Source organism: Urocitellus parryii, chromosome 10 (assembly GCF_045843805.1).
Source record: "Urocitellus parryii isolate mUroPar1 chromosome 10, mUroPar1.hap1, whole genome shotgun sequence".
In the NCBI taxonomy this organism is placed as follows: Eukaryota; Metazoa; Chordata; class Mammalia; order Rodentia; family Sciuridae; genus Urocitellus; species Urocitellus parryii.
The window spans coordinates 138,672,635-138,816,813 of NC_135540.1; the positions used below are offsets into that span (position 1 = coordinate 138,672,635).

Below are 144,179 nucleotides of genomic sequence, written 5' to 3' on the forward strand. Positions count from 1 at the left end.
TGCCCTCTCTGCGCATCTGTCTCCTCCCTGTGTGGCCTGGTGTGGGGTCTGTCCTCTTACAAACAAGCCAGCTGTGCTGGATCAAAGGCCCGGTGCCACTCCAGGATGAGCTTGACTCAAGTCTTCACTACAGCTGCCAAGACAGTATTTCCAAAGAAGCTCACATCCACAGGAACCAGATGTGAAGACTCAACATGCCCAACATGTCCCTTTAGAGGACACAATTCAGCCTGGGACAGTGCTTGAGATGTCTCCCCAGCAGCCCTTGAGCAGAATTTCTTGCATCTATGTTCTCCTGGATCATATACCATATGCCACGCATGTGGCTAGTATTTGTTTCAATGTGGAAGTCCAGATTTGCATGCCTGAACCCCCTTGTGTATCCAGATACTTGATGCTAAGAACAGGAGCCTAATCTAGAAGAAAAAGGACTTTGGCGACAGGAACCACTTTCAACCCCAAACTCACCGTTTCCTAGCCAGGGACTGTGGGTGAGGTATTTAACCTGTAAGACTTTCGAAAGTCTCTATCCTTAAATGGACTAACAATTCACTCAAACCTACTTAGGCCCCAAGAGTAATTCACTAGCTTACAAACCTGGGAGAGTCTTGAACTCAGCTGGGTTCAGGTGCCGTTGGGTGTCTCTCTCTGCTCTCCTCAGTTTTGTCTTTATTTTCAGCTTCTTTCCACATAAAGCAAAAATGGCCAACAGTACCTAAGATCACACCATCTAGGGAACACATCATCCCAGAGGAGAGAGCAGGCCTGCTTTCTCTTGGCTGGAGTCCCCTCACGTCCTACCAAGAGACCAGAGCTAGGGCAGGACAGGCCCAATCAATAGAGAAATTGCCCTAGAAAATGGAGAAATCCAATGGGTCAAACCGGACCACCTGACCACTCCTGCCAATAGAGGTGGATCTGGTGACTAGGACCCCAAGGGCAGTCAAAATGAGCAGCGTGTGTCCACTACCTAGTGTCAAGAGCCTAGAAGAACTCCTAAAACCATCCTAGCACTCAGCCTCTCTCGCTACATCTTTGTCAAAACAATAACACTCTTTTTAAAGTTCTTAATATGACACCTCCCCACTTAGGGAAAAGTACCACCAATCTAGAAACCAGGTGGGATGACGTCTCCTAGGACTGTCACCTCTCTTGGAAGTAACCAAAAGGCCATCAGAACAGGGAGAGCTCCCGATGTGGGGTTGGGTGACCCAGGTTTCCCACCTGCTGTCCACCTGCTGTGCAGTGGGGCAGGGCCTGCCTTCGCTGGGCTTCAGTTTCTCCCCTGGAGACTACACAGTCCAACTGCACAGAGACCAAAGTCCCTTCCAGAGGTGACACCTCAGATCCTTCCTCGTCTTGGTGATTGTCACTAATCTGAATGACTGAAGGGAAAGGCCAGCTGTTCTTCAGGGGGTCTGTCCAGGGGAAGCCTAAAACCTTCAGTGGCTGACGGTGACAAGTATGGAAAGACCAAGGTGTGACCGGGAAGGCTGGGGAGGTGGAGGTGGCACTGCAGGCAGCTGGGGCGCTGGCGGTGACTAGCCCTGGAAGCCCAGGGTCCTCCAGAGAGAAGCAGTGCATGCCCAGTGGGCAGGAGCCGGGCTGCGGGGTTACGTTCTCTTTTCTCCAGATGTGGAAAGGCAGAAACCGCAGAGGAGAGTCACGGGGAAATGCAGTAGGAGAACTCTTCCCCAGCCTCTTCCCCACATGAAGGATGCACAGCAGGCTGTCCAGGAGCTGGGGGCCTGACTCCTGACCCAGGGCTAAGGCCCAGGACAGCTCCCACAGGGACCACCCAGGAGTTTCCTTTTATACCTGAGCTTCCTGTGGGATGTTTCTGTTTTTCAGGGAAAGTATCCAGTCTTCCTCTATTAGCCTGACCTCAGTGTCCCTTCTCAAGGCTTTCCCTGACTGACTAGTGGTCTGTCACTCCTTCCTGAGCCCTGGTACCTTTCAGAAACAGCATGACCAAGGTGATGAAGTCACAATGATGACGAAGCACAAAGCTCAGGGAGTCCATCAGACCCCACTCTCCCTGTGTGACCTTGGACTGGTGATTTTGAACTTCTGTGGGTCTCCTTGTCCTTGCCTGTGAAATGGAAGCTTCAATTTTGACCTTGCTGGCTCTCCTAAGAGAGTCAACACCACCCTCCAAGGCCTGGGAGACAGGCAAAGATGGCAGTGCTGGGCAGAGACCAGGCGGAGACGAGTGGGCAGACAGGAGGCCTGGGAAGGGGCTGTGGTTCGGACATGAGGTCATGGTTTGCCCATGAGGGCTCATGTGCTGTGAGTGGGGTCCCCTGCGCGTCAATCTTGAGAGATGGATCTTTAAGAGGCAGGGCTAGTGAAAAGTGGTGAAGCCACAGGTCACCACCCTTGGCAGAGATCAATGCTGGTCTCAGAGTGGACGAGACATCAGGCATAATCACAATGCTGCTTGCATTTTTCAGCCACCAGAATTATAAACCAAATAAGTCTCTCTTTATTAATACATTACCCAACCTCAGGTACTCTGTCATAGCAATACAAAGTAGACTGAGGCAGGAGGAAACCTCTCCAAGATTGGTTATAGATAGGTCCAGGGTCTTCTGATGCTCAAGCAGGACTCCTGGGCTTCTGTACCATACAAATGGGTGAAAGGAGGTGCCACTCTCAAACCAAGGGCATCTGAAGGAATGTAGCTTTGGAATAGGAGAATTACATTTTGGATATTTAATATTAGAAATAGCAGGTGGCTTCTCTGTACAAAAGCTGTCCCTGTCTTCAGCCACCATTTAATATTGTAACTTATATGTGGTCCAGGTCACATGCATATTGAGCCTTCAGTTCAAAAGAAGAGGCTTAGGGTTCAAATAAAAAGAGGGGCCTTAGAAGATGACACGTTTGAGTCCTTGCTCTGTTATCCACTCCCTGGGTGACATTTGGAAGACAACTGGGAAAATCCCTTTGCCTGTTTGAGCTCCCCTAAAAGGTAGTAAGAAGTCCTATGTTGCAGAGTTGCTTTGAGAATGAAACAGGAGATGGGAAACTTTCTAACCGCCTGACACTGCAGTTGAACTATTTCCCCTTCCTTCCGTTTCCTTTCTCTCCTGTCTTCTGGTTGCTTGGTGATGGGGTAGACACACTATTACAGTGATCTCACTGAAGCTGCGGTGGCAGGTGAGAAACGTCTCCACTCTACCCCAGGGCCCGTGTCTGTTTCAATATCTGCCTACCTGTGTCTTTACCTGCCCACTAAGCGTGGACTTATTTTCAGACCATACAATAATACACAAAAAGTCTAGCTCCCTCTGATCGGGACCCTTCCTCCCCCGCCATTTCATTTCCCTTTCCCTCATCTGAGCCCCTGGGGCAGAGGCAATGTCTTGGCTCCCACTCTTCTCTGGTTTTCAACCTGGAACAAAATGCAATTAAATGACTTCCTGCAAAGGTGCTCGCCCTTGTGAGGGGGCACAGGTACCTTAGGCAGCCTGGAAATGCTCTGCAATCAAGATGCTGTAGGCAGGGGTCACCCCGACTCTGCCTCTATCCTGTAGAGCTCTTCAGGGGCTGACCTCATCACGTTGACCCAGAGACCACTAGGCAGGAGCAGGGGAAATGGAAGGCACAGAGAAGGTTCTCATTAAGCTGCAGAGTGAATCGGAAAAGGCTGAGTCCTTCAAGAGCGCTGGCATTGAAGCGCTGCTGTCGTGGGGCAGTAGATGCGGGGAGGGAGTCTCCTTGCTCCTTGCTTTCTGTAATCGCTGTCGTGTCGTCCGAGTCCTAGCAAACAGATGGCGGAATGAAGGAGTGGGAAAGAAGGACGCTCAGACCGTGGGCAGGGGATGGGGGTGAGGTGGGGCGGAGGGAGCCGCGGTGAGTCTTTCCTCCTCCACCCTACCTGATTCATGGGCTCCTCGCTTCCTGGGGTTCACGTCTATTTGGAGACAGTGAGTCCACAGTTTCTGAACCCCCGGCACACAGAGCGGGGCTTGGTGTACGGTGAGAAGAAAGGGTGAAGTAGCCAGGACCTCCGGTCAAGCAGCCGCAGGGGACCCGCTCTGCCCTCTGTGAGAGTCTGGGCCAGGCCCTGCAGTGCACTGCTGGGTCCCACTTTGTCCTCGGTGTAATGGGGAAGGGGGAGCGCTCTCACTTGTCTCACAGAGCCATCTGAGTCCCAGTGCAGCCCAGGGGAACTCGTCCACCAGGGACTTCCCATGGCGACCATCAGGGACTCGCCAGGCCCACATGAGAGCAGGGACTGGCTGGCAGCGGCGGGAGCCCTGGGTGCGAACTCGAGGAAGGTAGTTTACTATTTTCATTTCTGAAGGTTGGAAATAAATGAGTCCCTGGGCCTCCCTCATGGGGGCTCAATTCTCCATGAGAGAGCCCGTGACTCTGTCTGAAAGCCTTTCCCAAGGAGCAGCCAGGGCAGTGACCACTGCCCAGTCCCTACCACAGTCCTACCCATCCCCATGAGCTCCACGGTTTTGAAGATCACCTTGAAAACAAAGTGGGCTGGGCAGAGCCTTCCTGGGTAAATGTGCAGACTCCCTGAGGTTCCCGAAGTGCTGGACCTTGTCCTGAGTTGTGCCAGGAGTGGGCGTCCCTCTCACAGCCCTGGCAGGTGTCAGTGTCCCCTTTCCAGGTCCATCCCTGTGAGTGTAGACATCAGGCAGCCTCCTAAGCGGGCACTCCATTACCTGGACCCAGATGGCAGGGAAGCCTTGGGAAGGTCAACTGCCCCCCTCCTTCCCACCCTCGGTCAGCTCCTGTGAAAATCACCGTGAGGGAGGCCAGCACAGCTGTCCTCACTGAGGGATGAAGACAGGGACCAGGACCACATGGCTTGGCCCAAGGAGCTCTGCCTCCCAGGCCCGGGCCCCTCAAGGTTTCACCCTGTGCTCCAATTGCAATGGGCCAGGAGTTATTCTGGGTGTTGTCCTGTCCTGGGGAGTGAGAGGAGACAGATCCTGCCTGGCAGACACTTTGCATTCCTTCCAAAAGAAGAAAAGTGAATAATCTCACAAATAAATATTTGCACAGGACTCTACGTTCAGGATGACTTCTGGGAGGGAGTGTTGATTCCTCAGTAAGAATGTGACCTTGAATCGAAACCTGAAGGACAATTGGAAAACCAAGCAAAGAAAAAATAAGCATCTTGTCTGCATGAACCACACAGAGAAAGACTTTGAGGCAGAAAAGAGAGTGGCCCTTGTGAGAAAAGGGAAGGGCAGTGTGGCCAAGTCAGGAGGGAGGTCAGGGGAGCCCTCCAAGGTCAACAAAGGCCAGAGCATGCACGTCCATGTGGTCTTGGTCCCAAGCCCAAGGACAGGACAGGAAAAGTTTCAGGCATGTGATCAACATAGACAGATGCATGGTTTGAACAGGCCCTGTGTGCTACTTTCTGGATATAGACTGGAGGGAGCGAGGAGGGGACGTGGTCTTGCCAGTGGAGAGAGTTCAATCTGCTGAAGTCCCTCTCAGGGTCTGATAGTCCTTGTGCCACATGCTAGTCCCTCTAGCAGCAAAGCCTGAGGCCTGCATTCTTGTGCATGTGATTTATGGAGGGATTCCTAGCAGAACCCGAAGGGGAAGGAGGAAGGGAGGAGGGAGATAGAGAAGGTCTGGCCTGAGCCCCACTGTACAGGGAGCCCTGGAGCATGAAACATATCAGAGGTTGTGCAACCCAGAGGCTAGGGGCTCAGGATGCCCCTGCAGATAAGAGTGGGGTCCGAGAGGTCAGGCTCGGGGCAGGTGGCCCCTGCCATTCAAAGACAGTCCTTCTGAAAAGGATGAAGTAGAAGCCATCTCCCACACAGCGGGGAATTTGCTGGCTGAGTAAAGGTGTCAACAGTATGTTACTCTGATCATTGCCCCAAGTGGCAGTAGTGTCTGAATGGATGAATCAACCCTATACTCTGTTATGAAACAGAAAATGATGTTGAAACTATTGAATAGGCAACTACTCAGAAGCTTATGTGGTTAGTGATGTTTGAAAATTTCCTTCAAAAGCCAGAACAGAGGGAGAAAGGGGCAGGGTTAGGAGGGAAGGATTCTCATTTGCCAGACTAACATCCCTGGAGCAGGGGCACTCTTGGGGCCTGGCAGGCTGGGCTTTGAGCTGTACCATGTGCTTCGTCTTCTGCACAAAGGAAACACTCGCCTCCAACACCTTGGACACTGTGCAGCCCCAAGGTCCTGCCGAAGGTCCCTTCCCTAGGGGGAGGTCTCTGGAGGACTCACAGTTTTCGTCAGTAAGACAAACCCATTCTCTGGGTTCATCCACCTTTCTGCAAAAGCATAAGTCCTTCAGACGGGAGGGAAACCCTGCCCTCAACATGCCTGTGGCTCCTGGACAGCAGGTGGGTGAAGTCTGCAGAGCAGGGGACAGCGAAACGTGAGAGCCAGGTCTGGTCTGATTCTAGGAGGAAAGGAGGCACAGAAGCCCTCCCTGTCTAGCAGGAAATTTAATCAAGGAGCAGTGAAGCTGCTGCTCGAGGAATAGGTGGCCTTGAGTGACAGGACCAAGAGTAGAGCCCAGAGGTGGCGTTGCACGACACATCAGCATTAGAGCATGCACCTGCAACTGTGCACTTGGGAAATTGTTAAAATGTGTATAGAAGTCATATTATGAGAGTGCGACCACCGAAAATGATTTCGTGGAGGTACAGCTCTTAATGCACATATTTTTACCAAAGATATAATGATTTATGAGTGATCGTGTTATAAACAAGAACATGTCAACATTTGTATTACCTGATCGTTATTTTCCTCTTTTTTCTTGTACCTATTTTCTCAATTTTCTACAATGTCCAAGAATTGATTTTATAATAAAAACATTCCATAAATATAAACCTGAAAACAAATTTAATAAAAAAAAAAGAATTGAAGGAAGGAAGACAGGAAGAGGGGGCCTGATTTTTCCCATTTCCTCAGGAGGAAAGAAGGAGCTCTGTGTGAATTAATCAAAGGGCAATCGAGAGAATCAGTGGGAATAAAGACAGACTGGTTCAGGTCCATGAAATTGCAGGAATGCGGAGGAGAGAATGAGTAAAACCCAGAGGGGTGGGGGCAGGGCCCATCTTCCGGAAGAAATGATCAGTCCGTCACCCTCAGGGAAATCCTCTTTTGACACAGACAGAGATGGAGACCCAGGGCTCTGAGGTGAGGTCCCCGAGGCTATCGGGAAGGATGCAGAGCCGGCCCTAGATGACTGGTCACTGCAGAGTGGAAAGGACATGAGCTCTGGGGGCAGGAGGACCTGGGTGGCAAGCTAGTGCCACCACTGACCAGTCAAGGACAAGTCAAGGATTCAGAGGGTGTGGCTGCAGGATGAGCACAGCCATGCCTCCCCCCGGGTTTCCAGAAGGCCACTGGAAATGGACATGCCTGGCAAGTGTGGTCGCTGCCCTGGTCCAGAGGAGCCCTTCTGCCCATGAGAGCCCTGGCCCTGTGCTGCACTGGCTCAGGCATGTCCGAGGGACCTGAGTCCTAAAGGAGGAGGCTTGGTTTTAGCACTTCTCACATTTCTCTCCTCCATCTCTGTCACTCTGTCCCTCTCCCGGGCTCCCTGCCTCTCTGTCTTGCCTTGTTCTCCTTCTCTTCCACACAAGTGTGTGCACACACCCACACACACCCTAGTGCCACAACTGTCACTCCTTTTCGTCTCCCAGGTTCATGAATGATCTCACTGGGCCTAGAGGGAGCAGGGGAGAGACCAGTAGAACCCAGATGAGAGTAGAATCAGCAAGAAGAGCCAACAGGAGGGGCTGGGATGTCCTCGCAGTGGGGACAGGCTTCCCCATTTGCCCCCATCTCTCCCTCCTCACAGGGGGGGACAGGCCTGCTCACCATTCCTGCACCTGGTGTTTCCCTGTGATAGCGACACTCAGATCCTGGCAGACATCCCCAGGGCCTGGCAGACATCCCCATCCCCTTCAAAGTCCCGCGTGGTTTAACAGCTCCTAGGCAGGACGTCTCCATGCCAGGACGTCTCAGAGCTGCTGCCGCTGTGCTCTTGAGGTGCCTGCCGCTTTGGGGGCAAAGATACAGTCACACTCAAAATATCATGATGTCTCTTATTCCACTGTTCCTAAACCTCTGTAGTTCATTTTTGGAAACTGCAGAAAAGACAAGTTGGAGCCCTGCAATCAGTGACACAGAATCAAGGAAACTCAAGTCCAACCTGGGTTCCCACCAGCTAGTTTGCAGATGCTGGACTGGTCACAGGCCCTCTGTCATTCTCTGTCCTCACAACCATAGCACAAGGAGTTTGGGTAAATTCACCATTTCCCCAAACACGAGTCACAAGCATTCCACACCTCTGCAGAAGAAAAACATGGGTCGTTTCATGTTTGGGAAGCAGGACAGACTCTTTCTCTCTCTCTTGAGTTTCATGATGTTTGTGAACATATTAAAGGTCCTGAGCAGTCCTGCACAGATGACTTCACAGGAGTCTGCCGCTCCTCGTGGAATGCATTTGGCCAGCACATCTTAAGATCAGGGTCCGGCGTAACACTGGTGCTGCCCTGCTTAGCATGTGCTGATGTCCCTCCAGCTCCAATACCCTGACTTGTTTAAATGATGCTAACAGAACACCTACGGGCTGGGAAAACAGAAAATGCTCCAAAGCCGTGGGTGCTGCAGTCCTGGGAGGTTCTCATCTCCCAGGGATTCACGTCCTAGCAAGTGTCAGCCTTCCAAAGTGAAGCTGAGTCGCTGCCTGGTAAGGTCTCACGGGTCCCTCCCTTCTCCTCTGGCCTGTTCTTTCCTTTGAGACTGGACATCTGGCCTGGCTGGGGCCACAGACGGTTTCCTAAAGTTGAGTCTCCCTTCTGCAGGGACAGTATTTTTACCATTTCAGTAGTTTTCAAAGCACTAAATCAAAACTGCTTATTCATTTGCCCCCTTTTTTTTCCCCTCTAAACAGGGAGTCTTTAGAAATCAGGTCACAGAGTTGTATCACTTGTGTGCCTGCATTTTCGTCATTATTATTCTAATTCATTTGAATGGCACCAGCCATTTAGTCTTTTCAAGAATCCAATAAACACTAGCCCTATACCTGATTTATAGAGAAGGGCCCTGGGGCGTAGAAGTGGGTACTGACATTGCCTAAGTCTGTATATCTACAGGTGAGGGCCGACCTTTGATCCCAGGCCAGAAGACACCAGAATGCTTACTTTGATGACATCATATTAACAAAGGCACTGAAGAGATGCCCAGCAAATAGTTGTTGAAAGAGAAATGAGCAAAATTTTATTTAAGAAACATTCTGCAAGAGAACTGCCTCCCTGATTCTTCATACCCTAAATCCTGGAGCTAATGATCTGTTAACCCTTTCAATCCTGGGATCTATATCTTAAAACCCATAGAAGAACTTCTTGGCAGGAGCTCTTGAAGCCAAAAAGTGAATTAATTGAATAAAGGGTTACCCTTTCTCTGATAATATAAAATTTTGTTCATATTCTCAAAGCTTTATTGAGGTATCACTATGGACTGAATGTTTGCATCGCCCCCGGAATCCACATATTGAAGCAGTGTCTTCATTCATTTCTACTGTTATAACAAAGTACCTGGCACTGGGAATCTATACACAGAAAGTTATTTCCACAGTTCTGGAGTCCAGGAAGCTCATGATCCAGTTGCTTTAGCTTTAGTGCCCAGAGAGGGCACAGTCTCCAAGATGGCACCTCAAACACTGAGTCCTCACAAGCTGAAAAGGACAGAAGGGGCCCACTAGGTCCCTCTAGTCCTTCTACAAGAGAGCTGATCCATGCCTGAGAGCAAAGCCCTCATGATGAAGTCACCACCCCCAGGCCCCCACCTTTTATGTTGTTTCCTTGGGGATCAAGCCTCAATTTGAATTTTGGAGGGGTCACAAATATTCTAACCACCGTGTGCCCTAATCCCCAGTGCAAGGTAACTACTTTTGCCTGTGGTGATGGGATGGAGCCCCCATGGTGGGACTGGTCCCCTTCTAAGGAGACATGAAGGGACCAGAGCTCCCTCTCTCTCCACCATGTGTTCCGAACAAGAAAGCAGCTCTCTGTAAGCCAGAAAGGAGCCCCTGACCATGAACTGACCCTCCTGGCACCCTAATCTTGAACTAACTGGCTCCAAAGCTGCAGTAAATACATGTTGCTTCAGTCACCCAGTGTCTGGTGTGCTGGGCAGCAGCCCAAGCCAACTAAAACTTTTGCATAATAAAAATCACTGGATTGTACGCTCAAATGGGGAGAACTCCATAGGGTAGACTTGGGGTGATGTGTATTGCATTCCCTCTGCCACCATGGCACCAGGTTAGATACCAGAGCCATGACCTTGTCAATAAAGCACCCGAGGGAAGCTGAAGCCCCTGGGGGGAGCCATCCCTGCTGTGCTGTGAAGACCCCTCTCTGCCCTGCACCATTTCAAAGAAGGTGGAACCAAGACCTTTCTATGTTACAGTTAGCCAAGAGCTGTTCTGTAACAACCAGCCAAACCATCAAAGAAGGATGACATTTCTTTTATGTCTTTAAATGGTCACAAGAATGATAAAAAAATTCTTATCTGGAGAAACCTGTGATCCAGATTTATCCCCCAGAATCACCCCTGTTAAGCGGTGTGACCACAGAGTTCCATCTCTGCATCTGTATAATGGGAATAATCTTCGTGACAGCCTGGCTGAGCCCCTGACAATCTGCATCACATTTATCAAATAAAGGGTAAAGACCTCAAAGATATCTAAGTATTTTCTATTCTTTAAATCTTTGATGCCTAGATTTCAAGGACTCAAATTTCCAACAAAAGCTTCTTTTCCCCTAATCTCTAAGCAGTCATTGTTCCCAAGCCACTTGCTTTTATAACCTGCACTGCAAATACCAAGTCCTGTTTTGCTCAGAGGAAAGAGTGATTTGAGAACCATTTAACGGCATACATTTTCTCAGCATCGCAATCACAGAAATACCTGGGCTAAATGGTTCAGTGCTGATCCACTGTGAAAATTTGTGGAGTGTTCAATTACCCTTAGAATTGTTCATCTCTTACCTGTGGAGCCCCAGCATCTAATCATGGGACAATAGGCTAGCGGTGGGAAATTTGGGGGCTGCATACAAAGAAAGTTCATTGAGAAGCGCTGGGTCCAGAGCCCTTGTGGAAAGTCAGCTGCCCCTCACTTTTCAGAATGTGCATCATCCTTTTTCTTGAGTTTTTTTCCTTAACCTCTTCCTGTGGAGGACAGAAGAATAGCAGTAAAGCTGGCATTGGCTTAGGGAATCTAAGGATAGAATGAGATCAAGGGCTGGAGATTCCAATGGCTAACATCTGGGAGTCTCAACTGGATCCCCCTGGAGTCAGGCAGAGGCCACATTTCTAGCAAGAGCTCTGTCAAAGATGATGCCCTTGTCACAAAGGAATCCACTGAACCCCGGAATGCAAAGGCCTCACTGACACTTAGCTTTCTTGAGTTGGGTTGCTCATCTATCCCTATAAACGTTTAATAATATCAACTTTCCAAGAGCTGTGCTTGGGGCTGGGAATTAGAAGCCAGGCAAGGTACAGACCCCCAGCCTCAAGATGTACTCCAGATGTACTGCAGCTTGTCTGCCCTCTTTGGGAGGCTGCTTCTGTTTTGCTTCAAGGCACAGAGGGGCAAGCAAAAGAGCAGTTACAGAATGATACAGCAAACAGCACCAGAGAAGTCAGCGCAGAAAACCCTGAGAGTGAGGGCAGGGTCAGGGCAGGCAGGCAGGAGCCCTGAGGAGGACTGACAAGGGAGAACAGGCCTCCTGAGGAGGCACTAGACACCATGTGCCATGGTGGAATAAATGGTGTTGTCACGGAAATGCAAGGGAGGACAGCAAGGCTGGAGACAGCCCCACCCCGCATCACCAGGTGACAGTCCTGGGGCAGCCAAGTCAATCCCCGAGGGAGGGGACAATCCAAGTGATAGGAAGGTTTGGGGCCTTGCTTTTGGTGTGGAGACTCTGGGTGCCAAAACGCCACTGAAAGGATGAAGCAGGTGGCCCCGGGTGAAGGGACGGCTCCTGGTGAAATGACACAGCGCAGGAAAGGAAGAGGAAGGGGCAGGGTGGGCCCCTGTCTGGACTTCAGTTTCCTGTTTTCACCTTGAGTCCTGGAGGGTCTGAGGACAGGGGGCAGACTCAAGGAGAGGGACCCCACACAGGGGTTTCCCACTTGGCCGTGAAGACCCTGGCAAGGCAGGGAAGTCCAGGCTACAGGGTTCTCAACACTCTTTCAAGGAAAGAAAATTGAGCCAGCTGTGGCTCCCTCCTCTGTCCCCTGAGACTCCCCAGGGAGTGTGTGTCAGGGGCGGGGCGGAGGAGCATGTCACCTCCCTTGGACTCAGTTTCTTCATCTGCAAAATGGAAGTGAGAAAGCCAGCTCCAGGTGGTGGGGGCCGCGGCACCATCTAGCTGCCTTTCTGCTGGTGTTTTGTGTTTTGAGAATCATAGAGATCTATTCCCACCCGCTCACACTCCTGCACCTTCCCTTTCTTTTCTTTGATTTTCTTTGTTTTTTCTTTTTCCACCTACAACCCCTACACACACACACACACACACACACACACACACACACACACACGCCAGTGTTTCCTGCACAGATGAAGCTCCTTCTAATAACCCAGCTGTGAGGTCATTGTCACTCGGAGAGCAGCCAAGATGCAGTGAGAGGGACGTTTGATTTTATTTCCAACAAGGAATGGACCTCAGGCGGCACAGTCCCCGGGTCTCACCTGCCTCCCGTGGGGGTCTGTTCTGATTCCTCAGCAGCAGCGCAAGGGGTCTGACAGGCTTAAGGCACAAAGCCCTGAAGCCAGAGTGGGTTTATTTTCCTTCAGGGTGATCAGCATGCGCAGCTCTGACTAGTGTGGCAACGTGGGTCAGAGCACAGGCACAGCTAAGGAGGACTCATGTGACCCCATGTCACCGAGGTGGGTGGCCTGTGGGGTAGAGCGTCCAGGTAACCATGAGGTTCCATGGGAGAGGAGAACTGAGATGTGCTTCCACAACTGATCAGAGCTAAAAAGAGACACCCCTGTTCAACATGAACCGACTTAGGGACACTGTACATGTCAGCTGACTCTCCGGTTTCAAATATTACAACTCATGATTTTTTAGTGAATTTGCCAAATTGTGTGACCATCACCATAAATCTGTTTAGAACCTTTGCCTCGCCCCAGAAGGTGCCTCACACCCACTGAAGGTTAATTCCAGTCTTTCAACCGCCGCCCTGCCCCAGGCAACCAACCGCTAACCTACTTTCCATCTCCATAGACTGGCCTTCTCTGGACGGTCAGATAAGTGGATCCTACAGTCTAACTCTTGGGTCTCCTGCTTCTTTCTCTTGGCATTACGGTTAAGGATGGTGTAGCGTGTGTGCTATTCATTCCTTTAGATTGTTCTGCTGCACAGGCCTGTCCATTTGGTCTCTCACCCATCAATGGACAGTTAGGTTGTTTTCCTTTGGGGGCCGTCATGAATCATACTGCTGCAGGCACCTGGGCACAGGTCTGTGGATAGAAACATATTTGTATTTCTCTGACGTGGACCTAGAAGTGGATTTCTGGGTTGTATGGTGGATTCATATTTACCTTTTTTAAGAAACTGTCCCCAGATCTTGACACTTTGGTAGAAGCCCATTTCCTCTTTGCTTCTCAATGGACACGCTAGTGATTCTGACAGGAGACACATGCCCTGCTCACCCTCTCCCTCCAGCCCTGGATGAAAAACAAACACAAAAGCTGTTCCTTCTCACCCGCTCCCACTCATCCTGGACAGAAGACAAGGGCTTGAGCTACAGAGTGAACCTGCCAGAAATAATAATAATAATAATAATATTTTCACCTCCTCTCTCTCCTTCTTTTCAGTTCATGGTTCAGGGAGAACAGAATAATAGTGAGAGTTCCTCGGAAATCAAGCCACGAGCTTCAGAAGGTTGCCTCAGGTCATGAATCACCTATTACAGCCTTTATTTCAGTGCTCTGAGCAAAGGTGAATGTCATCTCATTACAGTTTACTACAGCAGACAGGGTAGGTACCTACTAAGTGCCTAGCACAGAAAAAGACGGAAGCAAGAAAGCAATTCAATGACCAGCGTTGGTCCCCTTGATGAGAAGCCTGCACCTCCCAGCTACAGGTCACCCTGCAGTTCTCAGAAGAATTCTGGATCTTTTCTTCCCCTTTTTTCACATTAGTCCTATCGACCAAGATTTTTATAGGAGGAAATAGGATATTTGGACTTGGCTCTGCCCTGGGTTCAGAGCTCCTCCAGTTACAACTGCAGACGCAGGGGACTTGAACTCAGAGAATAGCAAAATGAATATCGAGGAGTTAGCACATTAGAGAAGGGAGGAGGAGGTCCCTAATTTACACTCACTTTGGGACAAAAGGGATGAAATTCTAAGGGATTTGTTCTCCTTGTTCCTGTACTTGAAAGGAGAATAGAATTAACTTTCACTGTGCTCCCAGCCCCATCGTGCATCCACTAAGACGTTGTTGTTGATCTCACTCGAGATGAAGGGCGTGTGGCTGAGAGCGGAGGAGTTATTGCATCAGGCCAGAAACCGAGGCTCTAATGCCAGATGTGCCCTGTGCCAGCTGTAACTGGCCGCCAAGCTAAACTCATGTTCTGGTCATATTTTTTGTCACTGTGACCAAAGATGTGACGAGAACATATGGAGGAAAAGTTTACTTGACACTCATAGTTTCAGAGGCCCACAGATGGCCAACTTAAGAGCTCTGGACCCAAGGTGAGCAGAACCTCATGGCGGAAAGGCGTTTAGAGCAAAACTGCTCAGGACATGGAAATAGGAAGCAGAAAAAGAGAATGAGAGAGGGAACTCTCCACTCTCCAAGGACAAAATATAAACCCCAAAGGCACACGACCCGTGGGACCACCTCCTCCAGCCACTCCCCATGTGCCTAAGGTTATCACCCATTTAATCCATATCAGCCGATTAATCCTGCTCAGGTGAAGGCTCTCATAGCCCAGTGATTTCACTTCTCGTAACTTTCTTGCATGAGAATCAGGGGGGCACCTCATATCTAAACCATGGCAGCTCACATTACCATAGGATACCATGATGGCAGAGGTTCAAGGTGCGTTAGCAGTGGCAAACAACACTCATGGCAGGGATATGCATATATACATGCACAAGTTTATTATACGTTTTACTGAAATAAGAGATTTGTAGCATGCCATTTACAAATAATAGTGAAATACACAGTACTCTTTATCATCAGCTCCACATAGTCGATTGATTCTCACAGAATAGTTTCATTGATTTTTTTTTTTTTTTGCTGAACTCTTATATCCTTGGCAAATCTGTGTTGCAGTTGACAGATGAGGCAGTTCCGACAGCAATATTTCCTCACTAATGTAAAGGAAAAGGATATTTTTTCCTTATGTTAATAAGCAAAACAACAGGGACATACATCAGAACTTGTTCATCAGAGATAGAAGCAAATTCTTTGCTGAATCAAATAATAATTTCAAATATCACAAGATTACCTCTTCAATTTTTATAATAGGCACAGTGCTACAACTGTAGACATGGTACACTTTTAAATTAAATTTCTCAAGTCGTTTTCTTAATAAGAACCAACCCCTGATTTGTCACCTGTGCCAATTTCTGTGGTGTAAATATCCCCCCCCCCTCCCGGCCAATGTCAGGCTGTCTGTGTGAAGTCACTACTGCAGAGTGGGGAAGAGAGCATACAGCCCACTTCCCGCATACAGAGGTAACAGATGTACATAAAACTAAGACCACAAACAATAGAAAAATTCAGCAAAATAACTAGAAAGTGGTGCACTTGGTGTTTTTATTATGTTTTCTTTTAATATAACTTATTCACTTGTAATTTTACATAATTTAAGTTTTAATAATGGCTGTTTTTAACATCTAGCATAGAAACCTCTTAAAATGTTATTGCAGAACTCAGCCCTGCAGTGCCGACGTGAGCAACTCCCACACACACTCGGTACCACGCAGGGGCCCTGCTCATCTTCTTCCCACCGTGCGGGTCCCATGTTGAGTGCTTCCACCAACTTCCTGATGACAGACTTGGGGCTTTACCTGAATACTGCCATTTACTGCTCTGAAGTTGGAGCCAGCAATCTCAGTGCTCACGCGGTCTGAAATCTTATCTCCTGGCTGGAGAAAGCAGGATCTGGAGAGGCAAGCCCAGATATCAAGGGCTGCTCACCCATCTCCAGCTGGCCTGGCGTCACCACAGCAGGTGACTTGAGCTTTCAGGGCACAAGGCCAGCCCGGCTCTCTGCTTCCTCTGGAATCCTAAGCACAGTGTGATCAGTACTCCAGGTGGAACAGAACATCTCCAGGAGGCTGCCGAAGACAAAGCCAAGAAGCTAGAAAAACTGTACAGAACAGAACAGAGAGGAAAATATGAAACACTGGGAAACTTGGTTGTGTAGTGGTTTCTAGGGAAACAGTTATGAAGAGGAGATTAATTCTACAAGCAGACTTGGGAGAGGTGACAGGAGACTGCCACAGTCTCAGCTATTGTTAATAGCAGAATAATGCCTCCACACCTTGACCCTAGTCCTAGCACACCATCTCTTGCTTGGGGTATTACAACAGCTTCCAAAACCATCTCTTTGCATCTATACTATCCCTGTCTTAGTTCCCATAACAAAATACCTGAAACCAGGTAGTTTATAAAGAAAAAAAGTCTGATTAGCTCACCTACTGAAGGCTGTGCAGTCCAGAGTGTGGCACCACATCTGGTGAGGGCCTATTTGCTGCACCATAACGTGGCACAGGGCATTGTGTGACAAGTCAGAGCCAGTGTGATGGACTGGGCCTCTTCCTCTCCTAATGAAGCCATGGTGGGGCCCCACTCTCATGCCCTCATGAATCCTAATTATCTCCCAAAGACCCCACCTCCAAATGCCATTAACATACAAATTCGGGGATTATGTTTGATTCCAGCACTTGAACTTCTGCAGGACACATTTCAACACATTTCATCCCCCACCAACCCATGTACTCTGCAGGCCACAGGCATGGAGATGCTTGGACACATCACTGGGAGCACCATGCTCCTCCGTCTGGACCCTACATTGGCTTCTCATGAATTTGGAGCCTGGGTCTAAGGCCTCCCAGTGACTGCAGGGCCTCACTGCCCCTGCCCTGAGTCCCCAGATCTCTGGCACTGTCTCTGTCGTCCACCCTGCACTCACCCCAGGTCAGCCACACAACCTCCTTCCTGTGACTCCACCAAAAGCTGCACTCCTGCCCCGGGGCCTTTACACCATTCATTCCCTGGACCTGAGGTTCTCCTTTCAGAGACTCATAGCTGAAGCCACAGTGCCTTCTCTCGTTCTCTCCTTCTCCGTCTGTAAAATAGGAATGAAGCTTCACCCCTAAGCTATCAATAGGACTAGAGGAACCTGGTTGACACATACTTAAGCAATTGATCCATTCCCTTGTGTTTTAGGGACTTATTTCAAACTTTCGCTTCCTCCTGAGGACTGTGATGATGGACAGATCTTCTATTAAAGCTTGTCTGTAACTTTAGGCCAATCGTGTTGAACACTCCCTGTGGGCAGAACCCCACTCTGAGGGCTGGGAATATGCAAATGCTCCAATGTCATCTTTGCACTGAGAGATGAAGGCAAGTCTCTTAATAGGTCTCAGCACTCGGTTGGCTGCAGGACAAACCCAGGTGGCCTAGAACCACAAAGCTGCCCTTGACTGTTAGTCTGTGGGCCTTTCACCCTAGAAACTGTAGAAAGAATGGGTGCATTTATACTGCAGGGTCAGACCCACTCAGGGAGGCAAGTCTCATGGCACTGCCTTCAGCTGCAAAGCTGGCGCTGAAGGGAGAGAACAGCGGAGAGTCTCCCGGACCAGATGGAGGAAGGCCCTTGTGCCATGCTCAGGAGATGGGTGGGCTGTAACAGTGGGTAGTGGAAGCTCCAGATTTTAGCCAGTCTCTGCAGCATGCTGGGTGGGTGGCCAGAAGTAATAAGAGGTATGGACAGAAACAGAGACCTTGAAAGGCCCTGGGGACCACCAGAGGAAAGGAAGCAGAAGCCACACCCAGCAGCTGGCCTTGGGCCTTCTCATTTCCTCCTGGCCTTGATTTCCCTTCTTTTCTTGGACTCTCTGGAGTCAGACAATGTTGAAGGAAGGGATGGAGGGAAGACTGTTCTCCTGGAGGGTCCCCCCTCTCTAGCAGTCCCTCCTGCACTCAAAGCACAAGCCCCCTCTGGCATTTCCACAGACCACAGGCAAAGGTCACTTAGGCTTCTGTTCCTTGGGGGTTTTACTGGTGTGCACTGACCAGGCACAAATCAAATTTTCTGAGAGTTTTTTAAAAATGCACTTATTGGTTTTTCATGTTGTTTTCTATCACGCATCCAGAATCTTTCAGCCATGACATCTATAAATTAAATTCCACTATGAACACATCCATAGACCTGCAGAAAGGGTAATTCGCTGTTGTTATTGTATTTGCTCATCGTGAACATCGACGGTCTATTAGAAGCTGCATTCCCTGCCAGTCAAGGGAGGGAAAAGAAAGGAGAAAGCATTTGAGAAGATGAGCTGTAAGGCTGCTCTTTGTCTTGGTTCATTTATTTCCTTCTGCTGAGTCCAAATTTAAGCAAGAAAAAAAAAAATAAAGGAGAAAAAGGTTTTCTGGGGTTTCTTGAAACCTGGACATAAGGATTCAGGATTACTTGTTTTCTAAATTAGATTTTCTTTTTTAGTCTTTCTTGCTCTCCTCAAGAAAATTACAAAGAAAAAGAGGAGCATAAATTTCAAAGGCACACAAGGAGGCTTAATGAGAAGACGAGTTCTAAGGAGCTCGGAGCTGATAACAGGGACCATGAACAGCGCTCCTGGCCTGGGGTGTGGAAGGACTGTTCTCGGTCAGCATCTGGCAGCTGGGACAGCTTCTTTCATTTCTCGAGACCTAATTTTCCTCATCTTTAAATTAACAGATTCAAACAGATGATTCTGTTTTTTTTCTCCCAGCTCCACGCTCTGAGATTCTTTAAGGTCATAGCTCCGGGAAAAGGAAGAGCTAAAATCAGATGCCACCTTCCACTCTGCACCTGTGGCCCACAGGCAGAGCTAGTCTAGAACATTCTGGACACAGTTTCTGCCTTAGGAAACCAGAGTTGGTTTTTCCCTTGAGAGATCCTTGCCTCCCTGTAAGGCTTGTCCTCTGCGGATGCTCTGTGGGAGGCACGCAAAGGTCGCCCTGATGTCAGGAAGCTCAGGATCTCGGTGGAAGTGGTACCTGACAGAGGATGGCTATGCTGGTGGTGACCCCTGAGAAGTGAGGCCTGATCCGCTTCAACAGAGAACCTGGGGCTTCTGCTGAGCCAGGGGAAGGTAGGGGTGAGTAACACCCCGGGGACCCAGGAGCCTGAAGGAGGTCCCATGTGGGAGGGGCTGCCATCTGAGCAGGTAGAATCCAACAGGCAGAGTGGCCCCGTGGACACGGGAAACCAGATCAGAACCAGAGAGGCCATCTTGGAACCAAGCAGCCGATGAGTCAGGAGGAGTAAATTAGGAGACACCAGGTGACCTTTCAGATTAGGAAACTATAGAAGGGACAAAGGCAGAGGGGATGAGAGCCCCCCATTTGCTGGTGTGGCCATTGGTTTCCTGAAGGCAGACCCTGTCCTGCCTTGTCCACCTGTATCCCAGTCCGATTAACATTCGAATCCTCTTGGAATGCACAGGTTGAAATCCTAACCCCTAATAATGGTATTTGGGACTTTGGGGAGGTAATCAGGTTGTGAAGGTAGAGCATTTGTGGATGAGATTAGTGCCTTTATAAGAAGAAACACAGAAAGAGGCCTCAGTATTTTTCTTGGCCACAAGAGGGTACAATAAGAAGATGGCCACCTACAAACCAGGAGACAGGCCCTCAGCAGGTGCTCGTTCTGCCTGCATCTTGATGTTGCCCTTCCCAGTCTATAGAACTGTGAGAAATAAAAATTGGTTGCTTAAGCCCCCAGACTACAGTATTTGTTCCAGCAGCCTGCACGGACTCAGACAGAGCTTAATACAACACTCAGCCACCGGCTCCTGGGTAAATACCTGATCAAAGACAGCGCCAGGATGTGCCGGCCAACTCCAGTTCAGCCTGGGGAAGGACCTGAGTCTGAGAGGACCCTGTTCCCATGCTCCTGAGAGAGCCTTTCAGGAGCAAAGAGGAAGCAGGGGGAGCGGGACCAGGTCCAGGTGGGGACGTGGGAGATAGGGTTGTCATTCATGGAGGAGAGCAACTGCTTCCTGGCCCACAGGGGCACAGGGTCCATCTCCTACGCACGTTCCAGAAAGATCATTCAGAAAGATGATGTCTGAGCAGGGGCTAGAAGACCAAGGAGAGTTTGGGGATGAAGAGATGGAGAGGGAGGAGGAGAGAGAGAAATGGGATCACACGCAGAGGGGATGTCCCATGGAGTGATCGGCTTACAGGTTTTCATCCCACAAGAAGAGCAGATGGCCTGCCTGCAGGTGGCCAAACAAGCCCAAGGCCTGAAAGGACAACTGAGGCAAAATTGCAGGGGTCCTCAAGTGGAAAGGGGTTGTGTCCAGGAGGTCATCAAAAGAGCCTTGTTGGGGTCCAGGTGAAAGATCAAGGAGCTTCACTAAGCACAGGACCCTTGAGCCAGGCAGCATGTTACAGCCCTCTTGGGGCATGGGTTTTAGGGCTTTTCCGCTCCATGTGCAGCTGCTTAGGAATCAGGACTCTCATGGCTCTCCTTTTAAGGCAGAAACCACAAAACACCCAGGACCTAGGTGGTCACTGTCCATCATGGTCAGCACAAGGAGTCCCACCCTCTGGTCTCACAAGTGAAGTGGCCAGGACCTGGAATGGTTAAGCATTGGGCCAATACAATGAGTCAGTAGAACAGTTCAGGATCCAACCTGAGTGGCCCAACCAAGCTGTCATTCTCCCACAGCAAGCTGTCCCTGGAACTGGGATCCAGGCTGGTGACTATGAATGCAACAAGCAGAGACACTGGGCAAGACAGGCAGGCCCTGGGAGCAATGCCTCAAAACTGGAAGCTGCTTCAAAGTCTGTCTTCTTTTTTTTTTCCAAATCATTTTCCTTACTTTCTGCTATAAATGTGTCACCAGGCAGGGCAGGCATGGCCTCCGCATTTGGTGGATAGTGAGTCATAGAGAGCAGAGACACAGTGAGATCCAGTACCTCTCTGCTTTGTAGTCTCTGAGCAGGGTATGATGCCCATCGCCATCTGCCTCCCTGCAGATCCACGCAGGATAGTGAGGCAAGGGTTCACAGGGTGATCCCCATCAGGAGATTGGACCACATGCTATAACTAACGGCACCGCTGTGACCTCACCATAGCTCAAACTCCAGCCTGACTCTGGCGGGGGGATGGTAGGGGGATGTCCCATATTGAGGCCACGGTAATGGGATAGGACCAGTTTACATGTCGCTGTTCTTCTCAGCCTCCTGAAAGTCCTGCTTGGCTCTCAGAGGACCCTTGGGCACAGACACAGTGCTGAGAGTCCCCCAGCTATTCTTCAGCCAGTGCAGGGTGGACTGCCTATGAACTCTGGGGTCTGTTCTGTGAAGTAACAGGTTTTAAACTGGGATACATGGAACTATAGACCTTCAGTGACTGGATCCCTGAATCTTGGTTTCTTCATCTGTAAAATGAGGACAAAGTGAGTCTTTTATTTGAGGAATTGTGAGGATTCCTTCAGCTCACCCAGGGCCACACCTACAATATTGCAGGCATTTACTACCTGTTAATGATGTCTCCCAACTCTTCTCTGTTGGAAGGTAATTTCCAATAACTGAATCTTTACCACATCTATTAGTCAGAGCTCCTTAGAGGAAAAAAAACAAATCATCCAGGCAGGTAGGTAGGTAGATAGATAGATAGACAGACAGACAGATTGATAGATAGAGATGTATGATGGCATTTGAGAAGAGAGAGTCTATAAGGAATTGGCTCCTGGACTGTGGAGCTTAGTGGGTCTGAAATCTGTAGGGGAGGCTGGAAGCCTGAAGATGCATGTAAGAGATGATTACAGCCCAGAATCCCAATTCCTCAGGGCAACAGTCTAGAAACTCAGGCTGTCCTCTCTGTTGCCATCTTGAAGCAGAATTTCTTCTTCAGGAAACCTCTACCTTTACTCCCACGGCCTTCAACCGACATCATGAAGGGCCATCCACTTTACTCAAAGCCTGGGGAACATAAATATTAATCACATTTAAGAAATACCTTCACAGCAACATGCAGAGTGGCATCTGGACAGCATGAGCTAGCCAAGTTGACACATAAAATTCACCAGCAGGACGCGGAACTGGAAAGGCGCCAAGTAGGTGGGGGCAGGAAGGGCAGGCTCTCCCTGTGGTCAGTTCAGTACTGAGTGGACCCTCCTCTCCAGCTCCCTGGGAAGGGTCACCAGCTCAAACTGTCAGGGGCCAGATAGTTAATTTAAAAATATGAGAGAATAGGGAATGGAGGTGGGCTTCATGAACTTGAGAGAACAGGTTCTGTGTAGATATATTTTAATTCAAACTCTATAAATCACTGTAGCTAGAAGGCTCTGGGGGCCCTTCACTTTTTCAGAGTGGAGTGGTGCGAGCACCTAGGTGGAGTCAGGCTCCAGTCTGGGTACATCACACGCCCAAGAGCCTGGGACTGACTTGGGTGCACAAGGAGAGCGCTGGCCACCCTCTGGGTTTAGAAGAAGCCGTGTACTGAAATGTGACTTGAAGGGAGCTTACACATACCACCTCTGCCCATCTCACTCAGGGACCCAAAGGGTACCAATCACCTGGGGAAGTGTCACCAAGTGTCACCACAATGGCGTGACACTGACTTGGTGACCATTCTGAGGGAGTCGGGAGCATCGCATCCTGCCACAGTGATTGCACTGGCCTCTCACAGGAGGAGACAGGTGTTGGGGGAGGGGGACCGGTCTGTTCTGGTATTTGCTAGAGCCTGTGGAGCTTTCTGAAAAGCTCCTAAGGACTGACTTGATAGTTTCAGAGGACATAGATGGCTACACAGCAGGCAGCAGAAAGATCCTAGCCGTTTTGGCCTGGAGGCTTACAAGAAACCCTCCAGGAGTTGCTAAAGCATCATCCCCATTCATACACCCCTGCAGAGGAAGCCGCGTGTGTGGATGATGGACTGTAAAGCCTGCACCCCCCACGCTCTGGTATCCATCGCCCTCCCTGGGCAATGCCCCTAAGTGTGAGGGGCTCCTGCGGCTGTTCTCTCTGCTCACACGCTGTGCTCCCCACAGCACACCTGGCACCCATGTGCGGGGCTGCCTCCGCATGCCATGCATTCATTTCTGCAGAGGCTCCAGCGGACTCCAGCTGCTTGTCCTTATTTTGACCTTGTCTAAGGCAGTTGGCATCAGACCCCACAGGTTGAGGGCTCAGTCCCTCAAGACTGCCCTCACTTCAGAGGCCATAAGCTCTGTGCTTGTGACTTACAGTCTGCACATCAGGGTTTCCATGACCCCTGCCTGGGTTCCACGGATTTGCTAGAGCAGCTCACAGGACTCAGGGGAACACCTTACTTATAGTTACCCTCTGCTACAAGGGATCTCTTTAAAGGTAGGAAAGATCAGCCAGATGAGGAGACACACAGGGAGGGGTCTGGAAGGGCTGAGAGCTCAGGAGCTAGGGTCCCCTAGGAGCTGGGGTTGGCCACCCTCAAAGCACTGGGATGCGTTCTTGTTCACCAACAGGAAACTCCTGAACTCAGTTCTTTGGGGGTTTATGGAAGCTTCCTCCCATAGGCAGGATTGACTGAATCATTGGCCATTGGTAGTCAACTCAACTTTCAGTCCCTATTCTCCTCAGATGGGGGTTGAGGCTGTGAGTTCCAACCCCCTGATCATGTGGTTGGTTTCCTTGGCAACCAGCCCCACCCACCCAGTGGTTATCTAGGAACTTTTCAAACACCTGCTTCATTGACCCACATTCCAAAAGGGGTTCATTATGAATAACAAAGGACACCTTGCCTTCTACCTTTATCACTCAGAGCTGCTCTGAGCTGTGTCAGAAACCAGAGGACAAAAAGCCAAATACTTTCACAAAAGATCCTTGTATTGCTCCAGTCTCTCAGGAAATTACAAAGGAGCATAGCTCTGAGCTGAAAACTGTGGACAAAACCAAATATGTACTTCACAGGGTCCCAAATAATAGGACATTGATGGGAAGTCACTTCCATGACTACAGCACATAAGACTGGCTTTTTTCTTGTCTTCTTGGTTGACAGGAGTTGATAGGGGAAGCCACTATGTCAGGGAGCTCACCTGTCCTTATTTTGACCTTGTCTACATGCAGTTGGCATCAGACCCCACAGGTTGAGGGCTCACTTCAGAGGCCATAAGGAACTGAGGGCAGACTCCAATGGGCATCCAGCGAGGAAATGAGCCCTTCAGCCCAACTGGCCAAAAGAAAGTCTATCCTATCATCAAGTACCACACTCAGAGGCAGACCCCTCCCACTGGAGCTCTGAGATGAGAATCCAAAACTAGCAGTCACCCTGATGGCAGCCTCTCAGGAGACCTGAAGCAGAGAAGCCCATCAAGCTGAGCTGGAGTCCCCAACCGACCAGAAAAAAAAAGCAAGATCAAAACTGCAGGTTTTTTAAGCTCTACATTTTGGGTAACATTGTTAGGTAGCAATGACTGATACAGTATGCACAGTGTCTAAGAATGAGACAAAAGATACTGTAACATCTGTAAGATGCTAATCAAGGGTGTGTTCCTTCCTTCTGAAGACACAATACAGAAAGTAAGGGGACACCGGGCTGGGGCTGGGGCTGGGCTCAGTGGTAACACACTTGCCTGGCATGTGTGACACACTGGGTTCAGTTCTCAGCACCACATATAAATAAGTAAAATAAAGGTCTATCAACAACTTTAAAAAAAATTTTTTTTAATTGAAAAAAAAAAAAGTAAGGGGAAAGAATTGATAACAGTGACACAAGGGCTGACTCCCTGACACATGTAAAAGGCAGTGCTACAGCACCAGAGTTTTGCAAAAAGGAAAAGCTTTATTGCAAAGTCCACCAGCCTGGAGGGTTGGGGAAGGATGGGGATTTATAGGAAGGGAAAGAGGAGAAGCTGCTTGCTGATTGGATGGTGAGAAGGGGAACCCTAGGGTTCCCTAACTGGTCATTATGCCCCTTCAAGGGCAACATATTTCCTTTGGCAAGGTGGGAGGAAATGGTTTTCATGTTCTGAGAGGGGAATTTTGAGCTTGTGACATCAAAAGGTCATTGGCTGCAGGAGCTAGCTTCTACACATATTCATTCTCACAAAGACAATTTCAAACTGTCCTTGAGTGGTTTCTGGAGGCATTTTTTGAAAGGCAACTAAGCACTCTGTTGTTTAAGGATTTATGACCACGGGTATCCAAACCTGGGGATTTCCACCAAGGGAGAATTGGTGAATTGTGTAAGGGAGAAAGAACAAACCCAATCACACAGACTTCACAAGGCAGTAGAAATTTTCATCATTGTATGAAGGAGAAGGAAATCTCACAGAAGCCCAAGGTGAGTCCAAGGTGATGCTAGAGCAAAGGAAGGGCCACAGGTGGCCACTGGGAGGCTGTGGCTCCTGGAGGACCATGCAAAAGCACACCGTGTCCTGCTGGCACAGCTGGGTCACGCTGGGATCACAGGTCTGTAAGAGCTGGCACTGCTGCCCGCTGAGAAGAAAGATCCTCTGTGCTTGACAACATGGGCCATTGTCCCAGCTTCCCTCTCTCTAAGGGTGGGGACAAGCAGATGCTGTGAGTATGAGAAAGACGAGGCACAACTAGTACAGAAGGACTTTAGGGCTTCACAGTGGGCCTGATGATAATTTAGAGGAGACAGCGGAACAAAGACAGTGTCAATGTTTCAAAGATGTCACTAGGGATGAGCTTCCTATACCAGGAAATGAAGGGACAAAACTTGACCTGGCCAAAGGGATCTCATTACATGGAAAGATGTGTCCTGCTCTAGGCCGTATGCTGTGCAGAAGCTGGCTGGAGCACTCAAAGCCTTTGGCAAGGACTGGAAGGAATTCTAAGGTTATGCAATGATACAGCTTTTGAAGTTTTGTAGAATGAGATTAGATAATGAGGCTGGAGTTCCTGCTGTAAAGGACATGCTGGAATGCAATATTCTAAGAAAATATTGAGCCACGCACTGGCTAACAATGATACAGCCACTGCATTTGGAGAAAGTCAAATCCACATAGAATGACCATCCAGAGCACCCAAGGGCCCCAGAGGAAGGAAGGTGGAGGGAAGATTGGAATGATCTGCATTTGAAGTAGGAAGTCTACATTGGCAGCAGGTCTTGAGCTTCTTAGATATTGCTTGGTCTCAAGTTGAAAGGCACTTTGTGTTGGTATCCTCTGCTGTTTGGAATAATAAGGGCATGCTATGTGCCAACTGCACCCCCCTCCCCAAAATAAAGGAATAACTTTGTGGTCGAATTAGGTAATAGCTCCAAGACGTAGATTGGCTTCCCTGAAATTGAGTAACGTGCACTTTGACCTGGTAGAAATACAATGTCAACTGTCCTTGGTGCAGCTGGTTGCCTACCTGTGATGTTAATTAGGAATTGGTGGAAAGAACTGGGCCCTAGATGATACATGTGATCACTAATAAGCGATGGACATGTGAGGAAAGTGCACTAATCCACTCTCCCCTGTGTGTGCCCTGGGAACAAGATAAATAGAGTGACTTGCTCAGCTGTCAGGACTGCGTTCAAATGGAAACCAGGCACCAGAGTGCACACCCCCCGTGTGCCCATCCCACGTCACCTGCTTGTCCACTCCTTGCCAGGGGTCATCTGCTCTCAGGATAACTCCTGCCCTTGGCCATATTCTTCCTTCTTCTTTGGGTTCTTTCTTCTTCTCTTTTACTAAAAATTAGAGCCCAGCTCCTCTTCTCTGGAGGGTCTTCAGGCTCACTAAATACAGGGTCAGAATCCAACCTGGTCTTGTCCTAGATGCTGCCCAGGTCTTGTCCTCAGCCTTGTTTGAATGGAGTTGCCCCACCTGGAGCACTTGCAGCCACTGACTGGCCCACCACGGTCCACAGCCCAGTCCTCCCACCCCAGCTCAGGAGAGCTCTCCAAGGCCATCATTTCAATCACTGAGATGTCTATGGTTGAGACTATCAACCAGAAGCCCAGTGCTGCCCCTGGCCAGCGCTGCCCCTGCTCTTCCCTGCACAGGGTTGATCCTGGGAAGCCCCCTGATACTCGTGCTGCACCATCTCTGCCTCAGCGCCCGTTTCTCGGGAGCCCAGCCTGAGACAGTTTCTGAAGAGACAGAGCAGGAGCTGAATAGGAGAGAAAGCTCTAGAGGGTGGGGAACCGGCCCCACCAGGCTGCTGGGAGCGTGAGATGGGTTAACACGTGTGAGAGCCAACAATGACCCGGGAGCCCTAAGTCTTACAGAAGTGTTTGGCTGTTCTGATTAGCACTCCAATTAGAATGTCATATGTCATTATTATTCATGATCTTAAGAGTTTAAAAAAAAAATCTATGTGGACTAGTCCTTGAAAGAGAATCACACCTCCAGGGCAACGTGTGCAATTTCTCACTGGTTTTCATTCCTGTGCATCTGCCAAGGCTGCAGCTGAGGGCATCCCACAACACAGGTGAGACATGAGAGAAATGGCCAGGCTGGACTGGAGACGGTATCTCTCCTTTGCTGATAGACTCCCCTCCTTATGGGTCACCCCCATCTCACCAAGTCATCTGTCTGCAAATATGGACATGTCCTTCAATTCCAAACCAGCGTCACCACCCAGAGGCCCTCCTTGACCACTCCCTCCACCTAATGATCTGACCATCTTCTCCCTTTCTCTTCGAGCGTGTGTGTGTTCACCATGGCGTGCATTGCCCAGCTCAGGCTTCCATGGGAATCTGACTCATTCTCTTCCCCGGGACAGGGTAGGTGGTCAGCATATTATTTCCCCAGTTTTGCCCTAAAATGCCGCCAAAAACTGGGTGGCTTTAAACACCTTCCAGAGACCAGAAGTCTGAAAGGAAAGAATCAGCTCAGCCATGCTCCCTCCAAAAGCTCTAGGGATGGATCTTCCCTTGCCTCCTCCAGCTTTGGGTAGCTCCCAGGGTCCCCTGGCTGGTGGAAGCATTGCCCCGCTCTCTGCCTCCTTCTTCACATGGATCCTCACATGACCTTCTTCCTCAGGTTTCCTCCTTCTTTCTTCTCCAAGGAATTTAGACATGCCAGGAATTTAGACCCACTTTGTACCAGGATGGTCTCATCTCAATATTATTTGCTTAACTGTGTCTTCAAAGACTCTTTTTCCAAGTGAGGTCACAGGCACAGGCTCCAGGTGGACACACACTGTGGTGCCCACCACTCAACCCACCACAGTAGATATATTTTGGTTCTACGACCCAGAACCAGCTTCTGTTGGGTCCATCTGGCAGGTGATGCAGGTCTGCAGAGGTCAGTTCCAGAAGGAATGCAGGGAAGCGAAGAAACAGGAAGAGGGGTGAAGGAGGACTAGGTGGATCTTATTGACTGACCATGAAGAAGTAAAGTAAAAAAGGAGTCAGAGGTGGCTGAAAAGCATGGACCCTCAGTGCTGTGAGGGCAGTCAGGAGGAGAAGCTGGACCTCGCTGGCCATGTGCTGTTTTAACAGAATGTGGAGGGAGTACAGGATGATCCATTGGCTGAGCCAGGGACTCTGGGCCTCAGTTTCCCCACAAGCCTGTGGCAATTCCAGCTCTCCTGGAGTGTGCAGAGTTCTCTATGCAAGGACTTTACACACTTAAGTAAGTACATGGTTCACTATTGCACATGAACCCAGCCTGGCAGGTCAGTTATCTACTTATCTATGTAACTATTAATTATCTTACAAAGTGTCCCAACAGCATGTTGGGTGGGTTAGCCAGTGTTCTGGGAAAGAAAAGGACGCCCAAGATATGCCACCTGGCAAGAGGACCAACAAGAGGGGAGAGGAACACACAGGCACATACAGGGCAATATGATAAAATGAGATTGTTCATTTACTGCCTGTCCTCGCCATGTATGACATCGGCCTCATGCAGCAGGCTTCCTCTGTCTTCCATAATTATAATTACTGTATCCCATTGCTAAGCAACCTGCCTGGGACAGAATGGGACCAGTGCTATTGGTTGAGTCAATGAACAAATGGATTCTTGAACAAATGGATGAAAGGAAGGCAGTAGCTTGCAAAAGTACTACAGGCACTCACAGAAGCAGCAGCAGGCAGGGAGAAGTCATAGGGAAGACACCCTTGAACTTGACCCTGAAGAATGAAAAGTATTCTTACAGATCCAGGGGAGGCATAAAGAATAATCTGATTCATGATATAGGAGCATCAAAAAAATACACATAAATAAAATATGGCTCAGAAGTTACAGTATAGGGGCCTGGCAGGAAGGGCAGCCAGAAATGAGAACGTGGTAATGGAAATAGAATTCAAGGTCATAGAGATAGCAATTTTGGCTATTATGGTAAAAAAAAGAAAAAAGAAAAAATTGGATTTTATGCTGCAGGAATGGAGAACTAGGCAGGTCTTTCAAGCAGGGAGGTGACATTGTTGGAATCCTGCTACTTAGAAAAGTTGTTCTTGCAGTAGTTTGTTGGGTGAACTGGAGCCTAGGAGTCCAGGAAAGCAGGTGGGGGGGGGGGGTGAGCTCGAGGCCAGGAGGGAGATGCTGAAAGCAGAAGAAAGACTGAGGCTGGCTTATGGGGTGAAGAGGACCAGATGCTGTCAAGAGGCGTTTACAGATCCAAGTGTTAGGGTCTGCAAGATGGCAAAGATGGAGGAGGAGGAAAGGGGAGGCCCCAGCTTAAGGCCCAGGCTGCTGATTTGGAAATTAAACAGTGAGCAGTGGAGCTTCGCCCCAGGGAGACAGTCAGGCCTGCAGGATATCAGTAAGAAAGACCCAGACAGCAGTTGGATGTTCACGTTCGAAGATAGACATGAAGTCAAGGTGCGCATATAGACCGATGAATCAATTTGCCCAGATGGAAAAAGAACAGTAAAAAAAAAAAAGAAAGAAAGAAAAGAAAAGAAATATGGAAATGATAGAACAATGAAATCGTTTTGAACGATTAAGAAACAAAAACAATGGAAAGCAATAATGAAATCACAAAATAATGCCATTATTTTCTAAAAGGTCAATTTGCAGAGAGACAACTCACTGTATTTTTTACTTACCATGTTACATTCCATGGGCCACACATGAAACCCAGTTGGAGAGGGGCCCTCAAGTTATCATGAGATTTGTCCCGCAGTCCCCAAGTGCATTCTGCGTGTCCCTGGAGGCTCCCTGTAGCCAGGCACACTTCCCGGCACCCAGGAGGCTCCCTTGGCTGGCAGTCAGATGCAGAGGCAAACTGCGAGCTAAAACAAAAGTGAAATTAAAACTCAGCCATGGACTGCAGAGGAGCCAGTCTGCAAGCCAGGAAGTTTCTCTGGGGAAGTACCCCTGAGCCAAGGCAATCAGAAAAAGGAAAACAATAGGTGTCCCAGAAAGGGGACACTGGACCTGAGAGAGCCCTATGGGATGAAGCCAGGGACAGTCCAGGGCCCAAGAGGCAAGGCTAGCCCAAATGAAGGAGAGCAGGAGAGATGAGGTAAGACCACCTTATGGGCTGATGTTCAAGGAAATTCTGTTTATGGAGGAAAAAGTCACCAGTAAGTGTTTGATAAAGCTGATGAAATGTGTGCAAAGAGAAAGAAAGTTGGTTGAACTGGCCTAATTAAATGAACTAGGGATGCATAACAATGAGGGTTTATGATAGTGAATGTTTTTAATGAATTTTAACAAATTACTTCAATTTGAAATGATTTAATTTCTTCATGGAAAGTGCCTTAGCAAAGTGCCTAAATTATATGGGAGTTTCATAAAGATTACTCGGATCAGAGCTGCTCTTGCTTTGAGTCTGCCTTCCTGTGAGATGATGTTTACTAGAGTTTTGTCCAATTCAACAAATACAGGGAACCATCTAGAATGTGCTGGCCACTGGCTCACAGTTGACATCCTCGCAGTATCTCAGCAGCCTCTGGTGAACCATGTGGCAGAAGCAATGCGCTTGGTGTTTGGGGAATGAGTCCGTTGGAGGGTCTTGGAGCTTGGAACAATTCCAAGGTGGCTCTGCTGATGTGGGAGAGGCCCTGCCCCATAATACTACCCCTGTATGATGATGCTCTTACACTTTTATAAAAGTGTTTTTAAGTAATTAAATTACTTTAAACATGAACTTTTTTAACCCCAGTGGAAATGCAAAGAGGGATTCAGAATTGTGTGTGAGGCGTTAATTACTTACATCTGACTGGTGGGGGTTTTTTCCTATGAATGAATGCACTTAATTAATTTTTCTCTTAGCTTCTTGCTATCTCCGGGCTGTAATCTATTTTCTTTCATCCCAGGGGCAATAAAAGGACAACAAAAGAAAAATCCAGTGATTTGAAATTCCAGAACTCCACTCTGCCAAAAAACAGGTCAGAATCTTTACTCGTTTATTGAAAGAGAAATGAAAATTTTTATTCTGTGGCAAATAAACTGGCCATCGTATGCACCCATTCACATGGAAAATGTCCATGTGACCGAGGTACAGCTCTGGTAATGAGCTCAGAGGCTACCCAGAGACCAAAAGAAGGAGTTTGACTGGTCTGCACAGCCAGCAGGGCTGGAGCCCGAGAGAGAGCCACTGAGGGGGACATCTGTCCCTCTGCAGTGAGTGATTAGATGACGGAGCATGCATCCGACCACAAGTTCACCTCAGGGTCTCACAAGCCAGCAGGCAACAGAGAGCCGCCTGCCTGTATCATCAAGTTTCTTTGTCCCTCAACTGAGAAAAATGTGTACTGAGCAGTTATGCCATCAGGATTTTCACAGACTATTGAAAAAGCAGAGACAAAAGACCCAGTCCTGCTCACAAGAGCCCACAGATAGTCCAGCTTCAAGTGTCAATTAAATTACTGAGAAGAGACCAAACCCAGTCCAGTCCAGCTCTGCACTGACCTGCAGACTCCCTGGCAACATCCTGAGGCTCAGAACATATGAGGGCCCTGCTCGCAGCCAGCACTCCCTCACCACGCCCTCCTGGGGTGGTCAGTCTTCCCAGCGTGGTCCAGGGGTCTGCATGAGTATGACCATCCTCCCATCCCAGCTCAGTTCAACTCAAGCCTGTCCAGCAAAGTCTCTGCAGGGCCTACTGTGTGCACAGGCTGCAAGCAGTCTTGAGATCGTAAGTCCTGCTAGAATAAATATTTTCCCTAAGCAGAGTAAATGAATGCCCCTAAGACAAAATACTGGCATTGTTTTTCAAAACCACTTTAAGCAAAGGAAAATTTGTGGCTGTTCTCAGACTTCTTTAATGCTTACATTGAAAACATTTGAATAATGCATTTTAAGTTCATTTTTCTTATTTTCTGACAAAAGCAAGAGATGGGGAATGGAAGGGTTAGAAGCCTTCCTTCGAATGGAGAGGGTTGAAGCAATTACATACATCAAAGTAATATTTACAGTTACATTTGAGGGGGAAAAATAAGACAGAGAGGAGAGCAATGCTTTTTTTCCAAAGCAAATTATTTCAGAATGTGTCATAGCATGCTCAAGATATATTAAAAAGAGCAACAGATGATGTTTCTGCAACCTGTTCCAAACCATTTATAAACCCAAATTTAAAAAAACAAACCCCATATACATACAAATTTCTGTACCACTGCATATTTTATAATGGAAGTATTATATGAATATAAATTAGCATTTGAAATATATAAATCAAATCAAAATGCCCAGAAGCTGCATGTGAGGTCTACTATCCATTCCCCATAGAGGCAACAGTGACCATCACTGGATAATGCAGGAGAAGGGGAGCTAGAGGTGGGCAGCTTACAGTACAGAACCAGCCCATGGAACCCAACTGAAATCTCAGCTGACTTGCTTACTGTGTGGCCTGGGACAGCACCTCATGTACTTTTAAAATGGCATTTGAAAAAGCAGTGTCTCTTGTTCTTCTTCAAATACCTGAACCTAGCAGTGCCTGTGTCTGGGGAATAAATCAATGGCCACTGTGGCATACCTGAAAGGTAGCAGGTTCTCAATGCATAATGAAGGCTAACAGTCTCTGAGTGCCCACCCTGTGCTAGACATTATCTAAGAGCTTAGGGCAGCTCTCGCAGGATCCTAGCAGTCACACTTCACTAGTCTCCCTTCCACAGGAAAGAAAACACAGAGGATAACGAGTTGCAGAGCAGTAAGTGGCAGACATCATGATCATTACTAATATGGAATCTGTCTCTGGACATCACACACCATTGCCCTCATGCTGTTAGGTGTGGGTGCTGACTCTCCAGACCTAGGCAGAGGGCTCAAATATGCACACGTGGCCTCCCGGTAACTTACAGAGTAAGACACTAAGCTGAGTGTCAGGTCCACTCAGAAGATGCAGCCCAAGAGACGTTCCAAGAACAGTACAGATTATCCCCATATCCAGAACCATGACCCATCTCTGATAGCAAGAGGAGTATGTCCCAACAGCTCATGGTGTTTGCCTGACTGAATCCCAGTACCCTCTTTTACTTTGTGCTATGTCCCCATTATAGTGACAGAAACATTCAAATTGGTGTTGCCAATTTGAGTCCACGCTCAGCAAGTGAATACCTAATAGGCCTCAGATGTCAAAAGGAACCTCGGCAATGAACCCTCACAATTACACTCCATAGATATTTTTATTCCCATTCAGTGCTAGGGAAAAGTAGCCTGAAAGAGGTTGCATGTTATGACCGTGGTCACAGAGCTACTGAGCTGACTTCAAATCCACTTCTGCATTTTAATGATCAAAACTTTCTTATCCTTCAGTGCACAGCTGGCCCCCACAGCGGTGGGCTCTGCACCCCTGGATTCAATCAACCACAGATCAAAAACGTTGAAAACCTTAGGTCTGTACTGAGCATGTGCAAACATTTGACTTGTCATTATTTTTAAACAATATGGTATAACAACTGTTCACATAGCATTTGCATTGTATTTGTTATTCTAAGTAAATCAAAGATGATTTAAAGTAGACAGGGGATGTGTGTAAGTTATACGCAAATCCGACACCATCTTATACAGGAGATGTGAGCACCTATGGATTTTGGTAAGGTGGAGCTGGAAGCAACATCCTGCACACACCAAAGGACATCCGTTTATGCATGGGTTTAGTTTCCCATTCCTAAGGGTCAGTAGTCTGCCCCTGCTGAGACTCCCCATTTGAAGGAGAGCCGTGTGCTTCCCCTTCCTGAGAAGCACATCTGTCAACAGCTGCATAAAGGTGCTGCCTCTCAACAGTGGTTCTCAGAGTGTGGAGCAGGGACCAGCACCATCAGCATCACCTGGGAACTTAGAAATACAGATTCTCAGACTCCCGTCTACTGCCACAACGTCAGGCAGCTGTGTGTAAATCGGCTGCCCTGCAATACGGAAGCCTGTTCAGAAACCTTGGCAGGAAGCATCACTCCCAAGAGCACAGGCTGGAAGAGAGGCCTCTGGGCCTGACTCCTGCTCTGTCCCTTCCCACTGAATGAAAGCAGGACAGAGTGAAGATCTTCAGGAGGGGGCGGGGGAGAGAACCGTGAGTGTCCGAGTGCCTCTCCCCTTAGAGGAACCTCCTGGAGGCCGCTGTGGGGAGCCTTGGGAAAAGCAAAGGTGAACAAGACACCCCGCTGCCATCAGGATGTTCATCTGTGGGGTGGAGGGGTGTGGAAATGTAAAGGGACAATAGACCAAGACACATTGTAAGGCAGGGCATCGTGTGCACAGCAGAACACAAGCCCCGTGGAGCCGAGGGACACAGCGGGATCGGAAGGTGAAGGTTGACCAAGTCCTGTCTCCAGAGCCAGGGTTCCAACCACTTCCTCCATTTGCCACATGCCTGTGCCCTGCTGCCCCCTCTGGACAGCCCAGTACTAACTGTGTGCTGTCCCCTCAGACCTTCCCAATGCATTGCCTCCTTCATGATCAATTTCCCCCTCTGCCACGAGCTCTCGTAGTTCATTCCAGGGCAAGAAGGTGCAGGTGGCTGTAATTTCTCAGGGTCCCCCGGGGCCAGTCCTCTCACTGAGGAGACGGGCGCTCTCTTCCATTCTGTGCACTTGGAGGCCCCTCCTGGGCCCCTCCAGTCAGCACACCCAGGAGCCTGGGGGCACAGCTGCCACTGCTCTTCCATGCTCCTCCTGTGCAGCTGCTCTGGGCCTCTCTAGCTCAGAGAGATCCACAACAACAACTTCTAGCTCTTCCCCACCACTGGTAGAAGGCGGGGTGTCCTCCTGAAAGATCTGGCCCACAAGAGCTCCCCTAGGGTCCAGTGTGCCTTTACAGAGCATGCCAGATCCAAAGGAGTGGCCACCAACTTTCTTCAGACTCTGCATATGGGGATCCTATGTCATAAATGCTCAATAAACATTTTCGGGAGGTGGGGGAAGGAGAATAAAATCAGGACCCACACTTTAAGGTGCCCACTGCCTACTATACCCAGAGCCTCCTACTGTGCCTGCTGTATACCAGACACCTAAACAGGTAACAAAAGGCACTTTAACAGGAGAGGGTTGGAGGGACAAAGAGACTAGACAGAGACCAAGTAGGGGTAGAGGACTCAGGTTTTGACGGCCACCTACAGGAACCTGCCCGTCAAGCTAGGCATGGCGAATCATCCTGCTACTCTTATTTGTCTGCAGCAGAACCCATCAAAATGATGAATTTTGCTTTCATTTTTAAGTATCTGTCAGGGACATTGATAGCTTATCTGGAAAAGATTATAGCTCATAAAAACTTGCTATCCTCAACTTAAAATACAACTCAGAAAAGAAAAAAACGAAAATATATGCATATGAGATCAATAATAAATTAAATCATATGTGACTTTCTAGCTTTACTAAGTATATTACTAGAGCAAGAAATTCTACAGAAGCTCAGAAGAGGGAGGAGTCCGTATAGCTCTGGCAGGGCAGGTTCCCAGGAGATGGGAACAGGCTGGGCCTCCGTCAGCCAAGAGGACCCAGGGTGTGAGCCACCACAGCCATGAGGGACACCAAATACTTTCAGTGTTCTCTCCACAGCCCCTACAGGTGTTTGCATGCCCTATATTTATTTTTTATAAATATAAAATAGAGAAAAGAATTCTTGACTTGAACACTATATAATGTACACATGTATCAAAACATCCATAGTGTGTACAATTTTTATGTGTCTATTTAAAAAATTCTTGAAACTAATCAGGTATGCCCTTAAGAAGGAATGGACCCATTTATCCACTTATTAAATATGAGACTTGGCTCTATTCCACCTGGGGGTGAGTTTCATCTGCTCCAAAGTAACGTGGGGTCGGAGATGCTATCCAGTCTCCAACGTGGAACAAACATGTAGAAGCTGCTCCAGGGGAATTGCAGAGTAATTGTGCATTCATGAGGAGTCCTGCCACACGGGGATGCTCAGTGGCTTGTTGGGATAGGACAGGTCCAAGTGCAGACCCAGACTAGGCCAGCAGTGCTTCCCTAGGCCATCTTGCACTCGGGTGGCTGGTCCATGCTTCCCTGGGCACGTGCTTGTGGTTTTCACCCCTCACCCAGCACCAGCTCACCCGTGCTCATTCGGCAACATGCTTGTGCACACGGGCCACGTCCCAGGCATGCACGCCTCTGGTCTCCCTGTTAGGATCAGGAAAACCAGTGTGGGAAATCAGAATTCAAGCTGTGCTCTTGTAGTTGTAGAGTGTGAGTTCCATCTGACAGATGCCAGGGACCTGCCCAGGGGCGAGAGGTGTCTTTGGTGCCACGTGGGAAGCAAGGAAAGCCCTCCACCTTGCCCTTTTCTCTGGACTACCATAAGCCCCATTCTTCCCTCTCCAATCAATCCTGTGTGATCCCATGTGACCTTTCTGAGCTGCAGCTTGAGCACCCTTTATTCACATGCCTTGCAAAGCTTCACATGGCCCCTGATGACACTGGCCTGCTAACGTGGCCCTCCAGGTGCCCTGTTCTCAGGGCACACTGCATGTCCAGACCTGAGTCCTGAGTTTCCCCTGTGAATTTCCCCCTCTGAGCATGGAGACTGTAGCCAGTGGGTCCTATCATCAGGCAGGAGGGCTGTGACCACAAAACACCCGTGGCTCCTCAGGGGGCTGACCACACTCAGTCCATCTGCAAAACAGAAGGGTGAGCTGATGTCTTCAATGCTCCATTTGGCACCAGAACTCTATAAGAGCCCTACAATTGAGATAAAGAAGCTGCCCACCAAGAACTGCCACGAGGCTTGTGAGAAAGGCCTTTTAGAGAGCACTCAGTTCCTGATGCAGTGAGGACATTCAAACAAAGGGAAGAGGGAAATTTTAGATCCTTCTTCATTTCCCTCTGTATTTAAAATGACTCTGAGAAATATCAATTGTCTTTATTCTGGAGTAGCCTTTTAATTTCAGAGGTAGAGCTTAAAACGAGATGTGGAAATAAGCAGTTCATCTTGGAGGGTTGGGAGCCGGGAAGCCTGGCAGGGTGAATCACCTGGATCATTCCCAAGGGTTTGCTGCTGAATTCTGGACCAGCAGTTGGTGCCTGGAGAGATCCAGAGGGGACTCTACACACCGTACTCGAGGGGGCAATGAGTTATTAGTCTCCATGCCAGGACCTTGACCCTGGAGACGGGACCAAGTGCTGTCTCTATAGGACAGGAATAACACGCCACCCAAACTCTGTTCCCATGGATAAGGAGAAGGCAAGTACACCCTGCCTGCGTCATCCGATGCAATTCTTCCTGGCCAAGGCGAGAGAGAGAGGGGGAGAGCCATGTTTACTTTACTAGTCTTTAAAAATTAAAAATCATTAAATGTATTAAATTATTTAAAAGTATTAAAAATTTAAAATAATTCAGAATTAAAAATCTGTCTTTGTAATGAGCCTTAAAAATTGAAAACCACAGACCTGGGCAGAGAGGTCAGCTTTGTTCATTTCATATGCACTGAACTCCCCTGGCACGACATTGACACCTGTCTGTACACACCAGAAATGCAGAGGAAGGAAGACCTGCTCACTCTGACCCAGGTGCCAAAGGAAGCAGGGTGCTAGGACACCATCCAGCTGTGGCCCATTTGCACATGGCTGTTATTGATGTTGTTGACAAAAGGGAGCTGGGGCACATCTTATAATTCCCTGCAAGAGGCAGCTTGCTACCACGATGGCCTTGCTGGAGCATGGAGAAGACCCATCAAATCCCCATGAAGTTCGCCAGCAGCACCGTTCATTCATCACTCTGGGCTGTCAAGCTGCAAAGAGCCTTTACAGATAGCTCGTCAGCTGCAGTGTCAAGATGATGTCCACTCGCCAGCCAGACAGCACCGTGACATCCAGACGCCCTCTTCCCCAGGCCCCAGGCTATGGTTCCAGTCTTGCTCCTCTCCCTCCCCCCTTGTTTCTCCAGCTCTCTGGCTCACAGCAGCGGGCTCAGCTGGAATAACAACCCCGTTCCCTGTTTTGCTGATGCTTCCTCTGCTAATTCACTTGGCTTGTACTGACGCACGGAGAGCCCCGGGGTGCATAATCCCAGAGGATATGACATATGAATGAGCACCACCACTTTGGGGACCCGCAGAGAGGCAGAGCAGAGCAGATAAGCCACTTTCAGATGGCTTCAGCAAATGGGAGGAAGCTTCAGACATCCACTCTGCAGTCTAAGCTGCTGCTATAGACTTGTAGACACTAAGCATCATAGAGGGGACCAAACTGTTCACTGCACCTTTTTACCTATTACTCAAATCTGTAAAGTCTGGTTGCATCTGCCAAAGTAGAACTAGAAGTGTCTGTCAGGTGAAATCTGTGCCATAAACCTATCTATAACCTCTGAAACTTTCTTTCCCTCTCAATTTATTATTATTATTATTATTATTATCATTGCACATAATCTACTTTAGGAGCAAAATTTTAAATATACAGCACACTCTTGTCAGCTATGCACTGTGCTGCCCAGAACGCTGCCCTCGACCTGTTGGTCTCTTATAATCAAAATTTGGTGCCTTTGACTCTTCCCCTCTCCCTAGGCCACAATCCTCCCCCTCTGCTTCTGTGAGTTGATTTTAGATTTTTTTACAAAATGATATTCTATAGTATTTATCCACTCACAGTTATATCTACAAACTCATCAAATTGTACATATTAACTAATTACAGATTTTCATATGTCAAAAAAATTTTTAAAGAATATCGAATTGGAGGGGGTTGTGAAAATCAATATAAATAGGTCAAACTGGCTTATTTAAAAAAAAAAAAAAAAAAAAAAAAGCCTACTAGCTGGATGAGCCTAGATCCGTGTCCAGACAGAAATGCAGAGGTCCATGTTGTAGCCATGTTCTTTTCTCTTCCCTCTGTTCTTCTGTGTTTGGATGTCAGAGGACCTCAGTCCACCTCCCAGACTCTGGTTGGGGGAGCCTGCCAGCAGTACTGGGCCCAGTTCTCCCCCCTGTAAAACCAACAGATTAGGTCGCATTATCTCCAACATGCTTTTGCTTCAGAAACCCAGGTAAGCCAGGTCAGAAGAAAGTCAATGTCAAAGCCCAAGTTCATTCTAGACTCTCTGGAGGAGCTTGCCTTGTATTCCAAGTCCCCCGGCTCAGCCTCACCAGCAGCCTGAGCTGGAATCACTGCCTTCCATCAATGGAATGTCAAGCCACACTTACAGTGAGCTCACAGTACACATCACAAAAGCATGTCCTTTCTGATCCGCGTGTCCTGAGTTTCAAGTCTAAGAGCCTTTTTGAGGCCTTAATCAAAGACCAGGATGTCAGAGAAAAGGCCATATGTCTGAGGTGTCGAGAGAGAGCTCACAGGCCCCAAGTAAATGATTTACTCCTCCCTGGCTGATTTACTGTTAATTTCTGCAGGATCTCACGCAACTTGAAAGGGTGCCAGCTGCTAACCACAAGGGCTCTGAGGACGCAGATGCACGGGGCCTCCAGAGCATGACTCTCCACTTCCCACAGGCTGGGGGTGAGGGGACAGCAAGGCAGGAGAACAGACAGGCTGGCGGCCAATCCCTGGCTCTTAGGGCTCCCTGGATGAGGCAATGTGAAGCCCTATGAATGTCCTATTTCCCACTCTGTAAAGTGGAGCAGTCACAGGTACCCCACAAGGTTATTTTGGATGAAACTGAAGAGAAAGCAGCAGGGTAGACTGTGAGCTGGATTCACGGACCGTGGCCTGATGACAAGCACCTCACCACTTAACTACTCTGTGCCCAACATCCTAACCACCAAGCAGGCCTCATAAATATTTACACTCAACGTGTGTTGCGATGCTCAATTAATTGTTCCTGTGACGCACTTGGTGAGCCTCAGAGGAAATGTGCACTACAAGGACCAGGGATTACCAAAGGCACAAACAAGTTGGACCACGGAAGCCATGTCCTCCAGAGCTTTCCAGTGCCTCTGGGCTTTTCGAATCTGTGAAATCTAGGATGAGGCTGCTTCCAAAGGCACACTGTCCAGGGAAGAGCTGGAAAGTCCAAGGCCTGACAGAGAATTTACCAAGGAGGACACCCATGTGGCCCAAAACATGTGAAAAAGTAATTCAATCTCACTAGTATTCAAGGAATTAAAATAAGGACCCAAGGGCCAAGGAAGCACATGATTTTAAAATATGGACTTAATGGTGGTGAGACATAGTGAAATGGTCATTTAATATTCTGTGGATAAGAATAGGAACTGACAAAACCCATTCAGAAGCAGACGAGTATCTTGCAACAAGGAGCCTCAAATGTCCACGCTACGTGGCCCATTCACTGCACTAGATTGAATATTCAGAGATGAGATTAAAAATGCAAGAATGAGCACACATGGTGATGGTATTTACAATAGTCAAAAACATCGAGAACTAAATCCTCTTCCAAAATATCATAGAACTGATAAATATCATGGTTTTGAATAACATTGAAAGAGAATATATCCGTAACATCAAGACCCTGCATTCTTAAAAAAAAAAAAAAAATGGACCTGGGCTTGAACTCAAGGGCGCCTTACCACTGAGCCACATCTCCACTTCTTTCTGTTTTTTTGAGGCATAGTCTAAGTTACCGAAGCTGGCCTCAAACTTTGGATCCTCCTGCCTCAGCTTCCCAAGATACTGAGATTACAGGTGTGTGCCAGTGCACCTGGCTGAGATCCTGTACATTCTTTTATATTATTCTATATATATATATATATATGTCTATATTTATGTTAAGATGTGTGCAAGCATCTTCACATACACATACACATATGTACATGAGAATCAACAAAAATGTGTTTTTTTTCCTACATGCCTTTTTCTATTTTCCACATTTTCCCTAGTGTCTCTTCCAGCCTATAGTCACACCAACATAAAGCCTTTTCATGGGATGACTTGTCAGATGGCCTCTGATGACAGCCCTTTGGGAGAGAGCTTGGTGCCAGACACTGACATTGGTTCTCTTTTCTGCCCTAGGTCATGGCCTCACCTCCACAGGACCACAGGTGAGTCAGGGCCTCTTCCTCCTAAGTTCTGGGAAGATCAGCCTGGGTCTGTCTGTCGGGCTGCTTTTCCACCCCTCTCTGTTTTTCATTCTTTATGTGGCAGAGAAACCCACAACCCTTTATTGTGCTCATGGGCTTTGCAGTTCAGGACTCTGGACAGTGAACAGGGGCAAAGGCTCTCTCTGCAGACTCCTTACGTTTGCGCCTCCAGTGGGAAGGGTCATTCAGTGGGCTGGTGGGTGGGCCTGGATGCCGAAGGCTGCACCTTGGGCTTGGGTGGACCTTATCACAGAACAGTGAGCAGTGTTGAGAGGGAGTATCCCAAGACGAAAAGCCAGACGGCAAGCATCCCAAGTGACAAGGCTGAAGCTGCAAGTGGCTTCTGACCTGGCCTCAGAAGTCACAGAGCAAGCATCATTTCCAACACACTCTGTTGATTACAAGCAAGTCGTTAAAGTCAGCAGCACTTCCAGGAAGGAAGCTGGACTCTGCCTCTTGATAGCTGTTTTTATTTCAATAAAACCATCGGCCTGTTTTACATGCTCTGAGCTGCTTGAAGTCTTTCCCTCCAGGGTACAGCTGGTACAAGCCCTGGAAGCTGGCAGATGGGAGGTGGTGCCGGATCCTGGCTCTCCACTAATTAGCTGCCAGCCTTGGATGGAGTGCGTATCTCTCTGAGACTGAACTCCTTCATCTGTGAAGTGGGTCTAAATCTGCCTAAGCACCAGGATTGTGGGTGCTCAGTGGTGTTCATTCAACTAAGCACTATATCATGGGTTTCCCCAGAAACGAGGGTTGAAGTGATTCAGAAACCACATTTTATGTTTCTCCAGATCTCTCTTCAGAGCCAATCTCCTGGCATTAGGCCCTTAGTGGAAGCCATGAAAGTGTGAGTAACAGCATGTAAGGTTGGTCTTGGAGGGTGATTATTTCAGGGAAAGTCCCATTGAACTTCTCTAGAGAGCAGGTGGTTAGACATGGTGACCAGAAGGAGACAGAAGGAGTCAGTGAGGGTCTAGAGGGAGCGTGCAGAGAGGTAGGTGATGGGACCAGGGCAGGCATATTGGAACATTTCCTTATGGAACACGTTGAGGTCTGAATCCGGCCCTCAACATGCGTTCAAGGAGAATCTGGCAAAAACAAGAGCTAAATCAGAGTGTGGGTTTATTTAGGGCCCTAACCCCTCCTATAGAAAATGTTCCTAGTAAACTTCCCACTCAGGACTGAGGAGGAGTGGGCTCTCTTAGGTAGGTACTTCTGAGTTGTACCAGAGGCCTTTTGGTCTCAAATATACCACCTTCTTGCCACCTCTCATCCTTTCCACCATCCACTCGAGACCTAGAGGGAACTGGAGAAAATCCTAAGGGGCCCAGTGAATTCAGCTGCTTTTCTGATACATTGACGGGCATCTCAGAGCCCAGGCAGGTAGAGTAGAGCAGCCAGCTGTACCTACCTACCTCTCAAGCTCCAGCTGGCTCCCCACCCCCCTCCAGGTAGAGAAACGCTGCGAGGTGGAGGCTGCATTTCACTAACAATAATCTAGAAACACAAGCAATGAAAAGAACAAACCAAAGCCTCAAAAAGTTAACGAAGAGGCTAACCATCTCAGGGACATTTATAACAATCTCAGATACTTAAAGTTGTTTTCAATTTTTTAATCATAGGATTAGTTAAAAATATGGCTGGACATCCATACAAGAAATTGCTTTGTAGTCATTTAAAATGATGATGTTGGGCTGCAGGATGTTGCTCAGTGGTAGAGAGCTTGCCTAGCATTCACCAGGCCCTGGACTTAATCCCCAGCACTGAAAAAAAAAAAAATGATGATGATGTTGAAGCATGCCCATTAGCATGGATATGTTGATGTTGATAGCATGTTATTTTCTAGAAAACAATATAAACCATGTGATCATGTATGCACACACCAGAGCTGGGGGACAGACATGGCTGCAATCAAATATTTATACTGGCTGTCTTGGTATATGGACACAGTAGTGATTTTTATTCTCTCCTTTTTTGCATATATGTGCCTTACAATTTTTCTACAGTCACATATATTTTGTATACTAGAAACAATCTATCAAGATATAAATTCTTAGGAAAAAAAATTCTCCAGGCCTGTAAAAGACAGACACATATTCAGACTTGGGCAATCCGTCAATGTCAATACCTTCTCAGAGGCTTATACAGAGAGAAAAGAGCTATATTTTTCCATAAAATAAACTCATGAGTTTTTCTCCTCCCACTGAGTGAAGAATAAAATTGGAGAAGATAGCCTTATTTAGAAAGTGGGTCCTTCCGTCATAGGTCACCCTATGCAATAAAAACCCTGAAAAAGATAGACTTTGGCTGATTTGATTAAAAAGACAAGAAATTTCATTTTGTCCAGGAACATTTGATTTTTTTTCTAGTTTTCTAAGGAAAGAAGTCTTCAAGGCTGATTTTTTCCCACTTTTAAAAGAAAAATTAATAAGGATTTTGGTATTGGAGGAGGAAAGGCAGGTACAGAATAGTGAGCGTCCAGTGCCCCCTGCTGGCGCCTCGCAGATCCTTCAGCAACTAGAGTGAGGGAGCAGAGGACAGTCCGCCTGGTCCTGTCCAGGACGTGCGGACCGTGGGTGGACAGAAACAAATCCAGAAGTGGACAGCTGAACTGCTGGGCCAAGGCGTCTTTTCAGCACAAGCCAGAGTTTCAAATCAGCCCAAGACTGGCAAACCCAAGGGCTGCGATCACCTCTATAGCCAGTGAATGTTGGAGTCACAGAATTAAAATGCCTAATGTCAATCCTGGCCTAGAGTGAGGCCAGGGCAGCCTTGTTTCACCAAGATGATGCCAGTTTAGGTAGTTCCAGGATGTTCTATTGAAAATCACTGTCTGAGGCCCCAGAAGGAATAAAAGGCAGGGTGTGGGACCAGAAAGATATCAAGACTGTCCCCACCAGAAAGCTGCTGTCAATTAGCTAGCCAAGGACCGTCTCACGTCCCATCTGGGTTTCTGAAGGCACCAAGGAGTGGGAGGGAGGCTCCTCCCGTTCATTGAAGCGTAAGTAACAGCATGTAAGCTTTGTCTTCTCCCGTTCACTATCAACCCTCCATTCAGCCAGTAGTAGGTCCATAATGTGACAGACACAAAAGCCAGCGTTGGGCAGATGTTTTTGTTTAATAAAAATAAAAAGGTAAGACCCCAAAGACTCAGCTGAGCTTGGATTGTAGTAAGTGCTTTGCAAATGAGGAAATCAAGCTCTAGAAAAGACAGGTGAACTTCCAAGGGCCACCCAATGAGAACCATAGGCCTCTTCTTCAAACTCCCAGTGACTGTTTCTACTGTAGCTATCTGTGACTTGGAATCATCAACTCACAATCTCAGATCAGGGAATCGTGGTTCAGAGAATAAAATGGAAATGCCAAGAAAGCTAAATGACTAATGTCTTCAGAGAGACAGGAAACATACAGACGCTCATATACAGTCATGCACCACATAAAGACCACATACGTGATGGTCACCCCATAAGACTTCAACAGAGCTGAAAAATTCCTATCACCTGGTGCCACTGTGATGCTGTGCATCAAGTGTTACATATTTGTGCTGAAGCTGGTTTGAACAAACCTACCCCACTGCCAGTCTTGCAAACACAGCACATACAATTACATACAGCACATAATACTTGATAGTGATGATAAACTATGTTGCTTCTTTATGTGTTTATCATACCATACTTTGTATCAACATTCTGGAGTGCTCCTGCTTATAAAAAGGCGCTGCTGTAAAACAGGATGCGTGTTGGCTGGCAGCAGTCTCACATCTCATGCTCACTGGGCTCTTGCTGGCATCAAGGACCCCGTGGAGTGATTCACCTAGGCCATTCAGGTCTGTGTAAGTGCACTTGGTGACATTCACATAACAAAGTCGCCTAATGATGCATGCCTCAGAACATAGCTACCATCAAGTAATGCATAACTTACATCTATTTTGTCTCTGTTTCTCTCTCTTCCCTTTCTTCTACCCTCCCTTCTTTTCTACCTTCTTGGCCAGCATGAGCCACGGAGTCAAGCCCACTCACCTCCTAACCCTTTACTCAGAGGTAATGGAAAGGAATGTAAAGAAGGCTGTTCCTGCCTCTCCATCAAACATGGAGAGAGGCTGACCTGAGGATTCTCTCAGTTCCTGCCAGGGAAGGGGTGTGGACTCTCCCATTTCTGCCACACAAGAAGTCACCTTGCCGCCCTCTGTCTTACAGCATCTGAAGTACCTGCCAGCTTCTCCAAGACAAAAGCAAACTGGCAGTGGTACCAATAGGAGACCAGGGTTGTGAGACCACAGCCCAAAACTTGAAAGCTGGTTCTCTCATACCACCAGCAAGTCCTAAGACCCAGGGTGAGGGAAATGAAAGCCATTAACATACCGAGTCCCTGGTATTCGCCAGGCATTTTGTGACCTTGCCTCACTTACCAGTGAGGTACATTTATGGATAAGGGAAACTGAGCCCCAGAAATGTCAGATAGGTTGGAAAGAAATCAGTGAAGTAGAACTTTGAGCCATCGGGACGCACCTGGGGTGTTGTTAGGGAAATCAGGCTTTCGCCTCTCATTGACCTGAGCCCCACAGCCAAAAGGGAGCAAGGCTTGAAGAACCCTTGTGAAGGAGAGCCAGGTGGATGTCAGCAGAGCCCAATGCTGGAAAAGTCACGTTTTACTTAAAAATGAGCAAAAGGTAGTGAACAAGTTCCTACAATAGAGCTGAAACCAGTGTTAACAACTTAAACTGAGTGAGAAAAATATGGTCACGAAATTGAACTTGAAAAGACAAACCCAGAACACAGCATCTTGTTTGTGGGCACAGAGCCGGGGGGGGGGGGGGGGGGGGGGGGGGGGGGGGGGGGGAGATACCCTCCAGAAACTGTGAGCCGATTTCCTACCTCCTTGCCATGGGCCAAAACTTTCCAGCAGCTCTTTGGGGTAGACACTATTATACCCATTCCTCAGGGTGACAGTAGTTAACAAGGCTCACCAGGGGTGGGGTGTGCCTGGGGCCACTTGGTCAGAACTTGGTGGCCAGGGTTTGAAGCTAGAACTTGTCATTCTGCTATCATGAAACACACCTTGCCTTCCTCTAGCCTTTGATCCAAGACTCCACTCCACTACTGGGGAACTCCAAAGCTGGCCCCCATGAGGAAAGATAAAGCATTAAAGACTAAAAGACATAGAAAAAATGTCCTCAGGGCTTAACCTCAGGAGGTGTTCATTGTATTCCAAGTTAGCAGTCCAAGGCCAGTGGGCAGCTCTGCCTCTGGGTGTCTTCAGAGACTGGGCTCCTCCCATCTTCCTCCTCCCTCTGTATTGGCCTCAATTCTACAGACTAAAATAGTAAGTTCTATGCTCCCTGGAGCAGGGTGGAGGAAGAAAAGAGAAAGAAGAAATACAAAGTGCATAGCAACTTAAGAAAGTTTCTTGGAAATTGTGAGTTGATTCTGTGCCTAGATTCCATGTCTGGACTCAGGGCCTCATGGAGCTATAAGGCAGACACGCCATACAGACTTGGCATGGCCAGCTGCCCAGCACCTGAGAAGCCAGGCGCAGAGACACAGGGAGAGACAGCTGTCCTGCATGGACTGAGAGATGGGTGGACAAGGTTTGCTGACTACACATTTGGGAGTATGTCCTGCTGGATGCCTTGGAGTTGGAGCCAGCTCTCAGTGGCCCTGTCCCTGTTCCTCCTCTCTGCTCCCCTGAGCTCTCTCCCATAACTGAAATGAAAACAGAAGCCGGTTTTGCTTGGGAAACCTGTCCAGCTAGAAAAGATCCGAGAAATCTGCCAAGTTCACCTCCTAAAGGGACAGGGTGGTCAGAACCCTGAAGGTCCTGCCCTGACTTCTCTTCTCACACAGGGAGCCTGCTCTCATCCTGGGCCTGCTGGGAATTTGCAGCCTCTAGTATCCTTGGAATAGGAACGGCCCATGCAGCTGCACCTGGGGCTCAGCTGGACAGGTGTCCCTGTGAAGCCACCAAGCAAGGTGTGGGCCATGGCACCAGCCTTGCAGCTCCAGTCTTGAGGCTCCATTTCTAACTTAGGTGGCTAAGGTGGCACTCTGAGGTCACTGGTTCTGACTTCCGGGTGAATGAACGGCATTGTGGGAGCTTGTATAAAACCTGGCTCTGCTTCCCCGGGTTTGGCCTGGATGGAGGTTTTCTGGCTTTCTTCTTTACCAGTGAGAGTCCAGGGCCCACAGTGGGGAGTGCAGCTCAAGGGGCATCGGCCATGTGCCTTGGTCATGGGGCTCTTCTCCTGTAGGCTTGGGAACCGTGTCCAGGTGTGTGGCTACCGGGCTGGGGTGATTGCCTTCTGCCTGTCTGCCTACCCCCTGGGCTTTAGACCACACATATTCATCTTCACTTCCCTCTGGGAAATAACTTTCAAAGGAATGTTGTTATTTGTAGAAAGGTGTTTCCTTGAGGGGCGCGCAGCAGTCAGTTGTTCTGCGGAGCTGTTTGGTGCCTGTGGGTGATGGATGGCTCTCCACAGACCCACACGACAGAACCATAACTCTTCCGGGGCTGATGTTAAAAGCTCCTGAGCAGTTTCCTTTTGCTTTTTAGAAAGTGACTCTCATTAAGAAGCCAACTGTACTAGTCAGCCTGCCATCACCGTGATTAAAATACCTGAGATAACCAACTTACAGGGAGGAAAGGCTGACTTAGGCTTACGGATTCAGAGGTCTCAGTCCATAGTCAGATGGCTCATTGCTTCCCAGCCCACGGTGAGGCAGCACCTCATGGCGGGAGCCCTCAGAGGAGGAAAGCTGCTCACCTCATCAGGGACAGGAGGGGCCAGGTCCCAATGTCCCCTTCCAGGGTGCACCCTGAATGACATAACTTCCTCCCACTAGGCCCCACTTCTAAAAGATTCCACCACCTCCCAACAGTACCACAGTTTGGAGACCAAGCCTTTAGCAGATGGGCCTTTGAGGGACAGTCAAGATCCAAACTATAGCACCGACTTATCCTTCAGGTGCCGGAAGATGCAAAGACCCGAATGAGTTTGGAGTGGGCCACTTTGGTGGGAATCTGAGGTCCAGCAAGAGGAAGGGTCAGGTTCAAGTTCACTTAGCAATGAAGGAGACCAAGGTTGTTATGGTTTGGATCTGAAACGTTGGCCATATTAAAAGCTTGGCCCCCAGTGCAGCCGTGTTGAGAGGTGGGACTCTTGAAAAGTGATTGGATCATGAGAGCTCTGACCCCACGGATGAATTAATCTACTGATAGATTTATAATTTGATGACATTATTGGAAGGCAATGGAAACTGTAGGATGTAGGGCCAGTTGGAGGAAGTAAGTCACTGGGTATGTGCCATGTGCCCTGGAAGGGTATATATGGATATATCTTCTCCCTGGCGTCTCTCTCTCTCTCTCTCTCTCTCTCTCTCTCTCTCTCTCTCTCTCTCTCTCTCTGGTTCCCAGCTGCGAGGAGGCAGCTTTGGTCCTCCATACCTTCCACCATAATGTTCCTAAGTCCAGGCCCAGAAACAATGGAGCTAACCAACCATGAACTGAAACCTCTGAGAATGTGAGCCAAAAGACATCTTTACTCCTTTGTTTTCCTCTGATATTTTATCACAGCAACTAAAGCTAATACCAGCATCTACTTAAGATCCTACCATGGGTTCTGGTCCTGGGGCTTCCCCTGTACCTGTGCTGGCTCTGATACAGCTGTTCACCCACCGAGCACATAGCATATGCTGGTCTCTGCAATATGCTGGATGACAGGACTAATCAAGAGTCTAGAATCTTGCCTCAGCCTTGGGGGAAGCAGGAACCAGTCTAGCTTATAATTTGTTGATTGGCTTTGTTCCTAGATGGTATAGAGAAACTAAAAAGGAGGTTTTAATTGGGCAGGACTAATATCTATAATGAATAAACCATAAAATTTTTAGTGGTGAAATAGAACAGAGGTTTACTTCTCACATCACAATCCAGGGAGGATGAACTGAAGAAAGTCTTTTTCCAAAAGTTCACTGGCTTTTACTCAATGGCTTCTATTATCCCCAGGGGCCATGGGCAGCCACTGGCTAAGGCAAAGCCAGAGCATGCAGGTCCAGAGGGCCAGCCTGGATGGAGCCAGTCACACCCAGCACATCCTGGTTGCCATGCCCACCCAACACAGAGGGCACTGGGAAGTACTCAGGAGCCTGGTGCCCACGGGAAAGGAAATGGGTCTGGTGAGCACACTGGTGCGCTCACTAGAGTTCAAAGGGGAGAAAGCATTGAAGAAATAATTTCACAATGTCCTTAAAGAAGAGTGAGACTGGGCTTATTCCAGATGGTGGGGAAGGGCACAGGGTCTACTGCAGTGGAGGAAAAAGATGGGCTCAACTCAGAATACAAGGAAAAGTGGGAACATATAGCCCAGGAGCAGGGTGGAGTCACAGGATGCAAAATTACTGAAAGGAAACATCAGAGATGAGGAGACTTTGGGCTAACCTGACCCCACAGGATCAAGCTGGAGGCAGGCCAGGGGGAGCAGGCATCCCCAGAGGGCAGTGGTGGAGGATGGGGAGCCCAGTGAGATATGGAAGGTGAGCAGACATGGAGGGGGTGGATCCTGGCTACACTGACTTCGGAAGATTTTGCTGAAATTGAACAATGCTAAAGCAAACACAGAAGTCCAGGGGCCAGGACCCAACTGAGACTAGAGGAGCTAGCCTGGAGCTTGGTTCAGCAGAGAAGCTTTGTTAAAGAGACCAGCAGGTATCATGGGGAGACCAAGGCTCTTGGACCGTGCGTGGAATCTGGACTGTATGCTGTGGTGATGGGTGAGATGAATGAATGCAAAGTTCTGGAACGCCACTTGGAATCGTATATCAAAACTCTGTACTGATGGGGAACATAGAGATGTATTCTGGGAAAGAAAGATAAAAGACAAGCCCTTCTCTAAAGAAAGTGTATACATGCACCAAACAAGTCTTCAAAGGCTGCCTATTTTTATTTAAGTGTCCTGGTGAGAGGGACAGAAAATAAGTGCTTTAACAATTCAGTGAGGTTAAGGTGGCCTGAGGGATGCCAGGGAGTCAGGGACAGCAGATCTCAAAGGACACAGCATTTGGGAAGCAACGGGGAGGCGGGAGGGTTGAGGACACCAGGTGGGTGGGCACAGGATGACCCAAGGGGTATGAAGCATATTTGGGGAATCCAAGAGAGTCTCAGACCGGAATTCTGGCCTTGGGTGAGAAAAGAGACCCCACAGAGCCCCCTGGGGATGTCAGCAAATGACCACACTCTTCAAGGCCAATGTCCCAACATGAAATCAGACTGAACCCTGCATTAGACTGAGGAGCTGCTTTCCTGGATGAGGAGGGCCAGAGCAGATCTCTAGTCATTCTCTGCTCATTTGCTCCTTCCGGGCCAGCTGGCCCTTAATGACTGTCCTGATTAATTTAATCCAATTCACAAGAAAGTACAAATTGCTACTCTGAAGAGCTGGGAAACTTGTGACTTCTCTGCCAGGGATCTCAGTGGGGACATAATTGTGCTGGGTCAGGAAGCTGTCAGTCATGGCCCAGGATAGTCTCAGCTGCTCTTCTTACCACCCCCATAGGCTAGGACAGGGATCAGGTGCAGACAGGACCCTACTCCTCTTGGCTCTTTATCCCAGGGAGACTGTCCTGGGCTGGTCAGCACTTCCCCCATGCATGAGTCCTGGGCAGACACCAAGGAACAGTGCTTCCACTGAGCACACTCTCATGAGTGAGGCTACAAGAGATGTGGGCATTCCGACACAACTCATAGCTGTGTGCTTCACGTTTTGGCATGGTAAGGGCATTCGTGGTAAAAGGACAAGAGTTTAAGAAAATAATGAAGCGGAAGCAAGATGTGGAGGGGGCCACACCATGGTCTTCTACAGCGCCCAATGAAGGGCAGGAGTTTGTCCTGAAGATCTTTGCAGCCAAAGGAAGGAGGGAAAAGTAATTTCTTACAGAAATAATGTTTTCCATTAAATCAAAGCAAGCCAGTTGCTACAAACCTCATAGTTTCTGGTCCTGAGGCCTGCAAGAAACATCTCATGTGTGTGCTAATGAAGAGAATGTGATTAAGAACGTCTCTTGCTTTCATGCTCATCACAGACCAATACAGCACGAAACTACAATGCAATTGAGAAAAAATAGGTCTACGAGGAACCAAAAGAATCTGCATTCACATGAACAGTTCCCTGGAGGTTTACATAATCTGAAGGTCAAGTTTAAAACCGAATATTGAGTGGGCTGCAGGACCTCAGGCAATCTTTTATAACAGGAGCCCAAATTAAGGAGGTGAGATTTGAGAAACCTCAATGGAATAATATTTATTCAACAAACACCTATCAAAAACACAAGGCTTCTCTGGGGACTTGTGCTCGGACCTAGGGATAGATGAATGGATAAATATGAGCCCTGCCCTCGAAATACTCTCGGTGCATTGGAGGAGACGGAGGAGGAGGGCAGCCTGGTAAATACAACATGTTGCACCACAGAGGAGAGGGGAGAGGAGCTGACCTCATTCTTATCTACTCAGTCAGGGCTCGGGGCAGTGGGGTGGGGTTCCTCTGGCATCCTGCCTCTTTCAGGTTTCCGTCTTTCCCCTTGTCCATCCCCCTGTTCCAAGAGCAGCAGGAAGCGAGGGAAATGTGGGCATGTCGTAAAGCAAGGTGAACTGAGAGGAACAGGAGATTTCTGGGGGAACAGGGTCCCGTCCTCTGCGTGTTCTGAGCTCTCTCCAGAGCGGCCGTGACTAACGTCTGCTGTGTTTTCTCGCAGCCCAGGACCAGGCTATCCGCCTGCCTCTTCCCCGCAGGGTAAGTCCACTGCTTGCCCTAACTGTTGGGTGAGCCTTTGACGCCTACAAAGCCAGGGGCTGATTTCAAGTCATTTGATGAATTTACAAGAGAAAGAAGACTTTCCAATTGGCTTACTTCCCTGGCAAGGAAAAGTGCGCTTCAATCCTTGGGTTTAAAACTATGTTCTAATTCCCGAGTCATAACATAAAGATTAAAAATTAATTCACATCATTGTGAAGGTTGAAAAAGGTGAAGATACCAACACACTGTCCTGGTGAGTATGTTGTGTAAAAGGCACTTTGTTCATTGTGAAATTTTAAATTGAAAGAAACTTTCTAGAAGCAATTTCACAATATTAACTAAATGATATAAAATACACGATTTTTGACCCAATAATTCTGTGATTAACAGTATAAAACTAAGGAACTAACCTAAATTTCCGATTACACATTTAAACACATTCACTGATATTTTGTAATAATATATTCTAAATGGTAACACATTGGAACAAAGCTAATTATTCAGTAATACAGAAATAGTGGAATGTCTTATATCCACTTATGAAGCCATTTGAAATATTTACAAATAATTTTAAAAACTAAAAAAAGATTAAAATTTAGAACACTACTCAAATATCTACTATTACAAGTAACTGTATTGTTAAATTATATATGCATATAATTTAAATAGCTTATATATTCACACATGTTTAGATATAGGTGAAATCTACATCTAAAATCATTGACTTGTTACTCTGAAGTACTTATTTAGAATTTTTATTTAGGCTATGGACCCCTACCCAGGAGACACACACACACACACACACACACACACACACACACAAGCACACAATATTCTTTTAAATAAGGAGGCTCATGGACAGTGAATATTGAACATGCAATTAAGAACCCTTGAGACTTACAGATAATAGATAAAAAATTATAGATATGACTCATCCCCAACAAATCTTTCACTCTTTCACTCCTTCTGTGTCTCTCTCTTTCTAGAAAGAAATAGATCAAGATATTTATATCCACCGCTGGGGAAGAAAGTCTGGTCAGCCTTTGATACCTACAAACTTGTAGTTCTTGGTGGCTTCCGGCCACCACCTGCCCCCATGGAGTCTAGCCAAAGGGTTAGGTGAAAAGCAGGTTCTTCTAACAGGCCCCAGATTTCCCCCAAAGAGGCCATGCCCATGGCCCTAACAGTGCACCTGTTGTCCTTCCACCAAAGTCCATCTGTGGGCTCCCGAAGGGGTCCCCTGCTGTCTTCCAGCAAAGAACTCAGTTTCCATGCAGTTCCAGAGCCCAGCTCCGTGTCCCTCTGCCATGTCTGCAGAATTTCACTTTCCAGAAGCCTTGCCCAGCCCTGGGCCCTGGCTCTGCCCAGTCCAGACATCAGTGAGAGGGAAGCCTCCTAACATATACTGAGCTCTCCTTACAGAGCAGATGCCAAGTGGAGCCTTCATGGGCATCTCCTCAGTTAACCTTTGACAACCAAGGACCAAGTAAAACAGGCTTAGTCATCTCCAGTTTACCGACTGGGCATCTGAGTGAGGAGGTCAAGTAGCCTCCACAGTCAGAAAGCAAACCACAGTTTAGACCTACGACAGAGCGACCACTGAGCCATGCTGTCACCCAGCTTCTTACCTGGTTTCACATCCAGGAACTTCCTAGTCCTAGCCCATCTTCCCTCCTACGCCAGGCGAGGAGACAGACTGAGGAGGGACAGCGCCCAGTCTCTGAGGCACAGCCCCAAGGCTGCCGTGAAAATGGTCCTGCTCCATCTCTGTGTCCCGTGGCTTACCCCTGTCCTTCAGGTGCCAGACTCTTCTCTTCTACCCCGTTCCTGCTGGGGGGTCACTGCAGGGCCCCTTGTCACTGGGCGCTTTCTCTGTTAAACTTGACAAGTTGACCGAGTCCTCTCTTCAGGGAAGACTCGAGGCTGGCCTTCCGCTGGGAGCAGGTGGTGGGAGACAAGGGCCAGCAACTGGAAGTCAAGATGGTGGTCCACAGACGCCTCAGCCCACTTCTTATGGTGTCCCTTGGAGAGCACGAGCTCAGGCTGCCCTCTGCAGCCTGACCTCAAAAATGCTCGGAGCCAAGGCAGCCCGGGGGGCCTCCCACCTGGGGACCTGGGGAGTCCCGCCTGCAGCACAGCGCACCTGGAGACGGGACTCATCCGTAACTCATCTTTACCAAACTTCTGTGATGGGGATGACAGGAAAGGCACAGACGTTGATCCCTGAGACTCTTTAGTAACCCACCTGAGGAGCTTAGAGAACTCCCTGAAAGGAGGCAGAGCTGGAACTTCCACTAGTCTGTCTCATCCCAGGTCCCTCCCTGCAGTAAACTCCCCCCTGGATTTCCCTGTTTACAGTTTAGAAGGCACACGAAACCTAAGCACATAGTAGTTAGCAAGGGCTAGAGGCTCCAAGAGGAGAGAGGGAGGTGGTTGGCAGGCTGGCTCCTCCCTGCTCTCACAGCACAGGGGCCTGGGGACCCCACTGGGCATCCACCATCACACACTCTGTTCACGACTTTGCCTTGGTTCTGGAACTGCATATAGAACTGAGTTCTGCACTGGAGCACGCAGGGGACCCCTTCAGGAGCCCACAGATGGACTTTGTTGGAAGGACACTAGGTGCACTGTTAGGGCCGTGGGTGTGGCCTCTTTGGGGAAATCTGGGACCCGTTAGAAGAACCTACTTTTCATCCGACCCTTTGGCTAGACACCATGGGGCAGGAGGTGGCAGGAAGCCATCAACAACCACAACTGAGAGAGTATGTACCAGACTCTCCAGACTTTTGTCCCCAGTGGTGGATATAATATTTTGGTCTGTTTCTTTGCAGAAAGAGAGAGACAGAGAGAGGGAGAGATTTATTTGGGATGAGTCATATCTATCCATTTTTATCTATTGTCAGTCTCAAGGGTTCTTAAGGCACTTCTGATTGCAAAGCTATTCTACAATGTTGTGTGACTGAATTGTGTGTGTATGTGTGTGTGTGTGTGTGTGTGTGGCCATCTGATTCAAAAATAGGTTTGAAGTGGATCCCAGTAAAAATACCTTTATAACTAGACACATTATGGCATAAATAAAATTTTGAAATCACACACATAGGAATAATTATACCCTAAGCCTTGTTAAAATCTATTACTTTAGGCACTTATTTAACAATCTTATATAAAGAATCTACTGTGTGTGGAAGAAAAAAAAAAGGGAAAACCCAAATACAGTTAAGGGTATAAAGCAACAACTTAGCTTTACATGTTCAGCCCTTGAGAGTAAAAACACCAAGTCCAGAGACATCAGAGGCCCACGTGGAGGTGCGAGGCTGGGACTGGGAAGAAATGACTCTCCCTGCAGAACCATTAGTCTCATCCTGGGCTTACACTGTCCCCACTGCCCTATCTGGGTAGCAGTCCACCCAAGGAATGTCCTGGATGCTCTGCTCTTCATTTTGGGGGCAGAGAAAAATTTTAAATTTCTGGTGCTGGGTTCCAGTATGGGTATGGGAAAAAAAAAAATGTTCTGTTTCTGCCCGGCAATGGCACCTATGACCTGTGCAGCTTTAGCAAGTCACCGACTCCAGGTTCCATAGTTTTAAAAGAGAGATAAAATTTCTTTATTCTGAGGACCAAATTGGGGGATGTGCATGAAACTAGATGTTTCTGTCTTCCTGTGTTTTTGACTTTGTGTGATGCTGTTTAGATCTTTCAAAACTTCAGCATTGATGGGCTCAATCCCATCTTTGGCACTTGAACTTCTCTCAGGCACAAATTAAAGACTAAAATTGGTTTTAGGGAAATGTTGATCATTCTGAGATCCAGGGAGGATGAATGATCCCTGGGTCACTCTGTGGTGGTGGAAGAAATCAAGAATTTAGTCATGACCCTGCTCACACAGGGTACCATGCTGGCTCCAGACCCCAGTGCATAGCTACTATGATGACCATTACATGTGAAGACATCTATTGAGGACTGGTACCCATTCCTGCCATTGCCAGGTGTCAGCCCCAGAGCCCTTGATATGTGCCTACATTGGTCTGCTTGGACCTCCATAACAAAATCCCATAGACTGGTGGCTTGAACCAGTTATTTTCACACAGTCCTGGAAAACAGAAGTCTAAAATCAAAGTGCCAAAGGGCTGGTGTGCTCTCACATTGGGTCACAGATGGCTGCCCTTTGCTGTGGACTCTCGTGCCCCACCCTTGGTGCATGAGAAAGCCACTGAGGTTTTGGTGGGGACTTTGATGAATCTGTATGTCAGTCTTGCTATCTTAGCAATATTAAGTCCTGTGTCTTTCCAACTTCCAACAACATTTTTGCAAATTTTAGTGCACACGTTTTATACTTCTTTTGCTAAATTTATTCTTAAGCATTTTATTCTTTTTGATGGTATCGTTAATGTCACTTTTATTAATTTTGATTTTTAAATCATTATTGCTAGTTTATAGAGATAAAAATTGTTATTGCTAATTTATACACATACATGGGATTTTATATCCAATTGGTCATTTAGTCTGATAACTTTCTGAATGCTTTATTAGTTCCAATAATTTTTAGTAAATCCTTTAGGATTTTTTTAATATATAGAAAATCATCACATCAGGGAATCGGAGCCCTCATTGCGTTCAAGTGCTCACATAATGACGTGGGGCTCACCCAAGTAACCCAGGATCAACTCCCGGTTTTAAAGTCAGCTGACTAACAACCTTAATTACATCTGTTCTGTCCCTTCCTGATAGTACCCAGGTAGGTATTTGATTGAATAGTCAGAGATAAGAATATTTGAGGGATGTCTTTAGAATTCTGCCTGTCACAAGAATTAAATTCCTACCTAAGACCCCAGGCCTTTGTATCAGTGAAGTTGCAGCTAAGGATCCCTGTCCCTCCCAGCCAGCTCTGCAGCCTCTGCCCCCTTCCAGCCTTGTCCCTTCCTTTGACTCCCTGGCATGTTGCTGCCCACCTAGGAAAGGAAATTCGCTGCAGCCCCGGATGTGACCGAATACCACAGTGAGGATGAGTATGAGGACCCCGAGCTCCAGATGGTGGACGTGTGGCCATCACTGAAAATTCTGCCCGCCAGGCCTATCAAGGAGTCCGAGTACGCAGGTAACGCGGGGCTGCCTCAAGCCTGAAGGTGCTCATCTGTGCTGCTGTACCCGGCAGGGATAAGGGGGCAGGTTCTGAAGTAAACAACCCTCAGTTAAGATCCTGCCTCCCTGGCTTCCGGGCTGTGTGACCTTGAGCACGTATCTGGAAGTCCCTTTCTCTATCAAACACGGGTTTTGTAATAATAGGACAGTTTTGTAGAAGATCTCATGAATGAGACATTGAGCTTGCACTAGAGGACCTGGCACCGAGACAAAGCCCCAAACTGTCTGCTGTCACTCTCACGATGAGGCCCTTCCTGAGCCCTGGGAGCATGGCAGAAGGTGGACAGGCAGGGCCGTGGGCCACGCGGGGAAGTTAAGATGGAGGTGGCAGGGCCAAGGAGAGGAGTCGAAGCTGGGGTTTTAGCTTGGCTGAGCAGCCTCGGAGGACCTCCAGGGCATGGCCGTGAATTCACACCCGCTAGGAGGAAGACCAGCTTCCCTTGCCTTGGCCTCCCCCCTGGGGCACGCAGGTCAGCATCCAGGGTTCTCCAACCTTAGCAAAACACACTTGGGAAAGGAAAGGGGGGCCCATGGGGTTCCTGAGGGCCTGGCGGTTTTTAAGAAAGAATCTGTGGCCATTTTTAGGAAAGAATCATCTTGCAAATAATGATGATGATGACCTTTTGTTCACTTACTGAAAAGGCATTCACCAAGTAACTGCATTGCTCCAGCTACCATTTTAGATCTGATCTGGTCACAGGGGCAAAGAAAGGGTAGCCATCCCCTCCTGAAGGTCTCCATCTAGTGGCAGAAACGGTGAACAGAGGAATAGGGGACACCCTGTCAAATGAGGGCCTGGGCTGGTGGGGGAGGACCTAGGGAGGGGGTGGCAGAGCGCAGGTTTTTGTTTTTTGTTTTGTTTTTAAATACATGACAGTAGAATGCATTTTGACATATTATACATTTATGGGGTACAACTCCCTGTTTTTGTGGTTGTACATCTTGTGGAGTTTCGCTGGTCATGTATTCAAATATGATCGTAGGCAAGTTATGTCCGAGTCATTCTACTGTCTTATTCCCATCCCCGCTTCCTTCCCTTCATTCCCCTTTGTCTAATCCAGTGAATTTCTGTTCTTCCCTGCTTCCACCCCTTGTGTGTCAGCATCTGGATATCAGAGAGAACACTCAGACTTTGGTTTTTGGGGGGATTGGTTATTTCCCTTAGCATGATAGTTTCAGGTCCATTCATTTACTGGCAAATGCCATAATTTCATTCTTCTTTAAGGCTGAGTAATATTTCATTGTGAATATGTGCCACATTTTCTTTATCTATTCATCTGTTGAAGGGCACCTAGATTGGTTCCATAGCTTAGCTATTGTGAATTTGGCTGCTATAAACTTCGATGTGGCCACGTCACTGTAGTATGCTGATTTTAAGTCCTTTGCTTACATGCTGAGGAATGAGATAGCTGGGTCAAATGGCGGTTCCATTGAAGGATCAGCAGCCTGTCTCAGGTGGATGAGAATATGAAGGACAGCCAGCCCAGACTTCAGCGTGGATTTGTGTGAACCCCAAGAGCAATTTCTCCTGTTGGCACCTCTCTCCTCAAGGGATAAGTCAAGGCGGGTGGATGCTTCATCCCTGTGTTGTGATGATTCTGAGTTTGTAGAGGTGTACAGATTCTGTAAGCTGGAGGGTCTGACTCTGCTGTTTTTCCTCTTTGCACAGATACGCGCTGCTTCAAGCATGTGATGGACACTTCTCCTCCGCTTCACGCCAAGGCCTCTTTGCCCTCTCTGGGGCCATCCTGGAACATGTGGACGAGGCTGGAAGAAGTGAGTAAAGGCTGGACCATGGGACCCCCAACCTGAGCAGGGAAATTCCTAACTGGTGGGACCCTAGGGGAAGAGTGGCCCCAGCCAAGTCCCCAAGGCATCTCTCTAGGTAACAAGCAGGACAGGTTCAAGGGGTTAGGGAGCTGACACATGACTGGTAGGGTCCTGGTGCTATGGAAGCATCTGGAAGGAAGAACTAGCTTTTGTTGAAGGTTTGCCGTGAGCCAGGCATCAGGCCACGACTTACACGTACTTCTCATCTGATCCTCCTGCTTTCTTTGGAGCCAGGAGTTAACAATCAAATCATTCCCATCATCACATCATTTTTCCCAGAGTCTCCACCCAGTATCCTGAACTGCTCACTGGGTGGTCCAACCACCTCTCCAAGCCTCTCTGACCTCATGTGCAAAACAGGAATGAACATCCCTGCCAAGCTTGCTTCCAAGGGCCGTTTGGAAAACTACAACAGATAACTTTATGGAAGTATTTTGTAAATGGAAAGTATTTGTAAATGGATTTTTATTTTTAATAAGAAGCTTGCTAACATTTAATTTTCTTAATGAAGAAATGCATAAAATAGATTACTCATCGCCCACATCCCTGGGGCTGCAGCGTTATTGACCACAATATTTTGATGCATATCATGTCAATATTTTCTATGCAGCTATATTTCATGCAAAAGAATGCTTGTTGTATATGATATATACCTGGTTTTCTCTTCCTTTCACATTGAGAAAATTTTCTGTTTGATAAATAAGGGCTCAGAAGTAGTATTTTTATAGATCTGTCATACCCATTATAAAATTTTTAATTTTTCTTCTTAACCATTGAGTGAAAATATTTTAACAGTTTCTGTGACATGATTTTTTAAATTTTCTTCCTGAAAATTTGTTTCAATGTACCTCCCTAGAAGCCCTGTACAGGAACGTCCAATTTCCTGACCTCACACCAAAATGGGATATTACTTTTTTAATCATCTTTTTTTTTATAAAAGAAAGGATTTCACTGATAACTTTTTCTTTGTGTACTGTATGTTCACATTGTTTATGACTTGGGGACTTCTGTTAATACCAACAATGTCTCCATCTGTTTACCTGTAGCAAAATATCTGAGACTGGATACTTCTTGTTTCTCACCGTCTGGGAGCTGGGAAGTGGAGGTCAAGGTGCCAGCATCTGGCAGGGGTTTTCATTCTGTATCATGCCCTGGCGGAAGGGCAAAGGGGGGGGGGTGCAGTGGAGGAGAAAGAGAAGGGGGCCACAATCTCCTTTCTGTAATGATGTAAACCCATGATGACAAACCCACTCCCAAGACAGGGCCTGAGTCCACCCAGGAGGGCGGAGCCCACACAGCTCAGTCACCTCCTAATGATCTCTTAATCTACTCCCATGGCATTCAATTCCACCCCAAGCTTCAGAGGGACACACATTCAAATTTCGACAGAGAAGAAAAGGAAGGTACACATTGTGCCAAACCATGCCACTTTCACAAGACCTATCCAATGAGACAGCAGGAGACGTGAGGGACGTGCTCCCAGTTCTGCACAGCAGCAGCAAAGACACGCCTTCCCTGGACATGTCCACTCCAGAGCTCTTCAGCCTGCCAGGGGCACCTGTGATCACAGACCTGGGACAGTGAACACCGGATCCTGTGCTCGTGAAACTTACATGCCAGGGGGAGAAGGCGTCATAAGAAATAAGTGAGTGACGGATAGGCTCTGTGGCAAGTGCAGCATGCTTTGAAAAACATCGCTGAGGCAGGATAAAGGACCTCGAGGAAAGCCTTCCTCAATAGAGATCAGACTAAATGAATGAATGATGCATAATCCTTAAAATAACCTTGCAAGACGAACATTATCATTGAACAGTGGCGATTTTACAAGCTGCATGCCTTCTGGACAGCTACTCACCTTCTCTGAGGTGTCACGGTCAGGGCCTCTTTTGGCCCCAGTACCTGGCAGGTTGCCACACTGTGAGTGGTTCTCCATAGATCCTGGCTAAGGGGATGAAAATGAGCAGTCCTCATCTGAACGAGTCTTGGAGAATGGAGGCTGTTCCACGGGAAGGAGAGTCCAGTCTCTGCCCATATTGCTATCTGTTCCCAAGAGCATTTTCTCAGTCTGGTCTTCAAGGTTCCCCACTTTTCTACCACTGTTCTCAACCATCAGCAGGATCTGAACCTGGGGCAGGTCCACGGCGGGCGGTTTGATAAGCAGGAGGGCGTCAGGACACTCTGGTAAAGCACAGCCCATGTCTGGGGAAGAAAGAGCTCCACAGTGGTGGGACCCATGGCTGGCGACAGTCCTGGCCCTGCTGTGCAGGAGTGAACACGCTCAGTTTCTTTACCTAAGCCCTTGACCATCCCGTGAACACAAAGATGAGCCCTTGGTGGGTGGAATTTTTGTTATTGCTGCTTAGGAAGAATAATCCTCACTTGACTTTCTAAAACAACTGTCAAAATTTAAGACTCTGTTCTTAGTACTTTACGTTTCTTCCTGTCATCTTCGTGGCTTCCAATTCCAACAAAACTCTTCCTCTAGCAAGGTCACTTTGCAGGTGGAACCAGTCTCACTCCATGAAGACAAGGGAGATCGTGGGAGAAAGAGAAAAGGGGCTGGAGAGGAAGGAGGGAAAATGTGGCCAGGAGGGAGGTTGTCTTCTAAGTTAAACAAGGTCTTAGCCTCCATCCAGATAAAGAGTTTTACTTTTATAATTACTATTTGACTCATCAAAGTTTTTATGATAAGCAGATTATCTTTTCATTACCACCTCATTTCCAGGAGCTGAGTCTTCTTTTGTACTTTCATGTTGAGATTAAACTATCTGCGAAACGGATCATCGATAACTCCTACAGAGGCCAGTTCTTATCTCCACTCCTGGGGTGCTACAACAGTCTTGTCCCAGACTGCTGTTGTTTGGGGGCACTTACTGTGAACCAAGCACTGTGCTTGGTGGTGGGAGGATCAAGATGAGCTAGTGCCCTCCATCTAGCAAAGGAGGCAGCCAGCCGGGTGGGCAGTCTCCATGCCATGGGAAGGGCTAGGATCGAGGCCAGCACCGGAGGCAGAGAGCACCCAGCTGCCTGGCTGAGCTGCTGGCAGAGGCCTCTACATAGGCCCTGGCCGAGCAGAGCAGTCCCACACCCTCTAAGGCAAGGTCATCAGTGCCTCCGGCTGGAGGAGCTGCCTTCCAGGGCCTTTGGCAAAGAGCAGACTTCTGGGTTGTTCCAGTGTTGTTCTGACGTCTAGTGGGTGAGGATGAGGGCCTTGGCCAGGACACAGGAGACACACACACACACACACACACACACACACGCACACACACACAGAGAGAGAGAAAGAGAGAGAGAGAGAGAGAGCGCAAAGAGTTACCAAGCCCCAAATCTCAACAGAGCTGAGGCTGAGGAACCTGTAAACCCGTGGGGACGTGTGCCCTCAAGACCCAGCACTGTTGCGGGCACACAGGAGGCACCAGAAAACCCGGAGTTGATGGAAAATGCCAGAAGTCCAACGGGAGGCTTTCCTGGGCCCGGGTTCTGTGCTGATACCACCAGAGGCACCTGTCCTGGGGGAGACACGAGAAACTCCTGCAGAAGGTCCACCGAAGACACCAAGCAGAATTTCGCTGCTAAGGCCAAAGAGCAGGAGCCCTGGGGGGCCCCCGAGGAAGCCCCGTGCTGAGCCCCTGGCATCCTGAGACATCAGAGCACCTTCCTGCGTCCACAGCAGGCGAGGAAGGGGTGGGCTGAGGACACTGGGCAGACCCTCCCCGTGGGGCAGGCGCCCAGGAGTGAGGTGCACCAAGAACACTGCTGACCCTCCAGCACGAGGGTCCCCACAGGTGACTCCTGCGGAGCCGAGGCTGCTGGCGCGGCATAGGAGGCCGAGTCACAAGAACTTCCAGCCAGCGCTCAGCCGGGTCAGACTGACCAGCAGCACAGCATCCACTGTGACCACCTCGACCCGGTGCACTGCCGGTCTGGGCCAAGGCAGGCAGAGAGCTGGCGCCTAAGGACAGCGTCCTCACCTGCCCCTCCCTGCCGCCAGGGTTCCTGCGCGACAGTCAGCGTTGCACAGAGGTCTGTGACGTCAATAAGGACTAAGGACGCTGGTGGAGTGCAGTGTGATGGCGACACCTCACCCTCCAGGCACACTGCACGCGGTGCCACATCCCCTCCCATCCTCACAAGGACGCTGTCCTCCTGTTACTTCCATTTCACAGATGAGGAAACAGGCTCGGCAGGGGGAGTGACCTGTGTTGTCACAGCCAGCACGTGGTGGAGGCAGCATCCAAGCCGGAGCTTATGTGGCCACGGTTTGATCCCCTGCTCCATGGCTTCCCCGTGCTGATAGGTGGCCAGGTCTTCATATTAACGCCATGGTGCAAACCCGCCTCAGAGTCTTTTTATTTCCTTTTATTTTATTTTTATTTATATATGACAGCTGAATGCATTACAATTCTTTTTACACATATAGAGCACAATTTTTCATATCTCCAGTTGTATACATAGTATATTCACACCAATTCGTCTCTTCACACGTGTACTTTGGATAGTAATGATCATCACATTCCACCACTATTTCTAACCTCTTTTTAAGCCCTTTGGGTATAGACCAAGGAGTGGGATAGCTGGGTCAAATGATGGTTCCATTCCCAATTTTCCAAGGAATCCAAACCCAAGAGTTAATGACAAATACCGTTGGAGCCACTGCACCCTTCCCTGTGGCAGTGCACATTCTGCATGTCCCTCCCTGGCTGCCACAGGCATCCTGCACCCAGTGCATGGGGACTTGGGGACTTGCGCATTTGTCTCTGGGATCCACTCACACAGAGCAGGGGATGCTAGATGACATTAGAGAGATAACGGTGTCATCTTGTCTTCTACAGGTAGACAGAGCCGTTTCCAAGGACATGAGAAGACAGCACACCAGAGGTAAAGTCATGGCACAGAAGATCCAAGTGTGAGAATGTCTACTTTATTTCTAAGATCTTGTGTTGTTGGTGGTGACAGTGGGGACCTTTCACAAGGTGATCTACCAAATTACCCTTCAGGAAATACCTCGTTTAGAGTCAAGCAGGCTTGTGCCTCTTCATTGTGTTGCCTGTGGACAGAGAAATTGACAAAATTCATAATGAGAGACGGATTGTTTTCAAACACATGGGTTACATTTAAATACATAACTCTGTGATTTCTATAGCCACATACCCAGCAAAATCACAAAATAGAAATCTATGTAAAATGTTGATAAATTAACATGAAGCAGATTTTAAATATTCAGGCCAAACAATTCAATTTGAAGATGAAAATGCAGGTCCCAGCCTGAAAGGAAATGATCCATTTCACCGGAGCCAGAAGCACCAGTGAAGTCTGGCTGGGCAGGGCTGCTGGGACCGGGGCCATCACAGAGCCTCTCTCACCCTCCCCGAGCACTCCCCAGTACTGAAACCTATCCCTCTCCTCTTGTGTCTGATCCTGTGTTCTGTGGTGTCTTGCTGGTGCCACCTTTTCTTTAATGAGACCATGTCACAGTTAGGGTCCCAGCAGGAGACTGCACACTCAGTCAGGTCAGAGTACAAAGGAGCTACTTCCTGTCACCACCCAGACCCAAAGGAATGAAGGGACGGTCCTGTGGGAGCTTCCCAATGGCTGAACTCAACCAGTATGAGAGGGTGGCACAGCCTGTGTGTCCCTGATGGTCAGTGTCCAGGCAGAGAGCAGGGTGGAGGCAGAGGGGTCCTGCAAAGGGAAGCAGGGAGCAGGGTGCACAAGCAAGGAAAGAACCCAGGCTCTGCTGCTCCCCACTGTGGGGCCCTAATTAGACACCAGCTTCTCTGAGCCAGGCTTTCCTCCTCTCCATCTGTGCCTTGGGCAGGGCCTGCTGACAGCTCGCTGCAGGGACCTCCCTGAGGCCGGTGGGATCCCCCTGTACGTCTCTAGTCCTTAAAAGGACTTCCATGCACACAGCGTTAGCTTCCATGCACACAGATTTAGGACTGGGCTCCATTGACTGATGCATTTTCCTTCTCAGAAAAGGTATTTTCACTCCTCTTGTCAGAGAAAGGGACCAGGAGCCCAGAGGGTCACAATAATGTCCTGGGTCATAACAGTATACTTCCCATTTTTAGGATCCAGCATTTTGCTGGAAAAATGCTTGGATGATTTATGTGTTTATTAAAAAATTCTGTATTTCTGATGCAAACACATTCTCAGATAATTTATTGATTCTCACAAAATGTCATAGGGGGGGAAAAGCCATATCAGTTGGTTCAGTAATGGAAGGATCTTGTGGTGATAATTTTCATCAAGTTGAGCAGTTATAGATTTATGTTAATCTACATTTTATACCATTTTTCTTGCAATCACATCTGACATTATCTGGAAGCCATCAGATTTCAAGAACTTATCTTCTCTGACGCTTGACTTTTTTTTTTCATTCCTAAAAACGGGTGAAAGTTTACTTGGAGACAGAGTGCTTAGAGTGTGAGTTGTCGTGATGAACCGCCAGCACCCAGAGAAAAGCCCTTCACTTCCAGAGGAGGACAGCTGTGATTTTTAAATGTGACACGGCTGAGCTTCTTAGAAAAACCAACAGCAGAGAATGAAAGCAGCTGCCAGGCATTCCCCTGGGCCCTAGGTGTGAACCAGGCAGGACTCTAGACCATGCCCTCGGAAGTAACAAGCTTCTAACTCAGGAATGAGTTTGTAGGAAACACAATCAACCACCCAAGCAAGGAAAGAGAATTATGCGGAGGCAACTGAAACATGAGCTTGGCTGGAAAGAAGCAAAATCGGATTCTACCCCACGCCCTCAAAAGACCTTTATCCCAAGCTGCTTTTAGACAAGGTTGGGTTCTGCAGAAATTAGAATCAGAAATGAGTTTGGAGTTAATCTTGTTCAACTCCCTGGTTTCACATGAAGTGGCTTAGCCAGGAAAGAGGCTCCCTTAAGGCTGACAAGCAGTCCAGAGGCAGGCTCACTCCCTGCAGGGACGCTTCCAAACCTTCAGGGCATAATACTTTGCAAACTCCTGGATCTCCAAGTCCCACCCATCCTAACCACACAGCTGTGAAGTCGTGCATTGGTCTCAGGGATACTGCCCCCTAGTGGCAGGATGTGTACACACACACACACACACACACACACACACACACACACAGAATAAGAGTGGAGTTTAGCATCCTGTACACCTCACCTTTACTGAAATAACAAGGCTCAAGTTGCAGAGTTGATCAGAAATAAATTTAAGATTATTCCCCTATCATTTTATGTTTAAGTTTATTTCAGCCACAAGCCACAGCTCAAAAGCAACGCAGGCACTGTTACAAATACTTGGATCAAAGTTAATGTTACAAACTTTGTGAAGTCGCTCATTAATAGGAATACAGAGCAGTATCTTGTCTCATCACCACACAAGGAAAATAATGAGGCTTAGACTAAAGGAAAGGCATCCAATAACTGCTTGATGCAGCAAATGCATTTCCCAGTAGACAAGCCATCATGAACAGAACTGGAAAACAGGCTTCTCAATAAAAGAAGCTCAAGAAAATCTGTATCTCCCAGTAACAATTCCCAGATGAAAACTCTATTTCCTAGTAGAATTTCAATGTTCAATAACTATCTTTACAAACTTGAAATATGCTCCTCCACTCAAAACCATTTCAACATCACTTAATATTTATGAAGAATGAAAAACACTCTTTTTTTCTTTGCAAATTTGGGAGCAGACCTGTCTGCTCTGGGCTGAGGGGATCCTGAGAAGCAGGACTTTAGGACTAAACCAGAGGAGTCCCAGGCCACCTGGGCCCAGCTGCTCACCCTGGGTGTGGCCTCTAAATCTGCTTGTCTGACCGAGTCAGCTCCAGTGTAAGGAAGGGCCATTGGGTTTATAATGGCAGGACCTCCATCACCCAGCCCCTCTCGGAAGTGGGGCGCAGCATCCCTCACAGACTCCTGAACAAAAAGGAGGGCCTCCACCTTCCCAGGAGACTCTTCCATTAACAGCACCAACTGTTTACTTTCAGCCCAGCATAAGGAACAGCTCTGTCTTCTTACAACCTCCTCCTGTTGGAGCCCGTTCCACACAGATGCTAGAAGTCATGAGAGGCTAAGAGTCACGTTATATAAGGGCCTCTGCATGCATTGTCCTGGGAAACACTGGAAGAAGCAGGAACAGCAGAGCTCTCTACAGCCCTGCTCTCCAGAGCACTGTGGGTCTCCAGGAGGGATTCGGTATGGAGAGCCGCCAACTTCAGCATTCATGGGCTTGTTCCCCGGGTCAGATTCCTGAGCACAGGTTCCTTAGGAGGCACTTCAAACAGGCTGACACTGAGCCCGATGTTCCTTCCTGCTGAGGTTCACTGTACATCCCCCATTCGGAATGATTCCTTGGGAGTTACATATATTTTTGATTAATGTATTAATTACACATATTAATGGGGCTCAGTGTGATTTATGGTACATGTATCCAGTGTGCACTGAGCAAATCAACCTCCCTTTATCCACCTGCTTCTCAAACTCTAATCAGTATTCAACATCAGGTCAGCTTTTTTTTTCTCTCTCTCTCTCTCTCTCTCTTTTTTAGTTTCCACACATGAGAGAGAACATGCAGTAGCTGTCTTTCTGGATCTGCTTATTTCAGTTAACATCAGGTCCCCCAGCTCCATCCATTTCGCTATGTGTCATAGAATTCCATTCTTCTTTTGTGGCTAAATAATATTCACTATGCGGATATACCATATTTTTCTTTATTCCTCCACAGATGGGCCCCTAGGGTGATTCTGCACCTTGGCTCTGGGAATGTCACTACACAGACATTCCTTGACCCACGAAAGCCCCATGCACAGAAGCCTTGTGGACACAAACCCTGTCCATCCTTCCTGCTCTCCCTGGCAGCCCCCAGGAATTAGTGGAGAATGGCAAGCTCGCCCTCTCTCCTTCCTAGTATTATTTCCTAATTCCATATTGTCCATCACAACTTGAAGAAAAGACCATGAAAGGTAAACATTAAATTGGCAAAGGAAAGTTCCTCAAACCGTCAGCCTCCAGAGCTGTGGGTTCCACGCTAGGAGCCAACCAGCCAATGATTGAAAATGTTCCAAAAATTTGTGTCCATACTAAATATGTAGAAAATATTTTTCATTATCATTATTATCTAAACAATCCAGTGTAGCCACTATCCAGAGGGCTCAATTGGCTTAGGCACTTAGAGTCTACAGGAGAGTGTGCAGCAGTTTATCTGAAACTCCTGTGCCACTTAATTTAAGGGACTTGTGCATCCTCAGATATCAGATCCATGGGGTCATAGGTGGACCCCCCCAAGGATTCTAAGGAATGGTGGGGAAGAGGATTTTAAAGCCAGAGAAATATAGGAAGCTCAAAAGGTGAAATATATCTGATTTCGTCATAATGCAGACAGTAATATTTGACACCATCTGTATGCTCCACAGCAGGCCAGCTTCTTGCCTGTTCCAGGCCCCGTGGCAGGCACTGCTTCTGTGTCCATCCCCTACCAGAGAGTGGGCTCCTGGAAGGCAGGGGGCACGGCTCACTTGCCTCACTGCAGGTCCTCTGGTCTACAGTTGCTTTGCCCCAGCATCCTGAGCTGCGTGGGGTCACAGGTGACCTCTGGCAAGCTGGAGCTCAGTGTGCGGAGTTCTCCACTAAGTACGGGGGACTCCATCAAGTGCATGCAGAATGACAGCTGGGGAGGCCTGTGTCTCCCCAGAGGGCCTCATCCAGCCAGGGACACTGAACGGAAGAGTGAGGCAAGGACCTCAGGGGATGTCCTACTGCACTTTCGCAGTTACAATGTGGTTGAGTGCCAGGCTCAGGGACTAGTCACCTGGTTCAATCCCAGCTTTAGTGTGACCTACCACACGGTGAACCTCTCAACTGAGAGGCACCTCTATCAGCTGGAGGAGAGAGCAGCACCTCATAAGGTATTTCTCTGCTTTCAAGGCACAAAACCCACCACAAAGGTGGGGCCTCAACTGAGGTGTGTAGCACTGAACTAAAGACCCCCTGGTTCACCTCCTTCCCTTCTCCGGCACCATGACATCCTCCTCACCCTCTCTGCAGGCTGATGCGTCTCACGCTCTACCTAGTTTGCAGTGTAGCCTAGAAAATAAATCTGTTATAGACAAATTTATTTTAAAAATCATCTAGATTGCCTCCATCTCAGAGGCCACGTTTGGGAACCTTCATTCCCCCACAGCAGACTCAATTGATAAATGGCGGGTACATTACTTCCATAATGGAGCCCATTTTAACAGTGCATCAGGGGATCACTGCACCTCTGCCCCCTGTCACAGGGCACCTAGGAATGCACTCGGGGCCTCAGTCCCACATTCCTTCTAGGTGGGGCTTCTGGAGGGGCGAGAGAAGAGGCCTGGGTTGCTTCTGGCCCCATCTGCATTTCAACCTTCTAAATTAGCCATTTTCCTTCCCTGGGCCTTACTAGCCCATCTGTGGGAACAGCAGAACTTCGTGGTCACCAGCGTTTTGTGAATCCACGCGTAGGGTTCATATGGACAAATGCATCCACTGCATTCCCCTGGTCCTTGCTCCTCCAGCCTCAAACCATCACTTCTCCCACCTATGCTCTTCCCGCTCCCTGGCCCTCCTGGGTCAGCAGAACAGAGACCTCCCCAGGCTCGTTCTAGGTGCCTTTCCTAACGTTCTCGACACAGGTACAGTGGAGGTAAATCACCCTCACCAAGCCCAGCTTAAAGACTGTCCAAGCACCTGTGCCTAAAACTGGCACCAGCTGACCTTGTGCGAAGGGCCTTTAGACATCCTTGGCTTTGCCTAACTTGACCACTCCCCACCGCAGCCCAAAGACCAGGTTCAGTCATTTATTGCTGCCATTAACTTCAGAAAGTGTGGATAGCCTTGGAGATGCTTCTCAAACAGGCCTTGCCAAACGTACATGACTAGCCACTTGGCTCATAAACTGCTTTTTTTGGACGCTCACGAAGTTAATCCCCAGGACAGTATCCTGACAGTTCACTTCCTCATAAGACTTTTAGACATATTAAATGTTCTGAGTGAAGCCACGTTCTATGCAATTTTCCCCCAAGTCCATTTCTCTAACTACAGAATATCACACTGATGGTCTATTTCTGAAAGTGTGGGTTTGTACAATTGTATTCTGTAGATAAAGGAAGGGAACTGCATGTATTCAACACAAATTGGATGAAAAGCTTAGTGATAGCCAAATATTATTATATTTAATCATCACAATCTAAGGAACTAGATGTCATTATCTGCATTCTACAGTAAAAACATGGGCATTGAAACCCAGAACATTGAAATAACTTGTCCAAGGTCAGTAAGTGACTAATGTGGGCTTTGAACCCAGCTTGAAGGCTTCACAGATGTCATTTGTGACCACTCGATTGCATCATTGTCTCTTGCACCAAGAGGCAGAATCTTGGCTCTTCCATATCTTCTTTGCCAGCCCTTTAAAATCACAAATAAGGATATAAAACTCAGGCCAAGTAATTTGTATTAAATCATTCACCCAAACTAGATCTCTAGAGGGAAAAAAGAAAAGTGCATATGTATTTGAAGTCACTTTATATTTTACTGATAAAAGGATGTGTATTATACACTATTTTGAAATAACAGTAAATGACACAGCACTTTTATCACAATTCCATAGTCAGTGGGTCCTTACAGAAGACTTTTGAAGATTTTCCAAGCTATTGTATCTGCAGCCAAACCGAGGCTGCAATTCATATAAGGACTTGGACACTTTCTAACCTGAATCTCTTGGTGAAAGAGTCAAGTTGTATTTCTTCAGTTTTCACTCTTCACTAAGTAACAGCTACAGACAGGACACTTTTGAAATGAGTCTGCCTCATTAACATCTTCTCTATCGCTTTCTTAAATCTTGACAAGGAACCAAACAGGAAGTCAGACCCTGATCTGTACCTTGGTTCTCCTGGTGTGAATTCTCCCGCAGGCTAGGTTTCAGGCTGCAGATGTGACTGTGAACCTGGAGTGGGGGAGGGCGCAGAAGAGATGAGATTCTGGCTTCCAACCATAGCTGCAATGGAGGTCAATGACCCTGACATGACTAGCCACTTGGCTCATAAGCTGCTTTGTTGGTCCGCCAGCAGGGGTGCACTGCCACAGTGATTACCTTTGTTTTGATCAATCTTTTAATAATGGCAGTATTTAACACCAGGTGACAAAAGTTTTGAAACTTTAACAACAACACATCATGAACAGGTCTCTTAGGACTTCTTCCGTCGCCAGAAAGCCTGGCTTTCGCCTCCAGGAACACCGTGCAATTCACTTCTTCATGGTTTCTCCCTAGTGGGTTGCAGAGGAAATAGACCAACGTCCTGCCTTACTCCCCAGAGGAACCTGGGGCGGCTGACTTGACACCTCTTTCAAGAATGAAAAGCACTCTGGGCAGACGATGCTAGTAACACCTCTGGCCACCAGATGGCGTCCTGCGCGACAGCCTTCTTCAAGTGAAAACTGTTCACGGAGACAGGAAGGACCTTGAAGAACAACCAGTTGGCTCCTTTTGTTTGACAAGAAACTTAGCATTTGAGAATATCTGTGTACTTATCCAGGAAACAAATTCCCATCTCCCCTCTAATTTTCCATTACATGATTATAATAGTAACACAGGCATACAATAAGAACAACAGCTTGAAGAACATTAACTCATTTATTTCACATATAAATTCCCATGAAGTATAAGTATCACCCTCCACTTTCCTGGATGAGGATGCTCACTCATTCCTCAATGCATTTGTTTCATAAACATTTATCGAGTACTTGCCAACATCCTGCCCAAGTTAGTAGCAAAATCAAGATTCAATCTCAAGAAATTCAACTCCAAATCTTACCTTTTCATTATTGAAAATGCCTACCTTGCTATTACTTTATTAAACAAGACCTCCAAGTTTAAAAAATTTGTCAAATTTTTCTGAATTGCCACCAAAGCTGTAGGACAGCTATTTGCAAGCTACTTTCATGTCTGATCTAGTTTTCTCACCTGTGAACCCCCTCAAGGTCACCTGGCCCTTCCACTTTATAGAATACTGATAATCTAAGCAAGGAGTAAGTGAAGCTCCCGGCCTCAGTGCTCAGCAGTGGGCATATCTGATGTGGCTTCAATCCTCCTCGAGGCCTTGGTGCTGTTGTTGATAGTATTTGTACAAAATTTAAAAAGTGACAGAGAAATACCAGCTGGCTAGAAAAACAACATAGTGAAGACAGAGGACACATGGACAGGGCACCAGAAAGATTCACCATGTTCACCTGGAAAGACTGAGCAGCAACCTTGAGTAAGAGGAACAAGGCTGGAGACATCGCGCTACCTGATTTCAAGTTTTCTTACTGGGTGTAGTGGTCAGGGCAGCGTAGGATGAAATGCGCTTGTAGACCAATGGAGCAGAATGAGTAGCCCAGAGATAAACCTACAGATGCACAGTCCTGATTTTCTATGAAAGCATCAAGAATACACAATTATTTGGGGTGGGAAGATTTGGCCTCTTCGATAAAAGCTGTTGGAAGGACTGATATCCACATTATGCAGAAGAGTAAAGAGTTGGATCTTCGTGACACATCATGCAAGGAATCCAACTTGGGATGGAATAAAGGTTAAACTTCAGGATCCAAAACCATGGAATTCCCATAGGAAAAACCAGGGAAATGCCTCATGACATTGGCCAAGACAATAACTTTTGGATATGAAACCAAAAGCACAGGCAACAAAAGCAAAAATAAGCAAGATTTCATCCAATGAAAATGCTTCTGTACTGCAAGCAATCAATGAATGAAAAGCAAACTATAAAATGGGAGCAAATATTTGCAAAACATGCATCTGATAAAGGGTTAATATCCAAAATACACAAGAATTCACACAATAGCAGGGGGAAAGAAGAGTGACCCGATTGAAGATGGGCAAGGGTGGACTTCTCCCAGGATAACAGTCAATCGGCATATACAAGGGAAAGCTCAGAATCTCTGGGCATTAGTGAAATGCAAACCAGAGCCACAGTGCACCTCACACCTGTTAAGATAACTACATTTAAAACAACAAGATGGCAAGTGTCCACCATGATGTGGAGAAAGGGGAGCCCTTGCACACCGTGGATGAGAATGTGCATCGGTTTGTCATCATGGAAATCAGTGTGGGGGTTCCTCCAACAACTAAAAGTAGAATCAGCATGTGATTCAGGAATTCCACTTCTGATTTGCATCAGAAGAACTGAAATTGGGATTTTGAAGACAGGTCCACCCATGTCCCTTGCAGCATAATTCACCATAGCAAAGATGTGGAAGCAACCTGGGTGTCACAGACGATGAATGGATAAAGAATGGAGTGTTTTTCCACCTTAAAAGGAAGCGGATCCTCTCAATCCATTTGCAACGGTGTGGTCGGACCTGGAGGGCAGTGTTCTGTTAGGAGAAACAAGCCAGACATTGATGAAATACTGTCTGATGTCACTTCTGTGGAATCTAAAATGGTCAAACTCATAGAAACTATGAGCAGAATGGTGGTCGCCAGGAGCAACGAGGAGCAGGTGATGAGGTGAGGCTTAACCGGTACCAATTCAATGAAGTAATTACTTTTGACCTGGAAGATGTATTAAAATATTTCAGACCAGTTTAGTTTGTATTGGGTTGTTCAGGGCCAGCTGGACCTTTTACAAAATTAGAAAAAAAAAAATGTGAAGACAAAGTTGATAGAAGGCAAAGTGAAGTGAAGCCCCCAGTGACATGGGGTGGGGAGTTCAAACCTGTCCCCAGCCCCAACTCCTGGAGGTTTCTAAAGATTGCTTCTGTGTCCCCTCACCAACCCCCCCACCCCCCCACCCCCCCACCCCCATGCCTCATGCTAGGTTTAGCTCAGAGTAGCAGCTCAATAATTTCCTTTGAATTCAATTGAATCGTGGAAATAAAACTGCAGAGAAGTCAGAAAAATCTGTTCCAGGCCCCGGTCAGGCTGTTTCTGTAGTTAGTTGATCTTGAGAAATTTTCCTGCCTAATTGGTTCCTACTTTTGTTATTCATTAAATACGGGAGCTAGATTCTGGGGGACTTCAAGACCCTTCTATTTTTCTTCTGCTTGGAAAAGCTCCATGAAGTTACAAGAAAGAAACTCAAATTAATTATACACATATGTGTAAAACTACACACACACACACACACACACACACACACACACTCACACACACACAGTATAGATGTAAATGTAAGGAATGGTAATTCCAACCAGGAACAGCAGGTTCTGAGTCACCCCACAATCATTCTGCCATATATTAGCTGGGTGAGTGGGTGATTGTGGATGGGATGGTTAACTTCCCAACATCTCATTTTCTTCAGTGAAGGTGAGATTTAATAAGACCACAGAAGTATAGCGCTTAGCATCATGCCAGGTACCTACTAAGATCTCAGCAACTATTAATCAACGTTATCATCAACAGTATTTAAAACAGGAATGATTTCCGCTTAAGCCTATGTAAGAATAGCACTTGATAATGTTTTCTATAAATTCACTGCATTTTCTTCTTGTGTTTTAGAGAACAGATCCATAAAGGGAAACATGGTAAGTCATTAAAATATATTCGTTTCTCTTTTTTTTTTAAGTATAGAAATGTGGACCATATAGAAGCTTAAGATATTACTTGAAAAATATCTTCTAGGAATTTGGTCATTATTTGTAATTTCTAATCATAAACACAAAAAATAAATTCACCCCTTGGAGCTTCGCAAAGAACAACAAATGTAATTTCCATTTCTCCTTCATTTCACAGACTCCTTTGCCGCCTCCTCGGTAAGACATTGAAAATCGTTTTTTGTTTTGTTTTAATACTTAAACGGTTTGTGCTGGTGCCTGAAGGGAGAGACAATTGACCCCAGAAACCTGACACAATGGACAGGGCTGACCCAGTCTCCAGTTGTCCATTTAGTCCCGCCTTCATTCACAGTTACCTTCCCAGTGTCCCTTCCCTTACTGTTGCTCCATGAGTGTCTTTCTGCCTATCCCTTCCTCTTTCCCTCCCTTCTCTTAGTACAGAAATCACCAGATCAAATCAGCGTATGCATCTCATGCCCAGGTGCACAGGCAGCGGCCCACGCCCACTCCACACACCTCAATCATAAGTCGATAGGTGGATAGACTTGGAATTTGGGTGAAGGGCTTACAATGTGGAAACATATGTTTAAGGAAGAGCATTCTCCAGAGAAACACAGGCGCTAGGATATTTCTCCATGTACACAGAGGCAAGAGCTGGAGCCCTGGCTGCTGAGGCGCCCAGGATGTCGGCCCCTCGCGTTGCCTCCCTGGGCCTGTGCGGCTCTGCAGCATTGGTGGCCCATGGTTTCTCCACCTCCCTCTCCTCCCTCCCAGAGGGAAGCATCTTGCAGTCAACGCTGTGTCTTTTCCTCTCTGCATCTCCAGCATCTACCAAAGGGCCGGACACACTATGAATCAATGAATCAATGAGTACATAAACTGGGTGAGGGGGCATTCGCCGACCTTAAGACCCTTCCCTGTTAACTCAGGTCTTCCAGTCTGGGAGGGATGCAGGCCTCTGTTCTTCTTTCCCCAGGATTCCTCACACTAAACAGGCAGCATTTCATTTTGAAAAGTACACGATGCCCTGGAGAAAACCACACCACATGCTGTAGGAAACAGCAACCGATCAAAGGGCAGGTTCCGGGAAGTAGATTTAGACTCCTTAGAAGAATGATTGCCCTGACATTTGGAGCTACGTGGAATGTGGAATGGGTGGGGCTGCTGTGGAGAGCTCGGGATGCAGGAGGCAGGGTGAGGAGCGTCCCGAGCTGCAGGCGGGCTCAGGCCCACTGTGGTCTTCACCCTGTGATCTTCACCCAGGCCTCCCGCCACTCTCCCGAAGCAGCACCAGCCCCTGCCCCGGGCACCGGCACCAGAGAGCAGTGCACCTCTCCCTCAGAGACACACCTCTCCAGAAGCCCAGGGAGGGCCCAGGTGAGAGCCTTATTCTTGCTGCAGGTGGAGTGACCAGGAAGAGTGGTGGGAGGGGAGGGGTCCGCTCTAAAGGCACTGCCCCAGGGCGAGGGGGCCAAGGACACCCAGAGGGAAGGGTTGTAGAAGCCTGTGGTTTGATTGTTCACAGAAAGCACAGCCTCTCTGTAATCAATTCAGCTATTGAAAGAATTGCTCCCTTGAGGCCTGAATTTGTTAAAGAATATGATACTCGCCAGGAGGAATTCAGGGCACTGAATGTAAAAATCCAAAGGGGGTTCTGACTATCCAGGACCAAACACTCAGGCTGGGGAAATCGCACCATGATTTAAACCCCTCCTGTCAAAAAACGCTCCTGCCATTTTTGACAAATATATAAAAGCCAAACCTCTGGAATTAAGGGCTAATGATGATCTACAGTCCCAAACATGCGGGGCACTCGAGAAGGCCAAAATTGCCTTCTTTGGGAAGTTAGCGCTGAGGCGGCGCCCCTCCCTCCCTTCTCTCTGCTTTGTGACTGCAGACTACAGTAGCAGGTTGAGGCCCAGGGCATGACTTCTCTAGGTGACTTCTCCAGGAAACGTATCTCAGGAATCGTCCCTGGAATTGAGGACACCAGGCCCATTCTGAGCTTCTGTGGGGATCCCATGCAGCACGGGTTCTGATGGGGACACAAATGGCCAATGCCATTGCCCCCCAGCTGTCTGGTGAAGGTCTCGTCTTCGCATCCTTTACAGTCCCACGTAACAGACTTCTTCCAAGAAGCACCCTCTGTTCCAAGGCATGTCCTTCTGGTCTGTGGGAAATGGCATGGGGGTTCACATCTGCAGTCAAACTGCCACGTTGACATTGAGGTTGTGCTGCTTCTGCACTGGCCCCTGTGGGGAGCAGTTCTCAGCTGGAGGCAGCTTTGTCCCTCCTCCCCACTGGGGACAGTCTGGAGAATGTGGGGCTGTGAAGACTTGGTTGGTTGGTTATTTGGTTGGTTGGTTGGTTGGTGGGTGGGTGGAGGGATGGTGCTGGCATGCAATGAGAAGAGCAGAGTGGCTGCTGAGCACCCCACTGTGTGCCCCGGAGCCCTGAACAGGAGCATGAAGCTAGGGAAGTTCTGTGCACTGCCGAAGAGACCCTGCCTCAGGACACCCTGAAAACCTGAAAAATAAGGTACAGACTTTTTTAAGCCAAGGCTTTTCTCAGGAAGAAAGAAAGGTATCAATGTCCACCTCCTGCCTTGTGGGCTAACGTGAGGATCCAATGGTGTTACTGCTGTTGACCGGTGAGGAGTCCTTGCTCCCCAATGTTGAAGAATAACACCAGAGAGCACACCGAGGCAAGGTCAGAGTAGAGATTAGGAGTTTATTAAAAGACAGCAGAAAAGACTTCTCCTTCTCCCGGAGGAAGAAGGGGACCCAAGAGGTGGAATCCTTGGAAGTGCGGTTGTCTCCCCTTTTTATAGTTTTGGTGATGGAATGTCACAAGTAATCTGGGCCGGAAGGACTTCATTAACATTTCTTTGGGATGGGCTATCTCCCAATCTGTTGGGGGCTGTTTCCTGGGTTCCATTAACATTCCTCTGGGGTGGACTTTGGCCTAGGGCCTTTCCATTCCATCAGTTGTCCTGTGTTTCCCAGAATCATTCTCAGCATGGCCTCCATTTTAGATTTCACTCGGTATGAGACCCGATTTACCTAACTACACCCCATTGACAGCACATATCTGTGACAGTTACTGCACGCTTATGACCTTGAGCCCCTTTCTGTGCATGCCCTTCTCACCCCTTGTAATGCCCTGAGATTCTAACCTAGCCCTCCACTCCAAAGGGAAAGGCTAGCTCATTTAGGTATCCATGCTTCCTGGCAGTGACTGACACATTGCCATGGGTGTCTGACAAACATGTATCTCCTGCGCAGCTCCCAAGGGCACCTAACCAGAACAGGAGTTGACAAAGTTGCTCCATTTGGATTTTCACTTTCAGAGTGAGAAGCAGAGAGGCAGAGACAGAGAGGCAGTAGAACCTCAGACCTATGCGTGGTGTCATCAGAATTGAGAATACAAAATGAACCATCCCAAAACTCTTGGTCAAAATGTTAAGGACTGGTCAGACCACAGAGAAGTCAGGACACAGGAAATGGGACTGATAAATACCCTATGTGCTGAGGTTATTTGATGTGAAGAAGGGGCTTTGATCTTTTTTTCTGCTTCTTTGTGCTGGAAAGAACAGGATCTTGGGCCCCAGAAGAACTGGGTTTGGATTTCACCTGAGCCACTTCTGGATGCATAATTCCAGAACGTTCTTTAAGACCTCTGAGGCTTGTCTATGCCCAGGTTTCCAATATCTGACATCAGGCTCCCTCCCTCACTGAAGTGTCCCCCTGCAACCACACCACAATGCCACCATTGAAGTGGTGTTGGTCTCTCAGGAGGTTGGCACTTGTGTCTCTGGGTAGTTGCAGTTCACATGCATTCGATCATTTTTAGGTGTGTTGAGAACTGGGCTGGATCTCTCTGCTCCAGGGAGGGATGGCATTTTGTCCTGTCACCTCCTTCAGCCGCCCTGTAAAGTACGGTCTCCCAAGGCTACGATGGTACTTAGGTGCTCAGTAGTGGTGCCCGTCATGTCACCAAGTGTCAGAGAGGTGAGGTAACCCAGTCAAAGCCACAGGATGGCAAAGTGGCTTCTGAGGGACAGAGGCATGCAGCGTCTTAGGGGGCTCTGGAAATGCCACCGGCAGAGGAGCATGTGCTGAGGAGGAGAGCTGGGATTTCCACTGCACTCCAGCAGGGTCCACATGGGTGGTCAGGCAGCCTTAGTGGTGACCCAGGCCACATGTAAACAACCCAGTAAGGCTGGGAAATGCACCCCTCCCCTTCCCAGCAGCTGCTCTGTCAGGCACTGGGGATGTGTCGCCCCACCCAGGCAGGGACCGTGATGTGCAGCTGGCCCTCAGCGGCATGGATTGTGGACAGCCTGGCTGTGGCAGCTGCAGCCCATGATTGCCACGCTGCCCTGAATGGCGGCTGTGGTTCCAGCTATTGTCCTTCAGCCCCTGTTTGTCCCCACCAGCTCTGCCATTCTCTTTTTTAAAGCTAAGTCTTGGCTTCACTAAACAATAGCTGAATGGAAGCACTTCAGTTCACAGAAATGTCATTTAGATCATTCATTGGCAACTAACTTGAGGTCTTTGAAGTTTGGAGAACACGGGTGGGATGTCCTCAACCACTTCTGCACCACAATTATTATTGTTACAATATCTACCTATTTAATATTTCTTTCCCTAGTTCATTTTTTCTTCACTTAAGTAAATTTAATTCAAACAGAGACTTTTGACCATATATAATTGCGGCCCAGCCTGGGGAAATTTCTATTATAAGAAATGAGACGCAAATGTTAGATTGGTGCTTAGGAAATCTTACCACTGGGTAAGATTCCAGTGGAAGTCCACTCCTGGAAGGAGAAGTCCTTCTGAAAGGGAATTTCAGAATTCCCTGAAGTCCTCTGAAAGGGAATTAAAAAGGGAGGGACTTCACAACTATGGATCCACCGCAATTTTAACACCATGGCCAAGCACCGCATAAACTCCTCTGGAGTGATAATGAGAGCACCCAACAACATTTCCTGCATCTACCTGCCCATCAGGAGTCTTTTGTCTGTATTAGCCCTGCTGTTCCATGACTGGCTGGATTTGTCCATTTCGTAGATGGGAAAACTAAGTTTCAGAGAGGGAACTGAACTTATCATGGGTGACAGCCCATAGATGACAAAGAAAGGATTCGAATCCAATTCATTTTAAACTAAAAGATGTCCAAGAAGGTCCACAATTGGAGTAAATGATAATATCCTTAAATTTATACTAAGCACACATTATGCAAAGGAAATAATGTGAGAACTCTTTTTCCAAGTAGTTAATGGCCATGTGTCCTTGGCCATCTCCATGGACAAACCAAGGAGGTCAGAGAGGCTCCCTCTGGCTCCACGTGGGCCTGGGAAGGATCAAATGTGCAGAGGCCAGAGGGCCTCACCCTGCTATGCAAAGAAGCAGCTTCTTAGAGTCCCCACATTGTCTTAAAATTCAGCTTGTTAAAATGACACATTCCAAAACCTACCTTTCCTGAAGCCTCAAGTTTCAATCTGTAAAACTCATTGCTCTATTTATAAATTGAGTTATTTTATGGGAAGAGAAACACAGTCACTCTGCTTGTTCTACAAATGTGAACTAACTCAACCAAGATAGTTTAAGGCATCTTAGATAGTAAGTACTTACAAACTCAGTTAAATCTACTTAAATATTTGAAATGTCTTTATAAATTGAGAATACCTGATTTTTAAGTACTTCTATTACTGACAAGGTAGTTTTAAATTCTAGCAACCAAACTTTAACAATTTTTGTAAATCACATAAAGTAAATGTATATAGAGAGATAAATACAGAAAAAATCAATTTCTCGTGCACAGTTTAAATGCTTTACAAATGGAGTTGATTCAAATGCTTTTCAAATGGAGTTAAAATGTGTCTTGACTATTGTAACTTAAAATTGAAAGTCCAAAATCAATTACACATGTTTAAATTGAAGCCACATAGTCAGTCCATCAACACCCCTACTATGCCAGAGTCTCTTAAACATTAAGAATACTGAGATTAGTCTCAATTTAACTGCAAAATAATTAATAGTACAGGTGTTTGTTCTACTTGGTTGCTTCTGACTGTATCTCTTACTTCTTACCTGCTAACTAAAAGGCAAGGGAGGTACAGAGGTGCTATCTGTCTCCGATGGGCTCAGATGATCGTTAAAAGCTGTGGAACCCAAGGACAGCTGCCCTAGCTTGGAAATTCGAGACCAGAAAGTATCTGAGATCCATGTGCTCTGGGGCCATTTTGCCCAAGACAGAGAGACCCAGAAAGCTTTGGATCCACAGCGCCTGTGAGGTTGGCGTGGCAGTCTTTAACCCCCAGCATCCTTCAGTTCCTGGCCTTTCACTGATGGACATGGTAGCTGGGACGGGCACCCGCAGCCCACATCCTTAGTTCCTATGGGGAGTTTGGCCACATTCGAACACCTTGCCCACTGAATGCCCCATTTTTCTTATTATCTCTAGCAGTTCTCACAATAACCCTCCAAGATGAGGACGCTTGTTGGCATTTTGCACACGAGAAAATGAGGTTTGGAGAAGTTGACTTTCCAATATAATGAACATCTGGGAGATGATGCTGAGACTCGGCCAGTGTCCACAGAGTAGACTTCTTCGTTGGATTCTTTCCCTTTTCCTCTCAGTCTCATGATTCTTTCCCTGTCTCAGGCTCCCTTTCATTGTCAGTGATCTTTCTTTTACACACACCTTCCTGGGCTGCCACTCTACCTGACAGTTTCATATTTAAACCTTTTACATTTTCTCAGAGGAGAAAAAAAAGTGAGAGCTTTAAAAATCTAGCTAACAATAGGTCTGACTGCGCTCATGAAATCAGACATGGGAATCAAATGTCAGGAGAAATGACAACGTTATTTAAATTCTCCTAAAATGAGAAGCAAGTATATTTGTGTCCTTGAAGTCACCACCTTTTATATTGGCTTCTTTTTATTCCTCAGAAAATTATGAGAAAAAAATAACCTGCTTTAGATTTATAGAAGAGTGATAAATATCACACTGGACTACGGGCTGTTAATTTGGCAATGACAGAGTTTTATAAGGGCTCAGGATGACTCTATCTTGGCCATTATGAATTGTTTTTTTATTAACACCATTTTTCTTTTTCATATAGACAGATAAGCTTAAAGGACTTACGTGGGGTAAGTAGCAATTTTGTCCTGGGAAACAAAAAGGGAATTCATGTGCATGAGGTGTCCACAATGAGCAAGATTCTCTCTGGGTACCTTATCATACTTTGTTCTTGTGGTAGCCATGCTCAGAATGAATGATGCCCCTGGCCCCCGCTTTAAAGATGAGAAACCTAAGTTAAACCGGTTATGATCCAGAGGGTAGACGCAGACCCTCCTCTACCCCATGGTCATTCAGTGTTGACGGATGCAGTGGGAACATGCTCCCTTCCCACAGGGAAAACACAAAACCTCCCTCCTGGCTTCCAACCTCCACTGCACAGAAATGGGGTGTTGGCAGCTGTAGGCTCCACGCTGCTTGATCTTCACAGGGAAAACAGGACTGCAGAGTGGCAGACAGATGAGAGTCAGAGCCTCACCAATCTAGGTGTGAACCCTGCTCTGCCCCCTACTAGGGTTTATGAAATTTGGCAAATGCCCCACACACCAGGAAGAGAGGGACACATTTCTGTGCAAAGTTGTGATAAAGTCAAAGTAAATACACAAATGGCCAAGGGGCCAGTAAAGGCTCAACAAGTGGCAAGGACATGAGGCAGGATGGCACAATCACAGAGCCCTCCAAGGCTCATGTCCTTAAGTTCCCAAAGAGGAAGTTCCTTAAGAAGGCGATGGGCCCTGGGACTGATGAAAAACTTCCATCCCCTGGCAGGAATGGCCTCGCCTTGCTCACATTGGACTCCTAAGGGGCTCAGTTCTTGTCTGGTATTTGCCCTATACCTCCACTAGACCATAGAGGTCCGTTGACTTCCTTCTTTTCTTTGTATTTGTTGCTTTTTTGAGAATGCAAACATCAGTAGTCACACATCCAGTTTGTCACTAGAACAAGACATTTAGTACCTTTAGTCCCTAAAATCCACAAAGGAACCATGTCAAGAAGGATCACAGGTATCAGTGCTGGATGAGATGAGTGCGGTACCATAGAGGACTTCTCCATGCTCTGCTCTTCTGGGAGTCACGGGAGCTCCTGAGCACCCCTGAGAAGGAGCAGCAGGTCACAGTGCTCTTGCTAGGGGACCCTGCACATCTAAGGTACCTGAACCCAGAACTCTGCCTCTAGATTGGGTTTCTGTGCCTCAAGTAGAGGCTGGCTGCCACTCGAGATGACTTCACGTCTATAACACAAAGACCAGTCTGACAGGACATGTGCCCCCCTCCAATCACCAGGGAGCAAGAAGGAAATGGGGAGGCAGCAGGAAGCGTGCAGAGCTGTTGGTCCTCCTTGCCTCTTTGGCTGGCTTCTGTTGGAAGACGGTGTCCTCTGAAGAACAGGATCTAATAGAAATACTCGTTCTTGCATAAGTTTTGCCAACCTGCTTCTGCATTGTTTGTCTAGGCTGAGATTCAAGGTCATTTCTCCATTGCAAAAGCCCATCCAGGAGGCAAATGCCATGTGTGTGTGCACATGGAGTGATTGCTTAATTATGTCTTGCAAAGTAAAATATATTTCAGCCGAAATGATGTGCTGACTCAGATGCACACGGCCCTCCGTAGTTTTCAAAGTGAATAGAGAATCATAGTCTCACCTCATCCCTACAAAGCCCTGAAAGAAAACATGAAGACAGAGGGGTGACAACCTGCCAATGTCCACAGATGGCAGAAGACAGGCCAGTCCCTGAAATCACCAAGCCCAGGTCTGCTCCCCAGAGTCCTGACTCTCTGCCTTAAAAATTAGAGGGACAGCCTGAGCTAAAGTAAAAAGAAAAGAGAGGAAGGAGATACTAAGGAAGGAAGAAAGAAAAGAAGGAAGGAAGGGAGGGAGGGAGGGAAAGGAGAGGAGGGAGCAAGAGGGAAGGAGGATGGACAGCAGGAGGTGACATTTCTCTCTCACTTGAATATGTTGATTTTTTAACAACAAAAAAAGTTAAAGTAGAAAAACAAGAGATACTGCACTTTTCTAACTGCATTGATTTTAAATTCAGAGCCCTCAAGCAAAAAGTTGGCTGGGTCTCAGTGAGATAAAACAACTGCTCCCCCAGAGGAAGCTCCTCCTCTGCTCTTACCTTCTGCCTCCCTCTCCTTTGACAGCGGAGAGCTCCTGCCTCTGAATGAGCACTTCGAACTGCCAGGTTCAAAGTCCTGGGGAGGCCTCACCAGGGAGCCTTCTAAACCACTGGTTAGAATGCATTCCTGGCCCTTTGTTCTTGGCCATGGATTTGCTTTGATTTGCTCTCCTAATGAACAGTTTGTCCTCCTTCCAGAACCCTAGGGGTACCATGGTCTTTAAAACAAAAGTTCTGTTGGCTGGCTTCAGACAAGACATAGGATGCCCCTGTGAGGAAACTGTTGCTGCAGGTTTCTTATCTATCTGTGGAGCAAATGTGAGTTGGCAGAGCTGGGCTCAGGCCAGCTTAGCTGCAGGATGGCTGTGGGAACATGGGCAGATGGCATCACCTCTTTGGATCTCCTCTGTAAGCCAAGGACATTTTACATTTTTTCTACTTCAAGGACATTAAATTATTCCTTTAATACTTTGATGCTGCGTTATATACCTTCCTCATTCCACCAAAAATGTATGCACATATTTATAGAGGAAAACCACTTTTATTTCAAAAGTTTCACAAACCTCATTAGAGCACCAATGGCCTTCTCATCCCATAGGTTAAACGAGTTCCTATGAAACTGACACCTGAGGTCGTCTCCAGGTGACTCAATACACGAACCAAACTTCACATAATTATTCGTGGTCAAACATGCCCTTCAGCAAATATCACACAGATTCTACTGTAAAGATTCTTGCCTCTTCAGGAGCTCACTGTGGTGAGGGATACCAGTCCAATAAATGTGGACATTTTCATAACAAAGGACAGTCAGGAACTCTGTCACTTTTAAGGAAAGAAAGAGAAAGGAAATGTTTGGGAAGGTAAATGGCTGTGTTTGAAAAGAATAATGCAAGTATCTTCTGCTTATTTTTAAAAAAACATTTCAGAACAGAAGTATACAGAAAAGATTACTCATAGCCTTATCACCGAAACACAATCTCTGTTGGTATTTTATATCTCTTTGAACTGTTTTTTGCCTACACACACATGTACAATGAAGACGTACTAGCATGTCAATGCATGAGGGGCCTAGCTTTTATCCTGGACTCCAGTGCTCCGCCGAGGCCTGCTCCCAGTGCCCCCCCCCCAGTCCAGCCTACATCACTACTTCAAATGCCTTCATCAGAGTTCAATATGCAAGGAACACACCAGCTGTATGACACTGTGAGTCATGAGGCTGAACACCTTGTACCTGAGCTTGGTCCAGAGTTCAGGTTGTTTCTTGGAAATAGTCTCATTGAGGCAATTGTTGCAATAGGAATAAAGCATGTCTAAGACCCTTGAAATTAAATTGGTTTTTGTTCAGTTAAATTACTTTCCAATTGGTTTTTGTTCAGTCTTTTGGAGAATTATGGATTTTTTAAAACTCTATACTAACAAAATTTTTTTCAAAATTCTACGATTTTTAAAAAAATCTATGCTAACAAAATTCTTCCTGAAATTCTACTATAACCAAATTTTTTTAAAAGCACATATAGTATTATATTAAATTCTGTAACACAGAAAGTCACTCAATGTTTTTTTTTGTTGTTTGTTTATTTGTTTTTTTAATACAGGTCCTTGAAGCAGAAGAAGGTAAATTCTTTACCTTAACTTTCTTTCCCTACTGCCATTAGGATGTGCTGTTTCTAGATCTCTAGTCATAATTTACAAGCATTGTAACTGAAGCCCAGGATGTAAGATATGTGCACGTGGTGAAGGGATCAGAGGGGTCTAGACCTCACAGTCCACCCAGCGTCCTCTGGTCTCAGCAAGGAAATGTATATCTGGGTTAAATCAGAGGTCTTTCTTCAGCCCAGGTATTACCAAAAGGAGTCACACTGTCACCCCTGCCACTGGGCAAAGAGACCTTGGTGTCCCTGCCACAACACACACACACACACACACACACTCACTCACTCACACACACACATTAGAGTTTCCAATGACATCTACATCCCAGTAATAATAATCATAAATTATTTGCATGAAAATATGGTCATTTGAGTTAGCTTCTAACAGTCCTTGATCACTTTCAACATTTTCAGAGAAGCATGCAGTCTGACACCCACTAAGTGGCAGGATATGGAGCAGGCAGTGCCTGATGTCCACCTTTGTTTGAAATGCCATCCATTTTGAATGATAAAATATGTTCAGAGGCAAAATATGTTCTGGCCCAAAGAGGGAACCAGAGACAAGTGCCCATCCTCTGGGGGTCTCAAGTCTGCTCTTCAGTATATAATGAGGAAGTTAAACCCAAAGAAGTGCCTACCTGATTTTGTGACATCCCACAGATCCCAATGGAGCAATGGGGGTTTCATGGACAATTTCAAATAATTTTAAAACTTAATGAAAACATGTCCTTCCCCACAGTAAATTTCAACATGCAAACTCAGGTGTCGTTGCACCAGGCTCCAGTGGTCATCAGCACAAAATGTGACATGGTTCAGCTCAAGAGGGCCAGAAGCTCTGGGTGGCTGTTGATGGCACAGAATGAATTTCTGGGATGTGTTATTAATGGACCAGTCAGTAGCTCCAATCACATTTCAAGTAATCACAGTCGTTCAATCAAAGACTTTTAGTTTGTGACCAACCTTGGACACAGAACAGAGTAACATCCCAAAACAGTTCCATCAGTGTCTGCAGGCTTCCCTGGCTTCATTACCTACAGTCACAACTGGGAGAGGGTTCACGGAATTTCATATTCAGGAGCCGTCTGTGCTCTTGGTAATTCTGGATGGCCAGTTAACTCCATCCATGATGAAAAGGAAATCATTAGCAGCCACACCAATGGCCTATGTGATCACTAACTAACTCCAATGAGTATGTTTGCAGAGCTTTTCAAAAGTTGATGATCAAGGAGAAAATCTAGCCCTGGTGGTGACCACCTGGGAACTGCCAGTCGACACCAGAGTCCTGGAAGCTCTCCTCCCTTTTGCAGGAAGGGTCTGAGAACACAGGTGTCTGTGCTGGCACTGGGCTGCCTATCCCCTGCATCACCCAGAGCAGGCCTCTAGTTTAACTTTCTTCTCACTAAGAGCTCTGAGCTCATCTCTCAGAAGGTCTGCTTGGGCCCCATAATCACCCTGGATCCAAAGTAGAGCTTTACTTTCTGCCTGTCACTCACACTATGTGAAATTCGAGTATGGACGCATTGCATGCCTAGTTCCTGTCTCCTTTCCTTGGAATGTAATAACCACTTCTCCCTTCTCACTGTGACCCCAGATTCTGGAAGAAGACCTATCTTATAGAAGCTGTTCAGTAAATATTTGCAGAGTGATGTGAATGAATGAGAATCAAGTTAGAAGTCTTCTAAACTAACTGGCGTAACATGATCCCTGTAATATCTCCCAAGGCAGTACTCTGTGTTTCCAGGAAGTTTGGTAATGTGTGTTCCCAATTGTAAATGCTCAATGTAATTTTTATAGTCTCAGAGAAAAGATACCCCCAGGATCTGGGAGGGTTGTAGAGTTTCCAATGACATCTACATCCCAGTAATAATAATCAGAAATTAGGGACATTCGAGTTGGCTTCTAACGATCCTTGATCACTTTCAACATGCAATCTGACCAAATTATGTCACACCTTTACAGTTTCCCATGACAAGATGAGGCCAGCATCATCCCAGCCATCGCAAAGCCGAATCACGCGGAAGATTCCTCTTGCCCTGACCAGGTGAGGAGTCACAAAGTCCCCCTTAGGTTGCAGCTTGGGAGTAGCAAGGTGCTCTCTTGGACAATGACTACCAAGGCTCCTTGGCTTTTGATTTTGACGGCAGTGTTGAGGCATGTGGGGAACCTGTGAACTCCAACTATCATTGAATCTCATGATGTTGTTCTTTCTCTAATTTATGACTGACCCATGTGTTAGTGAAGGGCAGGGGAAAGAATTGAATATTAACTAGATCAGATTACCTGGAATGGATGCTAATCACTCTTGGAGGAAAAGTTGGTCATTTCTAGTTATTCTCAGAGCTAATAATAGTCTCTTTGGAACAGAACTTCATAGTGTTAAAAATGCATTTCCAATTAGACAATCGCCTGATCAGGTTATTGTGACAGCTGTCAATTCCACTGAAGAGCTGAAGACACACAGCCTCTGGCGAATGACTCATTACCAAGTCACTTTAACTTAATAGTGGCTTGTTCAAAAACCAAGACCTCCACAAAGTCACTGCTGCGAGCCCACTTCCCCATCCTACCCTGGCCAGGGACCGACCTCGGTTCCCGCCACTCCCTGCACACGCTGCTCACAGCTCCGGGATGCCTGGAAGCCACCTCGCTCGCTGCCCACACTGCCTCCCTCCACCCTCTCCCACGTGGGAGCTCTCTTTCACCCATCACACCCCAGCTTAGAACCAGACTGAATCGGGAGCTCGCTGGGGCTAGCCTTTTATTCTGTCTTTATTCAGCGGGGCCGAGTAGAACTCTGGTTGAGCAGGACCTACAGGAGTGAGACCCGTGCCGCCATACCAGTGAGCGGTGTGACTTGGCCAGCATCTCTGTCCCACTTGGGAAGCTCCGAGCAGAGCCAGGCATGAAGCAAGAGCCTGGTCAACACCAGCTCTCCGTTCTGTGGACAGGCCTGCACATGGCACCACATGCTATGAAGCCACACGCCCCTTCCCTTCTCCCTGCCACGTCCTCGCCTTGTCCGACTTTGTGCCTTTACCAACATGTTCTCGCCCCTTAGCTCGTGGGTGCTGGGACTGTTGCTCTATCCCCCTTCCAAGCCATTTGCTGTTCCACCCCCCGATGTGACACAACATCAAACAGAACACCCTCACCCTTCACATAACTTTCTAAGAGAAAAATGTATCATTACGGTGAAAGGATAATGAGCTTGCATTCTGACTTATACCTGTTGTAGTTGGCTGATAGGTTTTGGCTTACTTTATTTGCTTATTTAATTTATTTCACCAAGTCTCCTGATTTTGGCATAATTGCCTTTCTTAGAGTTATTTCCCAAACTGACTCTAAATGTTGGTGTTACTCAGTTTATCTGAGGCTCCCTTTTCTGTCCCTAGAGGACGTCTCAGTGCCCATTGTCAAGCCATGTTGATAATCCCCCTCCCTCCAGCTTCTGACCACACCTCCTCTCCTGGCTTCAGACCTGCACATAGTTCACAAGCATCACAGCTGATTCTGTTGGAAATTAGCTCTTCATTTCTACTCCCAGTCCCAACCAACAAGGTCTTCCGGCAGACTTTCCCGCCTCAGTCCTGGTGAACTTTCTTCCCATTGTCTCTCTTCCCATCCAATCCATTCCTAACTCCCAAAATCCTACTCCACTATGTGTCTTGAGTCTCCCTATGTCTCCCCTTCCTCCCCAGCTCTCGCAGGCAGACCAGGGCCACCAGCTCCCCTCTGCATTGTTGTGATAGGCTTCTGATGACTCCGAGAATCCCCAGGCCCTCTTCCAGGGCAATGCTGTCCGTTAGTGACCTTTCACTGCTCAGGGACGTGTGCTGGGCACACCTTCTCCACAGTGTGCACCAGGTGTGCTCTGATTACGATGCAAGTGTGTCTCCCCTGCAAGAGGCAAGCTCCTCCAGGGCAGAGAGCATGTCCGTTCATGGTACTGTCGCCAAACACATCACACCTCTAGAAAGTGCTCAACGTGTGTTTGTTAAATGAAAGAATCGCGACTTTTATCTTAGTTTTAGTTGCTTTTATTTTGGGATTTTTTTTTCTTCTGTCCTTATAAAGTCTGTACTTAAGACCCAGAGTATCCTCAGAGGATATTCCTCCTCTTTCAATATTTCCTAAAAATTCTGGAAAATTAGAACAATCTGGCTGCTTGTTATTTCCCCAGACATTTAACGGAAGTGTCCACTGGCTCCCAAGAGAGGGACCCTGGTTTCAACAGTGGAGAGCCTGGATGGCAGAAGTCTGACCCTTGGTACAGCACACTGTGGTGGCCAAAGGGTCTGCTGGCATTTTCTTGTACAAAGCAAGCTGGGAGGCCCCGCGGGCTTCCCTGGGGGTAACAAAACCCAGATCCATACCCAGGTGATTTCAGTCAGTGCTAGGAAAGGGTCAAGTTCCAGATAATTAACCCAGAGGCTCTTTCAGTCAATAGCACACTCCTTGGAACAGAGCGCCAACCATGAAATCAGATTTAACTGTCTTAGCACCTGGAGCTCCTGTCCACAGATGCTGACCACAATACAAAATGAACCAGAAAATTAGAGCAAGGTGCTAAGGAAACCGTTAACTGCTGCCTTAGAGCCTCTGTCTTGTGTTTAGAAATGCATATTGCTATTGTGATGGTCTCACAGCCTTCTAATCCCTTTTTCTTTATGGAACTCCCGATAATAGTCAATATCGTTTTCTCACCCAGCTCACATTTCAAGATGGAATGAGACCTCTGTACTCTTCTTCCCAGCTAGAGCTGAGTCTCAGTGGGTGAGCAGTTTCTATAGAATAGGAGCCCCAACCAGTCGAGTATTAATTTCTATGACTAAGTACAAGGCAAGTCAAACTCACGACTTCAAAAAGTAAAAAAAATTCTGATGTGTGCTCACTGCAGTGACCTGGGAAGAACTTCTGTGGATCAGTGTTTGCATTTCATATCTAATATTTGCTGGCCTTGGACGAGGAGGGGAAGAGCTAGCCTCTGGTTGCCATAGAAAACCAACAATTCTTCTAGCCTATTAAGTAAAATATGAAGTGCTTCAATGCAGTTTCAGCCGTTACCATTGACCTTGCCCCTGGATGGAGTGTGAACACCACAGGAAAGTCTAACATGCTATCATTTTCTCCAGCTCTTCATTTGTGCGAAGCCACAACAATCTGCAAGACAGAGGTAAGCGCACTTTAAGATGGTGAAATAAGCAGGTAAGGCATCATACTATGATATTCCTGCACATGAATTAACTTTTGTGAACCTCACAGCCACTGAACTCACGTGCACAGATGTGATCAGCTCCTTTTCAGTGACTGATAATATTCCATTGGGTGAATACAACTATTTAAATTCATAATTAAGTATGATCACTGAAGTCGTTTCCAGTGTTTTCCTTTTATGAACATTATGTTATGAACATTATTGTAAATGTCTTCATTGATGAATCATTTCTCTTTTTTTAAAGAGAACTTGCTGGACCTTCAAACATGTGTCTCTTTAATTTCCTCCAACATATTGTCCATGGCAGATGGATCAAAGCAACAGTCCCCCATCCTCGCCAACAGTTGATTTTGATGAATAATTGTCCCAGTCCTTTGGGTGTGATAGTCATTTGCCTAAAAGTAATCTAGAAAATGGGAAAAATGCAACTGACCCCTCTGACAGATCAACTGTATAGAGAAAACTCACCAGGGCCCGTGCACAAGTTCAGAACAGCACGCAGACACAGCAGCCGTGACAGTCGGAGGTGGGCTTTGACATTATGAGTATTCTTTTTCCCAAACTAGAACTTCCATGTGCCTCTGCCTTTCTTTCTTCGCTTCCAACAACAGCGTTATGCTGCAGGAAGCTCACCCCAGGGGTACAGTGGGGAGCTGAGGGGCACTGCTGACCAGTTCTGCCTCTCTCCCTACAGTGGGTTACCTTTGAGCAAGTTCACCCTCCCCATCCATAAAGTTCAGGTAATTCGTATTCCTGTGGATGTGATGTACACACACACACACACACACACACAGCCCTCAGCCCTCTCTAGATCCTGCCTGCTTTTCTGCATTCCCTTCTTTCTCTCTACCACTGACCTCAGTAGACTTCCCGCTTCCTCTCTGGTCTCCTCCTTTCACTTCTGCTCTATGCCATCTGGGCTTCCGTTTTCCCATTCTAAGATCAAGACGAACTCATTTCCCCTGCTCTACAGAAAGCTGTGATTAACACAATGGAGTCGTCCCTGGGAATCCCAGGGATTGGCTGTCAGAAACAGTATAAGATGAATAGATTGGCACGTCTTGGGGGAAAGTCCAGGGACTGAGCAGGCCCAGGAAGGGCATCCCTAATGGGGGTTGCAGTGAATGAAGCAGAACCACGACTTAGAGAGGAATCCAGAGTCTTAGCTTGAAAAACCATGCCAGGTTTGGTGGCACATGCCGATGATCCCAACAACTTGGGATGCTGAGGCAGGAGGATTGCAATTTCAAAGCCAGCCTCAGCAACCTAGCTGTCTCAAAAGAAAACAGAAAGGACTGAAGATGTGTCTCAGTGGTAGAGCACCCCTGAGTTCATCCCCAGCACCAAAATAATAAATAAATTAATAAAATAAAATAAAATCATGCATAATACAAAGTAAGAACCAATACAAGAATGAAAAGGTAGTGTTAGAGAGGGGACTGGCCTTCTCTAGCTGTGGGTAGATCATTGGACTGGGAACTTGTAGCTAGTTCTCATCTCATCTCAGAGGAAGCAAGGTTCTTTAAAGAAGTCTGGACTGAGCAGGGGAAACACTTTAATCTCCACTGTTTCCTCTTTCGGTCAACAGATCTGGATTCATATCCAATATTGGGGTAGGTCCTAGGGAGGCAGAACAGAAGCCCTCCTGCTGACCTGTGAGTGCATTTGAAACTCCTCCACCAATTCGCTGTGTGTTCATTCTGCTGAGGAAAAACCCCATCTGGGTCACTGGTCCTTGGCAAGGTTGGATGTGCAGAAAACACTCCCCACCCCGCCTAGCAGAGCCTCTCGAGCACACGGCTTCAGCTTACACATCTCAAGGGTGGACATTCACAGACACCAGTGAAATCTACATCTCTGTGGACATGAGGTTGTTTTCCTTGTCTTACACCCGGGACAAGAATTTGGGAAAGTTTAGTTCAGTCACTGGTAAACATGCTTGTTCTCATCAATGAGTTCAAGCCAAACTTCATAGAGAGTGACCCACCCACCATCCAACAGTGTGCAGAATTAAAAAAAAAAAATGATTTGACATGTTGGATGAGGGTCTAGGAATGCCTGTGTATACCCCCAAATAGTATCAGTATTATTCTCTGAAGATGGAATTGTGGAAGATTTGTTTTCCCTTTTGTTTATCACTTTGTGGGGAGTGGGGGTATCATGGATTGAACTCAGGGGCACTCGACCACTGAACCACATCCCCAGACCTTTTTTGTATTTTATTTAGACACAGGGTCTCACTGAGTTGCTTAGCGCCTCACTATTGCTGAAGATGGCTCTGAACTCACAATCCTCCTGCCTCAGCCTTTCAAGACGCTGGGAATACAGGCATGTGCCACTGCACCCAGCTTGTTTATCACTTTCGTTTACTAATTTTTAAAAAATATTATTTTACTCTTCTTTAAAGCTGATTAATATTCCATTGAGTATAAATACCACATTTTCTTTATCCATTCATCTATTAAGGGACACCTAGGATGGTTCCTTAGTCTAGCTATTGTGAATTAAGTTGCCAAAAACATTAATGTGGCTGCATCACTGTAGAATGCTGATTCTAAGTACTTTAGGTATAACTGAGGAGTGGGATAACTGGGTCAAATGCTGGTTTCATTCCTAATTTTATGAGGAATCTCCATATTGCTTTCCATAGTGGTTGTACCAATTTGTAGTTCCACCAACAATGTATGAGTGTGCCTTTTCAACACATCCTCACCAATATTTATTGTTGCCTGTATTCTTGATAATTGCCATTCTGACAGGAGTGAGATGAAATCTTAGAGTAGTTTTGATTTGCATTTCTCTAATTGCTAGAGATGGTGAACACTTTTTCATATATTTGTTGATCAATTGTATCTCTTCTTCCATGAAGTGTCTGTTTAGTTCCTTGGCCCATTTATTGATTGGTTTATTTGTTTTTATGGTGTTAAGTTTTTGAGTTCTTTATATATCCTAGAGATTAATGCTTTATCAGAGATGAATGTGGTAAAGGTTTTCTCCCAATCTGTATTAATTATTTATTAATTGTTTCCTTTGCTGAGAAAAATCTTTTTAATTTGAATCCATCCCATTTATTAATGTTTGATTTTACTTCTTGAGCTTCAGGAGTCTATACTCAATGGAATATTATTCAGCTTTAAAGAAGAGTAAAATTATGGCATTTGCCAGTAAATGGGTGGAGTTGGAGACTATCATGCTAAGTGAAATAAGCCAATCCCACAAAACTAAAAGCCAAATGTTTTCTCTAATATGCCGAAGCTAATTCACAATAAGGTGGGGGGGGGGGCACTATGGAAGAATAGCTTTACCTTAGATTAGGTAGAGGGAAGTGATGGGAGGGGAAGGGAAGAGATTTGGGAATAGGAAAGATAGTAGAATGGAACAGACATTATTACTGTATGTATATATGTGACTGCATGACCAATATGATTCTGCAGCATGTACACTCAGAAAAAATGAGAAATTATATTCCATCTATGTATATCAAAGTACATAAATGCATTCTACTGTCATGTATAACTAATTAAAACAAATTAAAATTTTTAAAAAATATATAGGGTTATAAAATCAATATAAAGCGCAACATTAAATTAAAAAGTCTTCTAGTAAATGGCAGTGAAGTACTTGATTAAAATGATTTATAAGTTTTGACAGACTAAGTGGCATAAGAATTTTAAAATAAGCCAGGCACAGTGGCGCATGCCTGTAATCCCAGTGGCTTGGAGGGATCTGAGGCTGAGGCATGAGGATCATAGGTTCAAAGCCAACCCCAGCAACTTAGCAAGCCCTAAGCAACTCAGCAAGACCCTGTCTCTAAATAAAATATAAAACAAGGCTGGGGATGTAGCTCAGTAGTTAAGCGCCCCTGGGTTCCATCTCCAATAGAAAGAAAGGAAAGAGGGAGGGAGGGAGGGAAGGAAGAAAGGAATGAAAGAAAAGAAACACAAAAAAAAGAAAGGAAAGAATGCATTAGTGATTACTGATATCAGTATGATTTTGCAATAGGCTACCCTGCCTTGCCTGTTACTGACCACCTGCGAGGTCATTCTTGCATTTACATTGTGTCAATCTCTTCATTACTGTGACCCTCCTTTTCTAAGAGTCCTATGTCATAGGGTTGTAAAATGCAAATGCAGTGTTCCCTGTATGTGAGAAGAACCTTCCAAAGCTTAACTGCTTCCCTGATTTTATAACAAAATTGACTCCTTACTTGTAGCTGAATACATGCTCAGAATTTCATTCATTCAACAAAGACTCAAGCAGAGCTTCCGGAGAAAATTCTGCAGCAAACTTGTTTTGTTGAACTCATTCTCTGAACAGACTACAAGTGCATAACTGTTTCCAAACACTCTTTGTTAAGCAAGACTCTTTAAATATTCAAGCAAGGCTTGCAGGGTTGAAAAATAATAAATCAGTTGCCACAAAATCATGAAAAATTCAAAATCACTGAAACTGTTATGAATGGAACACAAACTATGTGGCAGGAAATGCTGTTAATGACTGTTTTACCTTCAAGAATGTTCTTACTGCTTCAACCCATGCTGAAAAAGCAGTCATGGTCATTTAAATAGCGAGTCTCTGCATACTGCTGCACTACAATCTAAAATAAAGTTTTGGAGCTGATCTACTCTACGCCAGCATAGCTGTTAGCATTCTCTTGGTCGGGATTTGCCTGGTGTCTAGTTCTCCATGATTTTACTTAGGATTTCTCTGTTTCATTGCACTCCATGTGCAGTTAGCACATCATGGAATTTTTAAACCAATTCGCATCTGATTTTTAAAGGCTAAATTTGCATCTCTGGTATTTATTTTGATTGTGAATATTCTGGATCTATTTTATAGCATTTTGTGCCTATTTAGCCTATTTTTATTGACTTTTTAGTTTGTTTTTTTTTTCCTATGATATATTGGACCCATCTCTTTTTTATACCCCCCCTTTTCTTTCTCTTTTTTGAAAGTTGTATATTCCAAATTATTCTTCCATTGGTTACCTTTAACATTTTAAGTTAAAGTATGTTTGAGTTTTAAAAAACTGAAGCTGGTATTCTCTTCTCAAATAATACGAATAACTGAAAGCATTTAAGAATATGGATTCTGCATCATTTCAAAGCTTTATTATTTATAAAAGCCTTACTACTTATACAAATTTAGAAGGAGAGGGTTTCTTTAGCCATATTCCTGTTTTTGAGGTCATAAATTGGTAGGTGAAAATAATTTACTATGATAAATTTAATTGAATTAAATTTAGATTAGTTGTCTATTACAAATATTTTGATAATATAATTTCATATAACTAACACTCCTAGTCTCAACATTAAAAGCCACAGTCAATAGTACCACCAAGATGGAACTGTCTAGATATCAGGAGTAGTATTTGCTCTTCTTAGACATCTTAGAAGGAAAGTTCGATTACTTGTAGCCGAATACATGCTCCGTTGGTTCAAGAAGCAGAGTTAATACAGATACATCCTAAATGTTATGGTAACTGGCTTATAAACATTTGCTGATGTTTTATTTAGTATTTCATCTCAAAAATTCATTGGGTTGAAAGTAGCCCATTCTTTCAAAGTTCTTGTTAATCTATTAACCAGGACTGTAATTTTGGTTATATTTTTAGACCATATTAAGACTGTAATGCTTGTAATTGTTCTTGCATTGATCTCCTTTCTTCAATTGTATGTTATTTGGTCCAGTATTTTACATACATATTTTATTCCCATATTTTTAAAACTTTCAAAGTCTCGTGATTTCTAAACAGATATTCCTCACTTAGAATTACTAGCAGTTACAAATGTCTGGTTATTCCTCCTTGTACCTCACTCCATCCTTGTGATCTCAATTCAAGGAATTTCATCTTTAATTTGTGTTTACTGGAAGGACATACAATGGAAATATTATTTTGGTTGAAGTATATGGAGAAAATGGCATATCAAAACTTGGCAAGTGTGGTAGTATCTTAAATTTAAGTTCTAGGGGATATCCTACTATATCAATGATCTTTTTTCCATTGACTACTTTAAAATGTACTTGTCTATTGAGCGTTTGAATTAACCTTCACCTAGGAGTGATTTCACAGCATCCATACCTTGGTACTTAAAGAATAATAGTTCGCAGGTAACAAGAAATCTTCCAGTGTTAGCAGTATGTGTGTTTCATTTCTGTGACTATGACAAATACCCAAGATAAACCACTTCATACATGGAAAAGGTTTGCTTTGACTTATGGTTTCAGAGATCTCAGTCCACAGTCACTTGGCCCCAACACTTTGGGCCTGTATGTCATGAGGAGTGTGTGTGGTAGAGCAGGCTTCTCAGCTCACAGTGGTCAGGGAGCTGAGAGAGAGGAAGGATCTGGGTCCCAGCACTCCCTTCAAGGCACCCCCAATCACCCAACTTCCTCCAATTAGGCTGCAGCTCCCCAAGTTTCAACTACCTCCCAATTGCCTCATGCCCTAGGGACCAAGCCTCCAACACCTGGGCTTTGGAAGACATTTAAGACCCAAACCATAACAACACGTGATAATACTTTTAAAGTTACACTTTTGCAAGTGACACCACCCATCTCACCAGAAAAGTCTGATGGGATGCTCTTACGTCACAGAGGCAGAAGCAAGCTTTCCCTGATTCCAATCTGCACTTGCAAAGTCTAACTTTATGATTAGCAACAAATGCTGCCCCTTCTTCCCATGAAGTGATAAGTTCACTTTCTTCATTTTTAAAAAAGTACTTGCCAACTACTGAAGTTTGAATAGCCAAGGTGTGCCTATCAGTCATTCGTTCGAGTTTAAAAAGTGGTGTTTCATTTTTTTTTTGAAAAGTTATTATTTTAATTTTTTTAAATGGTATTTCCTGAGTTGTGAATGAGCTTGGCATGTTTAAGAAACTGAACAGAGTTCATTACGGCCAGAACAGAGCGGGCGATGTGGAGGAGGGTGAGGATGGAGAGAGCTTTAGAACACAAGGAAGAAGTTTTGCTCTTGTTCCAGGGAGGAAGGGAATCATGGGAGGATTTTGAAACAGGAAGTGGCAAAGTCAGAATGACATTTTTAAAAGATTACTCCGGGTGCCCTGTAGAGAGAGGAGAAGAGGTGAAAGCTGAAGCAAGAAAAAGTGCAGAGGGGGCAGCCCTCGAGGAGAGGAGGTGGGTGCAGCCAGGACAGTGGCCACAGATGGGCAGCGGGAGGGTCCTTGCCTCGTGCAGGGGAGGCAGGCTGAGCTGGTAATGCCGTCACACTCAACAGTGACTTCTCTCTTCCCAGATGGTGAGGGCAGCATGCAGGCCTGCTCTGCCCAGAGATGCCAGTCCCCTGCCAGCCACGGCCCTCCTGGAAACACACTGCCCCATCCAGACACAAGCCGGAGAGAACCTTTTCCAGCCCCATCTGATGAGAAGGTAAGCTAGACACTTCTTCACCAGGTCTTCTGGGTGTAAGTTGCATCTGAAGAGAGCTTCAGCGGGCAAAGGCCACGAGGGGGTTATTGTGATTAGTGTTGATTTGTTTCCTTTATGGCTACATATTTGGAGTTCAACATTTCTAAAAGTACTTTCTGTACTATTGTTTCATCAGTTTCTTCAAGCTGTGTGTTTCCAGATTCTCAACTATTTTTGTTCATTAATCCATAAAATAGAGATGATTGGACTCGTGGAGGTTAAATAATCTTGTGGGGATTTAACTAGGATTTGCAAATGGCAATTCTTTCTCCAACGAAATATTCACATATCACACACTCACTTCACTGACCAGTCCAATGAACATTTCCTGGGCACTTATGTGCCAAACAGTGTGCTGGAGGCTATGGTCCCTGTCCCAGAAGAGACCTACAGAGGGGAGAGATGGCAAAGTTCTGTCTTTCATCTCTTTCCTGTTCTGGCTGTAAAACCAACTCCACTCATTCGATCTACTCCCTCTGGGACCACTCTGCACTCAGCTGTGTGGAGGAAGAGCTTGCTTTATAGCCATGTGCCCTTCTCTCCTCACCTGTGACGTCACTCATCACAGGTTGTCCATGCAGCATGGACGGATGCACTTTGTCTGGTGTGCATCTCATGCCCCTGTATCGTTCACCAATTTGCCAAGGATGGTAGGCAGAAGCAGAGCATGCGGGCACCTCTGGTCCACTCCTCATAATCCCTGCACCATCTCAAAGGCCTTTGTTGTTCTTATACTTAACATTAATTCCAATCTGATTCTAAAAGTTGTCTTTTACTCTTAATTTAGACTCAGGGAAATCACTGCCCTCACATCTTCCATTGACCTTCCCCTGTACCTGGACGCCTTTCACTCTGCCATTCCTGTAAGCATGGGATCCTGGGTTCTAACTGGATCTCACCCAAGGTCAAGCCTATGGGGGTTCCTTATGGGCAGAAGAGAGGCTCAGACTAGAACAGTATGTTCCCTGCTTTCAATTATTTACTGCCAACCATGGTATTTACTTAATAATCTACTTTAAGTAGACTGTTTTCCTTTTGAATCACTACTCTAAAAAAATTTTTTTTTAAATTGTATTCCATGCCATGGATAGAAAGCAATCTTAAAACTAATTCTACTCCCCAGTATTTCCCCCAAAAGGATTGAAAGCAGTCATATAGATATGCGTACACTCATGTTCATAATGAAACTATTGATAATAGCTAGCAGATGTAAAGAACCTAAATGTCCATTGACAGATGAATGGATAAGCAAAATGATGCATGCACACACACACACACACACACACACACAAATTATTCAGCTCCAATAAGGAATGAAGTTCTGACACGTGGTACAACGTGAATCAACTTTGAAAACAGTGTGTGAGTGAAATTCGACAGACACAGAAGGACAAAGTGTGCTTCCTCTATACGAGGGACCTAGAGAAATCAAACTCATAGAGGCCAAAGGACTGAAGAGGTAAGGGTCATAGCTGTTGTTAATGGGTGCAGTTTAACTTGCAGAGAATGAAAGAGTCTTGGAGATGTATAACGTGACAATGGTTTGGAAGTAAGTGTAGTTAATGCCTTTGAATTGTCACTTAAATGGCAAATTCTTACATTATTTTACCACAACTTATTTTAAAAATTCATTGCAACAGAAACAAAAGCGGGCAATGAAATCATAGCAGGATCTCTAGCCTGCCAGTGGCTATCAGCAAAAGAGTTTCTCTTGTGTTAAAGGAGAGATTAAAAATGTCACAGATATTAAAGAAATGCACAAAAATGAAATGTTGCTCTTGAATTACTCAGAAGTCTAGAAAGAGAACTGAAGGGCAACACTGCTGCTACCCCAGGCGGCTCAGAGCCACCTAATGCCAAGTGGAGCAATGCCCGCACCTCAGGCCCCTCCCGACCACACCTGGAGACACACAGGCCTAGAAAATTCTACACATCCTCCAACTTGAACAAATAAATCAGCACAAATAAAAGTGCACCATGAAGGAGCCCTGCCAAGCCCCAGGCTGGCCAAGAGCACCCCAGCTCACACTGCAGCAGGAGGTAGGGTCCCAAGCCGCCTCGTGCCGGGAACCTATCACATGGTTTTGAGAGAGAGAGCATACTGGGTTCTCTTCTGGACTCTCCCAGCACCCACTCTCCCTGGGGCTGTGGACAAGGTGAAGTTATGTAATACAAAGGAGGCCTCAAGTAAGAGGTGACTGTGGGTCCCAATCTTGATGGAAGAGAATGGACAAGCTGGGTAACAGCAAGTGAGAACAGGAGAGGTTCTGGGCACAGGTCTAAAGCTGGGTTTCTAGGAACAGTAAGTTCATCTGGCTGCTAGACTCACATCCTGAGATGGTGGAAGGAAAGGAAGCGGCAGGTGGGCGCTTGTGCAGGCCTGCTGATGCCCTCCAGGTGTGCTCACCATCGATGGATTGGGTTTACTGGGAGGGCCAGACTCCAACCAAGTCACCAAAGACCCAGGGTTGTGTCCTTAAGTCTTACCAGCCACGTGGCAGGTTTTGACTTCCTGAGCCTCCACCGTCCCTCTCCTAACGCCAACACTACCAATAGTGTGGGGATGGCCTGGGACCCTAAATAACAAGGGCCTTGTAGAGGGGTCACCCAATTTTTTGATCCTTGGCATTCTCTGACAGAATTGCAGGTCCCTGGCATGTCTTTCCAATTGTCCTTCCTTCACCTTGTTGTGGGGGGATTTCATCATCAAAAGACTCTAAAACCACTTATCAGTGATGTAAATTAAGCAGTGTGGGATAAGGAGAAAATCTCAGCCCCACCCTGTGGCTGCAGGCAAGTGGCATAAGACACTCCATCCACACCCCTCTCCCGCCTTGCTGCCTTCGTGATGGCCAGGAGAGCTGGGCCATCCCCCAATCAGCTTCAGCAGGGTCTCGAAGCCTGAGAGACGGAGGGTCTATTATCCACACTGAGGGCAGAGCCAGAGACTCTCTCCACTGACTCCCAAAGACAAGCATCTCTCCCTCCTGTCAACCTCGGAATCCCCAGCTGAGGTTATTTTTTTCTGCGTCTTTTTTCTCCAAGCAGCTGTGGGCATCTCCAGGTTCAAGGACAGGATTCCATGTGCTGGATTTCTACTACACAGTCACCTGTAACTGGGCACTGGTAGAACAAAATACAATTAGAGTGACTCACTGGTAGGTAGAACCCCCCCTTTGGTGCTCCCTAACATGTCCTTCCTGGAACCTGTCCTGCAGGAAGTCCGGCACAACGAGTGGTACGTTGGACAGTACAGTCGCCAGGCCGTAGAAGAGGCGTTAATGAAGGAGAACAAGGTAACACATTCTGCGGGGGCCCTCACTGGTGACACAGTGGCCTTATGCTTTTCTGCTCTAGGTCACAGGCTGTGACAAGCAGCACAGTTCCTGCATCACCCTGCACGTTTCAGTGTTGGGAGGTGGCCATTGGAAAGGGGATTTAAAAGGGGACAGTTTCAGATCTACAACTTGGTTTTGCCACTTTCCAGCTATGTGACTTTCTCGAGTTCCTAAATAGCCTTACCTGTAGATTTTTTTTTTTTATTTATAAACTGAAAAATACTAAAATCGACCTCAAGGAAGTTTGGAGATCAAATGTGGAAACACTGGAAGGTTCCTCCTGGATTCCTCAAGTCCCATCTCCTTGCTCAAGGTCTGCCTAAGGCACATCGGGTCTTTATGTTTCACTTCTTCCGGAAAGCAACAGGGACCATGAATGCTGCATGTCAGCACGTGACAGGTTAGGCTGCAGTAACACACTATCCCGGGGTCTCAGTCATTTAACATAACCAAATATCATTTCTCCTTTGCACTCCACGTTTAAGACAGGTCTGTTCAGGTAGATCCGGCTGCTGGCCATGCCGTCTCCAGGGTGTGCCTCCACCTTTACATTCTAGATCTTTGCACTTCCTCTCCAAAGGAATGACTTCACCTCTGCTCACATATCATTGACCAAATTCACATGATCAAACCTAACCTCAAAGAGGATGGGGAAGTACAAACCTACCATGTAGCCAAAAAGAAAAGAACTAGAATATCTGCAATCAGATCAAATGACTACCATAACCACCCTCACAAAGCAAATAGTTATCATGCAACTACTATGTGCAGAGAACATAGTAGGTGGCTTAAAAGTGATATAAAGTTTATCAAGACTAATTCAACATCAAAACCTATCCTCAACTAACCGGTTCAGTGGTCATTATTGAGTAAGGAAAAAAAATATAGTCAGTTAATCACTGAATAAATATGACGGGTCTCCAATAAATTTTAATAAAACATCATTCTCAGAATTGGTAAATCAATCAATAAGTTATATATATTTCTATGATAAACACAATCATGGCCCACCCCAAGATGTCCACCTCCTAATCTCTAGAAACTGTGAATGTCACTTTATATGGAAAACAGGACTTTGCGGATGAGATTAAGTTGGGGATCTTGATGTGAAGTGGTCATCCTGGGCTAACTAACTGGGCCCAGAATCATCACCAGGGTCTTTATAAGAGGGAGCAGGGTCAGAGAGGAGATCTGGTGATAGAAGTCTAGGTCTCACTGATGGGGAGCCGTGAGCTGGGAATTCTAGCTGCCTTTAGAAACTGAAAAGGTGGTGGAATAGGATTTTCCCTATTGCTTCAAGCCACGGAGATCCACGTTAGGCTCCAGACTTCCAGAGCTGTTAGAGAACATACTTGTGTTTTAACAGAGGTGCCAGTAAAGTATTCTGAGCATATCAGGAATAAATGGAACTATCCTGTTTCCTGGATGAGGAGACAGAGGCTAAGCCAAGGGCTGTGTCACAAAGGAAGAAGTGGCAGAACCTGTATTCAAGATCAGTGTCCTTCTCACTAATCCTGCAGTCTTCACAGCTGGATGGGGAGCCACAGTGCCTGGGTGACGCCCAGCTCAAGGACCTCCCCTTCCACTAAACAGGCTGTGCTGGCCTCTGCTGGGTAGAGTGGCAAGGACAGGGAAGGTAGACTCCAGCGTGGGCTCCCTCCTTGGCTGGTCAGTGCCAAATGCCCTTGGAGGACCTGCACGTGGAGCCCAGGTGTGGACCATGCTAGAAAAGCAACGTGCACGTCACCAGATGCCCCTCTGACAATGTTTCACTTGGACACGCAGTAAGCGGCCATCCCTCCCCTTTGCGCCTGCCTCTGCTTCTTCCCAAGAAGCATGGAGGGAAGAAACAATCTGAGATGAATGACTTCATGATTTCCTTAGCATAGTTTCCTTTTCTGTTTGTTTCAGTCGTGTCAAAATGTGTTTCCGATTTATGGAAGATAATTTAATTTAAGCTGAGGGATTGCCCAGATTTCTTTTGACAAATTCAATGTAGAGTTTAAGATGATAAACCCATAACTTGGCCGGGAGCCTTGGCCCCCTCCCCGTGTCTGATCTTTGGCAATGCTCTGTGCTGGAGTATTAAGGTTTCAATTATGGATGAGTGCTTTATGCAGAACAAGTTCCAGAAAAATTCCTCAATCACACTTTATGTGCTGGGAGCCTGGAGTATGTAAAGAGCAAGAATCTGGGTTAGACTTTTAGGTTTTCTATTGACTGACTGATGCTTTAGGAAGTTCACTTAAGCTCTTAGGCCTCAATTCCCTTTACCTTCTAAAGTGACATTAAAATACCTGTCCCTCAAAGTTAATGTAAAGATGAAGAAGTGTATGTGAAGGGCTGGGCACCTCAAGAGCTACTCAGTAAGCCGTAGCTGCCTGCTGTGTAGCGTAATAGGCCTCTATAAATTTAATGTATTTGTGGCATGTAGAGCACTGTATCGTACTTTTACCATTATGACATATATTTTTTTTTCTTTTTTTTTCTTTTTTTTTTTAAGAGAGAGTGAGAGGAGAGAGAGAGAGAGAGAGAAGAGAGAATTTTTTTTTTTTAATATTTATTTTTTTTTAGTTCTCGGCGGACACAACATCTTTGTTGGTATGTGGTGCTGGGGATCGAACCCGGGCCGCACGCATGCCAGGCGAGCGCGCTACCGCTGAGCCACATCTCCAGCCCATGACATATATTAACATCTATAACTATGAATTTCAATTATAGATAATTATATATAAATACTATATACAACACAGGCCTATGAAGAGATATTATATAGCTATTACAGATATCATATGCAGCCTATATAGACAAAATACTACATACAATCCATACCTATAGAGATATTATATATAACCTATATGAAGACACAATACTATATATAACCCATGTCTATATATCTTATTGCCGAGGTCCGGCTGCAGCAAAATAACCGGGGGGTGACGAATAACTTCTGTAGATTGATGCAGCAGGAATAGGAGCCGTTTATTGTAGGACAACAGAGCTATTTATACCTTTTGCACAGCTTAATTAGCATAAACTAGATACATCAATCAACCAATAAGGCATCTCCAAACTTAATGGCTCGATTTTGTTACTTTTCAAACCACTCCCTCTGACATTTTGCCAGGCACCATCCAGACTTGTTTACGAACTCTAACATTTCTCTGGCAAAATACCAGGTGTTATTTTTGACTTGTTTACAGACCTTAACATCTTATAGAGAGACACATAAAGTAATTATTGTATATAAAAACCTATTTATCTTCTAAAATATTTATCTTCAGTCATTTACACCCCTCTACACAGCCATCCATACAATCAGCTGCAGCCTTCCCACCATGTAAATGATGCAAGATAACCACCAAGGGGGCCCGGGTTCAGGAGGACGGCTCCCTTCCTCAGCCTTTCACCCCCGGACCATCTTCCTGAGCTTGTCCCTGGAGTGTGCCTGATCACTGTGACCCATGGCCGGGTCTCAGCCCTTGGACCCCTTGATCCTGTTCACCTTCTGGAAACCCTCTCTTTCTACCATGCTTGGGGGACCCCAAAGCTCCTGGTTTTCCTTCTTCTCTGGGCAGATTTCCTTCCTTGCCCTGACTTTGCCTCCGCCTCACCCCAGGTGGATGCCATCCTCTCACAGGTCTCTCCACTCATTCTGTATTCAGCTGCTCAGAGCCCCCTGCTTCTATGGGGGACCCTGGTCCTCACTGCCATCTCCAAGGCTCATGACTTAGGTTAAAATCTTCCCCTCTCAGCTGATGTTGGCTTGACTCTCTCTCAGCCCCCAGCAGCAGGCAGAACCGGAAACAGGAGGTTGGTGACAGAGGCGAGGACAGCATGTGGGAGGGCCGGGAGGGCCGTCTGCTCAATAAAAACATACTGCATTAAACTCCATAAACAACGGTTTTGCCCAAAACTAAACCCATAGGGGAATCTAACCCTCAGGAACATTCCTTGTTGTCATTACACGGGCAGGACACTGGTGTACCTGGAGAGATGACCATTATTCCTTTTGCTTCAGGATGGTACTTTCTTGGTCCGAGACCATTCCACAAAATCCAAGGCAGAGCCCTATGTTCTGGTGGTGTTTTATGGGAACAAAGTCTACAATGTGAAAATCCGCTTCCTGGAGAAGAGTCAGCAGTTCGCACTGGGGACCGGGCTCCGAGGAGATGAGGTGCGTGCAACCGACCTGGGGCCCTTGCCCAGGCTGGCAGCAGCAAATACAGGTAGAGTCTGGAGGATGCTGCCTCCCCGGCGCCCTGAGTGAGCAGACCAGTGCACGTGCCCACCACACCCAGCCACGGCGAGAACGCCTGCTTCAAAACCAAGAGACGAGAGGCTAGTTCTCACCATGTGGTGAGGACTGGCCAGTGGATGAAGGCCAAACACCCAACAGTGCAGGGACTTACCACAAATGTTAGTTACTATATGTTCATTATTTTTAATGAGTTCTTTTAATAACTAGAATATCACCCCTCTCTGATGAACACTGATTGTGCATGGACTTGCCAGCTCCGATTCTCTTTATCCTTCTACATCTCTTCCAGCCCATAGAAATTTCTCATTTTTAAGAAAAGCATTCTATGATTTATAAATGCTTGGGCTAAAAGGCTCCTCTTCCTTAGAGAATACAGGATGTGGATATCATGTGGATGTCATGGAGCTACTCCAATTATGGCCACCAAGGACCCTTAGGAACCCAATGCCTATTTTAAAAAAACCCTTTTTGATGAACCCATAATTTTCTCTCCTTTGTGTCCTCTAAACATGGGTTTCCTTTTCATGTATTTGCTGACCTCCTCCTTGCATTTGCTCTGCATTGGCACCACTCTGAGCAGTGAATAACCATTAACTAACTTGATCCACAGAGTCTTTAGAGCACCCTTCGATCCAGGTGCAGCTGACACGTCCATTTAACAGATGGTGAAACCAAAGCACAGAAATGTTAAGTAACTGGTTCAAGGTCATGGCTAATAAACAGTAACAATGGGAGTCAATATAATCGAAAAAAAATGGCTTCTTCATAAGGTCACAGATAACATCAAGACCTACCCATTTGAAAACAGCCCAGAACAAGTAAGTTAAGGATAGTTAGTTAACACTTGCATGGCGCTCACTGTCTGCTGGACGTTGGGTGAGAACTGCAATTATCCTCCTTGAGAGAAGCTGTCCCCTGGCCCTTTCAATCTGAGCCTTGGCCTTGCTAGAGAAGAAGCTCACATCTTCAAGGAAAGATAGATGGAGGAATGTGGTGTAGCAAGGCTCTGCTAAGTGCAAGACATCTGCAGGTTCCTGCATCTGTGTTCAGATGGCACTGTCACCACCTCTGCAGGAAATGCATAATGAGAAAAGGGTATTCAAGACAGTTACTAGTTCACATGCTTTGTAGCTGTCCCCAAGCTCCAGCAGAACCGAACTCATGTCAGGCATGTAGAGGCAGGTGCTTAATAAGCATCATCTAGTCCACCTTGTGTGATCCCTGAAAGCATTTCCTTAGGGCTGTGTGCCCCAGGCGTAGGCAAGGACCATAGGGCTGCAGGAGAAGTCTGATCAGGCCCCAGAAAGGCTCTGTCCGTCGGCACCCCTCAATAGCACGAAGGGCGTGCAAATCCCATAGGTACCCAATTCAAACTCCTGAGCCACTCCACTTTGTTATGTATTAAGAAACATGGGTCATGTAATTACCCGGATGCCTATAAATTCATTCCTGAATTCAGATTTCGTGATCATCTGTGGTGTTGGTTTTCCAAGGGTACTATTGTAAATTATCACAATCTGGGTGGCTTGAAACAAGAGAAATCTCTCTCCATTCTGGAGGCTAGAGAAAATCAAGGCATCAATGGGGAGGTGATCCCTCCAGAGGCTCCAGGGTGGGCTCCTTCCTCAACCCTGCAACTGCTGGCAACTGTGCCATCATGGGCTTCCGTGGCTTGTGGCCCCGCCCTCCCAGTCTCTGCCTGTGTTCACACTGACGGCTCTGCTCCCGCTAAAGTCTCCCACCACTTCAGGAAACACAGGTTTGCATCCGGGGCCCCAGACAACCTAGGATGAGCTCCTCCTCAAAAGATTCTTAATTTAATACTGGTTTTACCCGTATAAAATTAGATTAGCCCTGTGAACATGAAAGGTGATTGCCATCAATTCTGGGACAAGGACATGGACACGGGAAGGGGGGCGCCACTTGGCCCACTCTACCCATTTTCTTATCTATTGGCCAAACATTAATTTTATGCCTGCACCTTGCTAGTCTCAGTGCTCCATCCTGGGAACAGACTAGAGAAAGGTAGAGTCCCTGCCGCCCAGGGACACCGTGTTCACCTGTGCCTACCTATGCAGGCACCTAAGCAACAGTGAGACTGGCTCAGTACCTGTCCCGGCCAGCCAGGGAGGCACCTGCCCTAAGCAACCTGTGGAGCTTTACCTGCTGCTGAACGCCAACCCTTATCTGAGCTTTAAAAGTCCTGTTAGTCGGCATTCTGGGAAAGATGAAAGAAGGGAGCGATTTCAATTACTGGTCCCTCGGCAAGTGATTACAAGTTTCTGAAAATTCAATGTTTACTTGATAAATTAAATTTTAAAGACTAAGATGAACAATGAACCATGGGTTTATTTCTCACTACTCCTATCATTTTATTTCACCTCATCTCTCTTGGCCTTTCCCCCACCACTGACACCCTCCTCCTTTTATTTCCATGTGAGTACCTGACTTTTTTAGCAAGATAAAAATGAAACATGTATGATAAACACAATACAAAAGATAAACACAACAGAGCTAAACTTTAAGGTCCAATATTAAACCATGCGTGGCTTAATAAATATTACAGGCATGTGCCTGTAATCCCAACAACTCAGGAGGCAGAGGCAGGAGGATCACAAGATTGAGGTCAGTCTCAGCACCACATAAAAATAGAATGAAGATATTGTGTCCACCTAAAACTAAAAAACAAATATTAAAAAAAAAAATTTTAAATCTAAAAAGTACTGGGGATGTTGCTCAGTGGTAAATCACCCTGATCCTCAACTAGTAAAAAAAGAAACAATATCTAATATTAAGATGTCATTTACTGTCCCACTGAAAAAATAATGATTTCATATAAAAGTAATAATTATAACCTTTTCTAAAAATCTCTTTGGGGGCAACATTTCAGTTGTGGGCATGTCACTAGAAGTCAATAATAAATGACAACCTGATTAACTGTACCTGCCTTGCTTCCTGCTACTTATTATAATTATGATGCTGTATAAAATATTATCCATTTAGTAGATCATTAAAACGATTATTATTGAGTTCATTATTTGAGGGCAAGCCTAAGGAAAAGAGAAAACAGAAATTAAGTCTAAGTATCTTGCACCCTCTCAGGCTTTGACAGTGTCTGAGGCAGGGTTTTCAACCAGGTAACCTATGTCTCAGCTTGTCTCAGTCTGTTTGGGATGCTATAATAAAATCCTATGGAACTGGTAGCTTACAAACAACAAAAACTTCTTTCTCCCAGTTCCAGAGTCTGGGAAGTCTAAGATCAAGGTAGATTCAGTGTCTGCCGAGGACTTACGTCCTAGTTCATAGATGGTGCCTTTTCACACCGATCTCACATGATGGAAAGGTCTCTCTGGGATCTCTATAGTAAGGACATGAACCCCATTCATGAGGGTGCCATACTCATGACCTAATCACTTCCCCAAAGCCTCACTTCTTAATACCATCACGTTGGGGGTGAGGATTTCAACATATGAGTTCTGTCCTGTTCCCAGGAGAATGAAGCTCCATTCCTGCCCTGGCCCCCCAGCTGTGTGACTCTGAGGAAGTCAATATATTCTGTATATAAGTCAATATATTCTGTATGAGGAAGAATATATTCTCCCAGCTGTAATCCCCTTAGCTCTTCAGGAAAGATCATTCCACCTGCTCTGCTCACCTCAGGGGCTTGCAGAGGACGATTGGGTGGAGGCAGAGAGAACAAGTCTTCCCAACTACCTTCAAATGTTGCCCTCAGGAACTCGTCCAAACCCACCTGTCAGAATGTCTGCATAGTTCTGCACAAGTCTTCCCAGCACCTGACCTTGACTGGGCTCTGTATGCCTGTTTTTCATGTCTCAATACCTTTGCTGTGACTTATTTAGGATCACTGATCACGCAAAGCCCCTTTCAAGTCTGTACTCTGAACAAAACACCTCCTGGTTCCCCAAAACATGAAATAACCTTACTTCCCATTGCACTGCTACAGCACTTTGTATCTCTGGAAACTGAACTCTGCAGTCACCTCCCTGTTTCATAAGAAGCCCAGGGAGGACAGCCAGACTGGCCAAGGACCAGTGGCCCCGTAGTTGTCACCACTCGTCTGTGCTAACTACAACTCCTGAGGACAAGAGGGCTGGCAGGAAGGAAAGCATCAGAAGCACTTCCCATCCTTTCCTGGGCTCCAGCCATGTCCTCCCTTCTGGCTGGGCCCAGGTAGGGGCGAGGCTAGGAGGCAGCAGAGGCGCCATGATACTTGCTACATCATCCGCCCACCTGAGTCTTTCCGCCTGGGAAGGCTGCGACAGGAGGGTGGTCCTTGGTCAGCGGGTCTGAGTCCAGGAAAGGCTCTGTGGGAGGAGACATGAAGAGCTGTTTGGGCTCACTGGGGTCCCTGCGAACACCTTTGTCACCTCCTCTCACCTGCTCATCCTTACCAATCACCCTTCAAGACCTTCTTTGCCAAATCCTTAAAAAAAAAAAAAAATCACTCTAACCTCTCTTTATATATGAAAATTGTGAGACGAGGTCCCTGAATAAAAGAGAGCACCTTAGCTACAGTGTAACCAGACACAAAAATGTTAAAAACCATTACCTCTCCTTTGTGTGTTGCAGAAGTTTGATTCCGTGGAAGACATCATTGAATACTACCAGTATTTTCCTATTACACTCATCGATGGCAAAGATAAAACCGGAATCCACAGAGAGCAATGCTACCTCACCCAGCCACTAACCCTCCCTGGACACTTCCCGCCTGGCTAGCCTGGTCCTTGCTTCCTCCTTGTTCATTGAAGTCAATGTGTGTGTCCTTTTGCATTTATCTCAAAAGTTTATTTTTTTGTGTATTTAGAGATGACTTCTTTGACTTTGTAAAAAAAAAAAAAGTAAACGTTCTATGATGGGTGGAAATTGGAAAGATCAAACATGATTTTGAAAGTTGAAACAGAAATATGTATAACATGCAAGGATAAAAACCAGGCTCCTACAAGTATTTCCTAAACAACAACAACAACAATAAAAAACTATCAACAGGGTATTATGCTCATGTTGCAGCAAAGGCTGCAAGAAGGTATTCCTTAAAGACTTGCAGCTGGCCGGAGCATGACTAGATGAAATGAGGTTCCCAAACCTGCCTCTCCACAAGGCGCTGAGCTGGCTTTTGTCTCAGAATTGCTTGGGGTTTGCACATTTACAATGTTCAGACAATTCTTTATGCTAAAAACGTTGGGGAATGTTAGTTCTACTTTATTGTTAATCCAGAAAATTCTTTTATAGGGATAAAATCTGCTATGAGAAACAAGAGCACTTGTGATTATCAGCTGAAGGACAGAAACTGCAAACATTTTGACTATGGTGTGAAATGTCCACAGGGCCAGTGCCTAGCAGGCTCTGTTTACCATAACTCTGAGACAAATAGAACTAGTAAATTCATAGTAAGGAGCTCAGACCACATCCCATTCCAACCTTAAGGTGAGCATATATCTGAGTTAAAAAAAAAATGTTTTTAAACAAGTATGGTTCAAAGATACGGAATTACTGTTCTCAAATTAGTGCTGATTCTTGCAGTGACATTGCATATCAAGACATTGTCTCCTCTCAAGACAAACCGGATTTAATATGATTCCTGTTTTGCAACACAGATAAGGGAGTGAAGGTTCAAAGAAGTTATTGATCTCCCTCAGTATAAGAATGAGCCCAGTGGGTTGTAGTGGAGCACACCTGTAATCCCAGTGGCTCCAGAGGCTCAGGCAGGTGGATCACAAGTTCAAAAACCAGCCTTTAGCAACTTAGCAAAGTCCTAAGCAACTTTAGTGAGACCCTGTCTCAAAAATTAAAAAAGACCCTGGGGATGTGGCTCAGGGTTCAATCCCTGGTACAAAAAAAAAAAAAAATAGTCCATAAAAGGGAAAAAAATTTTAAATACAGAGTTACCTTAAAACAAATAAATTCTTGAAGTGAAGTAAGTTTTTAAAAAGGTACTTTGAAATCAAGGGAACACCATGACCTCAAAGTGTAAATGTAAACTTCATGCGGTGTTTATGTGACGGGAGCTCTAATGCAGAAGTAAAACCAAATGGGACTCAAAGGCAATAGAATCTTGTGAAAGCAATGTCCAGGGAAGCCTCTTCCCTAAACAGTAGGCAAAGAGCTCTCTGGGAAGAGCTCGGCATCCACCCAGACACTAACTCAGGTGCTCACCCTTATGAGGGCCTGGAAGTGATGTGTCTGAGCTCCATCAGGAACCTGCAATGAGGAAGCTCCCTGGGGAGGTTCGTGAAGCGCAGAACAGAGAGACAGGGAGACCCCTGTGGCTGCTGCTGAGGAGGCAGAGAGGGAGAGAGCAAGAGCAGGAGAAACAGAGCAAGACTGAGCAGCCGCTCAGGGACTCTTGGCCAGCCATGGCGCGACCCATGCCAAAGGCTGCCTATAAGGCAGAGCATCACATGGGCAGAAGTGGCCGGGGCTCGGTGCCTCCCCATGCTGTCTTTGCCCAGTTCCCTGGAAGAAAACATACCTCCAGGTCCTGTGGCAGACCCAGAGGGACCACTCAGGGAGGCTGTCAAATTGTAACTGTGTTTAATTCTGACAACAGACAGTTCTATAAGGAAGACAGGGCAGATATTCCTAACACGTTTTATAATTGAGGAAATTGTCCTTCCTTGGCCAAAATCTTACAGTGATATAGTTGTGACTGGAGCCAAGGTTCTCATAGGTGATTCTGTTCATTTTGCCTGCTTTATTGGTTATTGGAAATTCAATATATGGGCTTGGCATGTCCACATTCCAGTATTTAACCCTCTTCAACCCTGACTCATTTTCAGTGTGAAGAGCCACTTGATACTCAGCCTCAGGAGAGCAGTAGGATTGAGGCTGTGTCTGAGTACAGCATCGGTGCAGTTGCTGTTTCTTTCAGACTAAATAATCCCCATTCTGAACCTTTCTCTCTGTCACCTTGGTGAAGAACTGTCGCAGCACTGATTTGCATACCACATGTGTGTTCTTTGGGAGGCACTACTGTGGAGTTGGAAACAAAGGTGTGAATAAGTGATTCCAGGCAACAAGTGTGCAAATAAATAAGTCAAATCTCAACCGGTTTCCTATGATTCTGTGTGTTTCCATTGTGACAATTACCACTGAGAGTTTGTGTGGTAAGGCCAACATTAAATATTTTAATGAATCTCCCAATGGCTTTGAAAAGTCCTCAACCAGGAAATTATAAATTTCCCTCAATTTATTTCATAGAAAACTTCCCTTCTTGATGTGGGTATAAAAGAGAGAATAACTGCATCATAGTTGTAATTAATTAAATCTGGGCTAATTACTATAGAATAATCAAATTTCCCCATTGGCAAATAGAGCTCATATCATACATATGTGTACCATGCAGTGCACGTTTTATGATAGCCTAGGTTGTATATGATTAGCATTATATTTGTTTATCTCTTTTTATCCTTGGTAATATTTGTTCTAGCTAAGCATATTTACTTCTTTTGAGCAGCTGTGATATATAGCTGAGCTAACTTAAGTGAAAGCAAATATGTAATTAAATATTCTATTATTCTCTGGAACTGAGTATGGAAAAGGGGAATTTAAAATGTACTTTAATTTTCTTTGTTTCATTTCCCATTACCCCTAGAGCCCTTTTGAAATCATATTTAAGACAGATATAGAAAAAAAAAAACTTCTAGAACAATTATTGACATAGAGCACTATGCTGGATTTGGGGGATAAAAATGAAAAAAGAGACAATTCCTCTGAGAGTTACAGCCAGGCAGGAGCTTCACGAGTAAGGAACACCTTAACAGGTGTGAGATGATATCTCATTGTGACTCTGATTTGCATTTCCCTGATAATTAGTAACATGGAGCATCATTTTATATACCTGTTGTCCATTATCAAAATACAAAAGATACCAGTTTTCTCTATATCAATTATACCTCAATAAAGCTGTTTTTTAAAGACACTTGTGTTACAAAAATCATCTGGTACATAATAACAGATGTGGCAGCTCTGTTCTCTCTCCTGCACCACCAGGGCATTGGTCGGCAGGAACATGACTCATGGAGAATGTGGTCAGGGAAGGGCTCCCAGAAATGTTCCCAAAGGGACTTGGAGGGTACCCTAGACCATGACTTCAGAAGTCCCTTGACAGGCTAATGTTGAGTACTCTTGTGTCAGAGGTACGGTTCCAAGTCCTTGGAATCAAGTTGCGACCACCTGTAGAAGAGGTTAGTGAAGACGGTAGACAGCATCCTAGGGGAAAGGCAGACGATGCCGTCAGTGGCTCACCATCCAGAATAAACCACCATCACGTCTCGACTTCAAATCATCAACAAAAATATGTTCTTTGTGAATCAAAAAGCCAAAAGCAAAGTTGAAATTGAGTCTTGTATTTTCATCTAATAAATTTTATGACTTTGGGATAAGGAAAGAATTCTTAAACAAGATGAAAGGTAGATTAATTACATTAAAATTGTAAATGTTTACAAAAGTTTGACCAAATCAAAAAGCAATTAACCTAACATTATGAGCAAAGGCATTAACAAGTAATTCACAAACTGAGTCAGAGAAGTCCCAACTCTTCAAGTTAAGACATCAGCCTTGGTATCTGTGTATCTATCAAAACTGGACAGATGGAGTTATCAATGTCAGCTGTGTAGGAGGAAATTTGACAAGAAACAAGCTGAATTCCAATACAAAAATCTGGAAAGGATTGGGATTTAGCATCACTATTTACCCTTGAAGACTGGTAAACGAACTGTAGTACAAAGAGGAGCTTTTATTGACAGTCGTGATAAAAACCCATTACAATCAACACATCCCTCCCCCAGAAACTGGGGTTTAGTCAACCAGGCTACCTTTTGTGGCCATTGAGTGAAAAGACTTCCAGGAAGATCAATAGAAGGATCACCATAAACTGAGAGAATAGAGCAATTGTGCTGCAGATGCTAACACTGCATTGGTCCCCAACACAAGAGCCAGACCCGCCTCATCAGGCCACAGGAGAGTCCCACCCACCCACACACACACATTTAATCCCACATCTTGGTACCTCAATCTTAAATAGGAACAGTCAAAACCTTGGAGGAAACTACTAATATGAACAGCATCAAATAAAAACTACAACCAGAAAGAGGCAAAAGAACTCAAAGGGAGAGATAAAGTATAGGATGAAGAGAACTGCAAAGTGTACTTAGTATCCTCAGAGACATGGGATGTGGAATCCATGAAATGGGAATAGAATGCTATTTAAATCAATATTTAAAATTTTAAAAATGTGAGAACACCAGTGGAAAAAGAGGACAGAACCATATGAATGTTGGAAATTTAACACACAACTGGCAGGAACTGATAAGGGAAGAAAACAAATAGCCTACCAGACCTCATTCACTTACAGGCCAGTTTTCAAAACAAATACAAAATGAAGATTTTTTTCCTAGTCCACATAGTACATTCACTAAGAAGCACCACCTCCCAAGACATAAAACAACTCTCAGTAAATTTTAAAGAACTGAAAAAAAATGTAGATTATATCCTTTGAACAACAACAACAACAAAAAAGAAAATTAAATCATAAATAGCAAGATGTCTACAAAAACCTTCAAATTTTTGGAAATTAAACAACACATTTCTAAATGACTCAGTCAAGAAAGCAAAAGGGAAGTTTAAAAATGTCCCAATGGATAATTAAATGCCACATTCCAAAAAATCTGAGGAATGCAGTAATCTTAAATAATAAATACTTAATGTAAGCATTTATAGTTTGATAGATTTAAATGCTTGTATTGGGAAAGGAAGGTTTAAAATTAAGTATCTTAGTTTCTACAGCCATAAAGAAAGAATAAATTAAGCTCAAAGGAAGTAAAATCATAAAATTGAGAAGCAAATCATAAAAAGAGAGCAGAAATAAAAAATAAACAATAAGGAAAACCAAGAAAGTCAAAAGCCAATACTTGAAAAAGATTAAGAATATCAATAAACTAGCTACAGCAGTCAAAAATATAAGCAAACAACACAGAAACTACCAACATGCAGTAAAAGAAGGGACAACACAACAGATCCCACAGGCACCACAAAATATCAGAAGTACCTTTATTCCAATGAGTCAGAACATACTTTCACAGATACAAGAAGAAATAGAACATCTGAATAGCCCCTTATCTTTAAAAGAAATTAGAAGTTTTCCCACAAAAGGAAAGCTCTAGACCAAGAAGGATCCTCTCAACATTTTTTTTTGTTTTAAGAATAATACTAAATGTAAAAACCTTTTTCAGAGGGCTGGGGTTGTAGCTCAGTGCTTGCCAAGCATGTGTGAGACACTGGGTTCAATTCACAGCACCATATATAAATAAGCAAAATAAAGGTCCATTGACAACTAAAAAAAAAAAAAAAAAATTTTTTTAAAAAGAGCCAGACCCGCCTCATTAGGTCACAGGAGAGTCACACACACACACACACACACACACATACACACACACACACATTTAATTCCATACCTTTGTACCTCAATCTTAAATAGGAACAATCAAAACCTTGGAGGAAACTACTAATATGAACAGCATCAAATAAAAACTACAACCAGAAAAAGGCAAAAGAACTCAAAGGGAGAAACTAGAGAAAGAGGGAACACTTCCCAACTCTTCTTATAAGATTGGTTTTAATACCAATTATAAATAAACAAACAAGAATGATAAAATATAAAAAAATACAATTATAGATTAATATGACTGACAAACATACAAAAATGTCTAACAAAAAATTAGTGAATTCATGGGAAGAAAAGATACTAACTTGGAATTGAGTGTAGACTATAAGATTAAAGACAAAAAGAATGGAACCAAGCATTCCACTCCAATTGTTGAAACCACCCTTCGTGGGGGCTTCCGTGTACCTGTACACTCGGGCTGAACAAAGGGGTAGGTGGATGGCCAGTGGCAAGAGCTGGCTTTTGCTATTGGAACAGGAGAGTATAGAGAAGCAAGGAGATGAGACCAGAATGGTCCATGTGACACCGAATTAGAGTTGGAAACATCAGGATGAATTCATGTTTACCTTTGTGATGCTATAACAAAACACCAGACATAGAGTCATGTAAAAATGACGCAATTTATTTCTCCCTTTCTGGAGGCTAAGAAGTCCAAGATCAAGGCACTGGCAGTTTTATTGTCTGGTCAGTTCTGCTTCCAACTTTTCTCCTTAACTGTTGTGGCCTCTGGAGGGTGGAACGCTGTGTACTTAGTTGGCAGAAGGCAGAGTGGCAGAAGGCCTGAAGATGTGTGCACCCTCTTTTATAAGAGCTACAATCCCATTCTCATGGAGGAGTCCTAGAGGCCTAATCACCCCTCCTCTTAATACTCTCTCATTGGCAACCCCTGAATTTTGGAGGAAGCATCCAAACCCCAGCAGTGTGTATACACATTAGTTGGCACACATTCCAAAGCTCTGTGCATTTGGAGAGGTTAGAAGCAATGATGCCCCAGACAGCATCCAGCAGACAGCACCTGAACCAGGTGATAGAGCTTAAATCCCTGGCAGCAAGTCGTGTTGAGGGCATGCACCCTTGATACAACACGTGAGCAGGACACCCTACCACGGGGCCTTCCCCAAACACCCACAACCACCCTCTGGTCATGAGAATGACATCAGACAGATGCAAAGGGAGGGACAGGGATGTTCCCCAAAATGCCTGATCATTCTTCCTCAAAACTGTCAGTGTCAGATCAAACAAGCGAAGTCTGAGCCAGGAGACACAGAAAGACCAAGGGGCAGAAGGTTGGAGGAAGGGAAGTGCTGGGAGTGATTAGGCCAAATTGTTACACTGTGTATTGTGCACAGTTAGAATATGTAACAACAAATCCCATTAGAATGTACAACTATACTGCACCAATTAAAAAATGTGTGAGCAGGGGAGCCATTGTAACTAAAAAATACTAGAAAATCCACAATATAAAATTGAAGATCTAATAAAGGTAGTGATACAAGTTAACTAGAGAAGGGTAGTTTATTTAACTAAACATTTTCAGAACAACTGAGTATCAAAGGTGTGAGAAGGAAGGGAGTGTTCCTTTCTCCCATACAAAAGTCATTTACATGAAAAAATTACACATTTAAAGGTAAAATACAACATGAGCAACACAGAAGAAAACCCAGGAAAATGTTGGATGCCTCTGGCACTCGTAGCAGTGATGGGCGTGCTGCAGACTTCTGAACCAGACAGGAAACTCAGAAACCAAGGGAAGTGAAGAACACTGGATTATGTAAACACTAAAAATTCAACATGTAACACAATAAGCAAAGTCGGAAGATAAAAAAGGAGCTATGGAAAGTATTTGAAATTTGAATGTCAGATAAACGGCTCTTTTATAGACACAAAAGTGATTTCTGTAAACTGATACAATAAAAACAAAGAGTCCAGTTGAGAAATCCTTAAAGGATAAAAATAGTCATTTTATATGAGAGGAAATCCTGATGCTCATAGAACATGAAAGAAGCTCCACCTCACGATTACCAGGGGAGCACCAACTAAAGTGACCACAGGTGGTTCACCCAACAGGTGAAGGAAAGTTCAGAGTCCTCATACCCAATGCAAGATGAGGGTGAGGGGCAGGTGGGATGGCTCACACATGGGTTTGCACAACAGTAGACACTGGAATTACTGCGATAGTTACGAAATTAATCTGGCAAACTCTGTTAACATTAGCATATATGTTTCATTTACTCATCATTTCTAGCTCTGCAATTTATCCTGTAGAATGAATTCCTATAAAATTTAAAACTTATTTACTAAAAGAGAAAGTATACAGGTAAAGGGTGTTTATGGAAGCATTGTCTGCCAAGTGAAAAGACAAAAACTCAAAAAAATGTATTAATAAAAGGATGGTTAAATTTACTGATATATATCCCTGCTGTGGAATGTCATGCTTTATGACATTATGTGATGCTTCAGCACTGCACCAATTTTCCCACTGGGATTATTATGTTCAGTGAAAAAAATCACCTTAGGACAAATGAGTGTAGAATTATTCTGTATATAAAAAGAGCTGAATGTGCGTTTGGCTAATTTTTTTTTTTTAACAGCAGAGTTACATAAGAATATACTAGATGAGCATTCACAAAAAAGTCAACTCAAAATGGTTAAGACAACCAAATATAAGAACTGAAGTCACAAAACTCTTAGAAGATAACACAGGGTAAAAGCTCCCTGACATTGGCCTTGATGATATATATATATATATATATATATATATATATATATATATATACACACACACATATATATTTAATACCATACCAAAATCTCATGCTACCAAAGCAAAAATAAGTAATCAGGGATATATCAAGCTTCTGCATAGAAAAGGAAACAATTAGCAAAACAAACAGGAAATGGATGGACTGGGAAAAAATATTTGAAAAACATACACCTAATAAAGGGTATAAAGAACTCATGCAGTTCAGTAACAAAACAAACAAACAACAACAACAACAAATAACCTAACACATTTCTCCAAAGAAGACATCCAAGATTCCATCAGGAATGATGAAGAGGTACCAATACTTCCCATCATCAGGGAAATGCAAAGTCAAACCACACTGAGATATAACCTCATACTCCCTAGAATGGCTATTATTACAAACATAAGAGATAGCAAATGTCAGTGATGGGGTGGGTGGGAAAAGGGAAGCCTAGTACTCGGATGATGAGAACACAGACTGGGGCCACCAATGTGGAAAGCACTGTGGAGTTTCTTTAAGAAATTAAAAATAGAACTACCACATGGCCCAGAAAGCCCTCTTTTGGGTAACTTCATAAAGATGTGTGCCGTCAACGTTCATTAGAGCATTACTTACAATAGCCAAAATATGGAAATCCCCAACTGCTCATCAGTGGACACACACACACACACACACACACACACTCACACACACACACACACACACACACACACACTCACACACACACACACACACACACACACACACACACACACCAGAATATTATTCAGATTTTGCCTTTAGCCAGAACATGTCTGAGCTGGAGGACATTATGCTAAGTACAATAAACCAGACACAGAAAGAAAAATCTATACAATTGCACAATCCCACTCATATGTATAAATATTTTAAAAAGCCAAATATGCAGAAGAGATAGAAAACAAAATAATAGTGACTGTGGACATCATGGTAGAAGAAATAAAAGAAGTCAAAGGATACAAAGTAGCAGGTAGGTCAAAGGAAAAATCTAGAGATTGAATACACAGTGTAAGGATCACAGTTAAATTGTATTAGGAATTTTTGTTAAATAAGATTATTTTAGTTGCTCTTATAACAAAAAAGTTTGTAAAATGATAAATGCTAATCTGTTTTACTATAGTGACAATTTTACTATATATATATCCAATAACATCATGTTGTAAACCTCAAATGTATGTAATTTTTTAAAAAATAACATACTAGCTTGTTAATATTTGTTAGAGGTGGTATGGGGACACATTTGAGAAAGGAGGGATGGTTTTTTTTTTTTAAGAGAGAGTGAGAGAGGAGAGAGAGAGAGATAATTTTTAATATTTATTTTTTAGTTCTTGGCGGACACAACATCTTTGTTGGTATGTGGTGCTGAGGATCGAACCCGGGCCGCACGCATGCCAGGTGAGCACGCTACCGCTTGAGCCACATCCCCAGCCCCATGGAGGGATGGTTTTGCGATAGATAAAAAGGGAAAAGATCACACACAAATAAAACATACTCTGGCACTGTGTAAGAAAATGAACTCACCAGAGAATTCCGTGGGGCTGGAGGCATAGCTCAGAGTTCGGGCACTTGTTTAGCATGTGGGATGCCCTGGGTTCAATGCCAACTACTAGAGGGGTGGGGAGAGGGGGGTACTACTAAGGAAGAAGGGGAGAGTAGGAAGTGGAGGAGACCTGGCAGCTTCTAACATAAAACACTAAGTCCTGTGACTTTTTCCTTAAGAATAGCTGAGTTAAAAGTCCACAACTCCCAACCTCTGGCAATTGATCCCAGAACATCTTTCACCTCAAGGCGCATTCCCCAAGCTCCACCCCTCCCTCTAACCTTTTCTCTCAAGTTTTCCAAATCTCACATTTTGGGGAACTAAGCTCTTCTGCACAGGAGTTGACTCTCTGCTTAGGTATGTAAAGTGAGGTCCCCAAGTCAAAGTCTGGAATTTCATTTTCCTTAAATATGACAGTTTTTCTCTGGGGGGAGGGGATAATTTTCCTGACCATTGTTAAAGTAACAATATTCCCATCTTGCTTAACTTACTTGATTAAATAAATGAGTTTTCCAATTTTGTCTTTACAGAGTTCCTGAATAAACAGGAAAGAGTTTCTGTGGGCTATTGTTCCTATACTAATACCATAAAATATATTTGCCAGATCATCAATGATTCAATAAGCAACGTGTCAGCCACTGTATCAGGAGCTCAGAATACAATAGTTGAGCAAGAGGAACTCAATTTTTGTTCTCAGGAACAACTAGTTCATTACCATGCACTTTCTAGTTTCATCTAGATTTTGTGAAGAGAGAACAAGTCAACCCCAAGAGAACAGTTGCCAATGCATCCCTTAGAAATACAGCAAGTGTTGGGATGTAGCCCAGAGCAAGAACAAAAATCCGCCCCGCTGAATGTTTATGCCTTCCTGGAGTTTTGTCATTCGTGGGAGGAGAGACCTCACAGTATACTAGAAAGGAAACTGAAAATGAATAACAATATCTGTGATAGTCTAGGAAACAGTTTCAGTTCTCCAGGGAAAGGGTAAGATAGTGCTACTCTGCCTCTTTCAGTTTGGCATGATCATGTGACTGGCTTTGGCCAATTAAGTGTGAGCGGAAGTTACCCATGGCTTCAAATTGAAAGCCAAGCTCTTCTCCCCTCTGCCTTGGCAGCTGGTGACTTATTAGCTGGTGGAACTGGAGGATCCTAGAGGACTGGCAAGCAGGGAATTGGCATCCCATTCGCTCTGTGGAGGGTCTGCCCTGGGTGCTGTAGTGTTACTGCTGTTTACCGGTGACTAGACCTTGCTTCCCTGATGCTGAAGTATAGCACCAGAGAAGCACGCAAGTGAAGAGTGGAAAGTAGAAGCTTTATTAAAAGACAGCAGAAAAGACTTCTCCCAGGAGGAAGAAGGGGACAGAAAGAAGGAATCCGTGGAAAGGGAAGGTCTTCCCTTTTTTATAGCTAAAGTCTTCTTTTAGTCTTCCCACATTCATGTCCTTTGTTTCCTTTTATCTTGCAGTGGTAGAATACAGGTGGGAAGGCCAAAAGGTGGGAGACAGGTGGGCTGGAGGAGTAATCTGGGCAGGAAGGGCCTGGGGCAGTTTTTGATTAGCACGTCACAGTTTGCTGGGAGCTGCTTCTATAACAGTTTCTTAGGATTGGTTCCTGGCCTTGCATATATTAACGTTCCAATTTCCCCAAGTGCTGCTCTGGTCTCCTGGACTCCATTCTCTATAATGGCCTCCATTTCCTTTATCTTACTCTATACTAGACCCGATTTACCTAACTACACTAACAACCTGTCTTTAAATCTGGCTTCAGTAGTATGGATGAGAGTAGAATAGAAGGTGAGAGGAGAATAGTGCAGCAAGAGAAGACCACAGGTTGGGGGGGGGGCGGGGGTGCATCCTACAGCCACCTAAGGAAGGACCAAGTTTTCCCCCAACTCCAGTCATTTTTGGCCCTACATGCATCTGTGCGACCCTAGCCAGAAGCTGCCACCCCGAGTTGGACTCTGCCCCGCCGAATTCCTCTACTGTGAGTTTCTAAATGCGCACTCAGCCTTTGTGTCCCCTCCCCTCCTGAGTCAGTCTAGGAATGGCTGCAGTTCCCACCACACTTTGCATAGCCCCGGTCTAGGCGGGGATGCTGGCGGCTCTGCGGCGGCCCAAGAGTGGGCTGGGAGCTGGCCCTTTCGGTACTAGGCACTGCGCTAGACCCCCGAGGCCTCCAAGATGAACAAAACAGACCCTTAGTGGAGCTTGCACCCCAGAGGCAGCAAAGAGTGTTTATTTGCGTCTGAGAACTGGAGGGTGTGGGGATTGTGATCTCGCCTGGAGCCCTTCAGCTCCAGGGCAATCTAGGTCAGGAGAGCATCAGGGCGCTCACCAGGCGTGCACAGCACCCTGCGGAGTCCTAGGTTATTTTGTAAGCCCAGGGTCTAGTCCCCAACGGATGCTTCGCTCCCCATGCATAAGCGAAACGAAAGCGGGTGGCTAGGGGCGGCGACAGTGGCGGCCAGCGGCCAGACGAGCAGGCGCCCCAGGAGCCAGCGCCCCGTGGTCGGAGCCGGTAGAGATCTACACACTCTGCAGAGGCCCCGCCCGCAGCGACGCCACCGGCCGCCGGGAGCACCGCAGCGCTCTTGCATTCGAGGCTCTACCAGCCGCGCATGCCCAGTGAATAGTTTGTAGCTTGGAACCAGCCCCACCAAGCTCTTTGCGGCGTGGTGCAGGGCGCCCCCAGAAAGGCACCATCAAAGAGACCGCGCAGTCGGGGGAGCGTGTGTCCTGGGGAATGGTCCATGCACCTGCGCCCTGGTAACCTGCCCGAAAGGCTGCTCTGGTTACTCTTGTTTTACACTAGAGAAAAGCATCTCAGAGAAGGCAGTAACTTGCTAAAGGTCACACAGCTGGGCAAGATGAGTAAGGAAATTCGGACTCTACAGCCTTCACTCCCTGCGCCCTAGTACTTCAAGGAGGGCGGTTTGAGTATCCAGACCGTTGTATACCACTTTGGGGACCCTGGGCAAAGGGGCGGTAATCCCTCTTACACAGATGAGTAAATTGAGGCTCGAGGAAGTTACTGGAAATTTCTGAAAATTTTTTAAAGAAAAAAATGTCACTTTCTCGGGTCTTCTGTTCATAAATAAAATGAGAATTACAGTCTGTACCTCCCAATGCTAGTGCAAGAATCCTGGCCTGGTATAAGAGACCTGACCCTTTTCCAAGAGCCGGTAGGGTTCTGGTCAAGCAATATAATTAATGTTGGTCAGTGCTTGAGGCCAATAGGAAAAACAAAACAGGGTGGTGTGGTGTGGAGGGAGGTGCAGAGAAAGGACCATCTTAGAAGATTCATGGAGACCTTCCTCCAAGCCACAAGTTTCTTCTAGCAGAATTCAACAAAGGACTCCTAAGGATCACACAGTGCTTAAGTGATTAGGGTGACCTAAATCCAGCCCTTCCTTCTCCTCTGCCAGCATGCCCAAATTCTGCTGGACTCTCGGCCTGTGGACTTGCCCCACCCCTTGCAGAAAGCTCCTTTCCATCTGTGTGATCTCATCTCCAAGGCCCCTTGAGGGAGCCTTCCACCATCTATGTTTCTCTCCCTTCCACATCGCACTACCCCATTTTATCTTCTCCCTGGCATGTAGCACTCCTGAATATTGATCATATATCCCTTCACAGGTTTGTGATCTAAAAACTCTCGAATAAAATGAATGCTCCCTGAGGGCTGGCATTATCCTGTTCCTCACTCCACCCTTAATCCGCAGCCTGTGCCTGACTGCATAGGTGCTCAAAAGCAATGAGTTTAGATGCACAAGAAAATGAATGGCAGCTCCCAGTCCTTCCACTACATGACTGGTTGCTTTCACATCTTCTCTCTTTTCTCCTGCATCGTAGGCAGTTGTAACTAGGAGGATTCTTAGTCTTGTCATAATTAACAGATATCTATCGTCCTGCATTTCCAAGGCCAGAAAGCTGAAATTGAGGAGTCAACATGGTCATACGCCCTCCAAAAGTCATGGGCGAATCCAGACTGGTTGCCCAGCTTCTAATCACCTCTGTGTTTCTTGCTCTGTGGCTGTGCAACTCCAGTGTCCACCTCTGTCTTCAGTGCTGTCCTTCCTCTCTGTCTTCATGTGGCAGTCTCCTCCATCTCTTCTCTTTTTATAAGGACCCTGTTTATATTGGGTAAGGACCCCACCCTAATGGCCCCTTAACTTGATTACATCTGCAAATATAGTTGTTTTCTTTCCTTCTCCCCCAACACTCTCCCCACAACAGGTCATATTCATGGGCTCAGGACTTTAACATATCTTTCTGGGGAACATTATTCAATCTATGTCAGAAATGACCAGAGAACACTGAAAAAGAACTTAGGCAAACTATACTAGAGAATGGGGAAGGAGGGCAGTGTGCAGAGGTTCACATTTCTGGATGAACTGCCTTTCCATCAAAAGACTTTTGGGGCACGACACGTCAACCTTAAAGGTTTCTGCAGGAGTGGTTTCTTTCCTGCTTGGTTTACAGGCTGTGAACATCCAGTTTCCAGACCCTTTGCAAACCATTTTATCTCACTATATCTGGGCTTCTGAAACATATGTTAGTTTTTAGTCACATCTTATCTGCAGGAGACTGTGATGAGTCCTTACCTGCCTTCTCTCTCACTAAACATTGGCAACCCGGTGTGAGGAAGGTCCAGCTGTTCAACCCTACTATAGGAAGGTCTGCTGTTGACTGAGAAACTGAGGTTCAGCCAGGTTAGGGAGCAGACTTGCAGCTTCCAACCACCAAAGCTGGGCTTTATAACAGCTCTGACTCCAGAGAAACATGGAGAAAACCACAGGTGATCTTTCATCAATTCCATGTGACTAAAGAGAACAGAATGGAAGTTACAAGGACAGACAATTTGGGCTAACAGTTAAGGAATTTTTTCTCTAAATCTTAAGACTTCTGATTGATTCTGCAATCCATAGAACTAACTAGTTTTTCTAATTTGCCTCCTTCTGACAGCTGAGCTTCTCAGACAGTGGACAGTTGTTATTCTCAATGTCCTTCTTAACCTATCCTCCTCTTGGGGGAGACTCTGAACTCTACACCTCAATGTATTTGTCTAAGAAGGGGTCCATTTGCTTCTTTAAGCCCTAGGAGACACAGCACAGGAGTCTAGTAGCTCCCTGATCAGAGCAGTTCAAGAGGACGCTTCTCAGGGGAGGGAAGCACCACCTCTAGGATCAACATTCTTTCTGCCAGGCTTCTGTTGTTTCAGGGTACAAGGTCTTGGCCTCTTGGATGGCACTTTCTTCCTGAACTCCACTTCTGTGTGCTGGGAATCCTGGGAAATATTGTAACCCTGCAAGTCTTCTGTGCAGTATACTGCCAGGTCCAGGCACTCTGACCTCGGCAGCCAGTAGATAGGGGCCGGACACCAGCCTTGCCCTTCTTCCTACCAGGACTTGGAAACACACTCTCCCAGTGAGGATGCCACCCTGCCACAATCTTCCCTTGCTAGGGGGGCAGTTTTATTTTCTGGGGAGCAGTTTTATTTTGAGGGGAGCTACATTGGGATCACTGATTAGGGTGCCCTGTCCATATGGTTCCTTTCTTTACTCAGAGAGGATACATCTTTCTTCCTGAAGACCCTAGATGCATACGTTATGTGAGGAGTAGCTGGTTCCCTGAAAAGCGTACTGTAGTCTAGGCGGAGAGGGAAAAATTGTTGGCGCTAAATGAGCTCACACCATCTGCAGTCTCTCCCACAGTCGTGGTCTACTCTGAGCCTCCCAACGGAAATGAAAACCACGAGACTTAAGAGAAGTCATGAGACCTCCAGGTCCAAGGTCCAATGGCTAGGATAACAGGCGTGGCATTCGAATCCAGGACTCCAGGGCCATCCTCTTCACTGCCGCATGTGACATTCTCCTCCATATCTTCTCTTCTCTGCCAGGAGGTAGAAGCTGGGGGCTGAGGACCTGAGCTCCTGTGCTCTCGCTTTTGCTCACCTGTGGCAGGACTGAACGCTCCGTGCGGGCAGGGGCCCAGCTCCACTCCTCAGGACCCAGGACCCGCAGGCTCTCACCCACGTCTGTCTGCTGGGCTACCAGAGGAGGTGAAAGGAGTTCTCCTTTCGCAGAGGAAGCTGCTGATGTGCGCCCTCAGTGTGGACATTGCGCGCTGTGGATGCCAATGCCCGGGTTCGGTGTTAAGTCCAAAGCAGGGCCCAGAAGCCACCGAGGCGGGGTGAAGAGCTCAGGCCCTGGGCATCTCAAAGCCAAGGGGCGGCGCAGACTTAGGGACCTCTGGTGCTGGCCTCGCCACCGCAGCCACCGCACTGCGCACGCGCGCTGTCCCGGCTCCGCCCCCCCGGGTAGGAACCTACAGCGGGTGCGGCGGCGGCAGCAGCAGCGCCGGACGCTGGCGGTGTAGACACCCCTGGGTCAGGACCCGGACCCTGGACTGGCCGCCGGGTGAGTGGCTGACCGGGAGGGAAGGGCCCCGGCCAGGTACGCGGGGCAGGAGCGGACCGGGACTCGGGGCAGCGCGGGGCGGGGGCCTGACGAGGACCCGGCGGGCGCCTGCGGGTGGAGGCCCGCGGCCCCGGGGAGGGAGCCCCACCCCCGGCCTGCACCGTGGCCCCGCGCCCTCCCCACCCCCGCAGGCACCCCGCGGGGGCCGGGGTCAGGGGGCGCCGCCAGGGCTCCCGCCAGCGAGTGACAGGCCGCGGCCGGGGCGGGGACGGCGGCGGGGACCTGGGTCACAGCGCGCCGGGGGTCGCGCCCCCTCCCTGGCCCTCCGCCCGCCTTTGTGCCGCCGCCCGCGGGCCGGCGGGTGGGGACCGACGCGGAGAACGGAGCTGGCGGCGGTGTGGCCGCCGGGCCGCGGGTCCCCGCCCCCAGGTTTTAAATGATGCAGCCTGCGAGGATCCCTACCGGTCGCTCGAGCAGGAAGTGTGTAAGAGGCCATTTTTAAAGCCTCCTGCGGGCCTCGGGGGCCGGCGTTGACGTTCTTTGGTCTTCAGTAGCTAGAAGATCGCCCGGTGACCCCTCGAGGGGACCCGGACGGCCCCTGGTACAGGACGAGGGAGTCCCTCTGTCCCCGCGCCTCCCTTCCTCGCGCCACGCTGTGCAACGTGGACTGGCCTCGGATAAGGGTGCCGTCGGTGTGAGCGTGCCAACAATAAACTTGAGAACCAGACCTCATTGTCTTTCCTTGGAGGATCGAAGAGGGTGTCCTGTCGGAAAGGCCCTGTCGGTGGAGGACCCATGCATGAGGTGGGGGAGCCGAGCCGAGGGGTCTACGCCAGAGGAAGCTTTGAATTGTCCCAAAAACCTGGTGTCATTCTGTGGGCCCTCTGCATCCCAGCCCGCTTCCCCCCGCCCCTTGTTGGCTTGGGGTTTGGGGTCAGTTTAAAAAGGCCAAGAGAAGGATGCGAAAGAATGAACATTTGGTAACCAAGAAAAGAAAGCCTTAGAAGAGGACATTTAACCCCTGCATGTAGGCTGGTAATTAAAATATCCCCTTAAAATGCCCCTGGTTTTGAAAACTAGGATAATGAATGATTTGTCAGAGTAACATTACAAAATAAAAAGTGAAATACCAAGTACTTTGTTCTCTTTAAAAATAGAAGCCTACCTGCTAAACCGTAATATTGTGTTGGAGTCCTTAGAACATTGTCCTCCAAGTTTAGAATTGAAATCACCTTGGAAGAAAATTGTGGCCTCCAGAAACCTGCAGGACCTGACTATAGAAGAGCAATGAAGGAGCATGGGAATGTCTCCCAGTCCTTCTGAGTCACATGTGCAAAGTTCAACCCAACCCATGATTGTACACCATCACAGATACAGGCCAAGGGTATTATTGCAAGTCAGAAAATATGGTTTAGAAACCAATGTTATTTGGTTTTTTTAAGTAGAATACAAATAGAGCATTCCAATTTTTAAATTGTGATATTTTTAACCAAGGATGAATTTTTTGCTTACTTTCTATTTTGAGTCTAATATAGTAACCTTGAAAAATAACACTTTTGCATGTATCCATTTTTATTATGCTGTAACATTCATTACAAGTGTGCTTTGAAAAGAACAAAGGAGAGCATTCTCTTATTGGGACTCCTCCCTGACATGTTATCCTAAACTAATGTAGATTTTTAAAACCCAGTAACAACCATTAAAAAAAAAAAAATCACACTTCTGTCTCTCCTGCTCTATTTGCCTTTAAGTAAAAGGATCTGAGCTAGTGTTTGTGCGAGAGGAAGAACAAAGAACATTTTATGATTGTCACTAGGAAGGCGTTGCTTTCAGTTGCTTTCATTCATTCCCTCATTCTTTCATCCGGTTGTATTGAGTGCCTTCTATGGCCAACCCACTGATGTTGGTTATGGTAAAGGGGCCTCACCAGTGAGGATTTTCCCAGTCTTCAATTGTTCTCACATTGCCTGTCATCTACTGTATTTTTGGTTCACATATGCGAACCCAGCCCACTATAATTTCCGGGTTCATTCTTAAAGTAAAAGCAGCTGGATCATTTAATTCAGACTCTCCCATCATGGGAAGGGGGGTAGGGTAGCTTAAAAATCACCTGGGAAGAATTTTAAACCCCATGCCTGGGCCCCACCCTAGGAAAAGAGCCATCTGATGCATTAGGTCATATGAATCTTGGGACTCCTCTCTTTATTTGAGCTCCCAAAGTGACTGCTACACACACCAGTGTCTGAGAGGCACTTCTGGAGCTCATTCTTGCTATTTTCTAGGAGAAAAGTGCCCAAGAAACCAAGGATTTGCAGCTCCAGGACGTAAATCCAAGTGTCTGGCTTCTGTTGCAGGCAGCTGTGGAACCCAGGGTTCTGAGCCTAATGGTAGACGCCTACTCAGGGCCGGAAGCTTTGAGACCAGTGGCCCTCGGTGCTTGAGAAGAGAAGGACGCCTGAAAGGGAAAGAAAAGCCCTTGAGTCTTGCAACATTTTGACTCTTGTCTGTAGCTTCAGGCAGGAAGTAAGAACAGTACTCAAGTGGCAGGAGATCCTGGCTGCGACTTCAGTTTACAGCTTGACACGGCAGTGTAATGGAAAGCAGTTTAGATTTGACACCCTTTGGCAGCAGTTGATCTCCAACCCTGTGGCCTTAGCAAAGCCTCATGCTTTCTACAGACCTTTGCTCTTGGAAGAAGCAGGTACGTGAAGGCTTGCTTTAAAGAGTACCCAGGTAACATATGAACCTGCTTCTGCAGGCACCTCTTCTACCTCACCTGAGCCATGGTGCTCCAGGATTGACAAGCAGCCAGCCACTGAGCACACCTGCTCAGTTCCCTGATATAGGGATCCTCACTGAAACTACCCATCTTCTCCCATCTTCTGTCACACTCCTTAGGCACAGCAGCCCATGGTGGGTGTTGGGATCAGATCATCTGCTCTGTGCTCATCGTTGTCAATACCATGCCAGGCACTACCAGGAACATTCAAGTTTCTGAGAACCTGCAAAGTAGATTGTGGCATTATTCACCTTAAAATCAGTGACATACCAAGGTCACATGGCGAGGCAGGAGTAGAACCCTGAGACCTCCTGTCTAGTCACTCCATTACAGTCCCAAGGCAATGGCTTAGCCTTGCCTCCAGTATAAAGTACTATCCAGGGTGTCATTATTCCGTGCACTTCTCTGTGCACCTGCCCCTGGAGGGCCAGGTGATTCTCAACCTCAGCTGCATATTGGAATCATCTGGGAAGCTTTATAAACCTCAGCGTCTGGACTGCCCCTTGTCCTCAGCTCCTTCCAATTAAACTGGAGTCTTGGGGGGTTAGGGCCCAGGCATCCTTGTTAAAGCCCCCAGGTAACTCCAGTGTGCAATAGGTAACCCACTGTTCCAGGGACCCCCTTAAACATCCTGGGCATGTCCTGACAAGGTTCACCTTTACATAGCCAAGGTAAGAACCACTAATGGAGGAGGAGATTTTGTCTCTGTTTGATTATACTTTTAATTAAACTCCTAACTCATTTTTTTCTGCAAAATTTTGGGTATTTTTCCAGAGGCAAAAAAAAAAATGGAAATAACCAAAAATCTGTGTGTACATTTTTAGCATCATTAAGAGCATCCGAAGTCACTTGGAATCTTCTTTAATGAGGAATCTTGTGATATTGCTTGCAGTACTCCTTTTCCCTATCTTCTATATATACTTAATGCTAATATAGATTTACTCCTTAGCATGTTTTTTTCCATATATAAAACAATAAGCTTTAAACTTCATGGACATCAGCATTGGTTTCTTTTTTTCTCTCAAATTGTAAAGGGGGGAGAAGCCTTAAAATCCCTTTGTTTCCTAATATTGACTCAATTGATGTGCCTAGCTGGGCCAAGTCATCCCCAAAGAACTCTGTAGACAGGATTGAGGATCCTAGCTTGGGTGGGTGTGGACCTTTGTTCCATTAGGCTCATTTGTTAAGCTTGCTAATCTCTGCTTCTCTGGACCTTACTGCCTTCTCCTACGGTGGAAAGAACCTTAACAAATATACGTTGACTTATTTTATGATGAAATGTCTCTGCCCAGCATAAAGCCACCTGCATGTACCTGGCAGCACCATGACAGTTAGGCATTTCTTCCTTGCAGTTTTCAAGTGAGAGTACCCAGGCCCAGCTTAGCCAGTATGAAATCACAACTAGTGTCAAGACCTAGGTTTTGGACTTTGTCCTGCTCTCCGGGGTCATTATGCTTTCCGGGGTTACACCAAGCTGCATTCATCTGGAGAACAGAGGAACCATCTCCTACAGCCTTCCTCTTCGTCTGTTGTCCATGCAGTACAATTTCAGAAGGAAATATCAGGTCCCCAGGGAAGCATGTTTGTTGGCGACCTCTAGAAGTATTTTTTGGCCATCAGGATGGCACCCAGTTTGCAGTTAAGTCATTCTAAGTGTGAGGTAGTTTGGCATAAAGATTGCAATGCTTAATTGTTATTTTTTCCTGTCGAGATCTATTTATCCATTCAATTCAATTCTGATTTGTTGTCATGGTCAGAAAAAACTCTTGCTGAGGCAACAGTTTCTTCCTAAATATCCTACTGAGGAAGTATGTCCAGTTAACATGGCAAATGTCAGATTTCTTTCTTTTTTACCCTTATCCACTATCGCTCTTCTACATGCTTCTGAGCACTTAGGGTAAAATTGTGTTAAAATTTGGGTCACTGGGAAAAACTAGTAAGATGAGCCTTTTTATAGCCAAAGAGTCAAAGGAACACACAGGTACAGTTTTTGAGTGGCTGTGCCATGGGGCTGGGGACTTTACATACCTTACCAGTGTCTACTCCTAATAGCCCTTTAAGTTTGAAGGTGGTAAAGCTGTTTCCTTGCAACAAATAGAGAGGAATCACTTGTCTGGACACCCAGCAAATACAGGACAGGACCAGAGTTTGAACCCTCGACCTTCCAGCCCCATTCCTGTGCTTTTCATGGGCATATCAGCTGTACCAGTGAGGGATGTGGTGGGAGCCACAGTGAGACAGAGTTTCTAAGTCAGAATGCCTGAAAAGAGTTGCTTCCATTGGCTTCTCATCCACAGAGGATGCCAGCAGCCAGCCTACTAGCTCTGAGTTTGTTGGACACCCTTCGTGCACGAAAATGTAGGTGATATACTAGGCCTGCCTCTCTTCTTCTGTTTCACGCTAACATCCAGCTCAGAGGTACCTTCCTGCTACAGGGCTCTCACCGTGTGGCTGTGCTTCAAGGGGCAGGCTGGGGAAGGCAGGTCAGTAACCAGCTCACACCCAAAGCTCTGTGAGTGCGAGTTCTGTGGAGATTGTATGCAGCTGGTAGCCTTTGCTACTAAAACTAACAGGAGGTCTTGCCCTAGAGGTAAACCTATTTTAATCTGTACAACCAAACAATTGTGATTAAAATTATAAAATGAAATTCAGTGTATATTCTGGAAAGAGCAATTGTTAGGCAGCTAAGAAGCCTGTAAATTAGCCCCTCTTATGATTGGCAAAATGTCTTCATTAAAACAATAGAAAGTAATAGATTTAACAACTCAAAGTGTGCCATAACTTATCCAGGCACTTTCCCTCACCACCTCACCCTGGGTCCTCATGACAGCCCTGGGGGTGGGGGTCCTGCTGATGTCTGCTCTCCTGGTAAGGAATCAGTTTGCCTAGGCCTCACATCTAGGAAATCCTATGATTTTAAACCCTGTAGTCTCTTTCCAGAATCTATAGCTTTAAACATGATTTTACCTCTTATTTCTCTGCTAATTCTGTTGAGCATGAGTCACTTCCAGCATTTAGAAGTCAGATGCTTCATTTTTAGTAAGAACTTATACAATCTTGCACATTTTATAATCCTTAGTATCACTTAACTGGTTTCTTCCAAACTCAGAGATTTTTTTCCCCTCGTGTCCCCATAATAAGTATTTTGGAAATCAGGACGAGTAAGCTCAAAAATGAAGAAGAGGAACCTCCTACACATACACACACACACACACACACACACACACACACACACACACACAGTGAGAGAGAGTGTTAGGCCTCCCCCCAGGCCTTTCCTTTGAGGAGGACAAGACAGTGCGGGACAGCAGGCTTCTTAGGCAGAGGGCTGCTTCTCTCCTGCATGGCTGTCATGCGGAGTTTTGCTGTAGGTAATTCTATATTGAAAAGCTCACTTCTGCTGCTTGAATAGCTTATACCAAACAGGCATCTAAATGGTAGGGACATTTTGTGCCATAATGATAACAAGACTATTATTTCTGTGTTTTTGAGAGCACTTCTAAATTATATGAAAGAGAAAAATAAAAGTATGTTTCTAGTCCCAGGAAGTCAAGTGCAGGGCTTCTGTAAGGCTGGGTGAGTTGGGAAAGTCTGTGAACTCTGACACTGATTTAGTGTGGTGTTTTCTTGAGTGCCCTCAGCATCCAATGCACCCATGCACAAATCTTTATCTACTGTGTTTATATAATCCTCTGTTATCAGCCCACTGAGCAATTACTTATCCAGAAGACTCAGCTTCTCTGGTGGTTGTATTTAGATAGAGGACTTTGTATGCAAAGAACTGGGGCTTGGGAGCTCTCGGGAGTATTCATATGCAAATACCAATATCTTGGCCACTTTGTGGTTCCCTGCTGCTCTGTGCATTTACTTTTATCTTGAAGTATTACTTACATTTGAGCTATTCCAAGGGCCACACCCTGCTGCAACTAGCCACAGATTTGTATTGAAGGAACCTCCCATCTTTTCCACCAAGAATGAGGAAAATGGCAAAGTAGTAATACTAATTTATTTTGAAAATAGTTTAGAAACCAAGAAAGATGCTGTCAAACAATTGACAGTGCACTCATGGCCAGATTCCCTGCTTCCCCCATGAAACTGCAGGTCATAGATTCGTGCTTCATATTATCAGTTGCTCCTATGGATTCTCAGTTCAGAATACAGATGGTGTTTAACCTATGATGGTTCTACTCATGATTTTGTTATAAAAGCAACATGCACTCAGTAGAAATTATGCTCCTAATTTTGAATTTTGTTCTCTTCCCAGGCTAGTGATGTGCAATACAACAGTATTATGATGCAGGGCAGAGGCAGTGAACTCCCAATAGGCCATGCAGCCGCAAGTGTAATAACCAACACCATATTCGATAGCCACTGTAGTCAATAAATAAAATGAGGTGTTCAATGCATGAATATCTGATAGTCTTTATGCTGGGTGGTTTGCCAACTGTAGACCTAGGTAATGGTTCTGAACACATTGAAGGCAGGTTAGGCTAAGCTCTGACATGCAGTAGGCTAGGAGGATTAAATGCATTTTTCACTTACAATGTTTTCGATTTATAATGGGTTTATTGGGATATAGCCCTACCATAAGTTGAGGCGCACACACAGCTTCTTAGATATTTTTGCAGAGGTGCCTCAAAAAAAAGTGTGTGTTTCTCAGGCATCAGAACCAGCCTGATTCTCTGAGGAGTTCTTTCCAGTTGCTTCCACTTCTTGCTGATGGTCATGATCTTGCAGTCCAGTCTGTTCTCAAGTTTCAGGAAGAATAACACCCTCTAAGTTTTTAAAAGATTGGAGAGAAAAGTGGCAAAACAGCGTTTCTTGACTTTTTAAAAAATCATGGAGGCTGAGAAAGACGCTGAAAAACTGGAAATGTGCAAATGTAATCCTGGGTTGAACAATTCTTCAAAAAAAAAAAAAAAAGGAATGTTGGCATGTGACTTTTGAGAATTATATGTTGAAACAGTTGATGAGCAAGTTGTGCTAGGTTAAGTAATTTAGTCTCTGTCTGAATTATGAGGCTGGTAGATGACAGAAGAGATTTTACGTATTGATTGGTATTCAAACCTTTGGGACAGAATTAAGAATCAAGGACTACTAGATAAGAGATGTGCAGATTATTAGCTGGTCTATTAAGAGTGATTAAGTAGTTTCCTTTTTGCAGCTCCAGTGTCAAGATGGAAGCCACTTCCTGTTTCATTTAGGAGCAAATTGTTAACAATGAAAACTAGGTGAAAAGCAAAATCTGCTTCCTAACGAAGGAGGAGCTTCACGTGTGGTCAGTGGTGGGGAAGTTTTAAGGTGAAGTGTCGCTGGACACTTTAGCTGGTAATTTCCAATATGGGCTTCATATCAGCTTTACCTGAAATGGCTTTCCACACCCAGGTGCCTCTTCCCCTGCCCTCTCCCCAGAGCCTGGGATTCCCTAGCCAAGGGTTGCAGCCCAGGAGAGTGTCTTTGCTGTGATTCTAAGGCTCCTTCAGAATGCAGAAACCTCGGGACCTCATCCTTCTATCACCTGACTTCAGCCTCTGCATCCTTTGGGCCTGTGGTTCGCTGAGCTTCTAAGTGCAGCTGTGGAGCTTGGTTTAGCTGGCTAAGAATGTCGGCATGAGCATACAGATGTAGGGTTCTTGTGTGGTCAAGTCAGATTTCAAGGGTCAGCGATATCAGACTGGTCTTAGAAATCACATGGCCCAGCCTTGTGTTGTATAAATGAACGAGCAGCTACAGATGGGTAATTCACCTGAGGCCACCTAGCAGAAGTTCATTGTGTCCCTTCTAACTCCCTTCACTGAACCTAGTTTATAGATCTGGAAAATAAAGTGCACTCATCTCTATAGTGACTCCTGAAGAGGAGCCTGTGGTCTGCACCAGGAGTGCAGTAGACTAGAAGGTATGTGCCCCTCCCTGTGTCATGTGTTGCCAGCTCAGGGCATTCATGTGTCTCCTCCTAAGCAATGGTGCCCTACTGTAGGTGGAGAAGAGGGACAGCATCTTACAGCCCCAGGCCTCTGTCCACTAGCTGCCTGGATGCCGTGTGCACGTAAGGCTGGACAGGGCTGGATCTAGATGCCATCAGAGTTTGCACACTGGAAATTGCTTTTGAAAGAAGGTAACTATCTTTCACAGCAGAATAGGGAGAGAACACTGCAGGAGAAAATAGGGCTTATTATTGTACACTGTACGTTCTTTTGTTGCTTTTCAAAGCTGTTTTCGAAAGGCAAGTTTCATGCCAGGTCTGAATGCGTAGTAGTTGCTTCTTCCCACCCTACAGAAAGCACTTTCCCACTACCTTTGTGTGGATCTTGGCCTAATGGCCCTGTGCTGCTGACCAACACTCATTGCCCACCATGGAAGAGACCTGAGGCCCTCTGTGCCTCCTGGCACTTGGAGAAAGTTTTTAGTGTCTTAGTTATCACAGCAGCTCTGTGGGAGATGCTGGGTCGGCGTTCTTAATTCTAATTGCCAGATGACAATTTGAACTCCAGAGATTTAAGTGGTTTTCTAAGATCATAAAAGAAAGGCTTCTGGCAAGAATGGTTTCTGTCAAGCTCCTGGTTCTATAGACTTTGAAAAAAATAAGTGCCATTAAAGATGAGTTGAAAATTAGTCCCTGAGTAACATGTAGAATATGAGTGTCGAAGGATCGTTGCTCTGGGAAACACCGGCCACTCCTGCTGCCCAACCCAAGCCATCCATGTCTCCCCACTGCCATCGTCTTGTCTCCTGTAGACTCTTGGCCTCATGGCGGCTAGAGACTGTTGGAGCATAAATCAGATGTCATGCCGCTGCTCCAGGCCTCACCTGGTCCTCCATCTCAGGCAGAGGAAAAGCCCCTGTCTTGTGAAACCCGTCACACAGCTTTCCTCAGCCAGTCTCCCTGTCCCTCTGACCATGTTGGCAGCTGCCCACTCCTCCCTCCTTCCTCAAGTGTACCATGCCCACTTAACAGCGACCTTTGTCTTTTCTGTGGAGACTTTTCCAGTACACCTAGGTCACCTTGGCTTACCGTGTTTCTTACCCAGTTCTCCCCCTTCTGCTTGACAATGAGTACAGGCTTGGCTTGTCCTCTGTCATTGCGCACCTGAGCATAGGGACCAGTCCGCCTTGGTCCACTGCCCTGCAGCACTCAGAATAAGGCCTGGCCCTTGACAGATGCTCAGTAGATGTTGAAGGAGGAATTTTTGTCTTCACAATGTTGTCTGTGTCACTGGCAGGTTGGGTGTGTGAGCAGAGCTGGCGTCCAAACTGACGAGGACTGAGGGGAGCCCTGGCTCCACCTGGGTGACCCACATATCCAAAAATCAAGCTGAAAAGGTCCTGGATGAAGATTTGGGGAGGCTAATATGACATTAAACTTGAAAAACTGCTTTGATGTGCTTAATAACACTTAAAAATAAGCTTCACTGATCAAAGGCTCTTCTAATGGCTGCTATAAAGTCCTTCCTGCAAGTGTCCTGCATTCATAGCCTCATGTGGTGATTTGTGGGGGCCTAGTTTGAAAATGTGTTCAATATCAACTCGGCTGCCAGCTCTGTTGTGTGGAGTGTTACTTTAACACACATGTAAGATCGCATATTGAGATTTACCATCGGATTCCCACGGCCATTAAAATGTAGAGTAACTTTGATAATGGCTTAGGCAAACCTTGAATTCTTAAATTGATCATGCTTTGTGATTTTTGTTTTCCTATAGTGTTGCCTGGAATGTCAGAAGATTGACAGCAGTCATATTTTGGAGCATGCTCCTACAGTGGCAGTGTACCAAAGAAAGGTTGTGAAGTACCTACCCGCCACCAAGCACAGTGTGCTGCAGGGTGCCTCCGAAGGATTTTGTCATGTGAACTCTTTCTGAATTTCAGTCCGCTCTTTCTAGAAATGCAGATAAAGAAGATGAAGGATATTGGAGAGCCTTCGTACGCTACCCCAATGAATGGCACACATAACTCCTTGACCCTGTCACCCAAACACCCTAATTCTAACAGAGCAACTCGGCCAGACAGACAGGAAGCACAGGCCCTTTTGTATCAGGGCTCGGAGGCGGAGGCTGCCATGATGACCATTGCAACATGTGCAAAGTGCAGAAGTGTTCACAAAGTCCCTCTTCAAGATTTGAAGAAGGGTCCCGGGCAAGGCCAAGCGGAAGAAGGATATGTCTGCCTCCCATGCAGCCTTCAGACCGCTCCTCCCCATTTTCCCTTCATGAACGGGGATCCCAGGGCCACTCACGTCGGAAACAAAACCGAAGCCATCTCAAGTCCCATCAATAACAAATTCAAGGTGAGGAACTTTAAGCCAGGCAAATACTACTGTGATAAGTGCCGGTTTTCCACCAAGGACCCGCTGCAGCACAGGAAGCACACGCTGCAGCACGAGGAGATCAGGTTCATCTGCTCCCACTGCAGCTACGTCTCCTACACAAAGGGGGAGTTTCAGAGGCATCTGGTGAAGCACACGGGCATATTCCCTTATCAGTGTGAGTACTGTGACTATGGTGCTATTAGAAATGACTACATTGTCAAGCACAGGAAGAGAGTCCACGAGAGGGCTGGTGCTAAGAGACCTCTCAAAACTGCCACCAAGCTGGACCCAAAAAGAACTAGCATTTCCAGACAGAACATAGAGCTCTTAAAGGCCCCTAGCCTAAGGACCGCATTTCAGAACAGGTTGTCGGATCAGCTCTCAAGATTCTCTCTTCATGCTAATAAAGACAAAATTCACAATATCCTATTGTTACCCGAATCAAAGGAATACCAGAAAGATGTTGTGTGTATTCCCAATCAAATGACCTTACCGGAGCCAAATGAAGTCGGTCTGTTTGAGAACAAAAGCGTCGAGGTGGAAGTGTTATCTCCTTCAAAGGAACCCGTTCAGCCCGGTGTGCCGCTGACGGTCGTGGCCCCGGCGGAGCTAGTTGTCCCTGCAAACTGTTTGGCCCAGTTGATGGACGTGAAGGTGGTCAACGGCACACAGCAGCTCCTTCTCAAACTGTTTCCACTGGAGGAAAAGAGTCACCTGGAAGCTGGCAGTGGCGATGGAGGCGATCCAGAGCACGTGACTAAAGAGAAGTGTTCAAAGGAGCCAGAAAATGTATTTTCTGTAGAAAATATAAAGTCACTAGCAATAGAAGGGAACACTGGAAGACTTGTAGGTGTAGACAACCTTCGGTCTTCAGTTCAGAGACAACTGAAAGATGTGAAGTGGGTGAGGTCTTGTGATCTTGTGTCTGGCTCCCGTGTGCACGGTCACAGGGAACACCTTCTCAGTTCTGATGGGGTCGAGGATTTGCAGACAAGGAATGATTTGTATTCACATAGGACCGCTCTTCCTTTTACCTCCTTAAAAGGTCACTCTCCAGCCTCTGTCATGAAAAGTGGTGCCATGTGTGGTCTCGGAGCTGCTTCAGACCCTTTTCCTTCTAAAGCTGCCGATTCTTTCTCAAAAGATGGAAGAAATGTGCACGGTGACTCTCAGCCGTTATTTCATCTGGCTCTGACACCTCCAGCCACTTCCTTCTCTGGGGAAAAGGGCTTACTGCCTGCAGTCAGTCAGAGTGACTTGGAACCTGGAAGTCAGAGCAATGTTCCTGCCAAAATGGCTTCCTCTCCTGGGAAGCTGGAAGGTGACCAGGCAGAGGACAAGGCAGCTTCAGATCTAAGCCAGACCTCCCCTTCACGGGGGAGTGAGTGTTTATACACAGATATGACCAGAGGGGAAGACAGAACTAGATCTGAGCCTGGAGGCGACCCTGGGGAATTGAAGAATTCTGAAAGGACCAGTGAGACTCCCGAGGGCCCTGTCATCTCATCAGTCTTTTCTCTGAGCTCGGGGTCCGAAAATGTCCCAGAGGGCATTAAGTGGAACAGTTCAACATCCAAAATAAAGTCCATTGAACTCTTACGCAGAAAGATCGCCCAACTGATTGAGTCCTGTGGCAAGCCTTCGTCTTTGTCTGCAAATAGTGCACGAGGTCGGTCCTCGTCAAAGGGAACCTCCAAAGCAACACCTGAAGGCATTCAGGACATTAACCTGTCACTTCCCGGCCCAGGCACTTCCACAGGTCCCCTCCAGACATCTCAGAATGAAGGTGATGTCACTGGCAGTGGACAGCTGGCTCATCAGCAGGTCTACCCACAGTTTGCTAATGGCAGTGAGGGGAACACTGAAAGCAGAGGGACCAGGAAGGCTCATGTGGCCACTCCAGTGCTGATCCCCAAAGGGGCCGTGTTGAGGGTTCTCAACTCCTCTGAGGATGCCCACATCATAGAGGCTACCTGCGATGCACCTGTTGGCATACCTTGCAGCAAAGCACAGTTGCCAAAACCAGCTCCTTATTGCCCCATGAAACAGACAGACTCAGACCTGCAGCCTTTGACCAGTGACGGTGGGCCAGTCGACATGTCCCCAGGTCTCGAGACAGCTCTTCGTCCTAAACCAAGAAAAGAGGATGCTACGTGTAGCGCCATCCCTAAGAAAACTGGCCCTGGGCCTGGACAGCATGGCTGTAGTGACCTGAGGAGGCCGGGGAGACTGCTATCCAGGAGTCTTCCAATGAGTAGGAATAAAACCAGGCAAGTGAATTCATCCAAGAAGAAAAGCAAACTTGAGGCCAATGCCAACCGCTGCCTCAGGGATCCTTCCGTTTTTCAGGTTGCCAGACAGCTCCGACTGATGGCCGCCAAACCAGATCAGTTGATTAAGTGCCCCCGTCGGAACCAGCCAGTCATCGTGCTAAATCATCCCGATGTGGACTCACCAGAAGTGACCAATGTGATGAAGGTGATCAATAAGTACAAGGGCAACGTCCTCAAGGTGGTTTTATCAGAAAGGACAAGGTGTCAGCTTGGCATTCGACGGCAGCACATGCGACTGACCTACCAGAACGTGGAGGATGCCAATCTGCTCAAAAGGCAAATGATGTTGAAAATGAAACTGAAAAAGGTTCATAAAAACAACTACCAGGTGGTGGACTCCTTGCCCGATGATTCCTCCCAGTGTATATTCAAGTGCTGGTTTTGTGGGCGGCTGTATGAGGACCAGGAAGAGTGGATGAGTCATGGCCAGCGGCATTTGATAGAGGCAACTAGAGACTGGGATGTTCTTTCTTCCAAGGGCAAATGAGGAAAGAGGGGTCTTTGAAGTGATTTGCTTCTCTTTTTAATGTTTCTGTTTGGGGGATGATTCCCCCAGATTCAATAGGAGAAATGCAGACTGGGGGGATGAGGGTTGTGGATTCTTCACATCCCTGTGGAAATGTTGATTCTTCCCCAGGACATGTCTGGACTCTGGGAGGTATTTAAAGCCCCTGAAATTGTGCGCACACAAATGGATGTACATGCATTTTTCTGGAGAAAGGATGTGAAGTTCTCAACAGATTTTCAGTGGGATCTAAGACCTCTTTGTTTAGTATCCATTTTTCTGAGTAGATACAAATCTTTCATATTCCAGTTAGGAGGGGCAAGTTTAGAATAATTTACACCTCCTCCTTATATAAATGCTACTGAAGAATTAAATCTACGTTTCGGTGTGCATTTCCACTTTGTTTCTGCTTTAACTCCTCTCCTGAATATTTGGTACATAATGAGAATTATATTTTCTACTGTATTAGTTGTTTTAAATTTATTTTTTAAAAAATTGACATATTGGGGCTGGGAGTATAGCTCAGTGGTGCACAAGACCCTGGCTTCCATCCTCAGCACTGCAAAAAAAAAAAAAAAAAAAAAAAAAGGATGGGGGGAATGGCATTCTTTTTAACCCCTCCCCACTCTGTAGTACTCTTGAGTGTGTATGTATTGTGGAGTTGCGCTCATGTTGTCTATTTTAAAGAACAGTTCCAAGGGTTTGCCTGCATTTACCAATTCAACAACAGGCATTGTGAAACAAAAGCAAATATTTCCAAGTGTTAGCTTTTGCTTTCTTTTAAAAAATCCTGATTTGTAACAATTGGATAGGGAATGTGCCTTCTCTGGGGGGAAAAAATTTTTATGAAGGGAAAGATCTAAAGTCAAGTCCCCTTAAAACTCCCACAAGCATAAATTAAGTGACCAGTTCAAAGGTGAAGGGAGTGGCTTCTTACAGCAGAGGTGGACCCTGGGAGGATAGCTCAGGGTGACTGGGAAAGGACCTTGGGAAGGGGCGAAGTGTTCACTTGGGAACTCGTCCTGAGACGGGGTGCATGCTGCCTGCTGTCCTGGATCACTGGAGTCAGGGACACCTCTCCAAGGTCAGACCTTACTCTCTTTGGCCATTTTTTCTGAAGAGGCACAATTTTTCCTCATGAAACTTAGTAGAAGCTGTCAGGAATCACCAAAATGGAAGAGACCCCCCCCCAATTACACACTGTGTTTGTCAAGGTGGTAGCAGACACTCCCTGGTTTTCACTGCAACAATCTGCCCCCATCTGTCTTCTCCACATGTGTTCTCTTGCTCACCTCTCCTGGGAAAAGATCAGTCCTTCTACCCACAGATGCCTGCACTGTGCCTGAGCTACAAAGCACCTTTGCACACATGAGGAGCAGCCCCACCCTGGCATAAGCCTGGCTTCCAGGTAGATGGACGCTGTAAACATCCCCCATGGCTGAATTTTAGTCCTCTCATGCCCAGGCGGAGAGCTGACCTTCAGGCAGGACACAGGTGGTGCAGTAATGACCCTTCCCCTTCAGGAAGGGCCTGCCTCTGGGGGTTAACAGTGCAGAGTGGAACTGGGGCAGTACATCTGGAAAGGACACCAGGGACTTCTGACTTACCAAGGTTGTCAATGGAGACTTCCTGATTTTTTTTTTCCCATATGGGAAAGTCTCATATGTGGGATTGTGCTCCTCTGAAGTTTGTTCTCATAGATAATCAGCATTTCTTAGGTATAATTCAATACATGATCATTAAGTTGATTAATTGGCTAATTTTTATTGGAATTTAAAACTTGCATTTTTTATATATGTGTATATATGTGTGTGTACACATATAAATATTTTTTACCACATGGAAGTTGCAATAGCTAATTTTCTGATTTCCTATTTTATAATGATATGTGGGCTGGGAAAATGTAAAACATTTTTATATTCTAGAAATAATTTATTTTGGAAGTACATTTTTATAATGGTTTGGTCTCATTTTTAGAAAATGAAAGCACAGTATGTGATAGGATCTAATTTATATGAACAAACAGGAGTAGACACCCCGTGAATCATTTTATTATGACATTTAGTTCTTAGTCTTTTTTTATTTGGTGCTTTGTGGTAAGTGGCTTATGTGAACCAGCATCACATAAGAGCATTCTGAAACCATATCCATGTTACACCGTACACCCCTCTAGCGTAAAAGAAACCTAAAATGTGGAGAGAAGGGAAGAAAATGCTGTGACTTTTACTTTTATCTTCGATACCTCACCACTTAGTAGCTTCTTCCTGAAAGGGCCAGCCAAGAGCTAGCCCTGGACCTATCTGCTCAGAGTGTTAAGTGTCCACGTGAAATATTGACCTTTGACAGCACTGACTGTTGTTCAAGTATTATCTAAGCCACAAGTCGAGTACTTGTGTGGAGTTGAATTTTGTGAGTAGAATATGTAGCAGACCTTTTGGGGACATTTGGAACTACGTACTTAAGGAGTTCAAAGTGTTCCTAGAATTCTTAGAAAAGGGGAAACAAAAGTGGCTGTCTTCCCTAAATAGCTTTAGAAAATAGCTTATTAACATGTAGGTAAATGTCATGAGATAAACAAGTTTCTAACAAAATTGGAGGGAGTGGGCAGGACAGTGTTGAATACTCTTTCCCTTGATTTTGAAGGATCTCCAGTCACTACATTTTATTAATAGTACTAATAAAATTATTTTAAACTTATTTTTTAAAGTAGGCTTTCTTACTTTTGGGGACCAGAAATAGGCAAACTTGTTATATTTGTTATAGGCAAATAGAGTAAAAATGTAAAAAACAAAACAAAAACACTAAATATGCTCATAACAGATTATATTTTTTTTCAAATTTGTATCCCCAGTCCAAAACATTTGGTGAGCCCTTACACAGAGCTGAACTGAACACAAGGTACTAATTAGCCTCGAAAGCCCCATCGCTCTTTCTTTAGGACTTCTCTAAGCCATCCCAAAAAATAAAGACGTGATGCTGCTCCACCTTTTGAATCCGTGAATGTCTATTTGATCGGAAAACAAAACTTTGTATAACAAATTAAGCATTATTATAATTCCTGGGTTAACAGTTTGTGTGTCTGCTGCTCTGGTTTTGAAACACATTTGTATATAGATAGAGAAGTCGGAGTAAGT

The 144,179-nt window shown here is 46.1% G+C and overlaps 2 protein-coding genes across 4 annotated transcripts; both read left to right on the forward strand.

The window, feature by feature from the left end:
- Positions 1-50,063: 50,063 nt before the first annotated feature.
- On the forward strand, positions 50,064-110,680 carry Clnk (cytokine dependent hematopoietic cell linker). Its single transcript, XM_077803141.1, has 14 exons — positions 50,064-50,070; positions 52,285-52,322; positions 57,279-57,420; positions 59,134-59,240; positions 74,984-75,042; positions 76,108-76,221; positions 81,974-82,001; positions 85,645-85,663; positions 87,661-87,742; positions 90,834-90,874; positions 98,172-98,305; positions 101,563-101,640; positions 105,704-105,859; positions 110,534-110,680. Exons 1-14 carry the CDS (start codon positions 50,064-50,066, stop codon positions 110,678-110,680), a joined length of 1,152 nt encoding a protein of 383 aa, XP_077659267.1.
- A 16,358-nt stretch (positions 110,681-127,038) lies between these two features.
- On the forward strand, positions 127,039-141,396 carry Znf518b (zinc finger protein 518B). 3 transcript variants are annotated; one of them, XM_026403426.2, is made up of 3 exons: positions 129,777-129,826; positions 137,125-137,224; positions 137,603-141,396. In XM_026403426.2, exon 3 carries the CDS (start codon positions 137,785-137,787, stop codon positions 141,025-141,027), a length of 3,243 nt encoding a protein of 1,080 aa, XP_026259211.2. In that variant the 5' UTR covers positions 129,777-129,826; positions 137,125-137,224; positions 137,603-137,784; the 3' UTR covers positions 141,028-141,396. The 3 variants fall into 3 exon arrangements, with proteins under 3 accessions (XP_026259195.2, XP_026259204.2, XP_026259211.2); XM_026403410.2 differs by lacking the exons at positions 129,777-129,826; positions 137,125-137,224 and adding an exon at positions 127,039-127,125; XM_026403419.2 differs by lacking the exon at positions 137,125-137,224 and having other exon boundaries at positions 129,755-129,826.
- The last annotated feature ends 2,783 nt before the right edge of the window (positions 141,397-144,179 follow it).

Bases quoted from the DNA above. Each gene is read 5' to 3' on its own strand.
- Clnk (XM_077803141.1), top strand. The intron at 52,323-57,278 runs GTAAGTCCACTG...CTGCCCACCTAG, and splicing joins GCCTGCCTCTTCCCCGCAGG to GAAAGGAAATTCGCTGCAGC. The intron at 59,241-74,983 runs GTGAGTAAAGGC...AGCTTCGCAAAG, and splicing joins TGTGGACGAGGCTGGAAGAA to AACAACAAATGTAATTTCCA.
- Znf518b (XM_026403410.2), top strand. From the start codon at position 137,785: ATGCAGATAAAGAAGATGAAGGATATTGGAGAGCCTTCGTACGCTACC.